The 144,179-nt window shown below is 39.6% G+C and overlaps 3 protein-coding genes and 2 long non-coding RNA genes across 10 annotated transcripts; 2 read left to right on the top strand and 3 right to left on the bottom strand.

The window, feature by feature from the left end:
• Positions 1-20,218: 20,218 nt before the first annotated feature.
• LOC112842079 (uncharacterized) lies at positions 20,219-20,828 on the bottom strand. The gene is made up of 2 exons (XR_003213707.1): positions 20,754-20,828; positions 20,219-20,639 (listed from the first exon to the last, which is right to left on the bottom strand). It is a non-coding gene; the product is annotated as an uncharacterized LOC112842079 (long non-coding RNA).
• A 3,093-nt stretch (positions 20,829-23,921) lies between these two features.
• Positions 23,922-45,719, top strand: LOC106099001 (uncharacterized). 2 transcript variants are annotated; one of them, XM_019367139.2, is made up of 16 exons: positions 23,922-23,974; positions 24,074-24,106; positions 24,882-24,927; positions 28,413-28,567; positions 29,396-29,530; positions 29,764-29,958; positions 30,160-30,173; positions 30,547-30,569; positions 31,676-31,776; positions 32,741-32,832; positions 38,757-38,818; positions 38,915-38,983; positions 42,779-42,938; positions 43,928-44,090; positions 44,216-44,269; positions 44,365-45,719. In XM_019367139.2, exons 1-16 carry the CDS (start codon positions 23,947-23,949, stop codon positions 44,631-44,633), a joined length of 1,599 nt encoding a protein of 532 aa, XP_019222684.1. In that variant the 5' UTR covers positions 23,922-23,946; the 3' UTR covers positions 44,634-45,719. The 2 variants fall into 2 exon arrangements, with proteins under 2 accessions (XP_019222684.1, XP_019222683.1); XM_019367138.2 differs by having other exon boundaries at positions 38,757-38,983.
• Positions 45,720-50,254: 4,535 nt separating this feature from the next.
• Positions 50,255-71,925, top strand: LOC109204913 (uncharacterized). The gene is made up of 3 exons (XR_002064417.2): positions 50,255-50,326; positions 62,844-63,000; positions 71,801-71,925. It is a non-coding gene; the product is annotated as an uncharacterized LOC109204913 (long non-coding RNA).
• Positions 71,926-78,685: 6,760 nt separating this feature from the next.
• On the bottom strand, positions 78,686-97,715 carry LOC102080730 (uncharacterized). 3 transcript variants are annotated; one of them, XM_019367142.2, is made up of 18 exons: positions 97,648-97,715; positions 96,778-96,824; positions 96,657-96,689; positions 95,847-95,892; positions 91,479-91,633; positions 90,513-90,647; positions 90,085-90,279; positions 89,732-89,794; positions 89,418-89,591; positions 89,213-89,226; positions 88,376-88,398; positions 87,193-87,293; positions 86,130-86,221; positions 84,847-85,073; positions 83,018-83,177; positions 80,311-80,473; positions 80,132-80,185; positions 78,686-80,033 (listed from the first exon to the last, which is right to left on the bottom strand). In XM_019367142.2, exons 2-18 carry the CDS (start codon positions 96,803-96,805, stop codon positions 79,765-79,767), a joined length of 1,932 nt encoding a protein of 643 aa, XP_019222687.1. In that variant the 5' UTR covers positions 96,806-96,824; positions 97,648-97,715; the 3' UTR covers positions 78,686-79,764. The 3 variants fall into 3 exon arrangements, with proteins under 3 accessions (XP_019222687.1, XP_019222688.1, XP_019222689.1); XM_019367143.2 differs by having other exon boundaries at positions 84,847-84,926; XM_019367144.2 differs by lacking the exon at positions 89,418-89,591.
• Positions 97,716-100,200: 2,485 nt separating this feature from the next.
• Positions 100,201-110,895, bottom strand: LOC102075940 (galaxin). Of its 3 annotated transcripts, none has more exons than XM_019367152.2 (11): positions 110,669-110,895; positions 110,525-110,557; positions 109,445-109,510; positions 108,915-109,064; positions 103,830-103,973; positions 102,910-102,980; positions 102,434-102,492; positions 102,079-102,226; positions 101,217-101,313; positions 101,081-101,134; positions 100,201-100,867 (listed from the first exon to the last, which is right to left on the bottom strand). In XM_019367152.2, exons 1-11 carry the CDS (start codon positions 110,697-110,699, stop codon positions 100,629-100,631), a joined length of 1,092 nt encoding a protein of 363 aa, XP_019222697.1. In that variant the 5' UTR covers positions 110,700-110,895; the 3' UTR covers positions 100,201-100,628. The 3 variants fall into 3 exon arrangements, with proteins under 3 accessions (XP_019222697.1, XP_019222696.1, XP_005471063.1); XM_019367151.2 differs by having other exon boundaries at positions 101,217-101,361; positions 108,915-109,052; positions 110,669-110,880; XM_005471006.4 differs by having other exon boundaries at positions 101,217-101,361; positions 110,669-110,878.
• Positions 110,896-144,179: the final 33,284 nt, after the last annotated feature.

The following is a 144,179-nucleotide window of genomic DNA, read 5'->3' as shown; positions in this document are numbered from 1 at the left end:
CCTTTGAGCTCAAGGGTAATTAATTAGTAGTGGAAATAATTTTTGGTACGGATTACAGAAATGTAGCAGTGACAATAATATTGTATGCTGTAATCGTACTGGGCTATTAGTGATACAAAAATCTGTCATATTTCCTGTGAATAAAAGTATATGTTTTTGTCAATGTACCATGGTAATAACAGAAGCGAAACGCAATATTCTGTCAGGACAATTCACTATTTATGCAAAGCTGCATATTTACTGTACAGTCTGTCCTCTCAAACACGTTTTTGTGCATTGGCTGTTTCAGGTAAATCACTCCATGCGCCTCAGCCAAAAGCCTCTTCAGCCCTGGGTTATCCTGCAATCTAATGGGGACGTTGAAAGTGCACATTGCACATGCATGGCTGGTGTGGCAAAGAAGTGTGTACATGTGGCGGCTCTCCTTTACAAAGTTGACACTACTGTGCGTCTACGAGGGAATATCACGCCAGCAGATGTCCAAGCTTACTGGATAATGCCCTCCAACATGAAGAGAGTGCAAGGAGTACCAGGCCACACAATCGACTACACCACCAGTGCAGCAAGGAAAGGGGCACTCGACCGATCCTTTAGTGCTGGACAAAGTGACTGTTCTCAAAATCCCAAAATCCGGACTCGCACTGGTGGCAGTTCGCTACAAGTGCGTACACTGGCCGAGTTAAAACCTCTCACAGATCTCATGCATGAAAACCGGTCAGGCCTATGCGCTGTTATGGAGGACTTCTGCCACCTATATGCTGACCCTGTCCAGCCTCGTGTCCTCCCCAAATCACTTCTACGTATCTATGACCCACAGATGAAGGGCTGTGAGCTATCTGTCCTTCTGCAGCACTGCGATCGTCTGAAGCACTGTTTATTAGTCCTTTATTTATCCAGGTAAAAATCTCATTGAGATTAAAAATCTCATTTCCAAGAGAGACCTGGCATCATGGCAACAAAAGTCACATACCACATAGGTATATAACATTTAAAACAAATACAATATCCCATACCAACATGTGTAAAATATACAATAACAGATCAAATTAAGAGTACATTAAAAACAATCACACTGAGTAAAAGAGCTGTTCTCTCGTTCCTTTAAGACAGACTTAAACTCTCCCAAGGTAACCAATTCTGATAATTTCAGTTCCTTCTGCAGATTATTCCAGGAAGCAGGGGCAGCGTATTTAAAAGCCTTTTTCCCCAATTCTGTTCTGATTTTTGGGACAATCAATTGTATGATATTGTGCGAACGAAGGCTGTATTGGTTGTGGATTTTACACATATAAACACATAAATAAGATGGAACCAGCCCAAGGAGAGATTTATAGATAAAGAGCAACCAATGGGAGAGTCTGCGAATATGCAAAGATGGACATTTAGCAGCAGCATACAAAGAACAATGATGTACACGATTTCCATAGCCAGTAATAAAACGTAAAGCACAATGGTACACAGCATCCAACCTCTTTAGGTAGTGGGCAGGTGCATTCATAAAAAGCAGGTCACCATAATCCAATAAAGGTAAAAAAGTTGCATGAATCAAGTGTTTTCTCACTTGGAGGGAGAAACAGGATTGGTTTCTAAAAAAGTAACCTAGTTTTTAGTTTTAACTTTGACACAAGCCTTTGAATGTGAGTCTTAAATGGCCAATTCTGATCTATAATGATCCCTAGATACTTGTAAGATGTGACCATTTCAATTTCAGTTCCTTGAATTGTTTTAATCTTAGGAGACGTAGCTAACAACTCTTTGCCATTTGAGAATAACATGACCTTGGATTTCTCTGGATTTAACACCAACTTAAGTTGAGTTAAATGGGACTGAACGACATCAAAGGCAGACTGCAGAAATTGCAGGGTTTGTGCTACTGAAGGGGATGAACAATAAACAATTGTATCATCTGCATAAAGATGAAATGCTGCATTTGACAAATTATCACAAAGGTTCTCCAAAAGTTGAATCTGTTCATCTGGACGTAGCGTTTTGTGGGAGAAACGTTTCGTCACTCATCCAAGTGACTTCTTCAGTCTCAGCTGACTGCAGGTTTCCCCAAACCTTATAAACAGTACATTTGCATAATGACTGAAACCAGCCCACTGAAGGAACAATGGACTCTCATCATCCACTGGAGCACAAACTGGGTGTCATCAGGACGCTACAACACAGAGCGAACACCATCCCCACTGACACAGCGGCCAGGGAGGCAGAAGAACAGCACATCAAGAAGGCCCTGAGTAAATGTGGTTATCCCAGCTGGACTTTTGTCAAAGCTGGGAAGGCACCTAAAGAAAGCTCCAGCCGATCCAGGAGAGAAGGACAACCGCTGCCCAGGCGAAAACCTGTAGTGATCCCATATGTGTCAGGAGTATCGGAACAGTTGAGACGCATTTTTTCTAAACACCGGGTCTCTGTGGCTTTTAAACCCCAAAATACGCCGCGCCAAAAACTGGTCCACCCCAAGGATCGGGTCCCCCGACACAAACAGAGTAACATAGTGTACGCTGTTAAGTGCCAGGAGGATTGCCAGGATTTATACATCGGGGAAACCAAACAACCTCTAGCGAAGCGGATGGCACAACACAGAAGAGCTACCTCGTCAGGCCAGGACTCTGCAGTTTATTTACACCTACAGGCCAGTGGACACTCTTTCAACAATGAGGATGTACACATCCTGGACAGGGAGGAACGCTGGTTTGAGCGTGGAGTCAAGGAGGCCATTTACGTGAAAAGGGAAAGACCATCTCTGAATCGAGGAGGGGGCCTAAGGGTACATCTTTCGCCATCTTACAATGCTGTGATTGCAGCCATTCCCCAACTCTCTGTGAATGGTACTCATGGCCATTGATCAGTGTTCTTTGATCAGTGGGTTTTGGTCAGTGATTGTTGATCAATGGTCATGGGAATTTGCATAATTATGATTAAGGAACTGACCTCACAGCCCATTGTTCCTTCAGTGGGCTGGTTTCAGTCATTATGCAAATGTACTGTTTATAAGGTTTGGGGAAACCTGCAGTCAGCTGAGACTGAAGAAGTCACTTGGATGAGTGACGAAACGTTTCTCCCACAAAACGCTACGTCCAGATGAACAGATTCAACTTTTGGAGATTTACTTTCCTGGATGATTGAGAATGCATCAAGATATCACAAAGGTTGTTTATGTAAAGAGAAAATAGCAATGGCCCTAATATGGAGCCCTGCAGAACTCCTTTGGATACTGGGAGAAAAGAGGAAGAAGACCCAGCAGCACCCATACGGTAAAAAAATACATTTTTCCTGGCCAAAATATATTTCAAATATATGGTAAATATATTTTGTATTTGTGATGCTCCAAAAAATATATTTTTGAAATTGAAAATATATTTCTTTCAAACCAAAATACATTTCAAAACATATTTTAGGGTGAAGAAAATACATTTCCAACCTTGCAGTAGAATGTATATCAAAGTATCCTTTATTTAAAATGTATTTAGTGCAATAATGATGATAATGATAATAATACTAAAAGTAACATGTTTTATGCACATCTGCAAAAAACAGTTGGATTCAAACAAAACAGAGTCAAAGGTCTATCACGAATTAGGTTGTTTATTCATTTGCTTACAGTATTTCACATTACACAATATTTCACTATAATGTAGCATTCATTGACTTTGAAATTATCTGTCAGTGATACAGTAAACAAGATACAACAACTGCTATGTACACTTTAGTTTTTGACAATATATACAATATAGTACTTAAAGGAACACACTCCACTTTTTTTGGAAATAGGCTCATTCTCCATCTCCCTCAGTTAAAAATGCAGCGTCTTCTTTCTAGATCCGTACGTTAATAGAACTCTGGAGCGTGATCTTACGGGATGGGGCAGAGCCAGGATTTTTGGTCGAGGCGCCATATTAGCAGGCCAAACAAATGCTTGCTGTGTGGCCGGTTGTAATGTTAGATTGCACTACCGGCAAAGGAATAAGCTTGAAAACAGGCTCTCTTTTCATTGTTTCCTCACCTGGAAGCATCATGAGGGAGCTTATGTGTTGGATGTTACCAAAAGAAGGCATCTAGCCTGGATAGCAGCTGCGAGACGAGCTGATATTCAGTTCTCTACCATCCACAGATATCTGTTGGTGTGCTCCAGTATTTTCATTCAGGTAAGTTCTAAATAAGTTCATATTATTCTTTATAGCCTGTTAGTTTTATTTTCAATGCGCTCTGAGATCATAGCACAAACTTAGAACAACCATGCAGAACTACCTTCTATTTATAGAGTTGCTAATTATTTGGCATTATTGCAGCAAACCAGCCTATGAAATGAATGAAACAAATCCTGACTGGGTTCCAACACTACACACAGGGCACTACGAAATCCCTGCTTCAAACTACATGCTACACACCACCATGCCAATCAGATTACTTCTTCCATGTGTAGGTAAAAAGGTGACCCTCCTGGATAAGATGGCAAAGGTTTGCTGTGTTTTGGTGAACATGTGCCCCAGTGTGGTAGTAAAACCAGGGAAAAATGCTCTTGTTAAATACTCTTAAGTCTTGTGCTGTTTATGTAGTGATAAGTTTTCAAAAGAGACAGTAAATTACAGAATGCTAGTAGTGGGTGATATTATTTAAATGCTGTCATGATTTTATGTGAACATTTTGTCATTTGTAAACTATACATAACATTGATTCTACATTGTAACTGATTTGATGTTCTACAAAGTGCTTTTAATTAAAAATAGGCAAACATTTCTTTGTTTCTTTATTCAACTTTTGAACAGTGTTACTTAGTAAGTACATATTCAGTAAATGCAAATTATTTACATGCCCCCCTAAATTAAAATATTATGGGTTATTCAGAACAGAACTATGCTTGGAAAATATTGTCCCATCAGTTGATCCAACTCCTCCACAGTAGCAGGTGGAACTTTTCTTTTTTGAGGACGGCTTCTTTTACCTGTCACAATGAATGGTTTGTTTATGTTTTGATCGAGAGCCTTTTTTGGGCAGCTGAAGAGGAGAAGTCCATCTTATGGCCAACCTCTGGCTGTATCTTGGTCATATTACCAGGCAAAACCCAGTATGCAGGTTCATCTGTAACAGTCCTTGTGCCACAGAGCCGCACTGTTGCTTCTACATTAAACAGAAGAGCAGGGACATGGCTGCAGGTCTCCACGACTCCGGCCATAAAGGTGCAGTGGGCGGCTTCAACCTTCCCTGTGATGCTCACAATCACCTGTGGCTGCAATTCAGTCTTTAAGAGTGCAGTACCTGAAACACACACAGACAAAGTTCATTTAAAGACAAGAACTTTAATAAGCCAAGGCCGACATGAATGTGTTTTATCTACTTTCATATCCATTTATCATAAATGTAACAAATAAAGTGTTTTTGTGTATCCATCTATAGAACGCTGCATGTTATATTCTAAATCTGCCTGTTTCTTTTTAGAAACCTAGCAGCAGAAAATGAACCTAAAGTATGTAATGCAAGGATGTCATCACTTTCAAGAGGGAGAAAGCATAAAGTTCGACTTTAAGTGACAATTATGGACACCTAATATGATAAGGAGATTCTGCAGGTCATTAATCAATGTATAAAACTAAAACAGATTGTATTTTTAGTGACACAGGACACAAACAAGGAAGCAAGATGTGTAATTAGGATTATTTGTAAATAAATATGAATTAATTAGGGCAATTTCTTTAACCATAAAGAATAACTAAATCCTTCAGGACAATGTCACATCAGTGCACTGAACTCACTATGTTATCCCTCTAACACAGCCTCTACATGTTCTCACTGTAATTTCTCCCTCATGAATGAATTTATGCTGCACTAATCTGAATGTTCGGGGGGAATCAAACGCATTTTACTCGCAGTACTCAAGCTGACTTACCTTTGCTTGAATGACGGCGTACTCACAACGTGGACGCTTAAAAATAGCCAAATCTTGTACCCAGTCCTTGGTGAATTGGATGTGCGCCTCCAGAGATTTATAATTGCGAAATTGGTGCGCCGTGTATGCGCTGACTCCACAGACAAGGTACGAGAGTAGAGCATGCTAAGTCAATAGCGGTTTGGTCTTCAGGGTTTCTACTCCACGGCAGTATTTCATACGGGTCCACATTTCAGCAATCAAGTACCGTCTCTTTGCATCTGGACACAATCTGTCTCTATACCGTCATTTTCTTTTGAGCTACGTTTCAGAATGGTTCGTAGCAATCTTGTTTTGATTCGCAGCCTGCCAAGATGGTGCTGCGCTCCCACAATGCATTGCGACATTACGTCAACTCCAAAGCCCTTTGCGTGCAGGAGTATGCGCATGTGCATTGCCATGGTGGTTTAAAAAATAAAGATATAATGAAAAGTAATTAATAAAAATTAAATATTTAAACATTCCCACAAATGTGCAATGAACGTGCAAAAACTCTCTTTATTAGTTGTTGCTGTTTCTTTCTTTTTCTTTCTTTTTTTTTTTTTTTTTGAAAAATAACGACCTCTCTGAGGCGCGAATTCCGACAGTGAGAGGAACGGCCGGATACAGGAGACGGGAAGAAACAAGCCGATTATGTTCGCGTTAATTAAGTGGTTGGAAGATGTAAAATTCTCAATCCTGCCAACTGAACATATACGAGATTTTAATGAGGATGAATAATTAGCCGGCATGGAGGAAACGGACCTTTATTTGGTGGAGTGGCGACAAGAAGCCAAAAGACGGGTGGCCGGTCTATGAAGCCTCCATCATCAAGCTAGCAGGTGCCTTTTCTCATATAATATTACTTTATTCTCGCTTATTTGGCACGGAAGCGTAGAGCTGCCACCCAGGACAAAGAGAAATATAAGTATATCACGTTATAACGTGAAAAGTTTATCGTTCTAACAATATACTATCATGTTTATACAATATACTTTTCGTGTTTGAACATTGTATGAACAATGTACATAATTATCACATCCGTACAATATTGTGCGAACGTGATAATTATGTATATTGTAATAACGTGATATTATATTATACAAACATGAAAAGCATAATGTTAGAACAATAAACATTTCACGTTATAACGTGATATAGCTCTATTTTGCTTTTGCCTGGGTGGCAGCTCCACGTTTCCATAATTTGGTAATCAAAATATGTAACTTAATTAATTATATTGTGACATACTTTTGCCTTTTCTTATTATTCTGCCTTCTCAGAAAGGGAAAAAAATACAAATAAAATTGTTTACACTTGTTATATACAATAACTATCAAAACCTATTCACATTTAATTTGGCTTTCACAGAAATCCCACCTGTCCTTCTGGCTACAGAGGACTTACCAAGGTTAGAAACAAAGCACAGTTATGCTTTATTAATGTTCGCTAATTACAATGTTCCACATTTCCTTGCTTTTTAAGTCATTTTTAGGCTTTTTAGAGTTGTTGTTTTTTGTTTTTTTAGCAGTAATGTTTCTGCCTATTTTTTTCAGCCCATGAAATCGAATGCAGATCTTCCTGATGTGAGATTTACATAAATGTAAGTAATTTTGTTTGTCATTGTCATTAATGTTGTTGCTGTTGTTGTTTTTGTGAAGTTTGCAATATAAACCTAGCAAGCATCAGTCAGCACAGTGACTAACCTAAACAGATTCTTGCTTTATTCACATATATTATATGTAATTATATATACCTGCACATTGTACCTAGGGTTGCAGCCACTTGGCCCCACCCCATTGTTGTGACAGCCCTGATTGTACACTGCATCTGAACAGGGAACAGTCTGCCACATTAATGTATTTTTAAGTGACTTGTTTGTAATACATGAATTTGCTTCTTACAGATGTCAAAGTCTCAACCTCATGCTGCCCTCCCCCATCCTCCTAAAGTAAGTATTTGTTGTTGTAGTTTTTTATGCAGTGTCTGTGTCACATGCTAATCATAATTATTGAAATAACTGTTTTCTAACAGATTTTCCAAAACACTAGTTATGTTTGTTGTCATTCAGACCAATACTACTGCTTAGACATTGCTTAGTGGTCATGCATGTTTGACAAGCTTGTTATGATACCAAAACAGTAGGCCTGTCACAATAATCGATATATTGACTTAACACACAATACATGTACATGACCTCAATAATTGTTGATGATGCAATTTATCTGCCATTATATTAAAAAAAAAAAATAATAACAACACAATAACATTAAATAACATTGTTTTCTATTTGTCAGAAAATTTACTATTTATTCAATTTTTATGGTATCTAATATTTTGATACCTAATTTCTATGATCTAAATATTTTCAGAATTAGATGTTGGTTTGTCAATTGAAAGTGTGTAGATCTTGCATTATTATGGTGTTATATTATGATTATACATTCAAAGACATAAAATGGTCTTAAAATCACAATGACATAACTTGTCGCAATTGTTTATGGGGCAATATACCGACCAACAAAAAGTTGTTATCGTAACAGGCCTTCAAAACAGACGGTTTTATGATTGATAAATTCAAAAAATAAATACATTTAATTTCTCTGAGATTCTCTAATATTCAGTTACAGTTCACAACACAGCTACCTGTACATGCAGTATTATACTGTAAATATAAATCTCTGCATTTAGCATCTGACTAGAAGAGTCACAGTTACTGCCTCTTTTTTTTTTTTTTTTTTTTTTTACAAATACCTGTACTATTACTAACACATTTACTGTTTTACTTTTAGCCTGTGGATACAAATGCAGATTTCCTTAATGTAAGTTGTGCATTTTCATTACATCATGTTATTTTTATTATTATTTATTTATTTTATTTTACATTCAAATATTTCAAGCTTCTTGGTTAAAGAAGCTTGATTGCTAGTAGGTAAAGAATAGTTCACCTATAATTGATATTCCCAATTAATTTCTCACCTCTGATTGAATGCCTTTGTTTGTTTGCCTTTTTTACTATAACAAAACATTTTTGCAGGATATATATGGTGAATTTATATGCATAGATACAGTCGTAGTGCTTGACACATGCACACAGCAGTAGATGTACTAAAAAGGAAATAGTTACAATCATGATGTTGATTGCTGATGTCAGTATATATATTTTAGAGGAATGTTTTGTTTTTCACCCAAAATGAACTATATTGCTTCAGAAGAGATTTATTACCCTACCTGACTCTTATATATTGTTTTTTGTTTGTTTTTGTTATTTTCAGGTTCAATGGTGCGTGTTCTTCTAATGGCCGCCTTCCCACTGGAGGTTTTGATCCACAGCAATTTAAAAGGTAAACAGCTTTGAAAGTCAGTTCAAATGGTTAGCTAATAGTATTCTAAAAAGCCTACTTCTCTGTCACCAGTTTCTTTACCAAAAAGTACCCATAAAAGTATCTCTCAATAGCATATCATTGTAGTTCAAATGTTTAGTTGTACAAATATCAGATTTTTGGAAATCTAAAACTAGTCAAACACTCAAATGTTTATGCCTTTTATAGGAGGACAGAGCAAAACGGACATCGGCACAGAGTGAAGAACTGCCCTTCACAAGGACACTATGACAGCCATATATAGTAAGTGAAGGCTTTCTGTGTATCTAAAATTGCATACAGCACAAGTAACTTACTGTTAGCGCCATTTATAGTTATTACATGTTTTATTTTGAAAAGCCTGAAAAAGATGTGGTGCTTTTGTTGTGAAAGGTTTTGTGAGAAATAAAACAAGCGAATGGCGGAGCGACACGATGGTTTTACTTAATGTAATGGCTATGTTGTTTCTTCTTGGAGTTCTCTATTTTTCTTATATCTAAATAAGAGTCTGGATGGACAAGAGGCTGTTTTACGCGTCGTTGTTGTACAAACCGACGCGTAAAACAGCCTCTTGTCCATCCAGACTCTTATTTTAGATATAAGAAAAATAGAGAACTCCAAGAAGAAACAAGATAGCCATTACACTTGCTTTGCAACCATTAAAATAGGTTGTAAAGTAAGTTACCAATACAAATAGGTGATGATGCATTGTGGTGGGTGGTCTCAGACAAAGAAGGTCAACAGATTTATGAATGCTGGAGGGTAAGGAGAGACGACCAAAAGGGGTGTTAGCATTACTGTAATGTGAACTGGATAGACTTTCAATCAAGGAAAAAAAAAAGAGGTAAAATTATGCGTAAAATATATCTGTATTAATATCTGTATCTATATAAACAGAAATATCTGTTTGCTAAATGAAGCCAGCTAACATAAATCATATTTTTATTTTAACTCTGATAAAAGTAATAGAACTGTGACTTTTGTTTGTTACAGTGGCAGTAAGGAAGAGGTTTCCCAATGTGTCCAGAAGGGCTTTGAGGATTGCAGTGAAAGCTGGGGGAACTGAGACTGCTGGAAAAGGAAAAGAAATTACATTTTAAGTATGTTGACTTATGTTAATACAATCACACACAAAATATACACATACACACACACACACACATATATGTATGTATATATATATATATATATATATATATATATATGTATATATGTGTGTGTGTGTGTGTGTGTGTGTTTCTTTTAGAATGTTTAAGTATGTAATGAGAATAAAATTATAAAATTAATATTCTTTGCTTGATTGATATGCTATATGTATGTTTTAAACATCAAATAAAGATTTCTTTCAGCTGTTACATGTGAATGTGTTTTCTTAGAAATATATGAAGGGTTAAATTGATATATTTTTGAATGATTTTAAATAAGTTTAAATTGTATTTTGAAATATATTTTATAAATATATTTCAAAATATAAAAAAACAGCCAAAAAATATATGTGTTAAAACACATTTCAAAATATATTATAAATATATTTTTTAAATATATTTTAAAATACATTTTGAAATATATTTCAAAATATACAAAAATGGCCAAAAATATATGTGCTAAAATACATTTCAATTTTAAAATGTATTTTAGCACATATATTTTTTGGCCATTTTTTGTATATTTTGAAATGTATTTCAAAATGTATTTTAAAATATATTTTTTTACCGTATGGGCATGGACACACTGTTTTCTTGCTGACAAGTAATTTGAAAACCAACTTACAGCATTTACAGATAGACCAATATTGTTTAGTCTATTTAATAAAATAGTATGGTCAACTGAGTCAAGAAAAAGAGCAGCACAGTATTTTTTGCAGTCCATTGAATCAACGATGTCATTAACCACTTTAAAAGCAGCAGTTATTGTGCTGTGTTGTTTTCTGAATCCTGACTGATGTTGGGAAAGAACTGAATTTTTGTCCAAAAATTCTTTCTGTTGTTCACTAATGAACTTTTCTAGAACTTTTGCTAGAACATACAATTTAGATATGGGCCTGTAGTTATTAACATCTGAAGGATCACCTCCTTTCAGCAAAGGGAGAACATAGGCAGATTTCCATATTACAGGGATCTCACTGTTCGAGAGGCTAAGATTAAAAATGTAAGTTATTGGTTCTGCTATAAAATCTGCAGCCAACTTAAGAAAATAGGGATCAAGTTGATCTGGTCCTGCAGATTTATTTAGATCCAACAGATTTAAAGCCCTGTGGACCTCAAAAACATTTAGCGGAGAAAAACTGAAGGGTTGGACCACAGATTCAGTTTGAGTGGTTGCAGAGAGAGCCTCCTGTTGATTAAGCTGTTTTAAATCTGGATATAAAGATTCAAATAGAGATCCTGAAGAAACAAAATGCTCATTAAAGCAGTTTAGAATGTCACATTTCTCTGTTAAAGTGCAGGAGTCTTTTACAACAAGAGTTGGCATCTCATTTGTAGTTATGTCCCCGTAAGAAGATTTTATTATTTTCCAGAATTTTTTAGGATTGTTCAAATGTTTAGTAGTTTTTGAAAGATAGAATTCTGATTTGGCCTTTTTAATTAAGAAAGTTGAATGGTTTCTGAGCTGTCTAAAAATCAGCCAATCCGCTTCGGATTTAGTTTTTCTGGCCTTAGCCCAGGCAGCATCCCTTTTTTTGAGTATACTGGAGAGCTGAGGAGAAAACCAAGGGTTGTTTCTGCATTTTACTCGCGGATGGGGGCATGTTTATTTATAATTTTGATAAAAGTGTCATAGAAATAATTCCATGCCAGCTCAAGATCGGTTATCAGGTAGATTCTATTCCAGTTATAGTCCCATAAATCACGAAAGAAAGCTTGCTCACAGAAATGCTTAAAATCTCATTTAAAAGCTATTTGTGGCCTTGATTTTGGGAGCTTCAGTTGTCTGACTGCAGCTACCACACAGTGGTCACTGATATCATTTGAGAAAACCCCAGTGTGAGAATATTTATACGGCATATTAGTTAAAAATAAATCAATAAGTGATGACTTTTCTGGGCATTTAAGATTTGGACGAGTTGTGCTGTAAATTAGTTGTGTGAGATTATATGAATAACATGTGGATTTAAAACTGTCTGAGGCAGAGGACAACCAGTCCCAGTTGAAATCTCCGGCCAGCACAATTTCATTAAAATCTAAAGTAGATAGTTTTTCACTAAGTGAAACTAAAGCCTCACTACTAGCCGAGGTAGGTCTATAACAGCCCACAATGGTAATAAAATAGCCCTTGAAAAGTTGGAGCTTGAGGGCAAGCAGTTCAAACTGTTTACAAACAGATACTGATGAATCAAAAGTAACATGGAATTTGCTTTTTACATAAATTGCAACACCGCCACCCTTTCTGGGGCGGTCGCAACGGAAAAGATTATAGCCCGTTATTGCAATGTCTTTGTCAGTAATCGATTTAGTAAGCCAGGTTTCTGATAATATAAGAATATCAGTATCTAACTCTTTCATCCAAATTTTCAAAAAATCAAGTTTGGGAAGAAGACTTCTGACATTTAAATGAGTGATACCAAGACCTGTTCGAGTTTTAAAATCACAAGGAGTACTTAAGCATTTGCAATCTGGACCGGGATTAGGTTGCACATTTCCACATAAAAGAAGCAGAAGAACAATAAAACATTTTCTTTTCACAGATTTTTTTTGTAGGATTACAGACTGATTTCTCTTAGTGCCCAATCTCTTTGGGGGGTGAGAGGATTGGGAAATAAACCAGTGATATGGAATGAATAAATCAGTTAAATCAGTTGAAATGAGATCTCTGCTGATGATCACGTTTGAGAAGCTTCTAAAAGATGTAAAATCCCACCTTGTTCCCTTTGAGAGGAGTAAGAAGTATGGTTTCTCTTGCTCCACAGACTGTTCCTGCACCTCATGTAGACAAAAAGCTGTTAATAAAAGCAATAAAGGAAAAAAGGCTACTGAGGATAACATGCTGACTGACAGATAGACCCGGTAGACCTGTGGTAGAGCCTGGTTGTGGCCTGCTAGGTGATAGTGGAGCCTGGCTGTGGGCTGATGGTGGAACCTAGTTGTGGCCTGCTGGCTGATGGTAGAGCCTGGTTGTGGCCTGCTGGCTGGACCAGCTAGCTGATGGTGGAGCCTGGTTGTGGCCTGCTGGCTGGACCAGCTAGCTGATGGTGGAGCCTGGTTGTGGCCTGTTGGCTGATGGTAGAGCCTGGCTGTGTGGCCTGCTGGCTGATGGTGGAGCCTAGTTGTGGCCTGCTAGCTGCTCACTCGTCCCTGACAGAGGCGCGTCTCAGCTTGCTTAGGTGCCTGCGCGGAGCGCAAGTGTGTTGTTGTCTCAAAGGCAGAGGCAGAGGCACTGGAAGAGAAAACCAGGGAGCAGCACAAATGTGACCTTTAGCACACAGCACGAGCAGGAAGAATCACTGCGTCAAACATACATGCGGTTGTGTCCACCTGCATTGCCACTCCTGCGTTGTCAACTGTTAAGAAAGTGTGCTACCCACAAAAACTGTCATATCTGCTCTCCGACCATGAACCGCAACAAATCAAGTGGGGAAGAGACAATGAAAACACAGCACGAGAGTGGTACAGCTCACAAGGAAATCCACTTTAAGAGCTTAAAGTGGATAAGTGTGGTTTCATAATCAACCCCTCATTCCCAGAATTAGGTGCCACCCCTGATGCGCTCGTAAACTGTGAATGTTGTGGTGAAGAATGTGTGGAAATCAAGTGCCCGTATAAACACCGCAACAACAACCTCCTGCAGGCCTGTGACGATGACAAGTTCTGTCTGAGGTTAACAGATGGAAGGGTGGAGTTGAAACAGACACACATCTACTACAAGCAGGTCCAAACTGTCCTGATTCGAGATATTGTGAACCAAACCAAAATACCAGAGTCCCAGAAGGATGCAATCAAACAGATGAGTTTATTGAACACATGCGTGGGAAGAAGCACACAGCATCACATCTGCGGGGTTCTTCTCCCAAAATACACAGAGAAAGGTTTTTATAACGTCGGGGTTTGACGCCCCCTCTTGCGTTCTATAACATACTTTTGTATTTCTAAGAACATCATTTGCATCTTGTACAGACAATAATCAATTTTTAGAGCTAAAGTCAGACACAGAAGTTCCTCTTTCTAGCTTCTTCTTTCCAAATATGGTGATGATCTCAGACCCTGGAGATCCCCGTAGACTTGTCCTCCTGTTGACCCATCTCCTATCATCTGTTGCTAAGCAAACTCAAATGCAACAGGTTGCACAAGAAGCTGAATACGTTCAGGCCTTCACTCAAGCCTATTTCTAGATTATATGTACTATATGTGTTTTGTAAGTGTGTATGCAGTTTTAACCTTAATGCAATGTGTGTATACAATTATTATGGCTGCTCCTGTAATAAAAGGTTAATGTGAGGCCAACAGGTTTTAATCAACATCTTAATGCAGTATCAATGCTGTAGATTATATTGTTAATGATGCAGGATATATTATAGCAGTAAAATAATTTCTTCAATTCCACAAAACCCAGATCTTTGTTACAAAGTCACACTTTTGTGACTTTGTTGTGTGGACAACAAAAGCTTCTGTTATTACACGTGTGATGCCAGATGTAGACTTGTGGACTAAAATGTTGCCTGTCGCTCAGGATTTCTTCTACAAAGTTGTGATGCCTGAGCTCTTGGCCAATCACTACACTGATCCAGAACCCAGTGTTTCAAAAGGGCCACATTCCATGGATGTTACCGTGACAAAAAAAAAAACACGAAAGAAAAAAGCTTGCATAGAAAACTAACCAGACAGTATTTCAGTTACACCCGTTCAGAGACAACTCTTATATTGAAGGACTTTATTGAGATTTCATGTTTAGTGTCACATTAGGGTGGACCCATCTTCCTGTACTCTGCACTTTATGGTTTATGTTACCAGTTTTTCTGTCACTCACAGTGAATTATTAGAACGTGTTTAAATTCCTATAAATGTCACAACAGACATACTGTGTTGTAAATATTTGCCGTTTTGCACCACTGCACTTTACAGCTGTGCTGTAAATTATCTCTTTATGTCCTGTCAAGAGATGTATTCTAAGACACTTCTTCAGCTTCGAATCAGAGAGGAGAAACACACACTGCAGTTAGTTACTTGCAAGCAAGGGCAGTCACAGTACTCGCACAGAAGTGAGGGCTCTGAGACTCGCGCCCTGCCACTGCCCTGGTCTTTATTTATATACATCGGTGGGTGTGTTTGTTCATTACATTGGGATGTGGATTCGTATATGTGTGTGTGTGTGTGTGTGTGTGTGTGTGTGTGTGTGTGGGGGGGGTCAGAGTGTGACCCCGTGAAGACTTCCCTAAACCTGCTGGTCTGGAAGTCCAGCAGTTCATCTAAACAAAAGGCACTTAGAGTAAAACAGACTGTAGGGATGTTTAGCTTATTTTAGAGTTTAGACATGTAGGAATGTTTAGTTTGTTTTAGAGTTTAGAAATGTGTTAAGATAGAATGTAGAATTATGGTAGAGACACTGACACTGCCCTCAATATAATAAAGGCCTGATTGTGTCGTGAGCTTAGAAGTAGATTTGTAACTGGATAACTGTGGTCTGGAGGGGAGATGGTATTTATGGCCCCTAGGAAGAGACACATACCCACAGTGTTTTAACTGATATACTCCCACACCTATATGCACACTCACTCACGTGCACGCATATATCAGGTATGCACACACAGTCACTCACGAGCACTCACATAGACACGCGGGAACGCGCACATGTAGGCATTCACGTGCTCGCACACACACAAGTAAAAGTAGGTAAACATAGCACTTAGTTTTATGGCACCTCGTAGAGGGATTAGAAGGGGGGTCACTTATACAAAACTGCATGTAACAGACAAAGGGGTTGAGATCTCCAGAGAAAGTCCGGGGTTCTGTACATCTCCCTTCTAGAAGGTATAATCAATAAGTGTGTATTAATAAAGGTATTGTTAATTGACTACTGAGTCCCGGTGTTCTTTCTGGAAGCCTGACGAATATACGAACCGGGGTGAAACTGCTTTTCGTAACAAGACATAGATATGTTTATCCTATCATAAAACAATAAAAGAATGTGGGTGTGGGTGTGAAAGCCAGAGCACTCTGAAGAGGAGTGAACGCACCCCCCTCTTCATGCTACACAGAGCTCCTAGGATGAGACATTCTTTCAATATGCCATCAACTATATACTTCTAAACACAAATGATTACATGCAGTATTCTACCATAAGTAAACTTCTATTATTAAAAGATTATACTGACTACTAGAGTACAATTTCCCCTTGACATTCCCCCCTGTTGTCAGTACATCTTTTAAGTGAGATATCAGTATGTAACATCTTGTTGTACATTTTCTGTCACATCGTCATTAATCACACAAAGTCTTCATGTTCCAACAGGTCGGAGTCATTATCATCATTTGTCACGGCTATGTATGCAGCAACAGTGGAAAATATTATGCGGTTAATCATGAGTTTTAGACATGGCAGGATACATGTTACAGAAACACAAAATAAAAGTAAAAATACTCCAACTCCGATGAGTAGTCTTTTTAGCACCTGTAACCAGGAGCCAGTGTAAAGCCAAGAAAACCAGTCACTTGTATCACTTACATAGTCCTGATTTTGGGCCTGCTGGATCTCTCTCAAGGCATTCAGGGCGTCAGTCATGTTTGATGAGTGTACATAGTCTGGTATGTAAGTATGTGTGTGTGTGAATGTCAGAGTCTCCACAGACTACTAAGGATCAAACTTCTATCTATCTACAACTAATTATAAAACTCTAAGCATATATGAGTAGATATTTGTAAACATAAATGACAGTCAACAATACAAATCCAACATTCTCCCCTTTCGGCAGTTATGCTAGAAAAGTCCCTTGTTATGAATACCTCATGTCTGACAGTGTTAATGCAACCATTTTTATACTCAGCATATGTAAACGTACACAGTTTGACAAATGTATTAGCAGTTATCAAATTTCTCATTAATCTCATTCAATGGTAAACTGCATCCTACAAGTGAACAAATGAATTGTCAATGATTAAAGTAAAAAATGAACATTTTCAAGATCACTCCAGCTTGGTGGTGCACCTCCGCAAGACATGTAAATCGCATGTCTCTTTGCAGAGTGGTTTAAGTTCTGCAGGGTGTCACAAATGTCTCTTCCAGTTGTTTCCATCACTGTCCATAGGACCAGAGTCCAAATGTATGTAGAATAGAAATTCAAACATACCAGTTGGTTTTGTTGTTTGTCAACGTGGGTCTCAGTTATCTTGAAAGGCCTCGTCAGTACTCAAGTTTTATGGCCTCTGTCCTGTGGGGGATATTTATGACTCCTCCTTTGTCCATCCTCTGCAGGAAAACCCTCTGTGGAAAGGGTGTTGGATCCAGTTATCTTACTGCTGTTATGATCCCAGCAGTCTTCAGAGTGTCATCGTATGCACAGTACAGTGACACAGCATTAGGTGATGTTCATAGGAAACTGCTGTCATCACCACCATAGCTTCTGGTTCCTGTGCTTTTCACAGAATCATGATGCCATCCTTGGACTCCCTCTGCGCTGTCGATGGAGCTTGACACGCTCCCCTCATCCTTCAGGTGCCCATCTGTTGTCCACAATCTCCTCTGTTGCCCTCTGGAAATCCCCGTTGGCACAGCTCTCATTCCCACGCAGCTTCGTGGTCCTTGCTGTGGCTCCAAAGTCTGATCTCATGATGGGCCCCAAACAACTCGACCTTTGACCTCAACCACTGCCTGGGCTGTCAGCTATGCCTGGAATGGTTCTTGCTTCTCACTGGGACTCTGAAGATTTCTCAGGAGATTCCTTTCAGCAATACTCTGACTGCAGCACCTGTATTTCCTTGCTAGGAGGAAGAACTTCTATCTGGAAAGCATGTAAACCATCCTCAAACCACATTCTTTAGTTCGGTGAACTTCACTTATAGGCCATCAAAGCCTCATCTAAACATGGATGCACCACTTGTATAGGTTTAATACCCGTTAATGAACTGTTAATCACACAAATCACTGCAACAATCATAAAAAAAACATAGTTTCATGTAATTCATGTAATTCTGGAATTCATGTAATTCTGGACCCCTCCTCTTGACGCATGGACACTCCCATGAGTCAACTCATGAAAACCAGATTCCTGTCTGAAAGAAAAAGGTTAGCTAGATCACGTCCCAGGCAACATCAGGGTGTCACCTCCTCTTGAGCAGCACCCTTCGGACCTACAACCCTGCAATAAAAGATGTTAGTGTGTTTTGCATATTAGGTTTGCTTAAAACCTGGCTCTGTCTGGAGCCTGCATACACACCATCATGGCCTGGAAAACAAGATCTGGAAGTAGAATCAAACTTCACACTTGTAAACAATTGCATCATAAGAGTAATAAAGCAGTCAGCATCAACAGGACAAGTATCATGTGCAGGTTTTCTCAAATCAGTAAACTACAATTATTATCATAATTTGCCTCAGACATGGATCATCCCATGTACTCAGTTAACATTAATGTAATCGATGACTTCCCTTAAGCAAAGTCACTTCTCTCATCTATAACTAGGAGCTCAATAGTGGCCAGCTAAGGAGCCCCATACTAAACTATTCCATAAACACTGCATCTCTTATTTGCTTTCTTATGTCACTTGTCTGCCTCTGCTGAATCCTCTACATGCACTCTTAAAGAAAAACAAACATTAGCAACACACATGGACAATCCTGGAGGTCAGGCACAAGTTGATAGGTGCCAGAGGTGCTATAAAAAGACCATAAAGTTAGCCATCCATAGCTGTGAAAAGAAGTGACACTAGTTTCAACACAGGAAATTTCTCACATGCTATTCATATCGTCAAAGTAACCTTCACATTTTCCCAACAACACAGTTTAACAGCATCACCAACTCATAACCTGTAAACACAGTTTTCTTCACACATAAACCCAGAAATCCTGTAGCAGAAAAAAACATCAACCAGCTGTTCTGGTATAACGCAATCTATTTTTCTTTTCAGTTTGTACTAATATACAACAGTGTCAGAACCAATACAAATAAAGTAAGTGTTGCAAAAATCTTTCATCAGGGCTGTCTTTATTTATAACTGACAACAGTGTTACATATTACTATTGAAGTTTACAGGACAAAGGCAAAATTGTATACCGTTGTGCATTATTAGCTGCTTTGTATAAAAACACAGCTGCACAACAAATCAAGAACAACAACCACAAAAAATTGATACAACAAATTCGAAAACAGTTATTCATCACTTGCTTGCTTCACAACAACACTTGGGCACATATTTGTGAGCGCACATGACACAGCGACTATCTTATCCAGCAAAGTCATGTTCTCACCTTCACATGGCACCACAAAACCTAAACGGATGGTGTCATTTAGTATAGTATACTTGGACCGTAGACAGCCTATAACGCGTTCTACATGGATCCTGACATGTGCCAGTTTTCGTGTGTCCTCCACATCTTGTGCTTGTAGCTGACTACGACCCCGTGTAAATGCTGGAATTTTTAAAGTAGCACCCATTAAGGCAACACTTTCCTTGATATCAAAGCACTATGTCCCCAGGTGAAAGCTTCTGTAGAAAGCCAGATGTTTCAGCTATTCGTTTATCACTGGTACGCCCTCCTCATCCTTTAGAAATGAAAGAGATGGTCCCTTGTGGTGTGATGCCAATGAGATATTTCATTGTGTGTCTACTTTTGTATGTGGAATACGTCTCCGCCATGGCGCGTAAATTTTATTCTCTCTCTATGAACAGTTCAAAACAGTCAATAATAACTGTCACCCGGTCACCAAACATCTCAACATACTGGTGTGGCATACTGGCTGCAATGTATGCAATGTCTTCCAGGCCAGTGCACCAATGGACTGAGGTGAGCGTATAGTACATTTACAGTAATGCTAAACACAGTCGATGTGGTTGTCCGGCTAATATCAAAGAGGTGTGCAATATGTGCAATTGGAAGGTTGAGTCTTAAACGCATGAGAGTCAACAAGAGCATCTGAAACTGGGAAATTTTCCTGTCAGTATCTGGCAAGCTCGGGCTGATTTGTTGTAGCACCCCCATTAGTAAAGCAAAAGAAGGCAGCCCTGTGTAGAATTTAACTTTAGAGTTGTTATCTTTCAAAAATTCGGTGTCTAATTTCTTTTTGGACAGTTCTTTTTTTAATATTAGGTTTTCTTCCTGCAGGTGTGCTATTTCTTGTAACCTTAGAGAACACATTTTACACTCCTGCAGATCTTCATCCTCGTGCTGTGGAGTTATCTGCTGTGGTTGGATCTCAGCTGTAGTTTCCGTAGTGACTGGTGCTGAAAGACACACATGCATAAAGACAAAGACAAGATCATTTTATGTGCAAAAACAAGACACAGTACTTAATGTGGAAAAAAGTGGAATTTATTTATGTACATTAACAATTTTACCTGCATGGATTTCGCCTGGATGAGCCGTCTCTGCCCCAGAGGATCGCGGGACTTTTCGTGGCTGTTTTGATTTTGATCTCTGTCTTAACCTATCAAATCTCGCTGTGGTAGAAGCTTTAAACTCTGTGTGGCCCAGTTTGAGAGAGGGTGCCCAGTCTGGATCGCATTCCAGCATTTCGTAGGCTGGTTTGCTTACAAAACACAGCAAACATTACACACAGCCACAATAAACAAAGGAGCATAGCGTGATGATTTCTGTTCAGCGCCATATAAGACTTGCTTGTAACCTATATCACCAATTATGTTATGAAAAATGAAGTATTAACTACTACAAAACACTTACCTTTGTGGAAATGCTTGGAGCAGACTAACATGTGAGGTGGAGTGTTTTCGAACGTTATATTAGGTCTTCGGATAGCGGCAATCCAGGCCATCCTGACTTCGGAGACATGGCTTGGACAATTTCTCTTCCATGCCGGAATCCGATAAAAACCAATCGCTTTACCCGTCGGCTTCACGTGGCTGTCGCTCGCCCGGCTTGTGCAGTTAATAATACAACAGCTTCTTGCCACATTTTTGTTTCTTTTTATCGCTGTGTAAGTGATTTCAATTGAAAGCCTGCGTGCGCTAGTACCGCTTGCCACGCGTTCCCAGAATCCTTTGCAGTTTTACCCCAGAATGACGTCACATTTTCAATCTCTATTTACAATAATCAGATAATTTTTTGAAAATTAACACTACATTTACTAAACCTGCGCAAATTTGCGTAACTTCCCTCAACCCAACACCTCCTAGAATTACTGGCTTTTTTATTTTCTGGTGCAAGTCCCGAGGTGTTAATCACCCCTGCTGAGATTTTCACAGGTCGTCAGCTCGTTTCTCCTCCTGCTTTTGTTGTGCAAACCACCCATTATCCTTGAGGCCTGGCTCATTTGCATTTGCTCACTCAGAGTTGCTCAGATCCAAGCCGGGCCAAACCTCTGTGTTACAACTTTCAGAAATGCCTGCCGTATCTATACAAAATATTCCACACATTGACTGACCTGCAAATATGAAAGACACACATTCACACCTTCCTTGACTCTCAGCACAGATCTTCCATTGTTAGATTGCATGTTAGGAAGTGTCATTGCTTGACTACAGCACAGTGCTGTGCATAAAAGCAGACCGACCCAGGCGGGAGAATCATTTCTTGTTCACATTTCTGAGAACGCACATCAGGATGGCCTCCGTATCACTGCCACGCAGGAAGAACCTCTCCGCGCAACAGGCTTTGGCCTTGCTTCAGGAAATGGACGAAGCAGACTCTGATGGAGGAGAGGTTTCATCTGTCCAGCAGGCCACTGATACCTCCTCAGAAGAATCTGAAAAGGAGATGGAACAAGACCCCAACATGCCTCCACGGAAGAGGCAACGTGGTACTGGAAAGCCCAGCCAGAGCCACATGGCAAAAGACGGCACTGTGTGGGTAGAGGAGGACATTGGAATGCCCAGTGCAGTAGCAAATTGCTCGTGCTTCACTGCGCAAGCTGGACCCACAGAGTCTGCTAAGGTTTGTCACTGCCATAGTAGATATGATATTTATATAAACCCATTTAGAGTGAGGTTCATGTAAATTTATCAATGATGGCATTCATTTCAATTCTGTTTGTAAGAGCCGTTGGTGCCATTCTAGATTGCTGGTCAGAAAGATTTCTGGTGCCAGTAATCAAAGAGACAATGCCCCGAGATAGATCCATTTCAATTATGCAACACCTTCGATTTGATGACAGAACGGGTGAAAACAGACAAATTTGCGGTGATCTCCTACATCTGGACATGCTTCGACAAGAACTGTGCAAAGAGTTTCACTCCAGGAGAACACATGACCATAGATAAACAGCTGTTCCCTACCAAGATTCGTTGTCCATTCACACAGTATATCACAACCAAGCCAGAGAGATTTGGAATCAAGTTCTGGATGGCCATGGATTTGGAGACCAAATATTTCTGCAACGCATCTCCTTACTTGGGAAAGGACCCCAGTCGTCAGAAGGGAGAGAGGCTGGCAGAGAACGTGGTCATGAAACTGATGGAGCCGTTTTTGGATGATGGGAGAAACGTCACAACGGACAATTTCTTTACTTCACTGTCACTGACGCACAGACTGCTGCAGCGTAAAACAATGTTACTTGGCACGGTGAATAAAGTCCGGAGCGAACTTCCTCTGGACTGCAAACGCTGTAAAGCTTGAAACACTTTGAAATAAAACAGACTTGTGTACCCATATATTGTGAATGTGTGTCTTTTGTATCAATCCAGCGGGAATTTCTGAAGGTTGTAACACAGAGGTTTGGCCTGCCTTGGATCTGAGTAAACAAATGCCAATGTTGCACACACACACACACACGCAGCAAATCTGCATTTATTAGTCCCACAAGTGGAAAATCTGCATTGTCATTGCAGAAAAGTGGACAGTGCAAGACAAAAGCAGCAAAAATAAAAACTGTACAAAGAGTACAGTATAGAAAGTGCACTATACAAACAATCTGGAAACATAAATATGGACACGTGTATTGAAAAATATATATGTGTATAGATCTATCTATCTATCTATCTATCTATCTATCTATATATATACACATATGTAAACTTTAATTGGGGGTCATAAATCACTCGTTTGACATAAGGGGTTTAATATCCCTCCTTCTGTGCGGCAAGCAACAGGTGCACCTCGCAAACGGATGGCGCCCTTACTCCCAGCAAATGAGCGATCTCGGTGCCTATGCCATCCCCAAAAAGCACTGGCATGATTTCAGGGCAGCATGAGTACAATCAACTTTTTTTTCTTTGCCAATGCCCGTTATGCTGCCCCCACCACGATGCCGCCCTGGGCAACCGCCCATGTCGCCCATATCAAACACCGCTACTGTTAACCAGTTTTGACATTTGGTGATCCCGTTTGAAATTCTTTTGCAATTTTACCTGAGTGGAGTAGAAACATTTCAAGGTTCACTGCTACATACATACATACCAGTGGAGGTTCTTTTTTTCCCCTTTCCTTTTCTTTTCTTTTCTTTTTTACACAAGCTTACTGATCCTGCCTCCCTGACTTATTTTTAGTCACAAGGGAGGCGTGGCTTTATATGTATTTAAGCAACTATATTTTCCTCTTCTTCTGCATCTCAGTGTCAGATGACCAAAAGGCTCCCAGATGATTCCGTTTTGGGCTCTCGGATTTGGTAGGCAAATTTCCCACTTTTACTGAAATAGATTTTGAATAATTTGAATAATTTATTTTTCTTAACTTTACAATAATTCTTATCCACCTGTTCTTTCAGTTTGTTTAATTATTGGCTTCAGCACTGCTCATGGTAAGTAGGTTTTATTTTTATTTATTTATTTAATGAGCTCAGAGTAAAGGGCCACTTGTTCCAAACAACTGATGTTTTGTTGTAAGCTTGCCTGTGTAAAAGAAAGTGGAGATAAAACAAATATATATACAGTACCATGTGTAATTTAAAATGTAAATCATATCCTACTTATTAAATTAAAGCATTATTATTTTAAAAATAATAGATTAAATAGGCTTTACACATAAACAAAGATGTTTATGTGTAAAGCCTATTTAATCTATTTGAAATATTAATTTAACTAAATCTGAGTAAGCGGTGAGTGGATGCTTAGAGGGGGCTTTTTTTCTCTTTTTATGAAAGAATTTCATGAAAGTACACAGAAAAGGTTTCCATAGCCAGGTACCAAAATATTATTATTGTTGGGTTTTTGCTTTGTGTTTTTCACTTTCAGCTGTATTTGCAAACCTTTGTCGGGAATGTGCACTGCGTGTGTTTTGTCATAAGATAATAATTTACAGGGGCGTTATAGAAAAGTGAGAGATAATTGATTTGGCAGAGACTTATGGGTGTATGCGATTACACTGATACTGCACTCGTCTCTAAAGCGAAACTGGAGGGCGTTTTTGTTTTTCACCTTTTAAAGTCTGAACCATGAAGTATTGCCAGAAAATGCTGTCATGCTATTTCAGCTATAAATGTTACGTATATTCATTTAGAACACCTGCCAACATATTAACACGTTTTAGCTTATTAATGCCATGACTCACAGCTTTGACTTTGCCCTTGTTGACAGAGCCTGCAGCTGGAGCAAATGCAGCCTCCAAAAACCACTGTTCCCGGTAAGTCGACTCTTTCTCAATTGTTTCTCAAAAGTTGTGTTAAAACAACCCCCCCCAAAAGTGATGTATTTCGACCATTATTAGGTCAAGCACTGACCTGGAGGCTCAGGGAACCCATGATGATTATGATGTTCCTCAGAAGAACAGTATAAACAAATAAGGGGGGGAAAAGTCCAGCATCAATAAATATATAGTGTTCAAGTTAAAATTTTAACTACTAAATAGACAAACAAGTAAATTATACAATTCACATCACATTGGTGTAAATTGACTGTTGGACCAGGATTGGTTCATAAAGTATTTCTGAAAATTTCTCTGGAGCACATTTCAGTAAACTAAAGTAATCTAAACACAAGACACTGGAAATAGGAAACTATCAGAATAATACACTAAGTAAGAACCACAGAGAAATGGGGACCTACAGACACGATAAAGAAATTAACATACACCATGAGACCACTTCTAACACAGAAATTTAAATGTTTGGCGTGGAGCTTGCCATGCCAAATGGCCATAATGGAGCTTCAATAAATATTAGCTCTAAATGAGTAAGCAGCCATTGGGAAATTGTGTTTTGCTTGTGGCTCTAAGGTTAGGGGTGCGTCTGTAGTTTGGATGAGTTGAAAATATGTGACTGAAGACAAAGTGAAACAAGTTTCAGGTAAACTTTTCACTTTAAATAGAAACTTGGGGAAGAATCTGTTTAATTCTGAATATGCATCATCAGCATATCATCATGAGTAAGAGAAGGAGGACCCAACCATCCAGGGTGTAGATACATGTATCTATGTCTAATACTTTGCATTCAAAGATTATGGACACCCATGTGACTGTTCCAAATGTTTAGTGATAGTCCATCAGAGGGCAGTATAAGAATATAAGGGGGGAGTGGGAAAAGTCTCATACACATTATCCTTCCTTATTATTATTATCTTTCATATGTATAACATGCTATAATTGCTGGGAAAAAAAATCAATTATTTGATCAACAGTATAGAACACTGTTGAACACTGAGGTCTAGCAGGACAAGCACTGAGATTAGTCCATTGTCAGAAACCATGAAACGATCATTTGTAACCTTCAACGACTGACTAAATCATCCAGGTAAGGAGTCTCAGACTCAAGTCTCAATGACAGAATCTTTCCAGAGAGGGAAAAGAAAAACAAAGAAGATTAGTTTTCACAAATAATCCTAAAATGATCAATTACTTGTCAAAATGAAGCAGACATGTCATATATACATACACAATTTAAATGTCATTTCACACTTCAAATTACTTTAAATTTCTGGAAATGGTTGAGCAACCAAGCACCTACTCTTGCTAGCTCACATCCTATAAAAAAGCCGCCTTTTTTATAGGATTTTCGGGCTTCCTCTTTATCGGAAAGACAAGGTAGCTGCCACAGAGGTTTGACCTGGTAACTTACACCAAACATTTGGCTTCCATCTTGGTGAATAGGGAAAGATTCAGTGCTGCCATATTGAATACTGAAATGTAAATTTTCTTTTCCAGAAAGCAATTTTTTATTCAGTGTTTTCACAAAAGCCTTATTTTTTTTATGCATTTACTACTAGTAGTTAGACCACACATGAGGTTTCAGGCCTGGAAAATACAATGGAAAATAGCTGAGAATAAAAACAGGTATCACTTTAGGCAGCTCCTAATTTTACAAAGTCTGCACTCAGCTTTGCAGTCTCCGATATCATTGAAATGCAGCCAGACACTGCTCATTTTATGTTTTTCCTCATTTCTTCAGCTTTCAAGTTAAATTAAAGTTCTTCCCAATCCTGCAGGGATTCTTAGCTGGCCACATACAGTGGTATGCAAAAGTTTGGAAACCCTTGACAATTTTCATGATTTTCCTTCATAAATCCTTGGTTGTTTGGATCAGCATTTTCATTTAAATATATCATGTAGCAGATGAACACAATGATATTTGAGAAGTGAAATGAAGTTTATAGGATTTACTGAAAGTGTGCAATAGTTACTTAAACTAAATTAGGCAGGTGCATAAATTTGGGCACCCTTGTCGTTTTATTGATTTGAATACCTTTAGTACTAATCTTTAGAACATAAAATTTGTTTGGTAAGCTCATTGACCCTTGACCTACATACACAGGTGAATCCAGTCATGAGAAAGGGTATTTAAGGTGGCCAATTGGAAGTTTTTCTCCTTTTTGCGCCTTCTCTCAAGAGTGGCTACATGGGACCCTCAAAACAACTCTCAAATGACCTGAAAACAAATATTGTTCAACATCATGGTTTAGGGGAAGTATACAAAAAGCTACCTCAGCTATCAGTTTCCACTGTGAGGAACATATTGAGGAAATGGAAGACCACAGGGACAGTTCTAGTTAAGGCCCAAAGTGGCAGGTCAAGGAAAATCTTAGATAAGTTGAGGCAAAGGATGGTGAGAATAGTCATAGTCAACCCACAGACCAGCTCCAAAGACCTGCAACATCATCTTGCTGCAGATGGTGTCACTGTGCGTCGTTCAACTATTAAGCGCACTTTGCACAAGGAGATGCTGTATGGGAGAGTAATACAGAAGAAGCCTTTTCTGTGCACATGCCACAAACAGTCGTTTGAGGAATGCTAAAGCACATTTGGATAAGCAAGCTTAATTTTGGAATAAGGTGCTGTGGACTGATGAAACTAAAATTGAGTTATTTAGACATAACAAGAGGCGGTATGCATGGCGGAAACAGAACACTCATTCCAAGAGTAATACTTGCTACCCACAGTAAAATGTGGTGGCAGTTCCATCATGCTGTGGGGCTGTGTGGCCAGTGCAGATACTGAGAATCTTGTTAAAGTTGAGGGTTGCATGGATTCCAGTCAGTATCAGCAGATTCATGAGAACAATGCTCAAGAATCAGTCACAAAGTTGAAGTTGCGCCAGGGCTGGATATTTCTATTTCTACTAAGGCATTAATGCAGAGGAACAAGTACAACCTTCCAGAAAGGCCATCTCAGTCCCCAGACCTGAATATTATTGGAAATCTATGGTGTAACTTAAAGCGGGCTGTCCATGCTCGGAAACCATCAAAACTGACTGAACTAGAGATGTTTCGTAAAGACGAAAGATCCAAAATACCTTCAACCAGAATCCAGACTCTCATTGGAAGCTATAGGAAGTGCTTTTCGAGGCTGTTATTTCTGCAAAGGAAGGATCTACTAAATGTTGATGTAATTTTTCTTTTGGGGTGCCCCAATTTATGCACCTGCCTAATTTAGTTTAAGTATCTATTGCACACTTTCTGTAAATCCTATAAACTTAATTTCACTTCTCAAATATCATCGTGTTCATCTGCTATATAATATATTTAAATGAAATTGCTGATCCAAACAACCAATGATTTATGAAAGAAAATCGTGAAAATTGTGAAGGGTGCCCAAACTTTTGCATACCACTGTATGTATGTGCAATAGAAATGAGTGACAGGGATAATATCCTGGGTTTTGTTACCTGTGCTTTTCAGAAAAGATTGCAATGGAATACAATATGACATCCAAGAGGCTGCTTGCTGTGAAAACAAACTTCATCCAGGTTCAAACCTGTTTTGTTGTGGAAAGGAGCCTTACAATCCTGGTACAGCCACTTGTTGTAAAGTTCAACATGGAAAGATCCTCGCAGGTAATGAATTTGTGAATTAGCTGACTAAAATGTTAATTTGAATGTTGACTTTGTAAATGTGAAAGAAACAGAGTGCCTGAATGTAAAGAAGCAGCTTCAGTGTTTTACTGTTTTGTTGTCTTCATTTACGAGTCGGGAATCAGAACGATCTCTTTAAACTCCTGTTTTGGTAGCTGCAGTTTGCAGAGAAGTTGAATTGCACTGCTTGAGAATATAATGGTTAATATTAGTACTTTACAAATTAAACTTGCAGATGATTGTATAGATTTCTACTTTGGTTTGTAAAGCTACATTACGTTTAACCCCCTTACCCAATCAGCAATGACTATGATTTAACTTGAAGCATTTATATTGTGCTTTATAAGACTAGAAATATCCAAATATAGAAGATTACAACCACATCTGAATTTTAAGAGTCTGCCAAAAAAATATTTATCATAGATTGATCCATCTGCTCGCACTTAGTGTTAGATGTTTCAGTTTATTCAGTGGGTTAGGGTTAGGCAGAAGAAGTTTGTTTTAGTTTTTTTGTTAAGTCAATCTTGCATTCTTCCATTTCTTTCTTATAATGGTTGCAGTACATGAAGAAATACAACAAAAGATTAAAGATTTATTGGTTTTCCCCTCACAGTTTTCATCCAGCCCATAATTTATTCCAAACAAGAGGATTTTCTGCTCAAATATAAGAAAAACCTACCGGGATACTTTTAGACTGAACTTTTTGCTTCTCTCTATACTTCTGAACTTCCTTGCAGTGATTTCATTACCATATACCACTCGCCATAACAAATTTTCTGTTGTTTACACTAAGCTATCTTGTTTTTATAGCCAGTGTTACTCAGGGTCTGAGTGAAAATGTGTCCAAGTGCTGTGACCTGAAGGCCTACAACCCAGTCAATGAAATATGTTGTCAATCAACCATCATATCAAAACCTGGACCAATGGCTGAATGCTGTGGTAAAGGTGAGCAGACACACAGTTGGAAAAGAAGACTAAATTACATCTTCATTACAAATCATTACTGTCAGTGAAATATTATTAATTAAACACAGAAACATTATTGGTTTTTCACTAGAACAAATTTACAATTCTGTGAAATGTACTCCATTCAAACATTTTGAGGATACTGGAGCAGCTTCTCAGTTGAGTTATATTTGAAGTAAAAAATTTTAAAATGACAAAGATCTTTTCCACAGATGTCTTTGATAAGGACAAGCAGTTGTGTTGTGGTCCAGCTGATAATAAGACAATTCTGGTGAGGAATTCCCGTCACCATGAGTGCTGTGGTCACAGCCAGTACGACACTGAGACTCAGTGCTGCTGTTCAAATGAGGAGAAGTTGGAGATACAATCGAAGGATTCATCCTGCTGTGTCAAGAATTTCACTCCAGGTCAGCTCAGTACATAATAGCATGTCATACTGTGCTGAATGGATTTCATGACACTTTTTGTAGTTTGAGTCCAATTTTACATATCAGTCTTTAGGTATGTCAAACTGAGGTGTGTCACATCTGTATGGTTACATTGAGCTTGTTTGTTTGTTTGTTTGTTTGTTTTGGTTAATGAAAACTCTTTGTGCTTTATATCCACAGGTATGGAACAGAAGGTAAGTGTTGTGTTTCTTGGGAAGTCCAGGGGACCTCGGGAAGTAACAATAAAAATGTCAAGTTTGAAAAAAGGGACAAGAAGACAAATCAGGAATAAAATTATAATTCTTCTATTAATTATTAAGCAAAAAATGTGTGTATGTGTGTGTGTGTGTGTGTGTGTTTTAGTGCCCCCCAAAATGTGGTTTTAGTGTCAGGGTTACAATTAGGTTATGTTTAGGTTTAGACTAAGGGTTATGATTAGGCCTTTATTTTTGATGATAAGGGTAAGCGGCTAGGGAAAGCATTATGTCAACGAGATACCCCACGAAGATATGAAAACAAGACTGTGTGTGTGCGTGTGTGTCTTAAATCTTATATTTTATTTTTCAGATATTCAAGCTCCAACCCAAATGGTAAGTTAATGGAAACGTTTTGCTATCATTTCACGCCTCGACCAGCACAGCTTTTTATTATCCATCTAATCGTCAATGCCATTCATTCATACTTTGCAGTAAAAATTACTATAGTTCCACTTTATATACCGTCAGTGCACTTTACATAGTTAAGGACCTTATATAGAGAGAAACTCAGCAATCCCTTTTGAGCAAGCGTCAGTGTGAAGGAAACACTCCACTGAAAGATGTACAATCATGGTTGATTAACTTACAGACACAACACTTTCATAAAGTATGACTATTTTACAAAGTAGCAAAGGATTGTTTTGACTATTTATTTAATTTTCTTTATATTCTGTTTGGTGTCTGCTGAATGTATTTCATGGCTGCTATGGCCAAGAATTTAAGTTCAGGTTTTTTGGAGATAAGAAAGTTAAGGAGTTTTCTGTTTTCCACATTGTTTCGCTTTGTTTTTGCTCACTGATTACTTTCACTTATACATGATGGTTAAGTTTAGACACTAAAATATTTGGTTGGGGAATACATTTGTTTGTTTGTTTGTTTCAGTCAGAATGTATGTCTTTACAATAACCTGAAAGATTAAAAATAATGTTTGGGACACTTAGGAGATCATTTCCATGTATCCTTCACATATGTGAAGAATAAACGTGCTGCATCATGGCACAGTTGCCTAATGACATTAAGTGTGTATCTGTGAGAGGCCAATCGCTTTGACAAAAACTCACAATGGAAATGTTATTTTAGCTTGGTCAAATAATCCAACAGTTCAAATAACACATGGGTTTATAACTGCCATTCTGCCTTATCTGACACATGGCTGCATTTTGCACACCAGTGGAATTGTGTGCAATTATACGTGACAACTGATTCCCAGAAAAATATAACTCTAGCATGATTGGAGGTCAAGGATTAGAAACCAACCAAACTTCCAGAAAATCATTAAACCCATTACTGCACTGAAATTTGCATAAAATCTGAATTTGTTGTGCGGTCTACATTATAAAACAAATTGTTTACATACTTCTTCTTCTTTTTTTCTAAAAATTTAATGTGATATGGACTGTTTTGTGCTGATTGTTGCCTGTTTTTACACACATCCACAGCACTGAACCGAACACACATCTCTGTGGGTCGTCGTGTTACAATCCAAAGCAAAATCGCTGCTGTGAGAGTAACCACGAGCCTCACTCACTTGACAACTCAGGTGTCACTATTTGTTTGTTTGCCTTAGTTTTGTAGTTGTTTTGGTTGTTACTATTGTATTACATCATTCTGTGGCGTATGTAGTATGTAGCTATGTAGTAGAGTAAGTTGAACAAGGTAACCTCACCCCAACAAGGCAGTTAGAGCTGAGTGAGCAATTGTTTCTTTATCATGTTTGTCTTATGTGTATCACTGTAAAACCAAAGAATTACTTGAACGCGTCATTTGATTCTGTGGTATTTATTATTTTGGAAAATACCTCTAGGGGTAAACAGTTAAAACAAAAGACAAAAGATTTTTTTAAAGAACCTTTAGTGGATTTAGTGGAATGTAGTAGTGAGAATGCAAACTGACATGATACCCAAAGAAGCAGTAGCAGCATAACATAAAAAGAAGGATTTTACCTTCCTACCTGTGTTTGACATATTCATCCACCCCCCTTCTACAACCAGCTGAGCCATGCTCTAGGATTTATAGTCTTTTTTTTGTCCAAGTTGAGAAACTATGTGATCACAAAAATATGATTGTCTCATGATCATTCTTGTAGTAACTTGCATCGATAGTCATGAAACATTAATATGTTATTGTAGCAACAACAGGAAGAAGAAATTGGTCATATAATTATCAGTTATTATACACATTAGTGAGCCTATCTCAGCTCTTGACAGGTCACGGGTCTAATGGTAAATTAAGAGATGATGAAATTATGATTATGAGAGAAATAAGAGGGGGGAAATCAGATAGAAGAAGTCTGGGTGTCTGTTTGAACTCATTCATTGTTAGTCAGAATCAAAAAGTGTAACAATGTTTTTACATCACTTGAAATTCAGGACAGTTCAAAGGATGTGAAAACACATAAACTCTGACTTCAAACAATGAATTTTGTTTCAGAAAATTTGAATCTGCAGTTGAAACTTGCTTGGTATATCTCCTTTCTCCTCTACTCTCTAAACCCCCCTGTTTAGGTCAAAGGAAGGCCACAGCCACAGTGTATAACCCACATACTCAGGTCTGCTGTGATGGACGTGTATCTCTGTGGAAGCCTTGGATCGATCAGGTAATGTACTAATTGCTCCCCACCCCCTACTGGGAAAAATGATCAAACCACCATTTCCACTGAAAGTTGAAAATGTAAAGCACTGTTTTACTAAAGCAGAAAAATGTTTTAAAGCCTACAAACTGGAAAACAATGCACATCCTTTTATTATTAAATTCAATCATATAGCATTACAATGTAGAAAGTTGGCAAGAGTGCTACTCTTTGACAATAGAATTCAGAGGTCCAGGTCACTGCTTTCACACAGTGCCAGTGTTAGGTTAAGGCTGTGTGCAGGCAGGAGTGGTGGTAAGGAGGACCCAAAGTGCAGACGCTAGAAGACTTTAAGGTGAACTTAAAATACAGCTTTAATGTTAACCTCAAAAAGGTAACCAAACTGAGAATCCAAAATAAACTTACACGGACAGACAGAACACACAGCAAGATGAACGGTAGATCGCGACAGAGAGCACAGGAAAACACAGGGCTTAAATACACAGAGGGAGCAATCAGGGAATGGGCAACAGGAGGGAAACACAGCTGGGGCAAATCAGGACTAACGAGACAAGGAGAGCAAAACCAGATACACTAACATGAGACATGGACTTTCAAAGTAAGACAGGAAACATAACACAGACTCACAGGCAGGCATTATAACAAAGGGAACAAAGACGTGGGACCAGGGCAGACACAGACACTGACTGGACGTGGGGATACAGCAAACAGGGGAGACAGCAACTCAGAATCACAGACAGAAAACCAGAACACTAAAACTCTAACAGAACCCACCCAGAGAACCTAAACTAAGAATAATCCAAAAACCCAAAAAGCAAAACTAGAATATAATGAAATAACAAACTCAAAGAACCAAAACACAAACCACTGGGTCGATGACCCAGGGATCCTAACAGCCAGAGGCTGGATTCTATTTCTGTTTTCTGTGTGTAAAATTGACTTAACACCGTCCGTGTCACAAGCGATGGCGGGGACTCAAGCGCAGAGCAGAGTTCAGTTCCAAAAAGTTTTATTTACACAATCACCAGATGCAGAATATTTACAGTGGGGGAAATGCAGGGTTCCTAGGGTCCAGGGGGAAAATCTGGGAAGGGGAGGCTCTCTTACACAAGCTCTCTTCTTCACACACGTCCACACAGCGGGTAGGTTACGGGTCCGGGAAAACTATTCACAAGAGAGATTGCTTAAGCAAAATCACAGATATTACACACAAAACTTCACTGAGGCTATTGTCTCACTAATGTGTCTCGCACAATGTGAGTGAAGTTGGCCCCCCCACATTACCCAAATCCAACAAAAGTGGTATCAAACTTTTGTGCTACATTCGTGCTAGTTTGTGCTGCAAATATTTTCGTTTGTGCTGCTATCATTTTAAAGATATTAATAAAAATTTCTAGAGGTCATCAAAGGTCAACCAACCCCCCCACATTAATGGAATCAAACAAAATTGGTGTCAATTAGTTGTGCTATGTTTGTACTGGTTTGTGCTGCTAAAATTGTCATTTGTGCTGCTTCTGTTTTAAAGATATTAATGAAAAGGTAAAGGTCAAAAGGTCAACCAGCCCCCCCACATTACCCAAATCAAACAAAATTGATGTTAAACGTTTGTGCTGGTTTGTGCTGCAAAATTTTTTGTTTGTGCCGCTATCATTTTAAAGATATTAATAAAAATTTCTAGAGGTCAACAGAGGTCAACCAGGCCCCCCACATTAATGGAATCAAACAAAATTGATGTCAAACGTTTGTGCTGGTTTGTGCTGCAAAAATTTTGTTTGTGCTGCTATCATTTTAAAAATTTTAATAAAATAACGTCTTGATGCGTGCTTAATCATCCAGGTAAGTAAATCCCAAAAGGTTGATTCTGTTCATCTGGACATTTTCAGTTGGAGAAACGTTTCGTCACTCATCCAAGTGACTTCTTCAGTCTCAGCTGACTGCAGGTTTCCCAGATCTTATAAACACATGTGAGTGAAGTTGGCCCCCCTACCTTCTTCAAATTGAACAAAATTGATGTCAAACATTTGTCCTGCAAATTATTTTGTTTGTGCAAGTTATGTTTCCCTAATTTTATAAACAGTACATGTACAGTGAGAGAGAGATGTTACATCTGTCTTCACTTGCATCCCAGTCATAGAAGCGTTGGAGGTAGTTCATAAGAGATTACAGGATCACCCCAACCTCAGCAACAGGACCACTCTCAGCACTGATCAGTTGTGTTTGCTTTTGGAACTGTGTCTTAATTCCACCTATTTTGCATAAGGGTCAGTACTACAGGCAGAAACCTAGGTGTGCCATGGGTTCCCACAGGCCCCTGGTCAAAGTCACCAAACCAGTTCGTAAGCAGGTACAGGTGTGGCCAGAAGGGTCCTCAGAGGCACTGCAAGACTGCTTTTCCACCACAGGCTGCCACACATGACAACACCACAGACTTTCAGGAATATACGGAAACTGTCATTGCCTACATCCCAAAATGCATCGATGATGTCACAGAGACCAGGTGTCACGAGTTGCTTAGAGGATCCACTCGCAGGACTCCTGAGTAGCGTTTAAACAGAGATGGTTTATTTACAGATCTTCACCAAGTTTATGTACAGACAGTGCGGGGTTAGTGCTATATACAAGACGTGAGGGGCAGGGGTCCAGGGCTCCAGGGAAAACGGGGAAATCACTCACGCGCTCAGTTCAACTTCTCTCTTCTCCACTAGCGACCAGTCACTCCTTCCACACTCCACACGGGGAAACACGGGGACGGGTCCGGGGAATCTAGGAACAAAGAAACACTCGTTAAGTTTCTGAGACGGAGGCACAGGAAGCTTGAGCTAGACGTGTACTGACTAGAGCCTTCACAACAATCCAGCGTTGAACAGCTGATCTCCTCCTTCTAATATACCAGCTGGTCTGATGAGGCCCAGGTGTTCCCAATCCAGGAAGGCGTGGACTGAGGGTGTGAAGCCGCCATGAGTTCCGGCAAAACAGGGGAGAGAAGGAGAGAGGGGGGGGGAGAGAGGGAAAAAGAGAAGAGAAGGAGGGCTAGGAGTGGAGAGATTCTGATCAGCACCTTGCCGATCCTGCATTTCGTGACACCAGGACTATCACTGTCTGGGCCAATCAGAAACCATGGCTCACAGGTCAGGTTTAAATGCTCCTAAGGTTGAAAAATGCAAGCCTTCAGAGCCGGGAATTAGGTGAGCCAAAGAACAGCAAGGGCAAACCTGTCACGTGGCATCAGCTACAGCATAGCTTCAGCGACAGCTGAGATACTTGGAGGCAGTGGCAAGGAATACAAACCATCACAGACTACAAGCCCACTCTGCAGACCGTGGTGAACAAATCCCCAGACAGTGTGTGGAGATCCCTTGCCAAAATCAGTACACGCAAATCTCCAGGTCCTGATAACATCCTTGGACGAGCACTGACGGACTATGCTGTGGAACTCACAAATGTTTTCACAGACATCTTTAACACATCACTAGGGTCAGGCTGCCGTTCCCACATGCCTCAAAGCTTCCACCATCATTACTGTGCCCAAGAAGTCATCTACCTCCTGCTTTAAGGACAACCGTCCTGTCAAACTCACCTCCATCATTATGAAGTGCTTTGACCGGTTAATCATGCATCAAATCAAATTATCGCTTTCCCCCAACCTGGATCCATTTGAGTTCGCATGAAACTCAACCGATGATGGAATTTCAACTGCCCCTTATTCAGCCCTCACACATCTGAACACTAGAGACTCATATGTCAGAGTGCTGTTCATAGACTTCAGTTCAGCCTTCAGCATCATCAGTCCCCAGCAACTCATTCACAAACTGGATCTGCTGGGGATCAGCATCTTGCTGTATAACTGGCTGCTAGATTTCTTGACAGGAAGACAGCAGATAGTACGCTCGACAGCAACACCTCCAGCCCAAGAACACTGAATACGGGGGCTCCCCAAGGATGTGTGTTGAGCCCCCTTCTCTTCACTCTGCTGACCCACGATGAGATCTACTACAGGGGTGACGTTAACCATCTGGCAGAGTGGTACAGCAACAACAACCTGTCCCTGAATGTGGAGAAGACCAACAGCGACTCTACTTCCTCTGCAAACTGAGAAGCACAAGAGATTCAACCCCCATTATGAGCACCTTCTACAGAGGCACAGTTGAGAGTATCCTCACCAGCTGCATCACTGTGTGGTATGACTCCTGCACTGGGTTCTGCAGGAAAAAATGACAACGGGTAGTGAGAGCAGCTGCACCTGCCTCATCTGGAAGGTCCTCTCCATTACAGGTGACTCCACTCATCCCTTCAGCAGCGTCTTCAGTTTGCTGCCATCACGAAGGATACTGAAGAGCCTCCGGGCCAGAACACACTGACTGAGAGACAGCTTCGTCCATCGGGCTGTCAGGATGCTGACCATCTCTGAATCGAGAAGGGGGGCCCAAGGGTACATCTTTCGCCATCCTACAATGCTGTGATTGTAGCCATTCCCCACTTTCTGTGAATGGTACTCATGACCATTGATCAGTAGGCTTTGATTAGTTGTCATTGATCAATGGTCATAAGAATTTGCATACTAACAATCATGGAACTAACCCCCCAGCACATTGTTCATTCAGTGGTGCTAGTTTCCTTCACTATGCAAATGTACTGTTTATAAGGTTGTTTATAATTAAAATTTTTAAAATGATTGCAGCACAAACCAGCACAAACGTTTGACATCAATTTTGTTTGATTCCATTAATGTGGGGGGGCTGGTTGACCTCTGTTGACCTCTAGAAATTTTTGTTAATATCTTTAAAATGATAGCGGCACAAACAAAAATTTTTGCAGCACAAACCAGCACAAACGTAGCACAAACGTAGCACAAACGTTTAACATCAATTTTGTTTGATTTGGGTAATGTGGGGGGGCTGGTTGACCTTTTGACCTTTACCTTTTCATTAATATCTTTAAAACAGAAGCAGCACAAATGACAATTTTAGCAGCACAAACCAGCACAAACATAGCACAACTGATTGACACCAATTTTGTTTGATTCCATTAATATAGGGGGGCTGGTTGACCTTTGATGAATTGTAGAAATTTTTATTAATATCTTTAAAATGATAGTAGCACAAACGAAAATTTTTGCAGCACAAACCAGCATGAATGTAGCACAAACGTTTGATGCCACTTTTGTTGGATTTGGGTAATGTGGGGGGGCTGGTTGACCTCTGATGACCTCTAGAAATTTTTATTAATATCTTTAAAATGATAGCAGCACAAATGAAAATTTTTGCAGCATAAACCAGCACAAACGTACCACAAACGTTTGACATCAATTTTGTTTGAATTGGGTAATGTGGGGGGGCTGGTTGACCTTTTGACCTTTACATTTTCATTAATATCTTTAAAACAGAAGCAGCACAAACAACAATTTTAGCAGCACAAACCAGCACAAACGTAGCACAGTTGATTGACACCCATTTTGTTTGATTTAATTAATGTGGAGGGGCTGGTTGACCTCTGATGACCTCTAGAAATTTTTATTAATATCTTTAAAATGATAGCAGCACAAACGAAAATTTTTGCAGCACAAACCAGCACAAACATAGCACAAATGTTTGATACCACTTTTGTTGGATTTGAAGAAGGTGGGGGGGCAACTTCACTCACATTTGCGGGCCAGCCGGGCAGACACGGGGACCATGATAGTCCGTATTCATTACTGCCAATGCAAAAGGATCAAAAGTATGGTAAGGCTAAAAGACTGTAGAAACATAATGCATAGATGTTACATGTATGTAATGCAGAATTTTTGCAAGTGTTTTATATTCTAAATTTGCATTTTTCATCTGTTTTTTTTCATAACTCATGCATTTCTCTGTTTGGCTTTGAATGTGTAAACTACAGAGTCTGGTTGTGCCTGCTTGCACAATTTACTGTATTATGTCTGATTCTTCAAGTGCTGTGGAGAGACGGCGTATGGCTCGGCACAACGTGGAGTTCTCTGTTGTAATAAGACCTTGTACGAGGACAGAGATGATGGAGAGGAATGTTCAGAGATGGGTATTCCTTACAACCCAGCTAAAGGGACTATATGTTGTTCTCAATTTCATGGCAGCCCAGGACAACACTGCTGTGGGACAGAAATTTACCGGCCTCGTACTGAGATCTGCTGCAATGGACACAGGTGATTGTGTGCATGTGTTCTGTTTACTTGCTTTACATTGCTGATAAAATCCAGTGAAAAGGGATTTCTTCTTCTGTTTTATCTGATTAGTATCAAATGGCACCTGTTTTGAATTTAGTCAGTCAGTGCAGCTGGGAGCATGGAAACTAGTTTAATCTATTGTCTTCTGAGTGAGGGTTAAGGGTAACCTAGAGAGAAGTAGAATGAAACATTTTTCATAGCTGATGATTTCATGTGGTTTCTATGACACACAGTTGCGTAACAAACCTTGCCCTGCCTTTCGTTTGGTTCCCAGAACTCTTAAAATACATTTCTTTCAGTCTGTGTGGGGTCTCATTGGGTTTCTGTGAGCTCATGACTCATCTTAGAGCTAAAGTATTTAGCTATTGCATCATTATGTAGCCTGGGAAATGGTTAGCCACACAGGACACAATTGCTGGGGTTCTTAATGTGCAGTTTTATTGTCAATGACAACTGAATAAACAAAAAAAATGTCCTTTGACCTTTACTTTTGTCAAACAGCGGCCCTATGGACTTGTACTGAACATCGACAGCATGAAAGGTAAGGTGGCGAAGTAACAGAATCTTCTTCTTCTTCCTAGCGGTTTATATCCCGCAACGCAGGGTCCGCTATCTTGCATGCATTCCTCCACTTCTTCCTATCAAGGGTGTCTTCTGGTGTAACATTCACAGCCTTCATATCATCCTTGATTCGGTCCATCCAGCGCTTTTTTGGTCTTCCTTGCGGCCTGTTTCCCTCCAGATCTAATTGCTGGGCTGTCTTTGCGATGGAATTTTTATCGCTACGGACAACATGGCCGTACCATCGGAGCCTCGCCTCTTGCATCTTGTCTGTGATTGGTGTCACTCCCCATTGTTTCCTGACATCATCGTTCCTCGCTCGGTCAAGTCGTGTGAGACCCAGAGGCCACCTCAGCATCTTCATCTCCATGGTGTGAAGAGCTTGTTCATGTTTGGTCATCGCTGGCCAGCACTCTGACCCGTAGAGTGCCACTGGGCGCACAATCGACTTATAGACTTTCGCCTTAAGATAGATTGGTATTCTCTTGTCACATAAGACTCCACTCACCTGACGCCACTTCATCCACGCTGTGTTGACACGGAGTCTGGCATCTGGTAGGGTTTCGCAGTCTGAGGTGACAAGGGACCCGAGGTACTTGAATTGGGCAACTTTTGTCAGCGGCTCGCCGTCGATAGTGATGGCACTGTTGGTCTGGGGGCCGCATTCAAGGTACTCAGTCTTCTTGATGTTCAGGCGCATGCCGTTTTCGGAGAGCCGGTCTTTCCATGCTTGTGTTTGGGTTTGCAGGGCTAGGCAGTTTTCTGTTTCTGATAGGCACACATCATCTGCATACAGGAGGCTCCATGGATGTGGTGATTGCAGATCAGCCGTCGCGGTGTCCATACAGAGAGTGAACAGCAGGGGCGAGAGGGCCGAGCCCTGGTGGACGCCAACGGTAATCGGGAAGGCTGGTGATGTTCCCGCTGAACATCGGACCTCACTTGTGACATTACGGTAGAGCAGCTGAGTCCATTTCACATAAGCTTCCGGGGCACCGTGAGTTCGTAATGATCGCCAAATAAGCTTGTGGGGGACCCTGTCGAATGCCTTTTCCAGATCCAGGAAGACCATGTGCACCGTCTTGTTCTTTTCCCAGTGCTTTTCCATCAGCAAACGGGCCGCGTGTATGGCATTGATAATTCCACAGCCCTTAACAAAGCCGCATTGATTCGGGGTGATTGTGACCAGTTGACGGATCCGATTTTCCAGGACACGTTCGAAGATCTTCATTGCATGGCAGAGTAGACGAATTGGTCGATAGTTGGTGCACTCTGTGACGTCTCCCTTGCCTTTCCAGATGGGCACTGTGATGCTCGATGTCCAAGCTCGGGGGGCTTTGTCTTCGACCGTGATATGGTTGAAGAGTGCCGCAAGGTATGTTGTACCGCGGTCGCCCATCATCTTCCAGATTTCAGCTGGGATGTCGTCCGGTCCTGTGGCTGAACAGAATAACCGATTAAACAAAGATGCGCCAATACAATACGAGGAATAAAGGAAATGAAATGAAATACAAAACACAAAAATACGGCAGTGGCCTCTGTCTGTGCAGAACAAAATACAAAGAGCTAAGTCACACAAGGCTTCTTTAAAAAATGTGTTACATACATTTTTATAAACACTTACATTCCACAGAAATCTCAGCTCACTTGGAATACTGGAGCACACAGACGATCTCGCAACTTATTCCTTGCATGGAGAAAATGGCCGCTCCACGCTGCACATACAAGTCCTTTGCATCATACATTTCAGAAATACATCATCTTGTTAAAATACTGACGTTTTACCACTGCACTACAATTATACCAATATGTTTCAATGAGTTATGTGCATATTTAACAATTCCTTACCAACAATTTAACTCCTTCACAACATTCCCGTTGTCCACAACAAAAAAGTAAACAGGAAGTCCCAAGATGCATTTCTTGTTAAGTCTTTTTTTGGAAAACTGCAGTTAACCCTTAAGCACTGCCACCCCCCCAGTGAGCACAATATGCAACTACACCAACCTATAAAATTAACAGCTTCAAGTGCACATAACATGCAGATAACAAAAGAAATAGCACAAGCAATAACATTAAATTACCCAATAACATTCTTGTCTTACCATACATGGAAACAAAGAAACAACATTTTAAGACCCCTTTTTGAACCTTAAATGGAAAATATTATTATTAATTTACCACTCGGCTACATTTAAGTATTTTGCAATTTGATTTGATTTGTTTTTAATATATAAATGATTGCCCAACTCACCAGGTATTTATACTCAGGATTCACTTTTATGGTTATGTCTGTAGGAATTGAACTGGTTGACTTTTTGGCTGCTCTTGAGTCTGTTTCCAGTTGCAGTAGCTGTCAAAGTGCATTTGGTATAAATGCATTCTATGTAGACAATGACTGAGAGCTTAAAGTGCAGCTCTGATGTTCTGCTTTCAGTGCACAGCTTGTGTAAAGACTGACATCCATGACATCCAACACTATACATAAAGACTGTCACAGGATAACCCATGCCTCTGGAGGACTAAGACTGCGTATGGCCCACAAAACGCTAAGATGGCAATTTCTATTGTTTTATATCTAGCCAAAAGAATAGAGTTGTCTCAGTGAATGTGACACTAATGCTGCTGTGAACCACTTCTTTATTAGTTTGTTTGAAGTGGTAAGTAAATACATATTTCTGGTAATGTTAGCATTTCCCAAGTCATCATTTTCATACTATAAAATAATTATGCAGGGGGTCTATGCATTCAAAACCATTTATTGCAAAGTTAAATTGTCAGTATTGATAATTCAATTTATCTGGGATGTTTGAGGTTTACTCTGTTCCATAATGCAATCACTTTGGAGATCCAGACTGCCAAACAGGCAATGGTAAGTTCCAAGTCCCTTTATATTAGGGAGGATTGGGATCTTAACAGGTAAGCCTTTTAGAGTTTCATGTAGTTGATTTATAATTTTCCACAGTTTTAAAAAAACAATCTTAAGTTTGTTTGCACAAGTTTTTTCATTGGTTGTTCATTCCACCATCCTGGTTATTGCAATTTTTGTAAATAAATTGCATTTTGGGAGGGAAAGAATTCCTGCCTCAAAGTGCGTTTCCTCCATTGCATCTGTTGCCTCCTTACAGACTCATCTAACTCAGCCTCTTACAAACATAATTATTTATTTTTGTCAATATTTTAAATTTATTTGTCCCTCTGTTTTCCAACCAGACATCTGACATCAGGAAACATTCACTGCTGTGGGGTCAAAGCCTACAACATTAAAGACCCACAGATGAAGTGCTGTGCAGGAACACTGTACAATCTGACATCATTAGACAAGCATGGAGGGGATGCGCAGTGCTGTGGATCCATTCTGCAAAAGCCACAGGTAGAATTAGTAATGATGTTATGAAAATATGTTGTTTGTTCATCTTATTTGTGTATTCCACTGTATTATGTCATTAGATTTAACACAGCTACTCCTGCCTTGATGCAAAGTGAGAGTAGGTATGTTGGACACCCTGTCCCATAACTTTTCACACTCTGTGTTTTGTTTACAGTGGCCTATCATTGTTAAAGCGCCTCTTTCTGACTGGTGTCTTCTGCCTCTTGGTGTCATTTCAAAATGACGGATAAACCATGATTTGACCAATATGAAAATGGAAAAAAGAAACAACTGTTGAAAAGTTACATTTCTTGAGCTTTTTAACTATCTCAGAGTCCTGTCTGTAATTTTGAAGCAACATAAATAACACTGGTAAAGGAGAGAAACTGACATGGACCTGAGGGGTAAACATTTAGGAAACCGCAACTCTCTCTCTAACTGCATAACTGAACTACAAATCCAAAATATATTTAACTTAAGCACAGTCAGCATAAAGTGAATGAAAACAGCATGCTGTAACAAGTGACTCATCACTGGAGCTACTTGGAAACTGTTGAAAACTTTTCATAAACATTTAGAGGCTTTTTTAAAGCAGAATAATCATCTTCTGTGTACATTTTATGATTCTTTCTGCAAAAGCTAGACTCACAACAATTCAGTAGAGATTATTGGCAAAAGAAGCAATTCTAATCTGAACCAGCAACAATTATCAGGGTTGATGAACCATTCTAATCATGTCCTTTCAAATGCTTCATCTCTCTATCATGAAACTGTTTGCTGGAGGTATTTACTGTATATTTGACAGTCAGACTGACTTTAGTCAAAGTAATCTTTTATATTAATCTCCAAAAATTTACCTGATATCAGCTGTGTATCAACATTACTGGCCGAAGTTGACTTTATGGCTTGCCTGAACTAACACAGTGTTCAATGAGTCCAATCAATCATGCTTTTATTTAACATAAAATGCTATATATCTTTTCAAAAACCAGGATGTTTGCTGCTCAAGTGAGGACAAAGAGGTGCTCTACTCTGCCAAAATAGGGTTCAGATGCTGTGGTCACCTTTACTATAACACCACCCTGTGGTCATGCTGTGCTGGGGGGCTGAGAAGAATCCGTGAACCAGGACAGGATCAGAGAAAGATGATTAATGGTCTGTTGTGTCTGATGAGATGTTCTCTCACAAAGTTTATCTTCAGTGTATGTCATATTATCCCAATGCCACAGCCCAGATTCTGTATTTAACCAATAATACACCTATAATGTTCTTTGTTTTAGGATCCAGACTTCTATCTGTGAATAATCTGAACAAAATCGATCTTTGCAAAGAAAGTAAGATATCATCTGTAATTTAGATTTTTTTTTAAACATCAGAACAAATGCTGTTTACAAGTATATGTAAAGTACTTGTGTGTCTCATTGTTTAGTGCACATTGGGACTGTGGAAAGTGTGTCGCTGCAGAGCATTGTGTTCAGGAGTGTGCTGAAGGTCCATGGGATGGAGGCCAAAGTGAAAGCTCTGCCTTTCCCTTACATCCTGGAAAGAGATGATCGCTGCAGCTCCCCTAAACTGATTGCTGGGAAGACCTACTACTTTAACAAAGTTAATGTTTTCATTGATTTCAATCATGACTCTGTTCTTCAGTCACTCCATTTCATTATTTGCAAATGTTCATCTCAGGTCACCACTAGCTGATGTATACATGGTCAGTGTGGATCTGTTGCTCCCTTCTTTGAACAAGTTCTCCTTTTTTCACATATTTACTCACAGCGTTGGCTTTGTCACACAGAAAATTAATTAATTACACATCACATTATACTGGTTAACATTATTTTACAAAGCAATTTGTTACCATATTTATTACAGAGTACTTGTTGCATTGCAACCTAATATACTAACCCCAAATTACTCTCTGATGCACCCATCACAGTGTGAATGTTTGCTTGAACTTAAACACAGAAAGAAGTCGTTGTATGAATGTGTGAATGAGGGACGTTGTATAAAGCGCTTTGAGTGCTCAGGTAGGGTAGAAAAGTGTTATATAGAAGAACCTGTCCATTTATCAGTAGTATACAATACTTCACATGATATGTTGTTTATACATTACTCTGCCTATGTCCAGCCAAACCATGTTGCTCTGTTGTTTAACACATCCCAAGATGTCTTATCACAGACAGAATTTAGGTACTTTAAGTAAAGAAAACAAAAAACAGTGTAGCTTTTAACTTCAGTTTTACAGGGATTCACATTGTAGTGATTCACACAACTTGACATTAATCAATACTGTAACACAGTAAGCTGGTGCACAGTGTTGTTTCTCAAATCTAAATTTGAACAAAATCTAAATGTAACTTTGATTCTTGCACTGATCTAAAATACAAGGGACAACTGTTTGCACATGTCCTTGAACCATACAATTGAATACTTGTGGTAAAGTCCATGATTTACTGTGACTGTTAATTCTAATGAATGATAAACACTTAGTGCCAATATCATGAATGCAAATATGTTAGAAGGACCCACTAAAAATTCCATTAGTTTCTGTTTCTTTGAATGTGATTCATGTAAAATATTTGTGGTAATGGTAAGGATAGGTATGGGAATTTAAGAATGGTAAGGAATTTAGTAAGGATTTGAGGGACATTTAAGGTATAAGGAAACATAAACACTGCCTGTTTGATTTAGTGACTTTGTTGTTAATATAATTGTTGTTGTTAATATATTGCATATATATATTGTAAATGTTTAATATTTGAATGGACCTATTATCCTTTAAGGATTCAAATAAATAAATACAAACACCTAATTAAACCTGCTGTGTTTTCTCTTGTATTCAAATAGCTTCCCGATACTAAAAAGCAACATGAGCAAGCAATCTAAAATGATCTACCCAACCAATATACCTCTGTTTGGTCTCTTAATGTAGCTTTAATTGTTAATAATAATTATATCCACTTAAAACTCAACTGACTTAGTTTCTTTGAGTATTTTCTAACAGAGTCATATCTGAGCATTACACTTTTTTGTGTGTCTTTGCACAACATAAAACTATATTGTTGACTATAATTCGCATCAAAGCTGCCAGACAAAATAGGCTAAAAGAACGAAAAAACAAAATACTTCCCATTCTACTATTATCAGTTGCGTGGGTCATCACCGACAATCTTTGATCCTCATTTTGCTCATAAAAACATTTTTGTGTTTATATTCACAGATTTTTCTTTCAGCTGATTTTAAAATTTCATGCGTGATTAAATCCTGTTCTTCCCATGTGCAGGTACATTTACGTTAATTTGCCATGTCCACTCTGAATCCACATTAAAAAACCCCCCAAAAAACCACACAATCACAAATCCCAAACCTCAAATCTCGGTAAGTCATGTTTGTATTATTTTATTTAAATATTCTTCTGCCAAAGTTGTATGCTGGTGAAAAGGAAACTCTTACAAATACATATGCAAAACACCTGTGTGACATCTTTGAGTAGCCAAACTGGCACTGCGCCTCTTCGTTACAGCGTATCCCAGCTGTCTTAATGCAAGAGGCAGGATACACTCTGGACAGGTTGCCAGTCTGTTGCAGGGCTAACACTGAGACACAGACAAACATTCGCACATTCACACCTATGGACAATTTAGTACAAAGACATACTAACTGTACCTCTTCGGACTGTGGGAGGAAGCCGGAGAACCCACGCAAACACGGCGAGAACATGCAAACTCCACACAGAAAGACTGATGGTGGAATTCAACTCAGGACCTTCTTGCTGTGAGGCAACAGTGCTACCATCGTGCCACCAAGCTGCCTTTTGTTGAAATCAGTCCACAATACACACAATTTGTTTTTCTCTATATATAATATTAAAAATCTGCCAAAATGGTGCAAATGAGTGGAATCAGAAAGTTCATAAATATCTTAATGTCTGAATTCTAACGATGACGTTAATAGATACTTAGCATTACATGACACTCACGAAAAGAACAAAAAAAGAAAAGAAAAAGAGAGAAAGAAAAGGCAATAGTGATGTGCCCATTTACGCACGTGTTAAAGTTATTGTATAACTTCAACACATTGACGGGTCATGATTTGACAGCTTAAGATGCTTTGTGTTCTGCACACTGTATAGATCAGCTGACTTCAGGTTTACACGGCGGAATAGTTTGTCAGCACTCTTCGGCGAATCCTGCGCTCCACGTGAGTTATTAGGCTATATCTATAACTCCGAAAACATTTTCAGGTTTTAAGAACTTTTTATCTGTGCTGTTTGTTACAAATAAGTGTTCAGTTTGATTCCGCAAAAAATCCAGGAATGTGAAGGATTTGTTTTCACTAACACTAACTTGATTAATGACACTTTTTCGAAGAAACATCATCATCATGATATTTTACTTTTTGTACTGGATGCCAAACAGCCCGGGAAAGCGATTTGGCCCGCATCCAAGGTCTGGTAGAGTGGATTTCCCACACTGATGATGTTCGGGCGGTGACAGTAGGAATCAAAGCCATTGAAGCGACCCTCGAGAGGAACCCCCACTTTGGTCAACTCAGAGGATTTATGGACTCAATAAACATGGTGCGCGAGGCCCGGGAGGTACTGCAAGCCCGAGAGTTAGCCATTCTCGTCCACTCCCGGTATTCAGCGCCGAAGCCGCCACCGCTGCAGCAGCAGATGGAGCTCTCTGCAATGCAGCAGCGGCCATTAAAGCGGAATGGGGTTTCCACACCACTGCAGCAGAATTCTCCACCCTCCACGTCCTGCTCTGACCACCGCTCACCTGCCTCTTTCCTCGCAGCGATATGGTCCGAGGATGAGGAGCCGGATTCAACCTCTCTGCCATTACCGGCAACCACCACAATCTCCTCTCCCATTTACAGCAGGAAGTGCCGGTGGCGCAGGCAGCGAACATTCCCTCGGCCGGAACCCAGGACTTCACCAGAGCAAACGGCTATGGTGAGTGTAAAACATACTGAACAGTTTACTGGGTCTGAAGGCCCAAGGTCTGGTTACGTTATGGCTGAGAAGAAAAAGACTGTTTTTTCTGAAATCAAAATTTCCTACTTGGGTGATCTAAAAGACTGTTCTCCTCATGCTCCTCCTACCCATAACAATGCAAAGAACTGGTTATTCTGTTCCGTCTGAGTCTGGACTAATTAACATCGTGTCTGCTAGCTCAGATTCTGTTAAGTCAGAGATTATTAATTCAGAGACTGTTTTTCCTAAAGCTACATTTTCCAGGTCCCTGGGGGTCAAAAATTTGTGTATTTCTTTTAAACCCAAAGACAAAATAACAAGCACTGCAAAAGAGAACTCTAGGTTTGTGCCCACGAAGATGGATTCTATGGCAATTCCTGAGACTGTCACTCTCTCCGGGGCTTCCCCAGAAGCTGAGTTTGTAATTTCAGCTGACTCTGGACCCCTGGAGGTAACAGAATCCGCTCAGACTGTGAATATTATTGACTGTTTTTCGGCTTACTCAGAGCAGGAAATAAATACCTCTAAGACTGTTTTTCCTGAGACTGCTCTCACCCAGCCTGCCCTGTCAGAACCTCCCTTAGCAGCCCCGTTTCCTGTTCAGCAGCCGTTAGCTCCATCATCCACTCAACCACCTGCTTCACTTCCACCACAACCATCATTACACTCGGCCATTCAGGCTGCTGCTCAGTCAGTCATTCAAAATGTAGTCCTGCCACTAATGCAGTCTGCAGCTCAGCCATTAGGCGCCCGGCCTACAGCCCAGTCAGCCACTCTATCATCCGTTACACCTCCACCACAATCATCACTGCTGCCCGCAGCACAGACCTTAGCTCTGCTCCCTGTAGCTCAGTCTCCTGTGTCCCCACTAGCTCAGTCTCCTGTGTCCCTGCTAGCTCAGTCTCCTATGTCCCCGCTAGCTCAGTCATCTACTCAACCACCAACTCCACTCTCACCACAAATGCCACTACAGCCACTAGTTCAGTCCCCTGCAGCTCAGTTGCCACTAGTTCAGTCTCCAGTGTCACCCGTTCAGTCGCCACTAGCTCAGTCTTCAGTGTCCCCGCTACCTGTAGCTCAGCCTTCAGTGTCCCTGCTACCCGTAGCTCAGCCTTCAGTGTCCCCGCTACCCGTAGCTCAGCCATTAGCTCTGTCATCAGCAGCTGCATTTGCACCTGAACTGTTAGCTCAGTCGCTCTCAGTTCAGTCCCATGTAGCAGGTCAGTCCCCTCTAGCAGTTCAGTCTCCTGTTCAGCTACACACTCAACCACCTGGTCATCTACACATTTAGCCAGGGGTCCCGACACCCTCTGGCCCTGCATCTGCTCCTGCTGGAGGCTTGAGTAAGCCAATCCAGCACTCTGCGCCGCCATCTGCCTCATCCGCTGGAGGTTCTGGATAGCCCGGCCAGCACTTCCTCGTGTCCACTGGGTGTATTAGAGAGCCCGGCCAGCACTTCTTCGTGTCCGCTGGAGGGTCTGAGGGACCACTTCAGCCTTCTGTCTCCGCTGGAGGGTCCGAGGGGCCTGTTCAGCAACCTATCTCTGCTGGAGGGTCCGAGGGGCCCGTTCAGCAACCTGTCTCCGCTGGAGGGTCCGAGGGACCGCTTCAGCCCTCCATCTCCGCTGGAGGGTCCAAGGGATCTATCCAGCCGGCAGCGCCTCCGCCTCTTGCTTCCACACCGTCGGGTCCTGCCTCGTCGAGTCCTGCGGTTGCCACGCCACTTCCTCGTCCACACCTAGCATGGCTGGCTTTTCCACGGTCATCTCCTCAACATCACCGGCCACTTTCCAGGTCACTGGCTGGGTGTCATCGCTGTCGTAGGTGACCTCCGGACCTGCTTCGTCTGCATCGCTGCCGCTGGCTTCGCAGCCAGCCTCCTGACCAGCTCTGTCGTCGCTGCCGCTGCCTTCAGCGCGGCCGGCCTCCGGATCTCCTTCGCCTGTGTCGCCGCCGCTGCTGTCCGCACGGTCAGCCTCCAGAACTGTTTTGGACTCCTGTGTTGCCATCCTCCGGGTTGGCCCCCTGAATTATTGATGAACTACTCCCTGTGTGCTAGTGTTTTTGGTGCACGTTTTGTTTTTGGACTCTTTGTGCTCCCGTTTTTTGTTCCGTACCAAACAAACTTAAAACGTTAAAACTAATGTCACCAATTGATTTTTACCTTTAAACACAAGTATATTGTTTTAAATTTAATTAACAAACAAATATTTCAATACAACAAAATGCAGTAAATTAAATCCAACGTAAAAAAGTTCATTTAAAATGAACAGCACTTTAATTTAAAGAGGATTGTCCTAATAGGCTCTCCGTACTTCTGAGTTTGCACATGTGCAGTGTGGAAGTTTGATCAGCTGCTACTTTCAACCGAGATTTGCATGTGCTTAGTAGCCTGGATAGAATCCATCGCCATTTGGTAAGTACAACAATTTAAGGATGACAAATTTGATTAATTAAACTAACTGATGAACATCTGACACTTTCGGGAATACTTTTGCTTTTTTTTAAAAAAAACAAATGATGTATGGTAAAGATTTTTAACACTGTAGCTTGTATACCTTTCTCACATGGTAGCAGTATGAAGACATTTAACAAATACTTGGACCCACTTTGGTGTAATTTTCCAAAAATCTTTTGCAATTCATGTTAAGCTGAGACTTGCCTACTAAGACCAACAGTTTTAAAATTACTCTCAATATCTACCACACCTGCTCCCTGACATCAGTAATGACCACCGGAATTGCCAGCGATCCTGTAGTTTGAAGAATGAAATGTATATATAGTGTATTTTAGAAACATGCATCAATTAAATTGCTATGTTGTTTGAAAGAATTCTACCCCATGTTGATTTCTGGTTTAGTGTTAAACTGAGTGATTTAAGCGATTAACAATTTGATTTGTAAAGTATAAGACATGCATTCATCTGTTTTCATTAAAGTGGAGAATTATGTGTAATACTGTTATATGTAATGCAGTATAACTAATGCAGTTGTGCATTATTAAAGACGAATTGACTCTTATTGTTAAAAAACTCAACTCCTATTATAGAGAACAATATCGATCCTTTGAGTTGCATCCAACAAGAGAGTTCACAGCAGTTGATCAGAAGGAACTTGCTGACCACTATCCATTGGCTGAATACAAAGTTGGATCCCTACAAATAGTAACTGACAAACTGACAAAGCGGACTGACAGAGCTTTGAACCTTTCAAACTTCTCCGCTGCTTTGTCAGTGTTTCAAAGCAATTCGCCAGGACAGCAAGGTGGTGCGTTGCTTCTTGAGACTGGCACAACTCATGTGACTCGCTATCTTTTAATCCCTCCGGGACCAATTGTTTAAAGCTTGTATCATCAGACTTCATCAGCTAGATGTTCTTCAATCTGCTCCATGGTAGAACTCTGCTATTTACTCTCTCTTTACCTCTAAATTGCTGTTTTTGTGAGATGAGAAAACCGGAAGAGTGACTTTCCTGTACTGAAGTAGTTAGCTGACCAATCACAGGCTTGCGCTGTCAAATAAATGGCGTTTGACATTTATTTAAAAACTTGGGCATGTCTCTGTCTGTCCTTGCGAGTCTGCTACAGGGTGCTTACCTTGCGCAAAATGGCAAGGCCCACACTGACGAAGAAGTATAAACTAGGCTTAAAAATTAAATTTTGGATTGGTTTTCATTAAGAAACATTCACAGATAATTTAGTTGCAAATAAATTCCACCAAAATGACAATAAAATGTTTTGTTTGTTTTTTGTTTTGTTTTCCAGAATCAAAACAAGGCTGCAACTTTAAGAATCATTCTTGGAGAGGACAATGCATCAAAATGATCTCTTCCCAATGGGATACCCAGTTCACTAGAGTACCTCAAGGAAGAAATTAGAAGGCAATTTGGTTTGACTGGAAGCTTCAGGCTTCAGTACAGAGACATTGAATTTGACAACGAGTTTGTGAACTTGACACTGCCTTCAGAAATCAAAGACAAGTCCACAGTTAAAGTTGTTTACTTGCCAGTTGAGTCAGATGTAGTCTCTCTCAATGCCACACCCCAGGAGAGAGATGACTGTTCCACCCCATGTTCACTAGCTGATACAGACATTCTTTCTTCTGCTGAATCTACCTTTTCAGACTCTACACTGAGATCACAACCATGGCCCTTAAAATTCCGAATACCTGAGTATTAGTGAGTTTAGTTATGAGGTGCAATTTCAGTTAGAACAAGGAAACCAAGCCTTCCTTAACAATGGTACTCTTCTGCATCCAAGTACCAAACTCAAATCTGATATACTGGAGAGTTTGGCATCAGAAATGGTCAAATACAAAATCTATCCTTCCAGCGGAGAATTTGATAATGTAGCTGAGGCCCTGATAACAAAGTATCCATGCTTAAAGGAGCAAGGTTCAGTCACTGGCTATTATGGATGGAAAATCAGCCTGAAATACAAAATGACAAACTACCGAACTAGACTAAGGAACATTGGCTGCCAAGAGCTGACAATTAATTCAGTGAAAGAAAAGCGGAGTGGCATGGGTCCAGGTCCCAACCAGGTGAAGAAGCCACGAAAGGCAGAAGTCAACTTCTGTCCAGATTATCCACCAGGCGAAACTAAAGAAAGCCTTGAGGAAGAAAGGAAAGCTCTTCTACTAGAGGTTAAAAAGAATAAAGATCAACTAATAAAAAGAAAAATGGAAAAAACCTTTGCCTACCGAAGATGGGAAATCATCAAAGACATGCCATTCATTGCAGAGGTCAAAAACAGATGGCCTGCCCTGTTTTCTGAGACTGAGGTAATTCTTAGTAACTTTGTTATTGCAAGTCAGTTTCATAATCAATCAATCAATCAATCAATCAATCCAAGCTTTATTCGCCACATGCAGGTTGCCCTGCAGTGAAATGGGACCCCCCCCCCGACCTTACACACACAACACAGACATTACATGGGGATACAAGTCGGAGAGCGGTAGCGTTACAGAAAAAAACACTGAAATGTACATTACAATGGGAAAGTACAAGAGGAAAAAAAGAGACCTCTCCTCATGCTGTGCTCTCATGGTAGGACAGCATGAGAACAGGAAACAAAAAAACTCCTCTGCACAAAAAGCACATAAATGTCCACAACACAACATTACGAAGGACATGACAAGCCACAGGGTTGGGTGGGGGGTGAGGAGTAATCCGAAGCGAACACAGCAGCTGCCCTGCCCAGCGCTACCATTCCAGCGCGGGCTCAGACCCGCCGTGTTCCCCCGCAGGAATCAAGCATCGAAGGCGTTGGAAAGGGAGGGGGGATGAGTGTGTGCATATCAGTGTGTGTGTGTATGTGTGTGCGTGTCCAAAGTTCAGCTGAGACAGTGTCCTTCGCTCTGCCAGGCTAAGTAAACAGTCTTCCAGCCAACCCAGGTGGCCTTGCATAGAGTGGGAGGAACAGTCTAAACACAATCTGTTAAGGGAAAATCCCAAACAGAAGTCTGCCAAGGCAAACAGAAACACAGTGAGACAAAATACTTAATCACATGTACATGGGTGAACGTCTCAAGTGAGAGTCACACAGTGTACCTTTTTATTCGTGCATTTATAGTCCCTGGTGCCCACACAACAGGGCGGCGTATTTTTGCTCTTCTCAGAAAAATGACTATACAACAGTATGTGGCTATCTTACTGGAACATTCCGTTCCTCTTTTTATCAAGACATGTTACACAGGCGTGCTCTCCCGCCCAGCAGGCCGTCCAAGGACGAGCTTCCGGCAAGCAATATGAATCACAAACAGCAATGCATTTAATAAAAATCTTTTTACATTTCCCTCCTGTTGTTTGACTTCTTTAATAGTTAAACAATCTGTTTGTTATCTATGCATGATTTCTTGGCTTGGCATGTCATTCACAGATCAATTACAACATCATAGATAAGTCATCTTTAGGAGGGTCATCTTCGTCTTCGTCCATGGGCAGAGTCAAATATGCCTGTACACGGACTGCGATCACCTTGTTTGTCATGGACTGTATGCAGGGAAGAATACCTGTGGTAAAACAGCAAAGCAATAACAGTAAAACTCCCACAAAAACTAATCCTTTAATCAAAAGGGACTTCCATGAGCCGCTTATCAACCATGTAAGCCAATCTTCAGTGTTTGTGACATAGTCTTGTTGTTGTGCAGCCCTGAGTTGTCTCAGTGTGTTCAGAGCATCAGTCATATTGGATGAGTGTACATTATCTGGAATGTATGTACAGCATGTGTTGTTAAAGAGGACACATAGTCCTCCCTTTTTCAGCGAGAATCATGTCCAATGCTACTCTGTGTTGCATTACTGCAATGCGTAGAGCGTCAATTTCTTCATTTTGTTCCTTGTTGATCTTACAGGAAGCATTCAAAAACAGTCCAAAACGATAGTCCAGAGTTTCAATTCGTAAAGCATGTTTTCCAACTCCTACCCAGGGAAACAGGGCGTGAGTAACCTTCTGGCCAGTCGTCCAGAGCTTGAACATCTGATCCCCACATGGGGTCAGTTGGCTGCACTGCAGAGACATCTCTTCGTCGTCGAGTCCTCGTGGCGTTTCCCGTAGTTATTCTGAAGGTGTGGTCAGAGATGAAGATTGGGGCGCAGATGCCAGTCCATCCTGGGGGCAGTATGAAATAGGCACGTCGTCCACACAGCCAGGCCATTCCTTGCACCCAGTAGGTGCCATTAGAGGGGTTGGCTGTGTTCACAGGGGCACCTTCTCCATTTCCAGCGGTCCGATTACAATTAGTGGTGTTTCCCAGCGGTCTGTTACCGTTGTCTTGTCGGTAGCACATGGAGTGGTTCTTCCCTGGGGTTTGGTCCAAGAACACTGGGAAGTGAATGGATGTGTTCCGGTTCGTCACGTTGAAGTTGATCCAGAAAAGTTGATCACACGTTCCATTGTCAAGTCCAGCGTCTTCAATGGTGATTATCTCGTGTTGGGGTGGTCCCTGAAAGATACTAAGGAAGTTAAGCGAGTAGATGGTAGATGAGCTTGTCTCGTTGATGATGATTTTATTATGCTGATAGCCAACGCCCGAAAAGCTGGCGGCACGTTTGGCTTGTGTTTTGTTCTTTATTGTCCTCGAAAAGTGCGAGGAGTCCTGCTAGGAGCAGGAGGACAGCTGCTAGGACGGCGAGTGTCTTCATGACAGCCAAACACACCTAGATCCTCGGGTGAGTAGACTACTGGCAAGAAGTAGAGGGCGGGATATACCCAATCAGCCCTCTCTTCACCAGGTAGATCACCAGAAGGTAGGGGTGCTGGAGTCTATGAGTCTAGGCTGTCACTCACTTTCTTGCAGTGGCTTTGGTGAATCCAAGATGGTCTTTCTGCTATCTTACAGGCAGTTGGTGTGGTGATAAGCACTTGGTATGGGCCTTCCCAGCGGGGCGAGCTCCAATTCTTTCTCTGGAGAACTCGAATCAGGACCCAATCACCTGGCTTCAACCTGCAAGATACTGGAGAAGATTCAGAAGGCAGTTTATTGTTCAAAACAATATCTTTGTTTTCTAGTAGCTTCGACATCCATTCTGCTAGTGTGGTCTCTCTGATTGATTTATCTAAAGGTTCACTTGTGATTGGCAGTGGAAATGGTCTGCCATGAATGATTTCAAAAGGTGTGAGTTTCTGAGAACCCTGTGTTAGTCTCATCCACATTTTTACTAGGCCTATACACTCAGGCCATGGTCTCCCTGTTTCTTCCATACATTTTCTAAGTCTCTGTTTTATTGTGCCGTTAGTTCTTTCCGCTAATCCTGCACTTTGCGGGTGATAAGCACAGTGATTTTTGATGCTGAATCCTAGTGCTTCAGAGACTTTGCTGATTACCTCATTGACAAAGTGTGTCCCATTATCTGATCTTATCAGAGTGGGGATGCCATATGTTGGAATAAAATGGTTACATAAGCATTTTGCTACTGAAATGGCATCTGCTTTCTTTACTGGGTAGATTTCTGGCCATTTTGAGAATACGTCTATGATCACTAGAGCGTATTTTGAGCCTTGGCATTCATTTAGTTCAATAAAATCCATGTGGATTGTGTGGAAAGGATGAGGTGGTGTGGGAAAATGACCTGTTTTTGGTCTGAGATTCCCTTTTCATTGTGTTTTTGGCAAATCATGCATGTTCTGACAAATTTCTGAAGTTTCGAAATTTAGAGTGTAAAAGTGTTTTGGAGATTATACCTACTATCCCTCCTGTTGACACATGAGTAACTCCATGTGTCACTAAGGCTGCTGTTTTGTGTAGAGATTTTGGAAGTATTGGTTTTCCTTCACAAACCATCAAGTCATCTTTTAGTTGCGCTCCGCATTTCAGCCATTTCCTTTGCTCAGCTGTGGGAGCTGCTTCTTGTTCATCCTTTGTCAGTAAAATTGTTTCCCTTTGTAATTTCATAGTCATTCTTCTGATGTGCTGCACACTTGCAAATTGCTAAATGTCGCATCACATGAGGAGTTTCCTCCCATGTAAACAGATGTGTGCCATGATAAAACCTTCTCCACACACTAGAAACATGAAACTAATTTCAACCGTTGTTACATCTTATTCACTTATTTTATAATACAGTTATTTTTTCAAATCTAATATCAATCAACTAATTTGCATATCAGCTTATAATGCGCTAAATTGACAGGTCAACAGAAATGCACATTCAAAAGATTATCACAAAAGAGAATTTCCTCCATACAGTAAATTACTTGTGTTGCATCAATCAAGGAGAAAGCATCTCACAATTTATTGTATTACCAACTAAATTTATTGTCTGATCACTGCTTGGTCATACCAGACTCTCTCTGTGTCTTTATTTTTCCTTCTCTGTTTTCACAAACGTTTCACCTATTGTCCTGCAAGCTGGAGAGTTAAATGTCAGTAGTGGGTAAATTCAGCAGTTGATAACAAAACTATTAAGTTTTTCCTGTTTTAACACCAATGTGAGATATAGAGGCGCACATATAGTGTGTGTTCTAGTGTAAGCTGCTCTTCATTGCATGTATGTGTGTTAGTACGCTTGCATGCAGGGCCTCTGGGCCTGTCTCACCCAAAAGGGCATTTTCTTAACAGTTGCCTTTCACTCGCGTGTGTTAAGAAAGGCAAGTGTACTTGTAGCAGTTGTGAGATTATTATGCTGTCATATATTACATTAAACCTGTAATCAAAATGAGTGAATCATGACACTGCTGTAGGCCACATCATACTTCTTGTGGAATCAGTATGTAGTTTTAGTGTGCATCACACTTCTTAGTTTAAAGAATGTGAAAATCATTAGATTTATTAGATAGGTTTGTATTATCCTATACTGCTGATTTACTGTGAGTGAGTTACACTGTTTCATGACATTTCATACTGCCGAGTTATGAAGAGAATATTGTATTCAGAGAGTAGGGGCCTCTCTCTTTTTTTTCTTTGTGATAGTAAAGAGAACAGAGCACATGCCACGGGAGCGTCACCCCCACCCTTGGTGGAAGCAGAAAAACGGGGAGCCAAGGTCATAACTCAGGCTCACAAAGAGTCAGAAAGAATGTGAATACTTAGTTTTGTGGCTGTGGCGCATTCTGTATAGCTTCTTTTCTTTGTTTAGTAGCTTTCTGCCTTCACCTGAGGGTGTGCCCTAAGCATGTGACTTCACGTCTCCATAATTGGAGTTTATTTAAAGATAAATAAGATGATTTCATATATTGCTCGCAGATCATGCACTAGACGATATGTTGCAGTATTAGCCTGCTTCAACACTTAAACAAAACATCACTCTTTGTTTTATTATTATTATTATTATTATTATTATTATTATTATTATTATTATTATCCTGTCTCAAAACAGAAAATGAAATTGTAGTTGTTCTTGGCCGAGAAACACAAAACCTCTCTTTTTTTTTTTTCAAAACAAGAAACTAAGTTTTAATTTTTCTGCCTTGTCACATAAAACAGAACAGACAACCCAGCTCTCAGCTGGCTCTGGACTTATCATCATCAAGGACGCATGGTGAGAGCTACTTCAGAAGTTACAGTGCTCATCACTCAAGCAACATTTAAAAAAGGAACAAAAAACAAAACTCAGCACACTACACAGAGAACAACAACAAGACACAACTGAAGGTGTTGTTCTTGTTTGTTCTCCTTGAATTTTAGAATAAAGTTATTACATCTCCATTAGTAAATCATATGCCTAATCATTATGTGCCACTGTGATCCACAAGTATGATCACAAATTTATTTATTTTTCAACCCAACAAAACAAACAAACAAAAACAAAAAACAAATTGCCTATGGCATCATCAAGGCTTTGCGTTCATATTAATTGAGTGTAAGCTGCTTTCTTCATTGCAAGTATTTATTACAATACGGTTTAATTCATGCATCTTATCACAGAGTTCTAAATTCAACCTATCTCCTCACACACACACGGTTTCCTGTCACCGACAGGCACACATTTCCTGTTTCTGCAGACTCTGTCTTTCATTGTATTTATAGTCTAAAAACCCTCTTTAATTCTACTAAAAACAATCTAAATCCCTTGATCTAAAAACGATACACCTTTATTTCACACACACTTTTAAATTGAGCTCTTTCAGACATCAGGAATCATCACACACACTGCCTTTTCTCTCAAACTTCCACTTGTTCACACACTCTACTATGAACCTTTGTAGTGTTATTATTACTTATGTTTTATTATTTTTGTACAAATCACACCCAATCACTCAAAACCTACTACTCACAGCATTCACACAGTTAAAATCACTCAAAATATGCTTTCATACGAGTATTTCAGACATGCTTTTCAAGATATATAGAGGTCAGTCACTGTACATCCACAGTAATGAATTCAAACTCTATTTATACAATTGTAGTGAGCAAAACCAGCATCTCCATGCGCGTCACCGCTCCTCATTAGCTTGGTAGTGTCCACATATTTAATTCAGCTTCTCAATCTTGTAGCTTTAGCTGTTGTATACAGGGTTTGGCTCATTAGTTGTTAGTATAGGTTTGCTCTTCATCTTAACAAAGTCTCATCTAAGATGACAGGTTTACAAGCAGGTCAGGTGTCTCTATGCACCTGATTAGTGTAGTTATTTCCTTATTTTCTTCATCTCCTATATCATTGTACTGAGTTTGAGCAAACCTTAAGCTTGAATCAGACTACTTTTAACAATCTTCCACCTCGCATCATAACTGACTGAGGTGCCTCTTCCTATTAATAGTATGTCATTATTAATGTTATCATTGTATTGTTTTTCCTTTTTTATAACAGCAACAGTATATTACAATACACTACTTTACTACTAATATACAATAGCATATTAGTTTATATTTTATTATGTATCCATCACGGGTCTGTGTGAATCTGCAGCTTCACACCTTCCCAAGCTGGAGACATTTTCCTTGGCTGAACAATGACACAGCCTTAATATGCCTTATGCATCTCTCTTTTTATTTAATATATTTTGTGTGAATTATCTGGTTTCACGCATTCTATTCATTTAGCTTGGTTGTCTTCCCAATTTTGTTTCATTGCTTTAATTTAAGTTAACCTTAATTTAACCTTTTGTTTATTCCACTTCATTCCTCTTTCCATGCTTTAAAATATTACAACTCTTGTGTATGCTTTGATTTCTTTTTTGGATCTTTTTCAGTATTTATTTCTGCCTGTAAGGTTTCTTTTAGTTTTGTTAAAGCGGAGGGGCTACACTTTCCCTCCCATGACGGGCATTTTGTTTTCTTAGGATTTCTCCATCTACATGCACTAATTTGTCCGGCGCCTGGACATTTCTTTTCTAGCCACTGCTCGTCAGCAGTGAGTTTTGTTGTTTTATTACCTATTATTAGTTTATGCTTCTTTTAGCGCTTAGTAATACACACACACCTGTGGCGCTTTCACTGGCACGAGAACAGAGAGAGGTAGCTGACACGCCCTTCTACTTTCAAGCTATTCTTGAAAGCGGTGTCACCTTTACGTGATGAAACACGACCTTCCTCTCAGTTCACCAGTACTTCAGCGACCAACAGTAAACAAATTAGTGGAATAGTTCAGCCTTCTTATTGTGCTGTAGAAATCAACTTATTCCACCAACAAAATGAACAATGAAGACAGACAATTACGCGCGTTTCCGTAGGCTACCAATCTATTAAGACGAGTCTACTTTTACCCTTTCGGGGAGCTCTCAATCCCTCTGGGCAAGCTCAATATTTATTTTACCTTAACCCTTTCGGGGAGCTCTCAATCCCTCTGGACAAGCTACTTTAATAACCCTTTCGGGGAGCTCTCAATCCCTCTGGACAAGCTACTTTAATAACCCTTTCGGGGAGCTCTCAATCCCTCTGGACAAGCTACTTTAACTTTTAGGTTTCGTTTTCGATTTCACGCAAACCTCTTTGTCTCAAAGTTATCTGTCTTCCCTTAATGCTGGTTTCTTCAGATGCACCCGATCAGCCCCCGACGGTGCGGACCACTTATAAGACGTTGGCCAAGACCCGAATTCACGTCCTTGGGCTTTATCACGCACCTAGTGCGTGAGCTGTCGACAGACTTCAACGTTTGGTTCTCGCACCGGCGGGATCTGGTGAGGTGCCTCTTGTGGGAGCTGCTTTAAATAGGCCGTCCCATCCGGCTCGAAGGACCAAGAAATGTTAAGGGAAAATCCCAAACAGAAGTCTGCCAAGGCAAACAGAAACACAGTGAGACAAAATACTTAATCACATGTACATGGGTGAACGTCTCAAGTGAGAGTCACACAGTGTACCTTTTTATTCGTGCATTTATAGTCACTGGTGCCCACACAACAGGGCGGCGTATTTTCGCTCTTCTCAGAAAAATGACTATACAACAGTATGTGGCTATCTTACTGGAACATTCCGTTCCTCTTTTTATCAAGACATGTTACACAGGCGTGCTCTCCCGCCCAGCAGGCCGTCCAAGGACGAGCTTCCGGCAAGCAATATGAATCACAAACAGCAATGCATTTAATAAGAATCTTTTTACACAATCGTTATCAGGGAGTTTTTGTTCGGCTCCAGCCTTGAGCTCTCAGCTGGCACCGAAGGGATAGCTGAGTTATGATGGTGGTTTTCTTTTTATGTGAACAACTCATGAGAATTTCAAAGTTGTTCTTAACACTCCAACACCGACACTGGTCTCTCCATTTCCCGTTGGAGAGCCGCTAACTTCTCCATGATGTTATCCAGCTTGCGCTCCGTGGTCTTGCCATTCTTGTGCCCAGAGAGCCGATTCTGACACCTCACGACCGTAGTGAGCTGTTCTAAGATGTTATCCAACTTTCGCTCAGAGGTGTTATCCTGGGCGAACTTTTCCTTGATGTAATCCCATGTATGTTCAGAGGTGTTATTCTGAGTATTCACTGCAGCTGTGAGCTTCTCCAAGATCTTAACCATGCTGCACTCAGTGAGCCCATTCTGAGAAGTCGCGCCTCGTCCCAGCGTTTCAATCCCAGCGGGCAGCCTTGTGGGGGTTTGAACAGCCGGTTCCGCTTTCTTAATTCTCCGATAAACCAGGGCCAAGCCAGCTCCGATCAGCAAGAACCCTGTTATGGTTCCGAATAGGTAGATATCTTCAGCGTCCTCGATCGACAGTCCCGCCAGGCACACGACCCTCCATGTCTGCCACCCGTCCATCGTGTATCCGGCAGGGAAAGTCCCTCCAGGGAACTCGGGCTCTCCCGAGCCGGGGCTTCTCGTTGCGTGTTAATTGCATTCAGAGTCCAGTTGATCAAATCTATAATTCTCTTTTAGGTTTTAGAAACAGACTGTGAGAGAGTGTTCCAGGGAAAGTGAAAAAAAAAGCACGAGACAAGACAAGGACATAAGAAGCTAAGCAGGGAGGATAAGGGAGAGGAGAGGAGAAAAGTGCGACCGCCTTCGCTGAGAGCCAAACGAGGAAGAACTTGTATTTGAAGAAAAACAAAGTACTGTAATTTGTTAATTTTAAAAGATACAAAATGTTTGACTGAAAGTTGTAACATTCTTGCATGTGGCCTCTAATAAAATTAACCCTCTCGAGGCAGGCGTTGCCGATTTGCAACAGTTAAAAACTAACAACCTGATTACCCCACATACATATTTTATGAGTGTTTTTTTACTCAGAAGCACTGAGTAAAACCACGTCGTTGGTACCTGCGCATCTTGTACTATTTGATTGACCTATCATTGGTCAATGGCTGGCTCCTCTATCGCCGTCATCTCACCCAGAAGCAGGAGAAAAAGTATATGCCACTTCTTGACTTCCGTGTTCAAGTTGCAGATGCCCTCATCAAGGTTGGCAAACAGGCTGACTTGAACAGCAGGAAAAGAGGACGACCGTCATTGGAAGATGATCCAACATCCCATCAAGCTGCCCCACCTCCACCTCCACCTCCACCTCCACTTCAGCGGATCGTTGCACCATCGGTTGACGTCAGACTCGACTGATGCGATCATTTTCCCATTCATGCTGAGAAACGTGGACGTTGCAGACTGTGCAAGAATGGCTACATGCAAATGGCCTGCCTGAAGTGCAAAGTACTTCTGTGCTTTACGAAAGACAAAAACTGTTTCTTGGAGTACCACACCACAAAGTGACATGCCAACATGGCCTACTCAATGAGGATTTGAGATTTTGGATTTGGATCCCATATTGTTTTTGTTGTTGTTCTGTTACTGAAAAGCACTTTGTTACATTGTTTTGAAAAGTTTTATACAAATAAAGTTAATGTTCATATCATATTCAATCTTCAGTGTCAATTTACCACACCGGGCCAATGTTGTAAATCCGCAACATCCCAGAACTCCTTGCATGTGAAGGTCTCACTAAAAAAAAAGTCAGGATTCTATTGTACTACCCCATATGATAATTTTCCCCAAATATCAGATTTTTCCTGTAACTAAAACTTAATTTGAGCCTGAGAGGGTTAATAGAGAATATTAAAACTAATTTTTAATGTTTCAGGTTGTTGCAGAGTTCACCCGCATCACCATGGTTCCTTTGTTGTCGACTTTCATGGCCAAGCTGGACCACTACACTGACCACCTTCTTAGAGTGTTGAAGAAGAAGGGGGGGAACAGCTAAACACAATATCAACGTAATCATGGCAGCCATGGATGGGGTATGTATTTTAGTTGACCTAGATTGAGCTCTGAAATTATTTGAATGCTTCTTCAACTTCTGTGTCTGTCATTAATCAGAAATTTTATTCAACTGAAATTTTGTATATTTGAATATTTTGTAGATACATGTGAATCAGTGACATGCAGTCAAGTGAGGCAGCACCTTAATGAGAAGTAAAATACTAACAAAAGTGAAATTCAATTTGTACACTAGATTTTAAATTTGCTTTCTGTGTGATTTCAATATTTTTATGGTCAAAATTGCTGTAATTATGCATTTTCTGTTCAAATACAAGGTAAAACGCTGAGAGGAGGCAATGATGATGCTGAGCCTCACGGCGGACACACACGCTGCTGTTTCTCTAAATCGCCAACATACATGTTTGATTACACATGTAATACAGATGCTGACTTTCTGCAGTCTGCCTAATTTATTTGACAAATGTGTGTTACATGTTTAATGTTATTGGCCATAAATGTGCTGCAAAAATGCGTGGAGTGAGGCTGATGCAGGGCAGTGCTGAACCCTAAAGGCAACATGTAAAACAGGTGCACGTATATGGATTCATAGTGTAATCACATTACACTGAGAGCACCACTGACACAGTGGATAAAGCAGCGCACTTAGGGAACATCAGTAAAATTCACAAAGGGCAAATTGACACCAAATCAGTCCTAAGAAATGAAACGCACCAATTTTATTTCAATGCATTTCCTATTTATAAATTAATAAATTACTGTAAAATTAATGATTTTTATATAATTACTTCTAGGTCATATGACCAATTTATTTACTACACACAAAAACATGAGACACACCAAACTTAAATTTTAATGCATCTTCTATAGGGCTGGGCACTTATCGCATCGCTTATCAATATTGTGACAACACACGTCCTATGTGATTAAAATGATAAACTGCTTTCAAACCTCTAAAAAAATGATAACTTAGTTGAGACTATTACTTGCATTAATGTCAAACGTATCATCAATTCAGCAAGATAAATAACTACTGGTTTGTCTAAATAGCACATTTGCTAAGTACAATTTGCAGTATTTCTATTTGAGAGGCTGCATTGATAGATTTATAGACAAAAATACTATTATGAACTGTTATCTTTTATACACATTTGAATTTCTTCAGAAGGTGCTGATGGAGTTGGATGGGAGCAACCTATCCATGAAGGTGCAAGTTCTGAAAAACAAACTCAGTGAAACAGCCTGCAGTGAACTATAGAGGACACTGAACTGGTTTCAGGTTCTCGAACTCTTCTCCTTGCACTTTATAAACTGTTCAGTTGGAATTGCCACAAGAACTTCTGCAAGGCCTTTCACTTTTCTGCGTTCTTTGTTCTTGAACTTTTACCAACATCCAACTACACTGAAAAAGACTGCTCCTAACTTTGGACTTCAGTTTAAGTTTTGAAGAAAAGGTTATTTTTCTAAATATGGACAAAAATGACACTAAAATAATTTCTACCTGCTGTTTGCAGGGCTGTATTGTGGGCTTTTCATTGTAGCCCAATCAAGTTTAAATTAAGTCATGTTAATGTTAAAAATATTGGAATCACAACACTTTCCAGTTTTAATCATTTCAGTTTAACATGACATTCTGTATCTTGTCTTCCTGCACTTAAAATGCACTTGAATATATGTGAAGATTGTTTAGGAAAAAAGATCCAGAAGCATTTGAATTGCTCAAAGTTTGCTTCAAGTTTTACACAAAGTGTTATTAAAGTTAGGTTAAATGAATAAACTTGTGTTCGATTGATTTAATTTACAAACTTAAATAGAGTAATTTGCAATTTTGTTAAAGTGATTAAATCCTATAGTTTCAGTAGAGCATGGTTTGGTTGAATAGATGTATCAGATTTACTTAAAATTTCGTGTTCAAATTAAATGTATCATACATTTTATATTTCACTAACCCAGTTGTGTGGAACCAGTGAAACCAAACAACCTCTAGCGAAGCGGATGGCACAACACAGAAGAGCAACCTCATCAGGCCAGGACTCTGCAGTCTATTTACACCTACAGGCCAGTGGACACTCTTTCAACGATGAGGATGTACACATCCTGGACAGGGAGGAACGCTGGTTTGAGCGCGGAGTCAAGGAGGCCATTTACGTGAAGAGGGAAAGACCATCTCTGAATAGAGGAGGGGGCCTAAGGGTACATCTTTCGCCATCTTACAACGCTGTGATTGCAGCCATTCCCCAACTCTCTGTGAATGGTACTCATGGCCATTGATCAGTGTTCTTTGATCAGTGGGTTTTGGTCAGTGGTTGTTGATCAATGGTCATGGGAATTTGCACAATTATGATTAAGGAACTGACCTCACAGCCCATTGTTCCTTCAGTGGGCTGGTTTCAGTCATTATGCAAATGTACTGTTTATAAGGTTTGGGGAAACCTGCAGTCAGCTGAGACTGAAGAAGTCACTTGGATGAGTGACGAAACGTTTCTCCCACAAAACGCTACGTCCAGATGAACAGATTCAACTTTTGGAGATTTACTTTCCTGGATGATTGAGAATGCATCAAGACATATCACAATAACGTTGCAGCGTTGGTATTTAAGGATTAAGTGAAAATAAATAGGCGGAATTTGTCCCAGCAGCCCCCAGTTCTCAGGACCACTGTCCCCAGCAATTTCTAAAAACGTGTTCCGTCTTTTCAATTCAATTCAATTCAATTCAATTTTATTTATATAGCGCCAAATCACAACAAAAGTCGCCTCAAGGCGCTTTATATTGTACAGTAGATAGCACAATAATAAATACAGAGAAAAACCCAACAATCATATGACCCCCTATGAGCAAGCACTTTGGCGACAGTGGGAAGGAAAAACTCCCTTTTAACAGGAAGAAACCTCCGGCAGAACCAGGCTCAGGGAGGGGCGGCCATCTGCTGCGACCGGTTGGGGTGAAAGAAGGAAAACAGGATGAAAGACATGCTGTGGAAGAGAGACAGAGATTAATAACAGATATGATTCGATGCAGAGAGGTCTATTAGCACATAGTGAGTGAGAAAGGTGACTGGAAGGGAAAAACTCAATGCATCATGGGAATCCCCGGCAGCCTACGTCTATTGCAGCATAACTAAGGGAGGATTCAGGGTCACCTGGTCCAGCCCTAACTATATGCTTTAGCAAAAAGGAAAGTTTTAAGCCTAATCTTGAAAGTAGAGATAGTGTCTGTCTCCCGAATCCAAACTGGAAGTTGGTTCCACAGAAGAGGGGCCTGAAAACTGAAGGCTCTGCCTCCCATTCTACTTTTAAATACTCTAGGAACAACAAGTAGGCCTGCAGTGCAAGAGCGAAGTGCTCTAATAGGGTGATATGGTACTACAAGGTCATTAAGATAAGATGGGGCCTGATTATTTAAGACCTTGTATGTGAGGAGCAGGATTTTGAAATCAATTCTGGATTTAACAGGAAGCCAATGAAGGGAAGCCAAAACAGGAGAAATATGCTCTCTCTTTCTAGTCCCTGTCAGTACTCTTGCTGCAGCATTTTGGATTAGCTGAAGGCTTCTCAGCGAGTTTTTAGGACTTCCTGATAATAGTGAATTACAGTAGTCCAGCCTGGAAGTAATAAATGCATGAACTAGTTTTTCAGCATCACTCTGAGACAGGATATTTCTAATTTTAGAGATGTTGCGCAAATGGAAGAAAGCAGTCTTACATATTTGTTTAATATGTGCATTGAAGGACATGTCCTGGTCAAAAATGACTCCAAGGTTTCTCACAGTGTTACTGGAGGCCAAGGTAATGCCATCCAGAGTAAGAATCTGCTTAGATACCATATTTCTAAGATTTTCAGGGCCGAGTACAATAACCTCAGTTTTATCTGAATTAAGAAGCAGAAAGTTAGCGGCCATCCAGGTCTTTATGTCTTTAAGACATTCCTGCAGTTTAACTAATTGGTGTGTGTTACCTGGCTTCATGGATAGATAGAGCTGCGTGTCATCTGCATAGCAGTGAAAATTTATGCTATGTCTTCTAATGATGTTGCCTAGGGGAAGCATGTATAATGTAAATAGAATTGGTCCTAGCACTGAACCCTGTGGAACACCATAATTGACCTTAGTGTCTGAAGAGGACTCTCCATTTACATGTACAAACTGGAGTCTATTAGATAGATATGATACAAACCACTGCAGTGCAGTACCTGTAATACCTACAGCATGTTCTAATCGCTCTAATAGGATATTATGGTCAACAGTATCGAACGCAGCACTGAGGTCTAGCAGGACAAGCACAGAGATGAGTCCACTGTCAGAGGCCATAAGAAGATCATTTGTAACCTTCACTAAAGCTGTTTCTGTGCTGTGATGAGCTCTGAAACCTGACTGAAACTCTTCAAATAAGCCATTCCTCTGCAGATGATCTGTTAGCTGTTTGACAACTACTCTTTCAAGGATTTTTGATATGAAAGGAAGGTTGGAGATTGGCCTATAATTAGCTAAGACAGCTGGGTCTAGAGATGGCTTTTTAAGTAAAGGTTTAACTACAGCCAGCTTGAAGGCCTGTGGTACATAGCCGATTATTAGAGATAGGTTGATCATATTTAAGATCGAAGAATTAATTAATGGCAGGACTTCTTTGAGCAGTTTTGTAGGAATGGGGTCTAAAAGACACGTTGATGGTTTGGAGGAATTAATTATTGAAGTTAACTCAGAAAGATCAATTGGAGAAAAAGAGTCTAACTTAACATCGATGGTACTAAGAGTAGCTGTAGATAATATTACATCTGTGGGATGATTATTGGTAATTTTTTCTCTAATGATAAAAATTTTATTTGTGAAGAAGTTCATGAAGTCATTACTAGTTAATGCTTTATATCAGAAACACACACTGCAGTCAATTATTTCACATTTGGCAGTGACGGGAGGGTTAAGTAACAGTCAGTGTCTTGTAGGGTTGGTGTGAGTATAGTGGGGTAATCTTAGATGGCAGTCAGTGCAGAAAACCAAAGAAGTATTTAACATGACTGAAACTGAGGGACTTTTTGTGAACAGCTTAAAGCTCCTCAGGATGGAAAAAAAAAAATCAACCTTCTCCCCAGTCTGAGGTCCAGAAAGCTCTGGAGCAGGTTATCATCAAGGATGTCTCTGTACATTGCTGCATTCATCTTTCTCTTGACCCCGACTAGTCTCCCAGTTCCTGCTGCCAAAAAACATCCCCACAGCGGGACGCTGAAACCACCATACTTCACTGTAGAGATGTATTAAACAGGTAAGGAGTGGTGGCTGGTTTGCTCCTGATGCGATAGCTAATAATTTTACTAAAGTTTTTTTTTTTTTTAATCTATCATCCAAAGATCTTTTAAAGGCATCATAGTAGGCTTCTATTCCAACTGTATATAAGTGCTTCTTGTAAGTGAATAAGTCATCCTCTTTGCTTTTGCTGGGACTTGGGCAGCTGTGGTATTACAGGACTGGTGTAACAAGTTAGGCACAACTGTCACCTCTGTGCCACCTTAACAATGGTGTCCACAACAAAAACTCAAGTTTACTGAGGTTGTGTGTGTCACTGTGCCTGCAAGCAAATATGCGAGTCTTATGACAACCCACATAACGCCTACCTTTTTGTCTGCAGATAACACTTTGATAAGTCACCGCTCAAAATGTTTAGAAGATGAGGAAAAAAAGTAAACGCAGCACACAGTTTATCATAGCCAGCATGTGTTTGGGGTGGAAAGTTCATAACAACTTAGCAGTCATTGTAGCAGGCAGCATGCAAACATATTAGCATAAAGTTTGATGTTAACATAAGCTAAACTGCTATCAGCTAATATGGTTTATCATTTAAAATGTATGAAAGCGGCTGCCCCTCTGTTGGTCTTCCTTGGTCTCTTGTGTTCTGGGGGCCTCTGGATGTCTGGAGTTTTGATCTCCTCCATACCTGCTTCATGCCCTGGAGGTCGGGGCAGTGGCCCCCCACACCCTCTAGCAGATCATTGCATGAAGGAACCTTTTAAAAACAAGCGCGTTCATGCTCACAGGTGTACACACGGGTGATCACACACACAAACTACACCCTTTTGGGCTCCTACCTCAAAGCACACTGTGCGCTGTCGATCTCACGTGCTGCACCATAATGTTTAATATTTAGTATTTACTGTCATATTCCCATATATCATTGTGATCTTGTTTATTACTCTTGTCTTCTTCTGCTTGCTTTCTTTTTTCTTTCTCAACAGGTGATCCAGGTGATCGATATATGTATTTTTTTTTTTGTCTGCTTATTCTGTTGGTTTTTGTTTTTTGCCCTTTTTCCCCGTCCCTCTTCTCAGGTTTTTTTTTTTCTTTCCCTCTTTCTTTCTCCCCTTTCTTTCCACCAGTCAAGTCTGTCCCGTATTCAGCAAGTGAAAATAAAATAAACAATAAAAGGTGAATCAGATGGACCATTACGGCAAGGCTGGGATGGTCCATTTGGTAAAGTAAATCCGTTGGGCATCTTTCTTCGCCTTTAGACAATAATTCTGATGGCAAAAGAACCAAACGGGACAGGTTAAAAAAATAAAAAAAAATAAAAATAAAATAAAATGTATGAAAGTTATTAATTTTATGCTACTTTCTTGCAATAAGCTAAATTATAAATGGCATGCTTGGTTATGTTCTTGAACCATACAATTGAATGGATACATGTACTGTAAAGGCCCCTATTTAATAAATTAATAATGCCAATGAATGATAAATAGTTAATTGCCAACATCATGGACACAAACATGTTATAAAGACCCAAAACACTACCTCAGAGGTCCAACTAAGAATTAATTTCTACTTGTAACTACTTATTATTCGGTCACCTTAGTTTAAGGTGAAGTTTTTTTTACATGAGAACGTGATTCATGTCATGTAATGGATGATATAGTAGTGGAAGTGTTTCTTTAGTGAATATGTGAGGGACATTCAAGCTATAAGCAGGAGAAACTGATAAAACTGCCTGTTTGAATATGCTGGTTACAATTTTATATTGCATGGTTAACAGGACATAATGTCCTTTTAAAGATTAAGACTTTAAAAGGACACCAGCATACCATTTTCAAACACTTAACTAATATTGTATTAAGATACCTTTCTAGTTTATTTTAACCAATACACTGAACTATCATCTTTAGAAGCCTACATAGACCAAATAGTCTATAAGGTCTAAAAATTGATGCTATAGAGACCTAATCACCCAGTAGAATATTTAACCCGTCATATGTGTCTTTGGCCTATTGTCCGTCACCTACATATAACAACTGCACATTATTAAGACTCAAACGACTGCTTACACATCAACACTGACTTGTCAAAGTTCGTTTAAAATTATATATAAAATTGCTAGCTCAAGTTGATGACATAGGTTACAACAGAGGTTCTTTCTTAAATTTCTTTTCATGATTATTTGTTAGTAACTACTTGTAGAAGACAACAGATACACTGAATTGTGATGGAAATGTGTTCCAAACCATCTCATACATAACTCCAATTCCCTCCCAGTATTCCTTAAATCTGTTATTGTGTGTTATGTGTGCGTTTGAGGATTTCATTTAGTAAAATATCACTTTGCATTTGCAAATCCAAACTTTGAAACTAAAACCTTCATTGGAAAAACTTTACAACAATGATGGTGAAACCTACTTAACAGCAAAGCCAGACACAAATAACCAATTTTCTGGCTATTTATTGCAAACACAAGTGATATTTGCGCAGAGTTGATCCTCTGTCCCCTATGTTCATGTATTTCCTTTGACAGTCCCGTGCCCTGCGTCAGTGTATTCTGTTTTGCTCCCTCCCTGTCTCCCTACCCGCTTTGTGTCGTTATTGCCCTTTACATGATAGAGCCTGCATTTTATCTTCTTTGGAAAATGCTAGTTGCGTAATTATACGTAAGCCAGGACTGCAGATGTTAGGGCGTAATGACACAGAGGCCAATACGGAATGCAGCAGGCGATTTCTGCTATGTGGTAACTGTAGGCTAAGACTCTGGTGAGTCAAGAGAAAATTTGTAATCTGATAACAGTTTTGGCAATGCCACACCACATACCTGATTACTTTATTAACTTTATTTGACAAGTATACCAACCTAGAAGCTGATATGAATGTAATAGTTTGATTAAGAAGTAGCCAAAGTATGGAAGTGTCTTCATTCTGACTGCTGCACCTTTCTGTGCTTTTTATGAGACACATCATGATCATTATGTTTAGCATATCTATATAATGCAATTACATGGTTAGGTGCAAATGTGTTGTACAGTCACACTATTTAACCAAAGATATGAACCTAATTAGCTAGGATGCATGAAGCCATACTGTTTTGATAAAGTTCAGAGGAAACAAAGAAGTCTATATAAAAAAATGAACAAGCTGAGAATCCATTTTCCTATTCTATTTATATCATTACGAAAACTGAGGGATGTGAGCCAACATAATTCTCTTTTTTTAGAACTGCTCTGTATTTGCTGTTTGTCATCACTTCATTATGTGATACACTTTAGTGACACAGTGTTTCCCAACACCCAGCTATGACTGTTGCGTTTTCCTGTTTCATGCGCTACAGTGTACCAAAGTTTCTACCAAATGTTATGGATTTTTTATTAACAAAGTCTGCAGACATGATGAGCAGTAGCTAACACTTTTTAATTCCCAAGTGCTTAAGAGAGCGAGAGCATTGAGCGGGGCAGATCCCAGCACAGTACTTGTTTAAATACAGTCAAACAGTACAAAAACATTCCCCATCTGCTGTTTACACCCTTGACCCCCCATCAACAGGAAATAATTTACACCCCCCCTTATCTCCTCTTACAGGATCACCTAAAGATTGCTTCCTGTCTCCCACACTTCCTGAGATGAGATCACCAGGCCCCACCATCTATTTAACTGTGTGAAACAGATGTATAAAACCAAGTGATACAAAAGCACTATTACTAAAACATGTGACCAATACATCAAATAAAATAAATTTCCATCACACAAGGCAAGTTTTTTTTCCTTTCTTTCTTCCTTTCTATTCGGGTGTCAAAAGTGTTCAGTTTTAGTTGCGCATACACGTATACATTTGTATCATGCTTTTAAAAAAAAAGTGACTTTGAATGATAAAAAAGACCGTATGAATACGATTCCAAAAGTGTTTAGCACTGTTGCCTCATGTTGTACAAACCTCCTAAATGGCTGACACCTTTCTACCCCTGTGTGGGTTTCCGTCCTGTTCTCTGTATGGAACACAATGATCTAAAAAACATGTTCTGTTGTGGGTCCTAACTGTAAATGATTAGCAACATGAACTATGAAATCAAATTAACCTTATAAAAATAAAAGACAATGGAAAATTTGTATTTGTGATAAACTTTGCCCTCACTTCAAATGGGTGTATAGCCATAAATAAAAACACAGGGATTACAGAGGATCGATGTCATGTGAGCAGGAAACCCTTTAATTCCATTCATTTCATGGGTCTCTGTACTGTACTGGGAATAAGACAGGTAAAATTAAACTGGAGCAATTGTTTATTTAAAAGGTTGGCAAGTTAATAGGGCATAACATAAAGTCAAATAAATCTACAATGACAGAGAGTTATTAAGTTATTAACATAAAAAAGACATTTCTTAATCCGTTCAGTATAATCTGATCATTTTCAGAAAACAAACAAAAAAGTCAGAGGAAATGTCAGTCTGCGTTACTGAATGGAGAAAAAGTTGGTGGTTCGATCCCTGTCTGCTCCAGTCTGAGTACTATATATCCTTGGGCAAAGATACTAACCCCAAGTTGAATGTGTGCGAATGTCAGATAGAAAGCACTTACATAGAAAGAGCACAGAAAAAAAGTGCTGGTGTGAATGGGTGAATGAAGCAAGTCGAGTAGAAAAGCGCTTTATAAGAACCAGTCCAATTACCATTTACCAATCCAGTAGAGTTGTGTGTGTGTGTGTGTGTGTGTGTGTGTGAGCGTTTTAGTAATAATGTCCCTAACTGCCCCTCATACCAAACTCTCTGTCACATTGTCACTTGAATTTGGATGTAGTCAATTTGTGATGCAAAAAAAGGTACTGTAGGTACTGTTTTTTTTTTTTTTTAAATTAGCAACAAATAAAAACAGTTTTCTATTTACCTTTATTGTTTCATTCCTTAATGTATCCAGTTTAAAGTTTCAGAGCTCACACATGCCATTGTCACCTAGAAACAGGCAGCGCACTCAGCATTGAAGTAATGAACTCAAATGAAAAGGTCTATTTGACTTCTCTGTCTCTGTGGGCTTAATCCTAAGAGGAATGCCTTTCTGAAGCATTAATCCCTCAACGTATTTGCAGCACTATTGATTTTTATAGTTATTTTTTGTGTAGACTTCTTTTCACACATTTGTCATTGTTCAAATTTCCTGCTCCGACTTGGCCTCAGGATGTGTAGAGGCAAGAATCAAGGCAACCAAAAGGAATAAGCGCATCGGTGGTCATGTGCTCAGCACGCAGAGGGAGAGTGGGAGACTAAAGGAGCTGCTGCAGAGCATCACCGTTGTAATGCAGTTTTGTGTGATTAAGTTGTGCCTTCATGAACCTATAAGTGTTATTCCCTTTGAAAGGTTAACTGGTATGATAATGGCTATAATTGTTTGTGCATGTTAAAGTTATGCCTCGGTATATTGATACCATATTATCAGATGTTATCAACATCTGATTGGAGTAGGAGCCACTCAGGAGTAATTTATGTGGATGATGAACATGAAAAAAATTTGTTTTGATGTAAAAAAAATAGTTATTCTAACAGTTATTCATTTCTTTAAATTCAACATCGAATTTGTACAAACCACAATAAGCTGTTCTTGTCATGAGCTGTGTGAAGAGGGCAGGATTGAAGTCCCAAAATGTAGATTGTCAGATGAAAACTAAACTAAAAGAGCAGCTTTATTGCTGGACTACAGAAATACAAAATCACACCAGAAAGAACTGGAAAGTAAACAAATGGACAGAACACAGTAAATGAAAGAGCTCTTGACATTGGGGGTTGGGGGGGCACAGGTGATAAATATACATGACAGGAAGTCAGGGCAGAGAAGACACACCTGGGGAACACGACTGAACACAATCAACTGAGGAGACAGGGGAAGCAAAGCTGAACATGGAATACACAGGGCAAGAGACTGTCAAACTAAAACAGGAAGTATGACGCAGACAGATGAAACCCAGGGAACAGAAGGAGAAGAGAGAAGGAAAGGAAGCAAGGGACAGATAGAGCGAGGAAGAGAGAGACCAGACTCCAAATACGAATATATACAGGGAGTGCAGAATTATTAGGCAAATGAGTATTTTGTCCACATCATCCTCTTCATGCATGTTGTCTTACTCCAAGCTGTATAGGCTCGAAAGCCTACTACCAATTAAGCATATTAGGTGATGTGCATCTCTGTAATGAGAAGGGGTGTGGTCTAATGACATCAACACCCTATATCAGGTGTGCATAATTATTAGGCAACTTCCTTTCCTTTGGCAAAATGGGTCAAAAGAAGGACTTGACAGGCTCAGAAAAGTCAAAAATAGTGAGATATCTTGCAGAGGGATGCAGCAGTCTTAAAATTGCAAAGCTTCTGAAGCGTGATCATCGAACAATCAAGCGTTTCATTCAAAATAGTCAACAGGGTCCCAAGAAGCGTGTGGAAAAACCAAGGAGCAAAATAACTGCCCATGAACTGAGAAAAGTCAAGCGTGCAGCTGCCAAGATGCCACTTGCCACCAGTTTGGCCATATTTCAGAGCTGCAACATCACTGGAGTGCCCAAAAGCACAAGGTGTGCAATACTCAGAGACATGGCCAAGGTAAGAAAGGCTGAAAGACGACCACCACTGAACAAGACACACAAGCTGAAACGTCAAGACTGGGCCAAGAAATATCTCAAGACTGATTTTTCTAAGGTTTTATGGACTGATGAAACGAGAGCGAGTCTTGATGGGCCAGATGGATGGGCCCGTGGCTGGATTGGTAAAGGGCAGAGAGCTCCAGTCCGACTCAGACGCCAGCAAGGTGGAGGTGGAGTACTGGTTTGGGCTGGTATCATCAAAGATGAGCTTGTGGGGCCTTTTCGGGTTGAGGATGGAGTCAAGCTCAACTCCCAGTCCTACTGCCAGTTTCTGGAAGACACCTTCTTCAAGCAGTGGTACAGGAAGAAGTCTGCATCCTTCAAGAAAAACATGATTTTCATGCAGGACAATGCTCCATCACACGCGTCCAAGTACTCCACAGCGTGGCTGGCAAGAAAGGGTATAAAAGAAGAAAAACTAATGACATGGCCTCCTTGTTCACCTGATCTGAACCCCAGTGAGAACCTGTGGTCCATCATCAAATGTGAGATTTACAAGGAGGGGAAACAGTACACCTCTCTGAACAGTGTCTGGGAGGCTGTGGTTGCTGCTGCACGCAATGTTGATGGTGAACAGATCAAAACACTGACAGAATCCATGGATGGCAGGCTTTTGAGTGTCCTTGCAAAGAAAGGTGGCTATATTGGTCGCTGATTTGTTTTTGTTTTGTTTTTGAATGTCAGAAATGTATATTTGTGAATGTGGAGATGTTATATTGGTTTCACTGGTAAAAATAAATAATTGAAATGGGTATATATTTGTTTTTTGTTAAGTTGCCTAATAATTATGCACAGTAATAGACACCTGCACACACAGATATCCCCCTAAAATAGCTAAAACTAAAAACAAACTAAAAACTACTTCCAAAAACATTCAGCTTTGATATTAATGAGTTTTTTGGGTTCATTGAGAACATGGTTGTTGTTCAATAATAAAATTATTCCTCAAAAATACAATTTGCCTAATAATTCTGCACTCCCTGTACAAATATAATAATATATTATTGTTGTTATATAAAGGGAACCATGTGTATGAAATGTAAGTGGCACACTAATTTCAGAAAGTAATAATAATAATAGTTATTATTATTATTATTATTATTATTATAAAGTGAAATAATAGTCTTTGTTATAACATAATATAAACAGAAAGTGATACCTAAATTTCTATTGTCAGCTCCTTTAAATGCAAGTCCGAAAAATAAAAAAATAAAACAGTTATTATAATTATTATTTATTCATTTGGCTTGAAAAAAAGTTTGTGTTGGTACAACAGAGCATCAACTTGATCCTAGATCTGCCTCTTGAACACGTAAAACCTGATCTTACACTTACACCAACTGCGCTATCGTGGGGTCTGCTCGTTTGTGACTTATTAATCAAAGTCAGTTTTGGTAGATTACACTGATCACTATTAAAACAAACTGGCTATGTTTTCGTATCAAGTCAATCCCATGATGAGGCTGAAGGAGCGAGTTTCTTTCTGCCTCCCATTGATCTGAAAAGCCTCGCATTTCAAACCAGTGAGAGGCAGCTGAAGGAGAATCGTGTTTCTGATATAAAGACGGAACACGCTGTTATTACTGGGGGCAGTCTGTGGTCCTCTATAATGACAAATTACAGCTATTTATTTTTACTTGATGCTTAAATACCAATGCTGCAACGTTATCGTGATATGAAATTTTTAAATGCAGGACAAAAACTGGAAGAAATTTACAGTTTTCCTACTGCTGTTGTTTTTGACTGGAAAATAAGTTTAACCTTATATGTAAAAAAAAAAGAAAAAGAAAGAAAGAAAACAAAACAAAAACAAAGAAAAGAAAAAAAAGGATCAATTTAACACATGAACTTAAAGTCCTCCTGGAGAAAAATAAATGAATAAAACACAATCAGCTTTATAGAGAAAGAAAAAACAGAAAGAGAGTGGATCATTTTATTATAGACTGTCTGAAGGTGAATAGATTTGTCTTTCTAAAAGTTGCACACAAAATATGCATTAATTTATTTAAAAATCGTTCCTACTTTGGCATCTAGAACAAAAAGTAAAATAAAAATAATCTTTAAAAAATGTATTTCGAAATTTTAGGAATCTTTTAGAAAAAAAAATCTTATGAAGTGAGACACACAGAGTAGCGAACTATGCAATTACTCATCGGGCAAAATCCCGCCAGTTGTATTTATACACTTAACAACTTTATGTCAAGATTCGGCTGTGTGCAGGCAGGCGAAGGAGCCAACCCAGACTCACAGACACGAGGGATAAACTCAAAATGCCACAGCTTTATTGTCAGACATGGGGAAAGCATACACAACTAGACTTAAACTAAACTGGGAAAAAGCTAAACTGATACTGAAGGAGACACACAGGGAAACACAGCCACGAGGGACGACGAGACACGGAACAGAGGGAGACTCTGACATCAATACACAGAAGGTAATGAGGGATGTGGGAACACACGGGGAGCACAGCTGAGGACAATTACAAATAACAAGACAGGGAGGACACGGAACTGAAAATACTGACCCAAGACACGAGGGGGGGGGGGGACCTAATAAACAACACTGAACAGAATAACCTAGGAAACCTGGAGTAATCCTCAACAAAAAGCAAAGTGTGACCAAAAACACAGGAAACTTAAACTGCTGGGTCAAAATGACCCAGGACCATGACACTTTATACAACTTTATTCTGGGAACAGACATGTGTGACTCTTTCAGAATCACACAGTAGTAGTTCCTTGCTTGTTTAAAGCATGGAGATTGTTGGGCAGTATTTTCAAAATATAAAGCACACTACCAACTTAAAAAAGAAAAGTCTTCTAACTTTTTTTGTTGAGAACTTTGTTTTTTGTTCAAGCCAAAACCTAACTACAGTTTGTTCAACGGTTGAGAGAGCACGACGTACATCTGCAAAACTGCTGTGACAGTTATGCAATCATGAATCTCACCTGATGTTTCTTTGAAAAAGTGTCATTAATCAAGTTAGTGTTAGTGAAAACAAGTCCTCCACATTCCTGGAATTATTGCAAAATAAACACTTTTATGTAAGAAACAGCACAGATAAAAAGTTCATAAAACCTGAAAATGTTTTCGGAGTTATAGCCTAATAACTCAGGTGGAGCGCAGGATTTGCTGAAGAGTGCTGACAAACTATTCGGATGTAAACCTGAAGTCTGCTCTACAGCTGATCTATAAAGTGTGCAGAACACAAAGCATCTCATGCTGTCCGTGCGTTGAAGTTACACAATAGCTATGACACCTGCATAAATGGTCCAAAGACATACAGTTAGTATGTCTTTGTACTAAATTGTCCATAGGTCTGAATGTAAGTGCGAATGGTTGTCTGTGTCTGAGTGTTAGCCCTGCAACAGACTGGCGACCTGTCCAGGGTGTATCCTGCCTCTCACCCTAAAACAGCTGGGATAGCCCCCCCCCACCCCCGAGACCCTGAAAAAGGATAAGCGGTAGCGAATGGATGAATGATTTCTTACTGTGAGCAAAATGACAATGAAAGATTGTCGCTGATGACCCACGCAACTGATAATAGTATAATGGGAAGTATTTATTTTCTTCTTTTATACTATTTTGTCGGGCAGCTGTTAGAAAATGCTCAAAGAAACTATAAGTCAGTTGAGTTTTAATGGGATATAATGGGGGATATGATAATAATAACAATAATAATAATAATGGGATATAATTATTATTAACAATGAAAGCTACATTAAGAGGCCAAACAGAGGTATATTGGTTGGGTAGATCATTTTAGATTACTTGCTCACGTTGCTTTTTAGTATCCTGAAGCTATTTGAATACAAGAGAAAACACAGCAGGTTTAATAAGTGTTTGTATTTATTTATTTGAATCCTTAAAGGATAATAGGTCCATTCAAATATTAAACATTTACAATATATATATGCAATATATTATATTAACAACAAAGTCACTAAATCAAGCAGGCAGTGTTTATGTTTGCTTATAGCTTAAATGTCCCTCAAGTCCTTACTAGATTCCTTACCATTCTTAAATTCCCATACCTATCCTTACCATTAACTATTTTACATGAATCACATTCAAAGAAACAGAAACTAATGGAATTTTTAGTGGGTCCTTCTAACATATTTGTATTCATGATATTGGCATTAAGTGTTTATCATTCATTAGAATTAACAATCACAGTAAATCATGGACTTTACCACAAGTATTGAATTGTATGGTTCAAGGACATGTGCACACAGTTGTCCCTTGTATTTTAGATCAGTGCAAGAATCAAAGTTACATTTAGATTTTGTTCAAATTTAGATTTGAGAAACAACATTGTGCACCAGCTTACTGTGTTACAGTATTGATTAATGTCAAGTTGTGTGAATCACTACAATGTGAGTCCCTGTAAAACTGAAGTTAAAAGCTACATTGTTTTTTGTTTTCTTTACTTAAAGTACCTAAATTCTGTCTGTGATAAGACATCTTGGGATGTGTTAACAACAGAGCAACATGGTTTGGCTGGACATAGGCAGAGTAATGTATAAACAACATATCATGTGAAGTATTGTATACTACTGATAAATGGACAGGTTCTTCTATATAACACTTTTCTACCCTACCTGAGCACTCAAAGCGCTTGATACAACGTCCCTCATTCACACATTCATACAACGACTTCTTTCTGTGTTTAAGTTCAAGCAAACATTCACACTGTGATGGGTGCATCAGAGAGTAATTTGGGGTGAGTATATTAGGTTGCAATGCAACAAGTACTCTGTAATAAATATGGTAACAAATTACTTTGTAAAATAATGTTAACCAGTATAATGTGATGTGTAATTAATTAATTTTCTGTGTGACAAAGCCAACACTGTGAGTAAATATGTGAAAAAAGAGAACTTGTTCAAAGAAGGGAGCAACAGATCCACACTGACCATGTATACATCAGCCAGTGGTGACCTGAGATGAACATTTGCAAATAATGAAATGGAGTGACTGAAGAACAGAGTCATGATTGAAATCAATGAAAACATTAACTTTGTTAAAGTAGTAGGTCTTCCCAGCAATCAGTTTAGGGGAGCTGCAGCGATCATCTCTTTCCAGGATGTAAGGGAATGGCAGAGCTTTCACTTTGGCCTCCATCCCATGGACCTTCAGCACACTCCTGAACACAATGCTCTGCAGCGACACACTTTCCACAGTCCCAATGTGCACTAAACAATGAGACACACAAGTACTTTACATATACTTGTAAACAGCATTTGTTCTGATGTTTAAAAAAAAAAAATCTAAATTACAGATGATATCTTACTTTCTTTGCAAAGATCGATTTTGTTCAGATTATTCACAGATAGAAGTCTGGATCCTAAAAACAAGAACATTATAGGTGTATTATTGGTTAAATACAGAATCTGGGCTGTGGCATTGAGATAATATGACATACACTGAAGATAAACTTTGTGAGAGAACATCTCATCAGACACAACAGACCATTAATCATCTTTCTCTGATCCTGTCCTGGTTCACGGATTCTTCTCAGCCCCCCAGCACAGCATGACCACAGGGTGGTGTTATAGTAAAGGTGACCACAGCATCTGAACCCTATTTTGGCAGAGTAGAGCACCTCTTTGTCCTCACTTGAGCAGCAAATGTCCTGGTTTTTGAAAAGATATATAGCATTTTATGTTAAATAGAAGCATGATTGTTTGGACTCATTGAACACTGTGTTAGTTCAGACAAGCCATAAAGTCAACTTCAGCCAGTAATGTTGATACACAGCTGATATCAGGTAAAATTTTTGGAGATTACTATAAAAGATTACTTTGACTAAAGTCAGTCTGACTGTCAAATATACAGTAAATACTTCCAGCAAACAGTTTCATGATAGAGAGATGAAGCATTTGAAAGGACATGATTATAATGGTTCATCAACCCTGATAATTGTTGCTGGTTCAGATTAGAATTGCTTCTTTTGCCAATAATCTCTACTGAATTGTTGTGAGTCTAGCTTTTGCAGAAAGAATCATAAAATATACACAGAAGATGATTATTCTGCTTTAAAAAAGCCTCTAAATCAGGGCTCTAGACTAACTTTTTGCCATGGGCGCACAGGTGCGCCTAACTTTTCAAATTTTTCAACCGCATCACTTAACACCGCAGTTTTACATGTGCACTTTTTTGGGGCGGGGAGTTGCAGTCCATACAGATAATATTCATTTCTAAATTATTAACTAACAATCTTGTGCTTAAAATACTTTGTCAATATTGTAGAAAATGTTAAACTTAATCATCATCTTGGCTCCGCTGACGACCTGTTTGCTGTTGCATGCTGCTGAAAGGCAGTGGGGAGAGGGGACACTTGGGCAGTGCATTTATTGCAGCATATAATGTGTTTTCTGTATACACTGTGCTTCTTCAGCATTCAAAGATTGATGGCACCGTGTCAGAGCTGGCTATGAATTTCAGACGGATCAGGCCTTAACAGAAAAGTTATCAATAGTTCTTTTCTTATTACAGCTACATCCACTTCTGTCAGGCCTAGGCTGCTCACTAGGGCTGGGTATCATCGCTGATTTCTATAATCCATTCGATTCAATTTTCCTCAGACAGTCAGAAATATTATAATTCTGATCATTTATCAGTACTGATACATGTGAGACTTCATCAGAATTGTGAACATCACAGCAGATGCCTTTGTGTCAAAGTAACTGAGAATAAAACACAGAAAAACATGAAGGAGATTTTTCTGACCTGACTTTTTATAGCAGATAACCTTAAAATATTCTGTAATTTTGCACAATTTTAAGAAGTTTAAATTTCTTCAGTATTGAACAGCAGAAATTAGGCTTTCTTGTCCGAGGTCATTTAAGTGAAAAAAAAAAAGAAAAGAAAAAGACAGCGGCCGACAGCGCTGTAAACAACGGTAGACTGGTGGGTAATAAGCAAATGAATAATGCAGAAAACAGAGATTTGAGACGGGAAACTGTTCTTGAAGTACAGAGAGAGAGAGAGAGCTGTGCATGAAGTGTAATTTTATCGTGGTGGAAGCAAAACAGCAAAACTCAGAGGGAATTCATGACGACATTGATCAAATGTGAAGCGCAGTTTGCTGCTTCTTTTGCTGCTGGCTTGGTGAATTTTGGTCGGAGAGACAAAACCTGCAGCTCATAATCAGCGCAAAAAGATGTAAACACAGCGCGGACGGTGGGCTCGGTGAGCTACGACAGCGTGTCCGTGTTCGGGCCGTCAGGTGAGAAAGCCGAGAAAGACAAAGCTGATTCTGATGCGTTGGGTCGCTCTGTGTTTACGTCTTTGTGTGGAATCTGTTAATGAATCGATATCGCTTTATTCAAGCTACTCACCTCTCTCTTCCACCTGCACTTTCAACTGGACCACGGCCAATCAGAGAGGTCCCGCCCCTGACTAGCTCTGATTGGTTTAGTCCACGATAGGGGCATAATGTGTGTCTGTTGTTGACCACACGGAGAGTTGCAGAGATTTTTTTTTTTTTTTTTACCCGAACATATTTGGTTGCATTGGTGCGACCAAATTTTATTTTAGTCGCACCACTGAAAAATTTGGTCGCATTTGCGACCAAATTGGTCGCACTCTAGAGCCCTGCTCTAAATGTTTATGAAAAGTTTTCAACAGTTTCCAAGTAGCTCCAGTGATGAGTCACTTGTTACAGCATGCTGTTTTCATTCACTTTATGCTGACTGTGCTTAAGTTAAATATATTTTGGATTTGTAGTTCAGTTATGCAGTTAGAGAGAGAGTTGCGGTTTCCTAAATGTTTACCCCTCAGGCCCATATCAGTTTCTCTCCTTTACCAGTGTTATTCATGTTGCTTCAAAATTACAGACAGGACTCTGAGATAGTTAAAAAGCTCAAGAAAGGTAACTTTTTAACAGTTGTTTCTTTTTTCCATTTTCATATTGATCAAATCATGGTTTGTCCGTCATTTTGAAATGACACCAAGAGGCAGAAGACACCAGTCAGAAAGAGGCGCTTTAACAATGATAGGATACTGTAAACAAAACACACAGTGTGAAAAGTTATGGGACAGGGTGTCCAACATACCTACTCTCACTTTGCATCAAGGCAGGAGTAGCTGTGTTAAATCTAATGACATAATACAGTGGAATACACAAATAAGATAAACAAACAACATATTTTCATAACATCATTACTAATTCTACCTGTGGCTTTTGCAGAATGGATCCGCAGCACTGCGCATCCCCTCCATGCTTGTCTAATGATGTCAGATTGTACAGTGTTCCTGCACAGCACTTCATCTGTGGGTCTTTAATGTTGTAGGCTTTGACCCCACAGCAGTGAATGTTTTCTGATTTCAGATGTCTGGTTGGAAAACAGAGGGACAAATTAATATCAAATAAGGACAAAAATAAATAATTATGTTTGTAAGAGGCTGAGTTAGATGAGTCTGTAAGGAGGCAACAGATGCGATGGAGGAAACGCACTTTGAGGCCGGAATTCTAGCATCCAGTTTATTTACAAAAAAATGTGATAACCAGGTTAGTGGAATGAACAATCAATGAAGAAACTTGTGCCAACAAACTTAAGATTGCTTAAAAAAAAATAACTATGGAAAATTATAAATCAACTACATGAAACTCCAAAAGGCTAGGCTCGTGACTGTTGGGCTACTAGCCAAGCTTTACTCTTACAGTGCCACCTTAAACTCCCCTTCAGGAGCAATAACCCAGGCTTATAAAGCTTAAGCCCCTCTCCCAGAACAAACCATGCAAGCATTAATTAATTATCTCACAAATTTCACTCCATCCATCCATCCATCCATCCATCCACTTCCACTTCCACTTATCTTTGACTGACAACATTCCCTCTGTTTTTACCTGGTAAGATCCCAATCCTCCCTAATATAAAGGGACTTGGAACTTACCATTGCCTGTTTGGCAGTCTGGATCTCCAAAGTGATTGGATTATGGAACAGAGTAAACCTCAAACATCCCAGATAAGTTGAATTATCAATACTGACAATTTAACTTTGCAATAAATGGTGTTGAATGCATAGGCCCCCTGCACAATTATTTTATAGTATGAAGATGATGACTTGGGAATTGCTAACATTACCAGAAATATGTATTTTATCTAACCTACTTACCACTTCAAACAAACTAATAAAGAATTGGTTCATGGCAGCATTAGTGTCACATTCACAACTGAGACAACTCTATTCTTTCGGTTAGATATAAAACAATAGAAATTGCTGTTCTCGCTTTTTGTGGGCCATACACAGTCTTAGTCCCCCAGAGGCATGGGTTATCCTGTGACAGTCTTTATGTATAGTGTTGGGTGTCATTCTGGCAGATAACTTCTTCATTTCATTGTTTTTACACAAGCTGTGCACTGAAAGCAGAACATCAGAGCTGCACTTTAAGCTCTCAGTCATTGTCTACATAGAATGCATTTATACCAAATGCACTTTGACAGCTACTGCAACTGGAAACAGACTCAAGAGCAGCCAAAAAGTCAACCAGTTTAACTCCTACAGACATAACCATAAAAGTGAATCCTGAGTTTAAATACCTGGTGAGTTGGGCAATAATTTATATATTAAACACAAATGTGTCACTTCAAATTGCAAAATACTTATTGATGCAATAGCTAAATACTTTAGCTCTAAGATGAGTCATGAGCTCACAGAAACCCAATGAGACCCCACACAGACTGAAAGAAATGTATTTTAAGAGTCCTGGGAACCAAACGAAAGGCAGGGCAAGGTTTGTTACGCAACTGTGTGTCTTAGAAACCATATGAAATCATCAGCTATGAAAAATGTTTCATTCTACTTCTCCGGTTACCCTTAACCCTCACTCAGAAGACAATAGATTAAACTAGTTTCCATGCTCCCAGCTGCACTGACTGACTAAATTCAAAACAGGTGCCATTAGATACTAATCAGATAAAAAAAAAAAGAAGAAATCCCTTTTCACTGGATTTTATCAGCAATGTAAAGCAGGTAAACAGAACACATGCACACAATCACCTGTGTCCATTGCAGCAGATCTCAGTACGAGGCCGGTAAATTTCTGTCCCACAGCAGTGTTGTCCTGGGCTGCCATGAAACTGAGAACAACATATGGTCCCTTTAGCCGGGTTGTAAGGAATACCCATCTCTGAACATTCCTCTCCATCATCTCTGTCCTCGTACAAGGTCTTATTACAACAGAGAACTCCACGTTGTGCCGAGCCATACGGCGTCTCTCCACAGCACTTGAAGAATCAGACATAATACAGTAAACTGTGCAAGCAGGCACAACCAGACTCTGTAGTTTACACATTCAGAGCCAAACAGAGAAATGCATGAGTTATGAAAAAAAACTAGATCAAAAAATGCAAATTAAGAATATAAAACACTTGCGAAAATTCTGCATTACATACATGTAACATCTATGCATTATGTTTCTACAGTCTTTCAGCCTTACCAGACTTTTGATCCTTTTGTATTGGCAGTAATGAATAAGGGCTATCATGGTCCCCGTGTCTGCCCGGCTGGCCCCACAAGGCTACATGTGTTTTTGTTTACTACTCTTTCTCTCACCCTGCCGTATGGGCGGAGCTCACTGCAGGCTCCCGGCCTTGGTCCACACACCCACCCATCAGGCTGCCATTATGTGTTTGCCATTTAAAGCCGGGACGCAGACAGTCTCATCACCGGATGATTGTGCGAGACACGTTAGTGAGACAATAGCCTCAGTGAAGTTTTGTGTGTACATCTGTGATTTTGCTTAACCAATCTCTGTTGTGAATAGTTTTCCCGGACCCGTAACCTACCCGCTGTGTGGACGTGTGTGAAGAAGAGAGTGTGTGTAAGAGAGCCTCCCCTTCCCGGATTTTCCCCCTGGACCCTAGGAACCCTGCATTTCCCCCACTGTAAATATTCTGCATCTGGTGATTGTGTAAATAAAACTTTTTGGAACTGAACTCTGCTCTGCGCTTGAGTCCCCGCCATCGCTTGTGACACAGACGGTGTTAAGGGAATTTTACACATAGAAAACAGAAATAGAATCCAGCCTCTGGCACTGTGTGAAAGCAGTGACCTGGACCTCTGAATTCTATTGTCAAAGAGTAGCACTCTTGACAACTTTCTACATTGTAATGCTATATGATTGAATTTAATAATAAAAGGATGTGCATTGTTTTCCAGTTTGTAGGCTTTAAAACATTTTTCTGCTTTAGTAAAACAGTGCTTTAGATTTTCAACTTTCAGTGGAAATGGTGGTTTGATCATTTTTCCCAGTAGGGGGTGGGGAGCAATTAGTACATTACCTGATCGATCCAAGGCTTCCACGGAGATACACGTCCATCACAGCAGACCTGAGTATGTGGGTTGTACACGGTGGCTGTGGCCTTCCTTTGACCTAAACAGGGGGGTTTAGAGAGTAGAAAGAGGAGAAAGGAGATATAGCAAGCAAGTTTCAACTGCAGATTCAAATTTTCTGAAACAAAATTCACTGTTTGAAGTCAGAGTTTGTGTTTTCACATCCTTTGAACTGTCCTGAATTTCAAGTGATGTAAAAACATTGTTACACTTTTTGATTTTGACTAACAATGAATGAGTTCAAACAGACACCCAGACTTCTTCTATCTGATTTCCCCCCTCTTATTTCTCTCATAATCATAATTTCATCATCTCTTAATTTACCATTAGACCCGTGACCTGTCAAGAGCTGAGATAGACTCACAAATGTGTATAATAACTGACAATTATATGAGCAATTGCTTCTTCCTGTTGTTGCTAGAATAACATATTAATGTTTCATGACTATCAATGCAAGTTCCTACAAGAATGATCGTGAGACAATCATATTTTTGTGATCACATAGTTTCTCAACTTGGACAAAAAAAAAGACTATAAATCCTAGAGCATGGCTCAGCTGGTTGTAGAAGGGGGGTGGATGAATATGTCAAACACAGGTAGGAAGGTAAAATCCTTCTTTTTATGTTATGCTGCTACTGCTTCTTTGGGTATCATGTCAGTTTGCATTCTCACTACTACATTCCACTAAATCCACTAAAGGTTCTTTAAAACAATCTTCTGTCTTTTGTTTTAACTGTTTACTCCTAGAGGTATTTTCCAAAATAATAAATACCACAGAATCAAATGACGCGTTCAAGTAATTCTTTGGTTTTACAGTGATACACATAAGACAAACATGACAAACAAACAATTGCTCATTCAGCTCTAACTGCCTTGTTGGGGTGAGGTTACCTTGTTCAACTTACTCTACTACATAGCTACATACTACATACACCACAGAATGATGTAATACAATAGTAACAACCAAAACAACTACAAAACTAAGGCAAACAAACAAATAGATAGTGACACCTGAGTTGTCAAGTGAGTGAGGCTCGTGGTTACTCTCACAGCAGCGATTTTGCTTTGGATTGTAACACGACGACCCACAGAGATGTGTGTTTGGTTCAGTGCTGTGGATGTTTGTAAAAACAGGCAACAATCAGCACAAAACAGTCCATATCACATTAAATTTAAAAAAAAAAAAGAAGTATGGAAACAATTTGTTTTATAATGTAGGCCATACAACATATATTTAAATTTTATGCAAATTTCAGTGCAGTAATGGGTTTAATGATTTTCTGGAAGTTTGGTTGGTTTCTAATCCTTGACCTCCAATCATGCTAGAGTTATATTTTTCTGGGAGTCAGTTGTCACGTATAATTGCACACAATTCCACTGGTGTGCAAAATGCAGCCATGTGTCAGATAAGGCAGAATGGCAGTTATAAACCCATGTGTTATTTGAACTGTTGGATTATTTGACCAAGCTAAAATAACATTTCCATTGTGAGTTTTTGTCAAAGCGATTGGCCTCTCATAGATACACACTTAATGTCATTAGGCATCTGTCCCATGATGCAGCATGTTTATTCTTCACATATGCGAAGGATACATGGAAATGATCTCCTAAGTGTCCCAAACATTATTTTTAATCTTTCAGGTTATTGTAAAGACATACATTCTGACTGAAACAAACAAACAAACAAATGTATTCCCAAACCAAATATTTTAGTGTCTAAACTTAACCATCATGTTTAAGTGAAAGTAATCAGTGAGCAAAAACAAAGCGAAACAATGTGGAAAACAGAAAACTCCTTAACTTTCTTATCTCCAAAAAACCTGAACTTAAATTTTTTGACCGTTTGAGAATATAAAGAAAATTAAATAAATAGTCCAAACAATCCTTTGCTACTTTGTAAAATAGTCGTACTTTGTGAAAGTGTTGCGTCTGTAAGTTAATCAACCATTACCTGTATGATTGTACATCTTTCAGTGGAGTGTTTCCTTCACACTGACGCTTGCTCAAAAGGGATTGCTGAGTTTCTTTCTATATAAGGTCCTTAACAATGTAAAGTGCACTGACGGTATATAAAGTGGAACTATAGTGATTTTTACTGCAAAGTATGAATGAATGGCATTGACGATTAGATGGATAATAGAAAGCTGTGCTGGTCGAGGCGTGAAATGATAACAAAACGTTTCCATTAACTTACCATTTGGGTTGGAGCTTGAATATCTGAAAAATAAAATATAAGATTTAACACACACACACACACACACACACACACACACAGTCTTGCTTTCATATCTTCGTGGGGTATCTCGATGACATAATGCTTTCCCTAGCCGCTTACCCTAATCATCAAAAATGAACACCTAATCATAACCCTTAGTCTAAACCTAAACATAACCGAATTGTAACCCTGACACTAATTGTACCCCCCCCCCACACACACACACACATTTTTTGTTTAATACTTTATAAAAAAAAATATAATTTTAATCCCTTGTGAAAAGATTTTGTTTATTATTCAAATATGCTTTGCTTGTGATTGTGTAAACTCTGAATGACGATTCACCCTGATAAACATGAAGCCTTGCCTATGCTTATCATATGCCTGTGAAGACAAGTTCTTGTGTAAAGAGGAACGGAAAGTTCCACATAAGCAGATGTTTAGTATAGCATGAACAGAAGATTTTAGCAAGATATGCATTTGTCTGTTAAGCAATCTATATTCTTTAGCAAGATATGCATTTGCAATCTATATTCTGAGAACAGGCGGAGACTGCCTCCGCCCTGTTGAGTAACCTACATGCCTATATAACCTGCAATTAAGAAGTGTACTGGTGTGACTCTCTCTCGAGAGTTCACCCATGTACATGTGATTGATTATATTGTCTCACTGTGTCTCTGTTTTACTTTGGCAGCCTTCTATTTGGGAGATTTCCCCCAACATCCCTAGTTGTCTTCTTGTCCCTTTTTTCAAACTTGACATTTTTACTGTTACTTCCCGAGGTCCCCTGGACTTCCCAAGAAACACAACACTTACCTGCTGTTTCATACCTGTGGATATAAAGCACAAAGAGTTTTCATTAACCAAAACAAACAAACAAAAGAACCCCACAAAAAACAAACAAAAAATTAAAAAATGTAAATTACTTAATTTGAGAATCAGTGTGATATGATAAGTATTTAGGCTTTTATTTTGTTAAAAATAATTGACAAGTTCTGACATCCAAATATAGTTGACTCACAGCAAGATGAATTCGTCAACTGTACTTCAGCAATATGATTGTTATAACAGCAGCACTCAGTTTTGACGTTGAACTGGCCATGATGACAGCACACATGATCTCTGGACTTCTTTGTCAGGATCTTTTTATCATTATTTGGACCACAACACAACTTATTTTCCATATCGTAAATCTCTGTGGAAAGGATCATTGTTTTTTAGATTAAATGATCAACCCTTTAAACTAAATGCTGGGTTTACATGTTTTTCATAAATGATATCCATTAAAGACTGCTTTTTTATTCAGGATTATAAGGTCTTATCAGCTCTACTCACCTTCACCACAATATCCATGCTTTGGTGAAGGTTTGTTGAAGGTGGTATTTCCACTTGAAAGGCCTGTAGAGGGAAAGACAAATTCAACATACAGGCTTCACTCACAGTAATTAGCATAAGCTTCCTTTAACCATCCAAAGGAAAATGGAAAAATTGAAATTTGCTACAAGCAAACTAATCGAAAGCTGATTTTTTTTTTTTTTTTTTTTTTTTAAGCAAATGTAACCATACAGATGTGACACACCTCAGTTTGACATACCTAAAGACTGACATGTAAAAGTGGACTCAAACTACAAAAAATGTCATGAAATCCATTCAGCACAGTATGACATGCTATTATGTACTGAGCTGACCTGGAGTGAAATTCTTGACACAGCAGGATGAATCCTTCGATTGTATCTCCATCTTCTCCTCATTTGAACAGCAGCACTGAGTCTCAGTGTCATACTGGCTGTGACCACAGCACTCATGGTGACGGGAATTCCTCACCAGAATTGTCTTATTATCAGCTGGACCACAACACAACTGCTTGTCCTTATCAAAGACATCTGTGGAAAAGATCTTTGTCATTTTAACATTTTTTACTTCAAATATAACTCAACTGAGAAGCTGCTCCAGTATCCTCAAAATGTTTGAATGGAGTACATTTCACAGAATTGTAAATTTGTTCTAGTGAAAAAACAATAATGTTTCTGTGTTTAATTAATAATATTTCACTGACAGTAATGATTTGTAATGAAGATGTAATTTAGTCTTCTTTTCCAACTGTGTGTCTGCTCACCTTTAACACAGCATTCAGCCATTGGTCCAGGTTTTGATATGATGGTTGATTGACAACATATTTCATTGACTGGGTTGTAGGCCTTCAGGTCACAGCACTTGGACACATTTTCACTCAGACCCTGAGTAACACTGGCTGTAAAAACAAGATAGCTTAGTGTAAACAACAGAAAATTTGTTATGGCGAGTGGTATATGGTAATGAAATCACTGCAAGGAAGTTCAGAAGTATAGAGAGAAGCAAAAAGTTGAGTCATAAAAGTATCCCGGTAGGTTTTTCTTATATTTGAGCAGAAAATCCTCTTGTTTGGAATAAATTATGGGCTGGATGAAAACTGTGAGGGGAAAACCAATAAATCTTTAATCTTTTGTTGTATTTCTTCATGTACTGCAACCATTATAAGAAAGAAATGGAAGAATGCAAGATTGAGTTAATAAAAAACACCAAAATAAACTTCTTCTGCCTAACCCTAACCCAATGAATAAATTGAAACATCCAACACTAAGTGCGAGCAGATGGATCAATCAATGATAAATATTTTTTTGGCAGACTCTTAAAATTCAGATGTGGTTGTAATCTTCTATATTTGGATATTTCTAGTCTTATAAAGCACAATATAAATGCTTCAAGTTAAATCATAGTCACTGCTGATTGCGTAAGGGAGGTAAAAGTAATGTAGCTTTTCAAACCAAAGTAGGAAATCTATACAATCATCTGCAAGTTTAATTTGTAAAGTATTAATATTAACCTTTTTATTCTCAAGCAGTGCAATTTAACTTCTCTCCAAACTGCAGCTACCAAAACAGGAGTTTAAAGAGATCGTTCTGATTCCCGACACATAAATGAAGACAACAAAACAGTAAAACACTGAAGCTGCTTCTTTACATTCAGGCACTCTGTTTCTTTCACATTTACAAAGTCAACATTTAATTTAACATTTTAGTCAGCTAATTCACAAATTCATTACCTGTGAGGATCTTTCCATGTTGAACTTTACAACAAGTGGCTGTACCAGGATTGTAAGGCTCCTTTCCACAACAAAACAGGTTTGAACCTGGATGAAGTTTGTTTTCACAGCAAGCAGCCTCTTGGATGTCATATTGTATTCCATTGCAGTCTTTTCTGAAAAGCACAGGTAACAAAACCCAGGATATTATCCCTGTCACTCATTTCTATTGCACATACATAACATCATAACATAAGAGTAGAGGTGGTGAAGGTAAACAAGTTTACATCAAAAGCAACAGACAGTGCATAAAGGAGGTGGAGGTGAAGAACAGAATGCAGGATATATTGGACAAAGGATAAAGGATGTTGAATATGAAGCTGTCAGGCAAGAGCAGGGCTCTAGACTAACTTTTTGCCATGGGCGCACAGCACCGGCACAAAAGTTAGGCGCACTCAAATTTTTCAACCGCATCACTTAACACCGCAGTTTTACATGTGCACTTTTTTGGGGCGGGGAGTTGCAGTCCATACAGACAATATTCATTTCTAAATTATTAACTAACAATCTTGTGCTTAAAATACTTTGTCAATATTGTAGAAAATGTTAAACTTAATCATCATCTTGGCTCCTCTGACGACCTGTTTGCTGTTGCATGCTGCTGAAAGGCAGTGGGGAGAGGGGACACTTGGGCAGTGCATTTATTGCAGCATATAATGTGTTTTCTGTATACACTGTGCTTCTTCAGCATTCAAAGATTGATGGCACCGTGTTAGAGCTGGCTATGAATTTCAGACGGATCAGGCCTTAACTTAACAGAAAAGTTATCAATAGTTCTTTTCTTATTACAGCTACATCCACTTCTGTCAGGCCTAGGCTGCTCACTAGGGCTGGGTATCATCGCTGATTTCTATAATCCATTCGATTCAATTTTCCTCAGACAGTCAGAAATATTATAATTCTGATCATTTATCAGTACTGATACATGTGAGACTTCATCAGAATTGTGAACATCACAGCAGATGCCTTTGTGTCAAAGTAACTGAGAATAAAACACAGAAAAACATGAAGGAGATTTTTCTGACCTGACTTTTTATAGCAGATAACCTTAAAATATTCTGCAATATTCTGTAATTTTGCACAATTTTAAGAAGTTTAAATTTCTTCAGTATTGAACAGCAGAAATTAGGCTTTCTTGTCCGAGGTCATTTAAGTGAAAAAGAAAAGAAAAGAAAAAGACAGCGGCCGACAGCGCTGTAAACAACGGTAGACTGGTGGGTAATAAGCGAATGAATAATGCAGAAAACAGAGATTTGAGACGGGAAACTGTTCTTGAAGTACAGAGAGAGAGAGAGAGAGAGAGCTGTGCATGAAGTGTAATTTTATCGTGGTGGAAGCAAAACAGCAAAACTCAGAGGGAATTCATGACGACATTGATCAAATGTGAAGCGTAGTTTGCTGCTTCTTTTGCTGCTGGCTTGGTGAATTTTGGTCGGAGAGACAAAACCTGCAGCTCATAATCAGCGCAAAAAGATGTAAACACAGCGCGGACGGTGGGCTCGGTGAGCTACGACAGCGTTTCCGTGTTCGGGCCTTCGGGTGAGAAAGCCGAGAAAGACAAAGCTGATTCTGATGCGTCGGGTCGCTCTGTGTTTACGTCTTTGTGTGGAATCTGTTCATGAATCGATATCGCTTTATTCAAGCTACTCACCCCCTCCCCCTCCCCCGCCTCTTCCACCTGCACTTTCAACTGGACCACGGCCAATCAGAGAGGTCCCGCCCCTGACTAGCTCTGATTGGTTTAGTCCACGATAGGGGCATAATGTATGTCTGTTGTTGACCACACGGAGAGTTGCAGAGATTTTTTTTTTTTTTTTTTTACCCGAACAGTGCGACCAAATATTTTTTTTAGTCGCACCACTGAAAAATTTGGTCGCAAATTTGGTCGCACCCTAGAGCCCTGGGCAAGAGGAAAAATCCCAGATTAGATTTGTGGATGTAGTGAAGGAGGACATGCAGAGGGTGGATGTGATAAAAGATGATACTAGAGATAGGGTGAGATAGAGGAAGATGATCAGTTTTTGCAAAAATAAGAAAAAGAAGCCATAACTGTATTTTAACAGTAGTACATATACACTCACTATCCATTTCATTAAGTATACTTGTTCAGTTGCTTTTTAATGCATATATCCAATAACCTAATTAAAACGTAGCAACTCAGAGCATTTAGACATGTAGACATGCTTAAAAAACCTACTGACAGTTGACATTGAAGTGACTTTGAACATGGAATGGTTGTTGATGCTGGAGAGTCTGTTCTGATTATTTCAGAAACTGAAATCAAAACTTGTTAGAACCAAGATATGCAGACACGCAGGTTCAATGTGTCTGTTGGCGCTCTGACATGAGCCCTGAGGCGTTTTCTATCACTTCCTGTTGTCTGTCAGCGAGCTGCTTCTTGATTAACCAACACCTTTCACAATTGCTTTCTTGAAAAAGAAAATTTACATTTCAGTATTCAATATGCTAGGCAGCACTAAATCCCTATTCACCAAGATGGAAGCCAAATGTTTGGTGTAAGTTACCAGGTCAAACCTCTGTGGCAGCTACCTTTTCTTTCCGATAAAGAGGAAGCCCGAAAATAAAAAAAGGCGGCTTTTTTTTTAAGCTCTATTATAAAATGTGAGCTAGCGTAGGTGTTTGATTGGTCAACCATTTGCAGAAATTTAAAGTAATTTGAAATGACCTTTAAATTGTGTATGTATATATGACATGTCTGCTTAATTTTGACAAGTGACTGATAATTTTAGGATTATTTGTGAAAACTAATCTTATTTGTTTTTCTTTCCTCCTCTCTGGAAGGATTCTGTCATAGGCCAGTTTGAATTGAGAAAGCGTGGTCTGAGAGTATATAAAAGTGGACTGCTGGATGTGGGAGAGAGGTGGATGGAAGTTGCTGTGTGTGTAAAAGATTGGCCAATAAACTAAGGCTGCTCTCTGTTCAGTCAGGTGAGAGTGATGCCTGTGGGTTTCATAGCACTCTCTGCGTAACAGTGGTGTCAGAAGTGGGATTTGAACCCACGCCTCCAGGGGAGACTGCGACCTAAACGCAGTGCTTCCTAACACAATATTATATAAAATAAACTATACACAAAGTGTTTTTGAATGGCAGAGATGCAGAAATGCCTGTTTGCAGCATGGCACCATGGCTCCGTGTCGGAGTTTCTAAGTGCGCTTGGAAAACGAGTACTATCATTAATTAATGCTTAAAACTTAAATATGATCAGCCAATCTTTATTACTTAAAACAGTACTTAAAAATACGACCCAGCTGTCTTATTATAAGCCAATCTCCAAGGAGTAGCTATAAAACAGCTGACTGATCATCTGCAGATGAATATTTTATAGGTTTATATAAACATATAGTGCCAAATCACAACAACGTCGGCCTCAAGGCGCTTTCAGCAATCATCACAGTGCAGAAACACACTAGTGAAGTCCCAGAAAGTTGATTCAGTTCATCTGGACGTGACATTTATCAGTGAGAGAAACATTTCGCTACTTATCCAAATGACTTCTTCAGTCTGAGCCTGAGACTTGAGTCTGAGACTCCTTACCTGGATGATTTAGTCAATCATTGAAGGTTACAAATGATCGTTTCATGGTTTCTGACAATGGACTCATCTCAGTGCTTGTCCTGCTAGACCTCAGTGTTCATCAGCGTTCTATGTTGTTAATCATATAATTGATTTTTTTCAGCAATTATTGCATGTTATACATATTAAAAATAATAATAATAACAATAACAATAAATAATGGAGGATAATGTGTATAAGACTTTTCCCACTTCCCCCCTTATATTTGTCAGGATTTGTGTTGTGTGGAGGCGAGGAAGTGACCCAAACGCAGGACTCGTGGATAGTGAAGAACTGAAGATGGTTTATTATGAAGAGTGGATGAACAGGGCAGGAACGAAAGGACTGACTGGCTGAGAGACTGAACGCAGGCGGAAACGACCACATAACATCAATGACACAATGGTAAACAAACAGAGGACTTAAATACACAGACTGATGAGGATGATAATGAGAGCCCGGTGAGTACACAGCTGAACATAATCTGGCTAACGACACAAGAGACGAGCTGACGCAGGAAAAACAGGAAATGAGAACATCGATGTGGCAACATAAACTACACGTGACAAAACTGAAAGCACTGGGTCAACGACCCAGGAACCCTGATAATATTCTTAATGCAAAGTATTAGATATAGATACATGTATCTACACCCTGGATGGTTGGGTCCCCATTATCATATGTGGATGATGTATATTGAGAATTAGATTCTTCCTCAAGTCTCTATTTAGTTACACACAATTAGTGAGACTTACCGGGAACAGTGGTTTTTGGAGGCTGCATTTGCTCCAACTGCAGGCTCTGCCAACAAGCGCAAAGTCAAAGCTGTGAGTCATGGCATTAACAAGCTAAAACGTGTTAATATGTAGGCAGGTGTTCTAAACGGATATACATATATAGCTGAAATAGCACGACAGCGTTTTCTGGCAAATTTCATTATTCAGACTTTAATAGGTGAAACACAAAAACGCCCTCCAGTTCTTCTTTAGAGACGAGTACAGTATCAGTGTAAGTCTCGCTGCCAAATCAATTACCTCTCACTTTTCAATAACGCCCCTGTAACTTATTATCTTATGACGAAACACACGCAGTGCAAATTCCCGACAAAGGTTTGCAAACACAGCTGAAAGTGAAAAAAACAACAAAAAAAACAGTAATAATAATTTTCTGTGTACTTTCATGAAATTCTTTCATGGAAAAAAAAAAAGACCCCCCCCCCTCTAAGCATCCACTCACGGCTTAATCGGATTTAGTTAAATTAATATTTCATCCATCCATCCATTCGCTTCCGCTTAATTAATATTTCAAATAGATTAAATAGGGTTTACACATAAACAAAGAGCATTTATTTTTAAAATAATAATGTTTTAATTTAATAAGTAGGATATGATTGACATTTTACATGATACATGGTACTGTATATATTTGTTTTTCCTCCACTTTCTCCTTATTTCCACTTTTCCACACAAGCTCACAACAAAACATCAGTTGTTTGGAACAAGTGAGCATATTGAAAATTTACTCTGAGCTCATTAAATAAATAAATGAAAATAAAATCTACTTACCATATGCAGCGCTGAAGCCAATAATTAAACAAACTGAAAGAAGGATTATTATAAAGTTAAGAAAAATAAATTGTTAAAATTATTCAAAATCTATTTCAGTAAAGGTGGGAAATTCGCCTACCAAATCCGAGAGCCCGAAACGGAATCATCTGGAAGCCTTTTGGTCATCTGACAGTGAGATGCAGAAGAAGCGGCAAACATAGTTGCTTAAATACTTTTAAGACCACGCCTCCCTCGTGACAGCTTTTAAAAATAACCCATTGATAATAAAGAGTCAAGGAGGCAGGATCAGTGAGCTTGTGTTTAAAAAAAGAAAGAAAGTAAAAGAAGAACCTCCACTGGTTTGTAAAACTTCTGGAAGTGCTACATGATTGAGTAAAATATACATTTTTGGAGAATGCAGTAACTGCACATTATCTAGCTAAAAATCTTGAATGTAACAGTGAATCTCGAAAGGTTTCTACTCCACTCAAGTAGAATTGCAAAAGAATTTCAAACCAGCAAATGTCAAAACTGATTCCTGCTCCTTCACCTGTCACAATGTGACCCTACAACATGAAGATTTTTAAGCGCAATCTGGCTTTCCTGCCTTCTCGTTGCTTCATTCTTTGCAATCCAGTTTCAATAGCATCATTGCCAACAATCATTCAGGACGGTAGTTTTACTCCATCCCAGGACGCTCTATTCAGCAAACCTCTGCCGACATTATTTACAACGCATGCTCTATATACCTCTATAAGTTGTTAATTAGCCACCAGTGCTCATCTGGGAGCTAAGTTATCAAATTTACGTATATGATCAATCAATCAATAATAAAACACAAAATAAACAAACAAACAGAAAAGTTTCAGAGTATTCTATGGCCATAGCCAGTAGCCACACGAGTATAAACTCACAAGCAATACGTCAGTTATGTCATAGACAAATATACAAAGACACAAAAACATTATAGCACACAAGGGCATCTTGATCATAGGTGATCTTGACTGACCTGCGACTCTTCATCGTGTGACGCATTTTGCAGCATTTAGCTCCATCTTGAGGAATTTGCTTTTCTTCTAAAAAAACAAACAAACAAACAAACAAAAACAAACAAAAAACAAAACAAAACTTGACTTGTCAGAACTTTGCTATATGAGCAATCAGCTTACAATGAGCTTGATAGCTCGTCATTCGTATATATCTGCTTGCCACACCGTGATACACGTCTGCGTTTTTGTACGCACACCTTTGTTTAGGGGACACTGATGTATTGCATCAGTCTGGATGCAATATATCAGCGCAAGTCTGATTGCAAGTCCCAGCAAAACCAGACTGACAATCGAAGGATCAAAACTGGAAGTGTCACATGTTCACTTAAAGCATAGAACTTAAAGCATAGGCCTTTAAAATATGGTCACACTCAGCTGCAGGGGAGGGGTGGAGCAGTGGGTTTAGGGTGCGGTGTCAGGGAAGCCTATGATCAAGATGCCCTTAGTGTTTTCCGGGACCTGAGGTGTGTGGTTGTGTGTGCTACAAGCAGGGCAGCTGGAAAGTTGCCCAGTGAAAAACCAGAGCCAATAAAAACTGCGTGCAACTGCAAACGCTGTTGTCGGGTCCGTCTTTTACACATTTTCTTAGCTTAATTTTTTGCTGCTCTTGTACTCTAACCAAAATTATCCCTCTTGTGAGACTAATAAAGGTTTATCTTATCTTATCTTATCTTATCTTATCTTATCTTATCTTATCTTATCTATTGGCAATTCTTGTTGGTGATCTGGTGTCTCCTGATGCATATAAATAAACCTGAATTTACCACGTTGCCTGCATTTTTTTCTAGAAACACACCAGAAACAAACAAGAGACACTCTCTGAAACATATCCGTGCATTAATCATTGTCTCAACATGAATAAGGAAAGTGGGCGTGCGAACAAATGCAGCAGATACAAGGGGAGGTGATACATGCAAGAAGGGCTGAAAGGAGGAAAAGCAGATCCTCAGATATTATTCTCTTCTTTGCTGTGACCATGGACTTTTCTTTTTCCACAAAAAAATCCTCAAAGCTGCTTAAAAAGTGCCAGGTCATTTTTTGGGAGCTTATAACACATACATTTTCTATGACTTTATAAATAATCAGAGGTGGTCAGGTGGGAATTTTAAATGACTGAAATTACCTGTATGTATGAGCTGGGATATGTTTAGTGATAATGTTTTTCTTAGCTAACTCAACCTATGTTGTAGTTAATGTCTTAAAACTGTGTATGAGCAGTGTATAGGACAATAAGTATTTCTGCAGGTTTTGTCAATTATAAAACGTCACACACAGTGACATATTTCCATTTCTTACATTTCAGGCTGCTGTCGGGTTTATTTTTTTTTTTTAATAAAACAGAAATACAAGATCATGACTATTTTGATTAAATACAACTTCACTATAATCCTGAATCATTTGATATAAATGTGACTATGTCATTATTTATGGCAGTGCAGGATTCATGTACCCTAATGCACAATGAGATCCAAAGACACCATTGAGCCGCAGAGGGAAAATTTATAAGTATGTACATCATAAATACATTTTGACAGAAGACTCCTGTGGGAGTTATGTTACTGTTATGTCTGCATGCTGAGGTTTTCTTTTGTTTTTCCTCCATATAGTTAGTGTGCAAACAGCTGCATTTTTGTTTTAGCATTCCTGTATTACTCATGCCTGAATCTTAAGATTTGTGGGCACAAACTTGTGAAGCTGCTTTGACGATAACTCCCCCCCGCCCCCGTCCCCCCCTTCTACAGTACTTACACATCATGCAAGAATGTGTGGGTATGTGCACACAGGATAGTTCTAAATGGAGAATAGTGTTGCTTACTGGAGGAAAAAAAGTAATCATCACAAAATGGTTTCATTAAAAGCTTTAAAGTATCTGTCTTTAAATTAATAATGAAGTAGCCAGAGGACTTTCTCTCATCTTTTTTTAAAAAAAAAAAACCCTGAACAATACAATAACGTGTTCCCACACACACCTTTTGTCTTCTTCCTCTCTGATTCTCAGCCCCAAGTACTGAGACAATTAATGAGACAAGTAAACCTCAGGGAGCTTTTCTCAGGAAAATCATTTTTAAAATGCATCTCCTTAGAAAAGCAATACATATATATGTTTCCTTTAACTAATAAAAACAATGCAAATGGGTTTGAGCAAACGCAGCCCCAACAAAGGAGGCTGAAAAGAAACACGCTCCATATCACACCAGGGTGCTGTTGTCATGAGCCGGGTGACTAACCAATGAAAAGTGCCTCATAAGCAAATTAAAGCCATTTTTAATATTAAAGCATGAATTCATAAATATCATAAATATCTTTGCTGACAAAAATAAAGCTGTGATATGCTGGTGTCCCCACACTCACACCCTTAGACCTCTTCCTGGGGACGTAACAATGATTACCAACAAAACCAGTTGTACCATAAATAAAAAAAACTGCATCATAAAAAAAACATGGCCACTGATATTCTTTTCAAATTTATTCATTGGATAAAATATGAATACATTTGTGATGATGATGATAACTGATTTTTGTATACATTTGAATATATAGTAATACAGAACAGTTCAAAGACCTCAGGGAAAAATTAGCTATTGAGTAAAACTTGAGAAGTAAACAATATAAACACAGTTAAAGATAAATATGCAGACATCACAGGGCACCTGCAAATTTAGCTGTTATTGCTGATAGTAGAGCAAATTAGCAACAAATCGCATCTGCCCAAACAACTGCAGTTTTTATGTTTTTTGTTACATAATACAAATTTGAAAAGAAAAAAAATCTGAAGAACAAAACTGTAAAGAGCTTTTATGAGAACTCACTATGAGAACGCAGACAACACACTATTGCATGACTTTGACTGCACAAAGTACATATTTTACTACTGAAGCTTTTGTCACTCTCTGGGAACTAATTTCATATTGCACACTGGAGCAGATTAAGCAGGACAGGACTAACATTTGGAAATAATGAAACGGATCGACTGAAGAAGAGAGTCATGATTGAAATCAATGAAGACATTATCGTCATTGAAGAAATAAGTCTTCCCAGGAGTTAGTTCAGGTAAATAAGGTTTGTTCCAGGAATAATGCCAGTCCAGAGGTTTCAAAGAAGCAATTTGCCCATTGATTTCCAGCAAACTGCTGAACACGATGCTGTGCTGAGATACACTTTCCACAGTCCCAATCTTTACTAAATAGATGGATAAACAAATACACTGAGTAACCAAACTCCCATTTAATAATAAACATTTTTCTTAATGAAGTAAATGGTAAATGGCCTGTATTTATATAGCGCTTTTATGGTCCCTAAGGACCCCAAAGCGCTTTACATATCCAGTCATTCACCCATTCACGCACACATTCACACACTAGTGTCTATGGAATTATTGAAATGATGTCTTACTTGGGTTGCAAAGTTGTGTTTGATTCAGTTTGTTCAAGGACAAAATTGTGGAGTCTGAAAAAGAAAATTTTACACACATCCTGATGCCATCATATAGGAAAAGTAATTTAATAATAGAAAAGAAAAATGTACTTACTGTGGAACACCCCTGATTTCCGAGGTCTCAGTTTCCCTGCACAGCATGACCACAGAGAGGTGTTGTAGTAGAGATGTCCACAACATCTGAAATCTGTCTTTGCAGAGTAGAACACCTCTTTATCCTCACTCAGGCAGCAAACACCCTTGATAGAGTTTTACATATTTTTATAAGCAGTATGAATAATCTCTGCATCCAGCATGTCAGTCATGTTCAGTCAACTGGAGACTAAAAGTCCAGTAATCTTACTGGATTTTGGTAACTACACAGGAGAATGGGTCTGCTCAGACCACAATGTGAGTGAGGATCAGCAGCGGTTTTTGATATGAGCGACATGGGCAGTGGCCCAGGGCGGCGTCAGGGCATCGGCAAAAAAAAAAAAAAAAAAAGTTGCTTGCACCCATGCTGCCCCGACATCATGCCAGCGCATTTTGGGGTTTACATATGCACCGAATGGTTTTCTATAGCCCATTTGTGAGGAGTAAAAGCGGCCTCAATTTATAAGGTGCGCCTGCTGCTTGCTGCACAGGGAAGAGAGGGGCGGGATTCTCTGGCTGGCTCGAGCGGCACCTAATAACCAGCTCGCAAAATTAAAATATATAAATAAAAAACAAACGAACAAACTAGGGCTATCAACGTTAACGCCGTCATCACAATTAACGCAATTAAAAATTGTAAAGCAATTAATCCATCTAGACCGCAGAATGAATCGAAAACCCTGAAATATCTCTGTCAATGTATTTAGGGTAGTTTGTCCAAAGTTTGTCCATTCTGCGCTTCAGATGTGTTGATTAGAATACTGCTTTTTAGAAGCAGTAACCTAATCAATTAGAAGTACTGCTAATAATTTAAAAACAAATACCTCTGTGTACAGAATGGATCCACAGCACTCGCCATTTGCAGTTGCAGCTGTGAGACGGTGCAGTGTTCCTGCACAGCACTTCATCTTTGGGTCTGTAATGTTGTAGGCTTTCACCCCACAGCAGTGATCATTTCCTGCTTTGTTATATCTGAGCAGAGAAAGTTAAGTCTTATTTTAAATAGGATAAATAATCATTATTACAATTGGTGATATTGCTGCTGTTAATAATGACAAAATATAGATTCCAAATACCTAGTTTTCAAAAAGCAGACCGAATTCATACATGACAAGAGTCCGAAATGATCAAAGTAAGAAATCAGTGCTTTCATAATTTCTAACATGTACACAAAATTACCTGTGTCCACTGCAGCAGATCTCTTTTTCAGGTCTGAAAACTTTAGGCCCACAGTAGTGCTGCCCAGTTCAACCATGCAATGAAGAACAATTTAGTCACTTTGAGTGTTTTCGAACATCACTTACTCAACTCTGAACATTACACTTACTGTTTTCTGTCTTTTGGTCTTTCAACATTATAGTTCATATTCTAATGCAAAAATGGGGACAAATATAGACTGGTACATTAAAAAAACTACTTTTGTATTGCATATGTGTACTAGTTGAGTGAGTCTTATGAGCAACCTTTTTCTATCAAAACAATAAGCCTCTGTCTTTATATTTAGGCTGCCATTTTTAAAAAAGAATCACAGAACACGGACAGGAGGATTTTTTCCTTTCATTTGTTTTATGAAATGGCTCATATCACCCCCTTAGTTTTATCATTTTAAATCTTTCATGTTTTGAGTGTATCACTGTGTTTCAGCTGTTCATTACCTGATCAGTCCAGATTTTGCTTTCTGCTTCACAGTCATCAGTCAGTCTTCTTGAGGTTATGGAACTATTACCTGGATGGTATGATAAATAAAATTTAGAGCAGTTTTGGTCGAGCAGGAAATTGTTTAGAGGTTATCAGAATAAACAAGCTCTATGAGTAAGTAATATGCTGGACCACTGACCTCGTAAATAATATATAGTATGCTCTGGCATGCGTATGCTGCATTTTGGGGGGGTTTTCTTTTTAGAATGAAACTAAATAAAATAAATAAAATAATAATTCATAGAAACATTCAAAGCCTCACCCAGCAGTCACTCATGTAACTTAAATCATATTTTTTTAATCCCTCATATTTCTGAATATTTTTTATGGATTTTGAAAATTCCACTTTTAGTTACAAAAAACACCACTTTCTTTAATTGAAATTTACCTTTACTGTGGCAATTTAAGACACTTAGCTGGAAACTATTAATATAGAAACAAAAAAGAATGCATAACAACGTGTGGACTTCAGCGTATTTGCAAACAGAGGAACATCCTAAACTTTCCAGTACTTAAATTCAATTCAATTCAATTTTATCTAGCCAAATCACAACAAAAGTGCTTTATATTATAAGATAAAGATCCTACAATAATATTAAACTATTAATGAAACTACACAGTTATTCTGTCCTCCTGTCTGATGGGTCATATGTTTGTTTTTGTTTATCTGTGCTGCATATCTGCATGTGTTTGTCTACTATAAAGTTTTATATGACATGTCCTGGGACCACAGATCTAAATGATCAGTTCTGCTATAATCTGGCATGTTTACATTTTATTTTTGGAATACTGATGTTCATTAATGTAAGCTGTCCCTTCTAAATAAAGAAAAAAGAAAGAAAAAACAGAAGGAAATGACTTTTGAATCACGACATACCGAATGGTTTGATTTGTAATTCGTTATCACAACAGTGAGTCTCAGTGTTATACTCTTCACTTCCACAGCACTGGTATAGACTTGAAGTCCTTGTTATCGTCTTGTTGATTTGACAGCACAACTGCTTGTCCTCATTGATGGCCTCTATGGAAAAAATTATAGGGACACTATCAATTCTCTTACATTAAAGCCATTGGAGCCCAATTTTCTGATGTGTTCTTGATCTGGAGGACGGGTAGATTAATTTCTAAGAAAGCAATTCACTAAGCCCGATCAGGTTTAAATAGACTATGTTATCCACTGTTCATTAAAAGCAGAAGCCTTAATGTATTCAAATCTAATGTAGTTTATACCAAGAGCAAGAAATAAGCATGTAATTACATGTGGCAGCAACAAGAGTTTTCAAACAATTATCAAAGCTGCTTGTGCACACGTCAGGCAGTTTTCCTGAGAAGTGCAGAGTTTGGACCACTTTGAAAGAATCTAAAAAAAAAAAACCAAAATGTTTGGCAGGTAACCTCAAAAACTGCTGCAAACTGAGAGCTGAGTAAGAAAAAAACATATTATTATGAAAATTAAACATATTATAAAGTCTTAAACCTAATGTACCTCTAAAATATTAAACAGCACACTGTTAGCCTTTGCAGTAATTTCCATAGCTTAGTACTGCAAAATCAACAGTAAAAAACCCTAAAGGATGTTAGCAGTTTAGTACTGTAATTTGCAAGTAATTGTGGGAAAATTCCATGAGATTACATTATTTTTACGGTAACTCACTGTACTCATGGAAACAGCTGTAAAATACAGCAAATGTAACAATTGGTGATGTTACTGAGATTATACTATTACACCATCCGGATTTCTGTTGTTTACTACTGTAGATCTAAGAGTAATTACTGAAATCCTCATTCAGAGTGTATTACCATAAAATGTGATTCACTGTGAAAGTAGTATAACATATAAACTACAGCATAATTTTTAACTTAAGGAGTAAGTTGCAGCCACACTAAAATTTAATTCCTTGAACTGAATGGAACCTCATATATTAATAAATGTATTTGTTAAGCCAAACAATGTGAAACATTAGTAATACTATTAATTAATAGTATACTTGTAAGGTTAGTATTGTGATAGAGTCTCGTATATTTTAATTATACTCTTGTAGACATTATGACATTATGCTAGTACAATTATGGTGAACAAAAAGTACATCTAAAAGTTAATTTCAAGAATACTGTTATGTACTAAAACGGGGGCCAATATAGTCCCAAGAAGCATTATTAGTATACGTAGGTAAGGTATACTTGGGAAATATAATTGAAGTATACTTATTTTTTGTATGGCCAGCAACAAATACTAATGGCTACATTTAGAGTAATGTTTAAAAATGACTTAATTTATAGCAGGGTGTTCCTTTTTTCTCTTCTTATTCTTTCTGGACCTTCATTTGTTTTGTATAAGGTGGTTCTTTTTAAGACACCTCTGCCTAACTACAGTGAACTAACCTAATAATATGCTCTGCACATTATCACAGTTTAGCGCGTTGGGTTATGTTTTTAAAGCAATTGTTACATTTTTAAAGCTTTTTAATGCGACAGGTGCGATAGCCGACACCACACCTTCACCTGACGTACAACGTGACGTATGACGCACACGTCGGGTATTCACTTTCAAAACAACAATGGGGATAGAAAATATTGCTCGAGTGGTTAATGCTCCTTTCGCTGGTTGCCAACCACCATTAAATAACAACAAGAAGAAAATATTGATCTGCTTCTCTTAGTTTTGCACGTTTAAGCCGCAATTCAGACTCAAACAAAGCTGCAAAGCAGGAGAACAACATGACCATCAACTATTCTGTGCCACAGATCCAGTTCGCTGCAGCACAGAGTGATGATGAGACCGTTAACATGTGCAACTTAGAAGTAGTCAGAGGTAACTGGATGTTCAATCGGGTTAAATGCAAGGTTGATTGGATTATATCTGAAGATCGTATGCTATTCGTGATAACTCTGCTAGACTCCAAATTGCTCGTCCATGCGGGAGTATCCCAAAATTAAATGAAACCACTTAACACTTTTTCCCTAAAACGGACTGACATGGGACACATTAAAGTTGGATCGGAACCAGCTAATCAGTCTGAAGGTAAGTGTTTTTTTCACTTATTCGAGAGAAGTCCGAAATGCGTTCTTATTACTGTTTGTTTTGACTTTTAAGCTACCCTACCAGGATATTTTCATTCAAATGCTAAGACAAAGTGTCAATAGCTATGAATGTGGAGACTCAAAAGACTAGTTAGGTAATAGTTGCCGATGGATTTATGAGACTTGATAGAAACTTGGACGTTTGCAACAGGTGAATCGGTGAACTACCGAGGTTGCGCCCAAATGCTTAAAGCTCTTAGCTGGTCAGTGTTTTCAGGTGTGCTTGTACTACCTGTACGGTGCGGAGTGCTGACTAAGTCATGTTAAACCCATTAAAGCGTCGAGCTCAAATATCTTTTCGTTTTTGTGCACTATTCTCTTGTCGGCACACATTTTCTGTTTATTGAAGCCTTTTGTGAATAATTTTGATCATGTAAAAACTGGGAATTGGTCCCTATTGACAATACTCTTATTTTTTGCATTGCATATGTCATTCAGGAAAGGTAATTGGTCACTGAACTTTTTGCAACTGTGTATTTCTAAATTTTGTGGCTTCAGTGCACGCAAATTTATATTGTTCAGTTTGCATGTTAAAAGCCTGCCAAGCACCCCAAGGCTGATTATGCTTGGTAAGAAGTCATTTATGAAATAGAGCTGATTAGACTATATTAAAATTTCTGTTTGGCACAGGAGCTTTTCGTGGACACAGGTATCCAGTCTCTGTTTTGTTAGCTCAAATTTCTGTAATTTCCTTTATAAACCAAGGTTGTTGGACATGTGTCTCAGTGAATCCAGCAAAGTAACAATATCAAATTTCACATTACATATTACTGATCAACATAGTAGTCTAGCTACACCAACAGCAAAAATACTGAAGTCAATACTGTAAAGTTTAACAGCAGAACAAACTATAAACTCCAAAATAACCATACAGTTGATTCATCTCCGGTAATTTAACTGGACTGACTCTTTGTTAGGTGTGTTTAATGTGCAGAATAATTCCCAATTATGTACAATTATAATATGTTAAAACGGACTTATGTACATAAGGCCATTAATAATTAACTGTACATAGCTATTTGCTTTATGACTATCTAGACAGTGTGAAGAAGTGAAGTATTGAAATTATTTTATGTTGCATAATGACAACATGTTGCCCCTATACATTTAAGGACAAAGTTCAATGACCGCCACCTGCTGGATGGTGAGTGCAGAGGGGCGTGTAATTGTTGAGCTGGACAAAGAGAACATCTTTGCTGATGCAATGTCAGTGTTCTTTGGTTCATTCTATGTATTGAACCTAGAATACCAGGAGTCAGCGTGTGCAAGGTTTTTTGTAAGGATAAACCCTGAAGAGGGAACAAAATGTACCTCCAAGGTTGGGACAAGCAGAAAGACTGGGACCACTGTGAAGCGAAAGGTTGTTCACATTAACCCTTATGTCACAACTTTCCTCCAGTGGCTTACTGAATTTGAGTGGAGAACTTCAAATTAGGTAACTGTTTTTGCCATTTTTAGTGAATTTCTTGTATAATTTAAGTGACCAATGTGTTGTTACCTGTGTCTCCACAGATGATCCATGGCCCATGCTTTCTGGACATTTACACAAGATGAGCAACAATGAAGACAAGCTCTCTCACCATCTTGCAAGACGCTGTCTCTGTCCAACAGGTTTTTTGAGTGCAACAGTGTTGATATTTTTTCCTTCCGTTTGTTAAAAATTATTTCAGCTACTTACACTTTAATTGTCACATGTATTGGCTCACCCTACAAATCAATGAACTCAGTCCACAAAGCAAGATCAGGGTTCAGTGCAGGTCAGTCAAGTTCCTTCACACCACACACGCTCATCCATGTCCTTGTGGACCCTGCTTTGTGCATTGATTTGGTGGTGTGAGCCAGTATTTTGGACAAAGTGTATATAAAGGCAGAAGTGTGGGGCTTGATATTATATTCATTACAATTCAGTTTATTTGTATGGTGCCAACAAAATGAATGCCAAGGCACTTCACAGTGTAGGTTTAACACCCTACAAAATATAACTAAGAAAACCCAACACTTGAGCATATGTTGTCTGCCATGATATGGATATGATATCGTTATTGTTTGTACAACCATCTGAGAAAATAATGGATTACATGGTTTAGTAAAAACAAATGCTTCCTCAATGAAAATATGTTTTCAGTTCTTTTTAGTTTTTGATTTTGGAAATGTGTATTTCTGCAGAGGAAAATCAGAACTGAAATAAAAAGTGGTGTAAAGCACATGAATTATATTTTGTGTGTGTGTGTCTATCTATCTATCCATCCATCCATCCATCCATCCATCCAGTTTTTTTGGAACCCTCCAGTCTCTTACAGTATGTTACTGTTAACTGAAATTACGGTAAATTACGACCTGTTAAACAGTAAATGACCGCCTGTTGGGACACGGTATCCTCTAGCAGAGATGAATATTTTTGGTACTGATGATGCGTGATAACGGTAAGTTACTGGTTAATATATTGCAGTTTATTACCTTGCAGCGGGCTTACAGTGACATACCGTGAATAAACGGTAGTATACCAATTTCTTAATCACAGTATGATGTTACTTTGTTGACGTAATTTACGACATAACGACATAACGGTATCTCACTGGCGACAGTGATGCCAGTGAGATACCGTAAAAAAAAGAAGCTACGGTGCGTTACCATAATTTGTCCAAGAGTATTATACCACACCAGCAAAAAACGGTATCATCCTGCAGAACGGTAAGCTACAGTAATACGGCGTCACGGTATGACGCTGGCAACAGTGACGCCAGTATGTTACCGTAAAGTGGCGATGAAAAGTCTAACAGTGCAGAATCATGGTTTATTCTGTGTAATGTCAACATTTTTTTTTATCATAATTGTTCCTGGCTCTGAACTTATTGCTGCAAAAAATGTCCAGCTCACCCACCTTTACCACAACACTTGCTCTTAACAGCAGGTTTCACTCTGATGGCTGAGTCACAGCATATTTCATTGACTGGATTGTAGGCCTCCTCACCACAGCAAGCCAGCACATTTTGGTCAGTGGCTTGGACAGTCATCGAAGCTGTAAAAAGAGCTTTGAAAAAGTCTTTAATTACATTCTTGGCCCTTGTGAGTCCTCTGATTTGTGTATGTTCGTGTGTATGGGCCTTTTAATGAATTTATATTATAGTTATGAATCCAAAACAAAAGGATCAAAATGAGAAAAAAACAGCATTTTAGACTTTTATCTACAATAATCAATTACACTCACTGGATACTTTGTACGGTACACCTGTTCAAATGCTCTTTTATCACTTAAAGCACTTTTTATTTTGTGCTCTTCACCACAAGCAAATTTAACATGTGTAAAAACCATTCTTCACTGCTGTGAAATTTTTTTCCATTTGATGTACTTCTTTGATTGCTTTGAGTTATATGTTATACATGTAATATTAGTGATTGAGACCAAATTACCGCTTTGATTGCTGCCACATCCATTCATTTCCCCCTCCAAATCCTGCTTTTCACGACATGAAAACCCTGTCAAACAAACAGTCAGCAGCTTAGTTTGGACTTTAGGTGAAACAAAGTGTCCATAAGAAAAGATCTAGAAAAATGTTTTTGTTTCTGTTGTTTAAACATGTTTAAAATTATCAAGCAGTTATTAGGCGATTCTTGCCAAAAATTCAACTTAGTTTACAAATTAAATCTGTAATAATAGATTTTGCTCTTTCTTGTACAATGAAAACAGCACTGACATAAAAATATTTATTAAACCGTTTTAGCTGCACATAAATTAGTATCGATTCTCTTTAAGTTCTGGTTTTGTTGTCTTTTAACTTCTGCAGGAAATTCCTCTTATTGGCTACAAAGAAACAAACCTTCACTATTTTATTATTTTTCAACTATACAGACTTGACCACACTGGCCAAACATACTGTTCTCACAGCCTCTTGCCGCATATCTTCACCTTTCTTCACGCCTTCCTGGCTGAAGAGTTGTCAGATTTTATTACTTCTATTTACTAAAAGCTAACAATGATGACCGGTGCAGGAATATTGCATCATTCATTCCGAAAAGGTAGCAACAAAACACGATGAAAAAAACTCGTATCAAATTTATTACGGGGAAATTATACATAAATTATCAAACGTAAAAGCACTTATTCTGAAGCCACATGTTCCCCATCTGTGTTATGGGAAAGTTTGAGGCTGAGCTCAATTTAAATATTTGTATGTATTTTATTTAGAGATTTTATCTATAGCAATGTGGGGGTGGTCGAAAAATTACTAATAAATGAAGGCGGTCCATTAGCGAAAAAGGATCCTGATCTGAAAATGTTGTTGGAACCTGCACCCGTGTAATTTTCCTGTTTTGTTTTCTGCTTGTTTGCTTGTTTATTTTTTACACTTATATTAATCTCTTTTATGATTTCATATTACAATAGTGTCGAAGCCTTGGTTAAATTTTTTATATTGAGCAAAGTAGTTAAGCACCATGAGTAAAAAAGAAAGAAAAGAAAAAAGAAATAACCAAAAATGTTCTTAAACTTACCATAAACAGGTGATACTGCGCAAATAAGCCAAACTGAAAGAATAATAATAAACACAATGCTGTTATTATTATTGTTAGCAAGTTATCAGAAGTTATTCAAGTAAAATCCACATCACTTTGAATGATTGCCGTTCACTTGCCTACCTAATCTGAGAGCCCAACGCAGAGACATCATCTGGTAGGAAAAATGTATGAGCCTGAAGAAGCTGAGACGCAAATGAGTCACAGAGAAGGGAGACTAAATAGTAGCCTACCGCTTAGCCACTCCTTCTTCCTGATAACCTAAAAATATCACATATATAAACCTGCAGATAACAGTCGGAGTACCAGCAGCCTGAGGGTTGTTTTGACCTGTCTTCAGCAATCAAATTGACCAGGAGTCAGCCCGACTCCAAAGACCAAAACACATGTAGCTCCTCAAAGGGCTTCCCCGCATCTCTACAGATAGCATATCGTTATTTGTCCCCTCTCACAGTGAAACCAAATGCTGCTCAGTCAGTCAAGCAATGAAAAACAACAGACAAACAAAAAGCTACCTTGAATCGCACACAGGGCAAAATTGGAGTGAAGTAGAAAATGAAATAAATTATTAACTGCTACATATTTTTTATTTATTTTTTGTTTTATATTTATTTTTTATTTTATTCCAAAAAAACCTTGAGAAAATCTTGAGTAGATAGATAAATAATAATAATAATAAATATTATAAATAGCCCTTACACAGACAGCCTGGAGATGTGCTTAGGGTCATTGTCCTGTTGAAAAATAAATGATGGTCCAACTAAACGGAAACCTGATGGGATGGCATGTCGCAGGATGCTGTGGTAGTCGTGCTGGTTCAGTGTTCCTTCAATTTTGAATAAATCCCCAACAGTGTCACTGGCAACAGGCGCCTCTTCCACACACAAGAAGAGGTGGAAGAATTCATACGAAAAAAACAAAACAAGGGATAAATTGTCCACTCTGGAATACTACCGCATCTAAAATGTGGAATCCTGATGAACAATTTCAGTTCAGACTTACAGTGGCCGGTGTACAGGTATGATATAGGTGGCCTTAGACATGTTATGTTTAACTATTTTCATTCCTGTAAACATTATGTGGCCACTACTTTCAGTTAATATGGTCGGAGTTAAGGTTGAAAGTTTGAATTAACAATATGACGATTTTTTAGCTCCTTTTGATGGATCTGATGCATAACAAAGCTGCAACGAGTATGGGAGGGAATGTTCTGAGATCTCCACAGGTGGGAGGTCACTGGGTTGTTTTTTTTGTTCATAAGAGTTCACCGTCTTTAAAGTGCAGTGCTCTTGAAACAATAATTAGCAAGTTCTGACAGGTGAGACAAGATGTAGTCAGGTTCAGGTTACTACGGGCACAAACTGAATGAGTAGTTACTCAAATCTTGAACTAATCTCCTGGAATGTAAGAGGCCTTGGGAAATGTATTAAACTGAAAAGAGTAATGAATAGACTCAAACAATATCATCCAAAGATAGTCTTTATTCAAGAAACACACTTAATCGCGAGGGAAATTACTCTGATAAGGAGGAGATGGTCAGGTCAGGTTTTTTCTAGCCACTTCTCAACACATGCGAGGGGAGTGGCAACACTCATTCATAAATCATTGCCCATGTGTATTAAAAAACAAACAAACACTAACAGGAAGATTCGTCATCATACAATGCTCCATGCTGAACAAAGACTTAATTTTAGTTAATTTATATGGCCCTAATATCGATGACCCCAGCTTTTACAACAACCTATTCCTCTCTATTGCAGCTCTTCAAGGTGATATAATTGTTGGGGGAGACTTTAATTGTACCTTAGAGCCTAAGCTTGTGTTGTGTGTTAGTTCAGCAGGCATTACACACACACGCAGGTAGGAACAGAGGATCACCGGAGATAACTCCTTTCTTTATTTTTCTTTTTTTTCTTCTTCCCAAATGCCACAACAACAACATACTCACTAGCGCCCTCTAGCGCTTCTGAACATCTACAGAACAAATGCAATAGTATGTGGACACAACATCTTCCCCCTTTGAACAAGGATTTCTTATGTGAACCTGACTTCATCATTCTGATGTATGTCACCTAATACACATTTAACATATTTCACATTACTCAGTAACATTCACTTCCCCATGACAAAGTCTTGGGTCCAGCAAGGTGGATTCCTCATCCTGGTGGGCCTAAGCCTACTATCAGACTCAGAGTTAGATGCTAGATCAGTTCCTGGTTTATGACAGTCCATTGTTGTGTCAGAATCAGTACCCGTGTTCAGCTCTGACAGAGCAGATAAGTGTGAGGCGTTCCAGGTCCTTCCATCATCCAGCAAATAAGTATTTGGTCCTTTCCTTGTCATGACAGTCCTTGGTTTAGAAAACTTTAACTCGCCTTTCTTTACCTTCCATGGCTTCCTAACCCGTACCTTGTCACTAGGCTGAAAGTTGGACGGTTTGGTGTGTCTGCGAGCATCAGTGTATTCTTTCATTTTCATTTGCTTATTCTTAACTCTTTCGCACATGGTATGCCTCTCTGTCTGAGGAACAGGCATATCCATTACCTGTAACTTTGTTCTCATTCGTCGTCCATGGAGCAGTTCTGAAGGGGAAACTCCAGTTGTTGAATGAGGGGTTGCTCTGTAGTCCATCAGGTAAGTTCTCAGGAACGATTTCCAGGGTTTCGTCATCATACAGTGCTCCATGCTGAACAAAGACTTAATTTTAATTAATTTATATGGCCCTAATATCGATGACCCCAGCTTTTACAACAACCTATTCCTCTCTATTGCAGCTCTACAAGGTGATATAATTGTTGGGGGAGACTTTAATTGTACCTTAGAGCCTAAGCTTGTGTTGTGTGGTGTTAGTTCAGCAGGCATTACACACACACGCAGGTAGGAACAGAGGATCACCGGAGATAACTCCTTTCTTTATTTTTCTTTTTTTTCTTCTTCCCAAATGCCACAACAACAACATACTCACTAGCGCCCTCTAGCGCTTCTGAACATCTACAGAACAAATGCAATAGTATGTGGACACAACATCTTCCCCCTTTGAACAAGGATTTCTTATGTGAACCTGACTTCATCATTCTGATGTATGTCACCTAATACACATTTAACATATTTCACATTACTCAGTAACATTCACTTCCCCATGACAAAGTCTTGGGTCCAGCAAGGTGGATTCCTCATCCTGGTGGGCCTAAGCCTACTATCAGACTCAGAGTTAGATGCTAGATCAGTTCCTGGTTTATGACAGTCCATTGTTTTGTCAGAATCAGTACCTGTGTTCAGCTCTGACAGAGCAGATAAGTGTGAGGCGTTCCAGGTCCTTCCATAATCCAGCAAATAAGTATTTGGTCCTTTCCTTGTCATGACAGTCCTTGGTTTAGAAAACTTTAACTCGCCTTTCTTTACCTTCCATGGCTTCCTAACCCGTACCTTGTCACCAGGCTGAAAGTTGGACGGTTTGGCGTGTCTGCGAGCATCAGTGCATTCTTTCATTTTCATTTGCTTATTCTTAACTCTTTCGCACATGGTATGCCTCTCTGTCTGAGGAACAGGCAGTGTTGGGTAAGTTACTTTAAATTAGTAACTTAGTTACATTACTAGTTACTTCCATCAAAAGTAACTCAGTTACTTCAAGTTACTTGTTACTTTAAAAGTAACTAGTTACTAAGGAAAGTAACTTTGGTTTTACTCAGACTTCTCTTGTTAATGTGTTGCTTCCGTAACTGGATACCCAGCCAGACTGCCAGTCTTCTAGCTTGCTTACTTGCCAAAAGTGCACTGTGCCACCTACCAATAGAAAGGAAAAAATAATGTGCATACTTCCACGAGAGAAATCCCACGCCTGGACCATCGTCGACTGCCGCCATGATTCTAGCCTACGTCACAGTGTCATGTGCGCTTTTTACATCCAACACAAAAACTGCAGTCGTGGTGCTTTTGATTGTACTCAGAACTCAGAAATTCTGCCTTCTGAATAGGAAGATGTAGGTAACACCAGACTGCAGATGAGCTGCATCCAGGGCTGGACTGGGACAAAAAAATCGACCCCGGCATTTTCACTACCGACCGGCCCGCCATTATAGGAAAAATCATAAAGCCTTTGAATGAAAACAAACGCTGTTGTGACAGTGATGTACACTGTCTTGATGGTATATATGTATCAATCTATCAGTTGTTTGTTGTAAGACTCAGATAATTATTTATTAAAAGCTAGACATTTTAAATGAGAATAAGAAAGAAGAGTATTTCTTTGTGCCCCCCTTTTCCCTGTTAATGCCCTACCTGGCCCCCTGGCATCACTTTGCTAGATCCGCCCCTGCACAGTTACCAGCTGTCAGCTACTTAGAAAAGGATCCTGGTGTTATTTGTCTCTCAGAAACAGTTCATAACTTCAACTCATTCATGTCACCTAAAAGGTAAACCTGTTTCTCCATCACCTGTTCAGCTCTGATGATTCAGTAAGGACATCTCCTGGTTTCATCTTCATGTTTCCCTCTCACCACATATCCAAACCTATATCATGACCAGTAGCTTTACAACTGTGGCTCCAGCAAACATCAGCTGATACTAGAAATTAATATTAAATAAATTCTAACAACAGCTGATCAAGCTTAAATGTGCTGCTCTTGTTTAACGCGACATCCGCTGGTTTCCTCTTTCTGGCGCAAAGTGGGCGATAAACAAACAAGACAGAAAAGCCGATCAGCTGATCATTGATCAGTTTCATGATTGAAGTAGAAACAGGAGAGGGAGGGGGGAGAATGAGAGAAGAAGAGGTAGCTGTGCAGCGTAAACACAGAATAACTCCAGCTTTGTGTCTTTTTCATTGTAGCTGAAGTCCGGGACAAACTGTGTTCCTTTTCACCTCAGTACGAAACGCATAATGTTTTCTCTGAATACGAGACGATTCCGTTTTTTAGGGCACGGTTGGCAACTCTAATAATTAAGCGTATGAACAAAATAAAGTTCAACATCAGTAACATAGCACCCACCCAGCTGTATAGAAACTCCGTCATGCTAGCTAGCACGCAGTACGAAAAAGTCAGCATAACGAAAATAAACTGCACCTAAACTTGGTTTATATCTGACCCAGATAGACTGCAGGTCATAACTTCTTACCTGAAGTTCAGTTCACCTGATACTCGGACGGGCGGCCGCTTCGGGTCTCTCCTCTTGCCTCCACTTTCCCTCATCCACCTGCTGGCCTCCACCACTTGCTAATGTTACTGAATCTGTGGAAGCTCTGCGATAGCCACCACACAAAGTAACGAATAACGAGCCTATCTAAATCCCAGTAACGAGTAACGCGTTCCTGATTTTGGCATAATAACTAGTTACCGTGCTCGTTACCACAATAATAACGTAGTTACTGTAACGCGTTACTTAATAACGCGTTAGTCCCAACACTGGGAACAGGCATATCCATTACCTGTAACTTTGTTCTCATTCGTCATCCATGGAGCAGTTCTGAAGGGGAAACTCCAGTTGTTGAATGAGGGGTTGCTCAGTAGTCCATCAGGTAAGTTCTCAGGAACGATTTCCAGGGTTTCGTCCTTGAATCGAGGCAGTCTGTAGGCAGTCCTTAACGCATCTATTGAATCTCTCAACTTCCCCATTAGCTCTTGGGTAATACACTGAGGATCTCAGGTGTTGGATTCCCCTGCTTCTGAGGAAGTCAGCGAACTCAGCAGAGAGAAATTGAGAGCCATTGTCACTTATCAATGTCTTTGGATTCCCTTCACGAGAGAAAACTACAGAAAGGAACTGAATGATAGTAGCTGCATCAGCTCGGGAAGCAAAAGCTACTTCAGGCCACTTACTAAAGTAGTCTACCAATGTGATGGCAAATCTACAGTCAGAAGGGAGTATTTCAAAAGGACCTATGATGTCCACAGACACCTTTTCCCAAGCAGCAGCTGGTAAAGGAATGGGTTGAAGTGGAGCATCATGGGTGACAGTGGACTTGTCATTCTGTCTGCATGTTGCACAGTTCTTTATCATTGTCTCTATGTGACAATCCATTTTGGGCCACCAGTACAATTCCCTCAGGCGTTGTTTGGTACGTACAATGCCTTGGTGAGTTTCATGAGCTATATCAGTGAGTTTTTTCAGTGTGTACCTCTGACGATGCACTCGTTCATGACCGCAGGTTCATGGCAGATTGGGAAGTACAGCTGTAAGTCAGGTTCCAGTGATGTCTTCCTTGCAGGCCAGCCTTTCTGTATCTGCACACGGAGCTTTGTGAACACTGGACAGGCTTTGCACTCTGACTGGAAGTCATCCTCAGACACAGCACTCAGATCAGTGAGGATGGTTGCAACTGACTCCACATCCTCTGCACATGCCATGTCTGTCTCGGGAAGTGGGAGCCTAGAAAGACAGTCAGCAACATGGTTCAATGACCCAGTTCTATATTCCACTTCATAGTCAAACTCCAACAGGCGAGCTGACCATCTGGCTATGCGTAGACCAGCTCTGTTATTGCCCTAAGTAGTCAGCAGTGTTGTAAGTGCTTGGTGATCTGTTCGTAGGAGGAAATTTCTGCCCCAGAGCCATGTGCGCCATTTTTCAGCAGCCCAGACGCAAGCTAGGGCTTCCTTCTCAACGATTGAGTATTTTCTCTCTGCATCAGACAGGCTGCGAGATGCAAATGCAACAGTCTGTTCTGCATCATTACTGTCAAGTTGAGTCAAAACAGCACCTACGCCGTAGTCTGAGGCATCTGTCGAGACTATGGTTGGCTTACTGGGGTCGAACATCACCAGAGCAGGGCTGTGCACGATTAACCGCTTGACTTGATCAAACGCTACTTGAGCTGCGTTGTTCCAGTGGAATGAACAGTCTTTACGCAGAAGAGCTCTTATAGGTTCAACAACAGTCGCGTAATTTGGCAAATACTTGCTGTACCATGCACTCATGCCAAGAAATGAGCGCAGGGTTGCAGGATCAGTAGGGGGCGGAGCATGCAGGATAGCAGTGACATGAGAGTCATCTGGCAGCAGACCTTCTGGACCGATCTTTTGACCCAGAAAGCTCAGAGTAGTTTGACGGAGTTGACATTTGTCAACATTGAGTTTCAGTCCTGCATTGTTGATTCTGTGTAACACAGCACGCAGGTTGGCCTCATGTTCAGCTTCTGAAGTTCCGTATATGATGACATCATCAAGATAGCATTGCACCCCTTTCTGGCCACGTAGGATTTGTGTCATCATCTTTTGGAACACTGCAGGCGCTGAACTCAACCTGTAGGGGACTCTGCAGTACTGGTACAGTCCTTCATGTGTAATGAAAGCAGTGAGCCCTCTACTCTCTTCATGTAGTTTCAGCTGATGGTAGGCGGATTTAAGATCCAGGGTGGAGAACATGACAGCCCCACGCAGCTCAGACAGTATGTCCTCTATCAGTGGCAAGGGATGACTATCAACGACCACCGCTTTGTTAGGTTCTCTCAAATCAACGCACATGCGTACGCCACCAGTCTTCCTTCTAGTGACTACAATCGGGTAGACCCATTCAGATGCATCAATTTTCTCTATGATGCCATGTTCCTCAAGGTTCTTGAGTTCTGCGGAAACAGCCTCGCGGACTGACAGGGGTAAGCGTCGAAGTTTCTGCTGTATTGGCTTCACTTCAGGTCGCACCTTCACTTTATGTACAAAGTCCTTTGCACATCCGAATGCAGCTGGAGACTCACATTCCTGTTTGCAGTGAGTGGGCAGAGCAGAGGTTTGCTGAAGTGTAGCACAGACCTTGGGACTCTCAAGGACTAATTGTCCCCCTTTTATGTGTAGCTGGAGGGCAGTCACCAAGTCCATGCCCAGTATGGGTGTTCCTGTTCTCACAATGTAGAGATCTGTGGAGGCACTCTTGCCATTGTAAGTAATGTCAGCTCTAAGACATCCTAATACATCCAGTTTCTCTTTTGAATATGTAATAAGCTGAACAGCTGGATTACTTAACTTAACTGAGCCAAAGTTTGTGCTGTAAACATGTTCAGGCAGTATGGAAACACCAGACCCTGTGTCTACTAGTAGCTTAACAGTACATGCCTGTGCAGTATTTGGTACAGTGACAGTAACAGTGCACGTCAGTTTAGCTGGATCACTACTGACACAATTGTCAACAGTTAAAACACACATTTCAGGCACAGTCACTTCATTAACAGGCTTATGGGAAGATTTGCACACTCTTGAAAAATGTCCAATTTTCCCACACGTATTACATTTGCAGTCTGTTGCGGGGCAGGATTTATCATTGGCTTTGTGATCAGCTGAACCACAACGGTAGCACGTTGGAGCTGTATCCGTTTTCTTAGCTGCTTTGTATTTTGGCTTGCGCATCTTCTTTTGTACTTGAACAGTGGCAACAGGCTTTGTTTCACCAACAGCAATGGCCTTTGCATCAGCTATTGCAGCCCCTGTATGCCTAGCAATTTCCAAAGCTCTATCAAGCGTCAAATCCTCCTCCATTCTGTGGCGTGTCCAGCGGGGTGCCCCCCCCCACAACCAGACTGGCCACCCCAGGTGCCAGCCCGAAGCCAAAACAATAAAATCCAATGAAATATCAAATGTACGATTATGTTTTCACAGTGAAGCTCACATATCCGAGTGTAAGTGAATGCAGCATCGGCTTCTGCACTATGAGCATCACGTTAGCAAAAGTAGGAGAGCCAAGCACGAAAGAGGCACCGCAGAAAACAGTTTTTCGGCGCAAGATTAACAGTTTAACGTAGCTGGACTGGCCATCGAGCATGGCGGAGCTTCCACAGCGGCCAGGAGGTGGATGAGGGAAGTGTAGGCAGGAGGAGGAGAGACCCGAGGCAGCCGCCAGTCCGAGTGTCAGGTGAACTGAACTTCAGGTAAGAAGTTATGAGCTGCAGTCTATCTGGGTCAGATATAAACCAAGTTTAGGTGGAGTTTATTTTCGTTTTGCTGACTTTTTACAGTCAGTTACAATAACTCTTACTGCGTACTAGCTAGCATGACGGGGTTTCTATACAGCTGGATGGGTGCTGTGATGTTACTGATGGTGAACTTTATTTTATTCATAAGGTTAGTTTGTAGAGTTGCTAACGGCTCCTTAAAAATGGAATGGTCCCTCATTCATAGAAAATATTACAGGTTTTGTATTGAGCTGAGAAGAGACGCAGTTTGTCCTGTACTTAAGCTAGAATGAAAAAGACACAAAGCTGGAGTTATTCTGTCTTTGCTGCACAGCTGCCTCTTCTTCTCTCATTCTCTCCCCCTCCCTCTCCTGTTGCTACTTCAATCATTAAACTGATAAATGATCAGCTGATCAGCTTTTCTCTTGTTTGTTTATCGCCCACTTTGCGCCATGAGGGGGAAAAGGCAGGAAAACTTTTGGCATGGTGCATAAAAGCGTTACTGAACAAACGAACAACAAACAAAATTAGACCCGCAGATGAAAACAACACAGATCCTCAAAGAATAAATGATCTCTTTGAACTTTATTACTCGCAACTATATACGTCAACAGGAGATGCGACCCAAGCCTGGGAAACCGCCTACAAAATAAGAATCTTACAGACCAATTTCACTAATAAATTCTGATGCCAAGATAATAGCTAAAGTACTGGCAAATAGATTTGAATGGTATCTTCATCTTCTCACTGACTCTGACCAGAATGGGTTTTGCACACTACAACCTGGGTTTGCCACTTATCTGTGCTCTAATTTTTAATAACTGTACAGTACTCTGTTTTGGTAACTATTTTCCATGATGTAAACATCTAAAAATTGTGTTTGTTTCTGTTCTGTGTCCTGTTCTGTTTGTATATGTGTTTTGTTTATTTTGCTGCTTTTACAACCAAATTTCCCCTTGTGGGACAATTAAAGGATTATTATATTCTATTCTAAAAGGCCGGCAAGCGCATCATGGTATTTGCAGAGTCCTGAATGTAATTTACTCAAATTCAGAACATCCAGATATGGCTCTGCTTTCATTGGATGAAGAAAAAGCCTTTGACCGGGTCGAACATAACTATCTTTATAAAGTACTCTCTCAGGTTGGCTTTGGCAGTTACTTTATGACTTGGGTCAAAATATTATATAATAAACCTATAGCCTCAGTTACAACCAACAACATTATATCTAAACCCTTCAATCTAGGTAGAGGTACACGCCAAGGCTGCCCCCTTTCGCCTCTTCTCTTCACACTAGCAACTGAGCCATTGGCTATTGACATAAGGAGCAACCAAAATATCTCTGGCATCAGAACAAACAGTGTCCAAAATTGGATTGTTCGCAGATGACATGTCAAAACATTCTCAAGATGAACATTCTCCCAAAATTTCTATATCTCTTCCAAGCCATTCCTCTCAGCCCTCCAGATGACTTCTTCAAAAAGGCAAAAAGGCCAGACTACGCCTATTGTTACTATATCTTCCGTATGACAGGGGAGGTCTGGGTATTCCAAACCTGAAATGGTACTACTGGGCTGCCCAGCGCTCTACAGCCTAAAGCTGGTTTTCAACGACAACCTTATCCTGGGTAAATTTAGAAAGGACAAGCACTACCCCCTTACCGCTCAGTTCTTACCTGTACTCCGCAAAATATAAAGATCTGATGAAAGATACATTGAATCTGTTTGTTAAAAATACCATTTGTGTCTGGTTCCATGCACTCAAGTTTCAAAATGAAACACCAGCACTATCCCAATTCTCGCTTATCTGGGGCAATAAGGCCTTTGAACCCGGTTGGAAAGATTTGGGTTTTAAAATGTGGGCTGTCAGAGGTTTGTGCAAAATTGCAGACCTACAAAATGCAAAAGTTTGGGCAACCCTGTTAATAGTCATTATTTTCCTGTATAAATTGTTGATTGTTACAATAAAAAATGTCAGTTAAATATATCATATAGGAGACACACACAGTGATATTTGAGAAGTGAAATGAAGTTTATTGGATTTACAGAAAGTGTGCAATAATTGTTTAAACAAAAATCAGGCACGTGCATAAATTGGGGTACCACAAAAAAAGAAATGAAATCAATATTTAGTAGATCCGCCTTTTGCAGAAATTACAGCCTCTAAACGCTTCCTGTAGCTTCCAATGAGAGTCTGGATTGTGGTTGAAGGTTTTTTGGACCATTTGTCTTTACAAAACATCTCTAGTTCATTCAGGTTTGATGGCTTCCGAGCATGGACAGCTCTCTTAACTCACACCACAGATTTTCAATAATATTCAGGTCTGGGGACTGAGATGACCATTCCAGAACGTTGTACTTGTTCCTCTGCATGAATACCTTAGTGGATTTTGAGCAGTGTTTCGGGTCGTTGTCTTGTTGAAAGATCAGCCCCGGCGCAGCTTCAGCTTTGTCACTGATTCCTGGACATTTGTTAAGGGAAAATCCCAAATGGCAAACTGCAAATATAAACAGAAACACAATGAGACAGCGTAATAAATCACATGTACATGGGTGAGCGTCTCAGAAGAGAGTCACACAGTGTACTTCTTTATTCGTGCATTTATAGTCACTGGTGCCCACACAACAGGGCGGCGTATTTTCGCTCTTCTAAGAAAAATGACTATACAACAGTATGTGGCTATCTTACTGGAATGTTCCGTTCCGGAATGTTAGTGCGTAGGGAGTGAAGATAAGAGTGGTTCAGGTGTATGTGTGTGTGTTGTGAGATTCAGAAGGACGCAGCCCTTCTTTTTGTTAGAGAGCGCAGATAAAAGTGTCCAGCTCTCCTCTTCCTGCTTGTTCAGCTATTATCGCTGTGAGAAAGAATTTATAAAACAGTCTTGTAGTGGACAACAGTCTAAGTCATCAAAAGGTCAACATACAGTATTCTATCGTATGCAAACTTATATCATTAAAAGCTTATACTGACTACTAAGTACAATTTTCCATTGACATTCCCTCCTGTTGTCAGTATAACTTTCAAGTGAGATATCAGTATGTAACATCTTGTTGTACAGTTTCTATCACACCATCATTAATCACACAAAGTTTTCATGTTCCAACAGGTCAGAGTCATCATCATCATCATTTGTCACGGCTATGTATGCAGCAACAGTGGAAACAATTATACGGTTAATCATGAGTTTCAGACATGGCAGGATACATGTTACAAAAACACAAAATAAAAGTGAAAATACAAAAAGGGATAAATAGAATAAATAAGAATAAGAACACAAAGGAATTGCAAGTATTTCAAGTATTTCAAGTATTGAAGTCTATTGCACCGTTGGTTTTTAACAAAAAGTATTGCACAGTGAAAAGGCAGTAGTAGTCTTTTTAGCAGTCACTTGTATTATTTACATAGTCCTGAGTTTGGGCCTGCTGGATCTGTCTCAAGGCGTTCAGGGCATCAGTCATGTTTGATGAGTGTACATTGTCTGGTGTGTGTGTAGATGTGTATGTTGGTGTGTTTATCACTTTCCTGTTCTGGTGTTTTGGGTAAACCACGGCCTGAAGCGTGCCCTGGGGTCCTGCCCTCCTCCTTTTCAGTCCGGTTGTGACCATTGCTGCTGCTGCTCAAAGTTCAGTCTGTCCTGGTCCTGGCCCCAATTGGGGCAGTCGTTTCTCCAGTGTCCATGCTCACCGCAGGTGAAACCTGCATCTTCTTCTGTGTTTTGTCCATTCTGAGGTGCCTTTTGACCTCAGTTGCTCCTCCTGTCTCTGGCACGCCCTTTCTTCTGCTGCCCGATCATCCGTGTTGGTCCGTCACTGTCCTGCACAGTGTTAATGCAGAGTTATCAAGGTCAGCATTCTTTTGCTTGGCCTTACTTTTCATTCGGGCTTAATGGGCGTCTCGTCACAGCTCTGTCAGCTGAAGCTGTCTGGAAATCTCCCCCGTGTAGTGAAACGAGCCTTGGATTTAACGCTCCCCGTCTCTGCTGCATGAGATCGCTTTCCTGTAGCACTGTTGACATTTTTAGATTGTTGTTATGGGTCCAGCTGCTGCAGCATTTGGTCAGGGTCAAGGTCAGAGATGGTAGAGGGGAGAGTAGGAGTCCAGGTCAGCTTTGGCTTTCAGGACCGGCAAAGCAGCCTGTGATTAAACATAAAGAGAAAAAACAAAAACAAAACAAAAACAGACGAACAGGAAAATGATGTTGTATTGGCTGTGTTATTCAGAGAGGGGAGAAACAGGTTGTGAGATTATTATGCTGTTATATATTACATTATACCTATAATCAAAATGAGTGAATCATGATACTGCTGTAGGCCACATCATACTTCTGAGTTAAAAGAATGTGAAAATCATTAGATTTATTAGATAGGTTTGTTGTGCTATACTGCTGATTTACTGTGAGTGAGTTACACTGTTTCATGACATTTCATACTGCCGAGTTATGAAAAGAATATTGTATTCAGAGAGCAGGGGCCTCTCTCTCTCTTTTTTTCTTTGTGATAGTAAAAAGAACAGAGCACATGCCACGGGAGCGTCACCCCCACCTTTGGTGGAAGCAGAAAAACAGGGAGCCAAGGTCATAACTCAGGCTCACAAAGAGTCAGAGCTTTCTGCCTTCACCTGAGGGTGTGCCCCAAGCATGTGACTTCAGGTCTCCATAATTGGAGTTTATTTAAAGATAAATAAGATGATTTCATATATTGCTCGCAGATCATGCACTAGACGGTATGTTGCAGTATTAGCCTGCTTCAACACTTAAGCAAAACATCACTCTTTGTTTTATTATTATTATTATCATTATTATTATTATTATTATTATTGTTATTATTATTATTATTGTTATTATTATTATTATCCTGTCTCAAAACAGAAAATGAAATTGTAGTTGTTCTTGGCTGAGAAACACAAAACCTCTCTTTTTTTTTTTTTCAAAACAAGAAACTAAGTTTTAATTTTTCAGCCTTGTCACATAAAACAGAACAGACAACCCAGCTCTCAGCTGGCTCTGGACTTATCATCATCAAGGACGCATGGTGAGAGCTACTTCAGAAGTTACAGTGCTCATCACTCAAGCAACATTTAAAAAAGGAACAAAAAACAAAACTCAGCACACTACACAGAGAACAACAACAAGACACAACTGAAGGTGTTGTTCTTGTTTGTTCTCCTTGAATTTTAGAATAAAGTTATTACATCTCCATTAGTAAATCATATGCCTAATCATTATGTGCCACTGTGATCCACAAGTATGATCACAAATTTATTTATTTTTCAACCCAACAAAACAAACAAACAAAAACAAAAAACAAATTGCCTATGGCATCATCAAGGCTTTGCGTTCATATTAATTGAGTGTAAGCTGCTTTCTTCATTGCAAGTATTTATTACAATACGGTTTAATTCATGCATCTTATCACAGAGTTCTAAATTCAACCTATCTCCTCACACACACACGGTTTCCTGTCACCGACAGGCACACATTTCCTGTTTCTGCAGACTCTGTCTTTCATTGTATTTATAGTCTAAAAACCCTCTTTAATTCTACTAAAAACAATCTAAATCCCTTGATCTAAAAACGATACACCTTTATTTCACACACACTTTTAAATTGAGCTCTTTCAGACATCAGGAATCATCACACACACTGCCTTTTCTCTCAAACTTCCACTTGTTCACACACTCTACTATGAACCTTTGTAGTGTTATTATTACTTATGTTTTATTATTTTTGTACAAATCACACCCAATCACTCAAAACCTACTACTCACAGCATTCACACAGTTAAAATCACTCAAAAATATGCTTTCATACGAGTATTTCAGACATGCTTTTCAAGATATATAGAGGTCAGTCACTGTACATCCACAGTAATGAATTCAAACTCTATTTATACAATTGTAGTGAGCAAAACCAGCATCTCCATGCGCGTCACCGCTCCTCATTAGCTTGGTAGTGTCCACATATTTAATTCAGCTTCTCAATCTTGTAGCTTTAGCTGTTGTATACAGGGTTTGGCTCATTAGTTGTTAGTATAGGTTTGCTCTTCATCTTAACAAAGTCTCATCTAAGATGACAGGTTTACAAGCAGGTCAAGTGTCTCTATGCACCTGATTAGTGTAGTTATTTCCTTATTTTCTTCATCTCATATATCATTGTACTGAGTTTGAGCAAACCTTAAGCTTGAATCAGACTACTTTTAACAATCATTCACCTCACATCATAACTGACTGAGGTGCCTCTTCTTATTAATAGTATGTCATTATTAATGTTATCATTGTATTGTTTTTCCTTTTTTATAACAGCAACAGTATATTACAATACACTACTTTACTACTAATATACAATAGTATATTAGTTTATATTTTATTATGTATCCATCACGGGTCTGTGTGAACCTGCAGCTTCACACCTTCCCAAGCTGGAGACATTTTCCTTGGCTGAACAATGACACAGCCTTAATATGCCTTATGCATCTCTCTTTTTTATTTGATATATTTTGTGTGAATTATCTGATTTCACGCATCCTATTCATTCAGCTTGGTTGTCTTCCAAATTTTGTTTCATTGCTTTAATTTAAGTTAACCTTAATTTAACCTTTTGTTTATTCCACTTCATTCCTCTTTCCATGCTTTAAAATATTACAACTCTTGTGTATGCTTTGATTTCTTTTTAGCTTCCTTTTCAGTATTTATTTCTGCTTGGAGGGTTTCTTATAATTTAGTTAATGCATTTTCCCTCCCTCGTGGGACATTTAGTTTTCTTTGGATTTCTCCATCTATATGCACTAATTTGTCCGGCACCTGGACATTTCTTTTCTAGCCACTGCTCGTCAGCAGTGAGTTTTGTTGCTTTATTACCCATTATTAGTTTATGCTTCTTTTAGCGCTTAGTAATACACACACACCTGCGGCGCTTTCACTGGCACGAGAACAGAGAGAGGTAGCTGACACGCCCTTCTACTTTCAAGCTATTCTTGAAAGCGGTGTCACCTTTACGTGATGAAACACGACCTTCCTCTCAGTTCACCAGTACTTCAGCGACCAACAGTAAACAAATTAGTGGAATAGTTCAGCCTCCTTATTGTGCTGTAAAAAAAATCAACTTATTCCACCAACATAAACAAAACAGTACAGTACATTTATGCGCGCACTACCTTTACCCCCTACGGGGGAGCTGCCAGTCCGTAGACGAGCTCTATTTTAGTTTAAAATGCTACCAGCCCCTTTGGGCGAGCCCAGTTTTCTACCCCTGCGGGGGAGCTGCCAGTCCTTAGACAAGCTCTATTTTAGTTTAAAATGCTACCAGCCCCTTCGGGCGAGCCCAGTTTTCTACCCCTGCGGGGGAGCTGCCAGTCCTTAGACGAGCTCTATTTTAGTTTACGTTTTGCGCAATCATTACTGTCTCAGAGTTTTTCCGTCTTACCTTAATGGTGGTTTCTTCAGATGCACCCAATCAGCCCCCGACGGTGCGGACCGCTTGTAAAACGTTGGCCAAGACCCGAATTCACGTCCTTGGGCTTTATCACGCACCTAGTGCGTGAGCTGTCGACAGACTTCAACGTGGGCTTCTCGCACCGACGGGACCTGGTGAGGTGCCTCTTATGGGAGCTGCTTTAAATAGCCCGTCCCATCCGGCTCGAAGGACCAAGAAATGTTAAGGGAAAATCCCAAATGGCAAACTGCAAATATAAACAGAAACACAATGAGACAGCGTAATAAATCACATGTACATGGGTGAGCGTCTCAGAAGAGAGTCACACAGTGTACTTCTTTATTCGTGCATTTATAGTCACTGGTGCCCACACAACAGGGCGGCGTATTTTCGCTCTTCTAAGAAAAATGACTATACAACAGTATGTGGCTATCTTACTGGAACGTTCCGTTCCGGAATGTTAGTGCGTAGGGAGTGAAGATAAGAGTGGTTCAGGTGTGTGTGTGTGTGTTGTGAGATTCAGAAGGACGCAGCCCTTCTTCTTGTTAGAGAGCGCAGATAAAAGTGTCCAGCTCTCCTCTTCCTGCTTGTTCAGCTATTATCGCTGTGAGAAAGAATTTATAAAACAGTCTTGTAGTGGACAACAGTCTAAGTCATCAAAAGGTCAACATACAGTATTCTATCATATGCAAACTTATATCATTAAAAGCTTATACTGACTACTAAGTACAATTTTCCATTGACAACATTGGTCTCCAGAATCTGCTGATACTTAGTGGAATCCATGTGTCCCTCAACTTTGACAAGATTCCCAGTCCCTGCACTGGCCGAATAGCCCCACAGCATGATGCATCCACCACCATATTTTACTGTAGGTAGCAGGTGTTTTTCTTGGAATGCTGTGTTCTCTTTCCTCCATGCATAACGCCCCTTGTTATGCCCAAATAACTCAATTTTAGTTTCATCAGTCCACAGCACCTTATTCCAGAATGAAGCTGGCTTGTCCAAATGTGCTTTAGCATACCTCAAGTGGCTCTGTTTGTGCTGTGGGCGGAGAAAAGACTTCCTCTGCATCACTCTTGCATACAGCATCTCCTTGTGTAAAGTGCGCCGAATGGTTGAACGATGCACAGTGACTCCATCTGCTGCAAGATGATGTTGTAGGTCTTTGGTGCTGGTCTGTGGGTTGACTCTGACTGTTCTCACCATTCATCGCTTCTGTCTATCCATTTTTCTTGGTCTGCCACTTCGAGCCTTAACTTGAACTGAGCCTGTGGTCTTCCATTTTCTCAGTATGTTCCTAACTGTGGAAACAGACAGCTTAAATCTCTGAGACAGCTTTCTGTATCCTTCCCCTAAACCATGATGGTGAACAATCTTTGTCTTCAGGTCATTTGAGAGTTGTTTTGAGACCCCCATGTTGCTACTCTTCAGAGAAAATTAAAAGAGGAGGAAAACTTACAATTGACCCCCTTAAATACTCTTTCTCATTATTGGATTCACTTGTGTATGTAGGTCAGGGGTCACTGAGCTTACCAAGCCAATTTGAGTTCCAATAATTAGTTCCAAAGGTTTTGGAATCAATTATGACAACAGTGCCCAAATTTATGCACCTGCCTGATTTTGTTTAAACAATTATTGCACACTTTCTGTAAATCCAATAAACTTTTCACTTCTCAAATATCACTGTGTGTGTCTCCTATATGATATATTTAACTGACATTTTTTATTGTAACAACCAATGATTCATACAGGAAAATAATGACTATTAACAGGGTTGCCCAAACTTTTGCATCCCACTGTATTTGTCATGATCCTGGGTCCTTTTGACCCAGCGTTTTGTGTTTTCTATTATTGTAATTTTGGTTCTGTTCTCCCTCGGTTAGTGTTCATTCTTTTCTACCCGTGTATCCCTGTGTTTAGTCTGTGTCATTATGTGTATGTATTTCCTGTTTTACTTTAAAAGTCTCTGTCTTATCTTAGTGTGTTCAGTTTACTTTTCCCCTGTCTCGTCAGGTCTGATTACTCCCAGCTGTGCCCTCCTTTTGTGTCTCATTCCCTCGTTATCCTTCTGTGTATTTAAACCTCGTGTCTGCCTCTGTTAGTTGCTGGTTCGTCTGTGTTGTTTCCCCTCGATCTCCCTGCGTCTCTCCATGTGTGTTTCCTCGGACCTCCCTGCATCTTCGTTTCTGGTTTGCTTTGTTAGTTTTCCCAGTTTAGGTTTACCTGTTAGTGTCACCTGCCATTTCTGTTTATTAGCTTTACTGTTAATAAATTCTCACCTGCACTTGAGCTGCCGCTGCCTGGTCCTAATTAATTCCCACACGGCTTGCACCCGCAAACCGTGACAGTATTTGACAAGGACATCCCAATGTGCTTTAATGACTTGACACTGAAATTTGGCATTCCAACTAAACATTTCTTCAAATTTCTTCAAATCAGAAGCTTCATTTCAAAAACTCAAAAATCCCAAACACTACCCACTCTAAACTCATTATAGGACATAGCAATAAACCATCAGCTGAAGAAGGGTTTAATATCCCGTTTTTATAGCAACCTCAGAGATGGCTCAAACATCCTCAGAAAAAAAAAGACTTGCATAGTGTCAAGACTTAAAGTGTAGAATAACCACAGAGGAATGGCAAAAACGTCTGCTAGAAAGCCCAAACACAATCTATAAACTAAACCAGTATAAATTGCTAATGAGAACATATGTCACCCCAACATTATTAAACAAATTTGACCCTAACATTTCGGACGTATGTATTAAATGTGGGGATAAGGGCACACATGCATTGCCTATGGGAATGTTCAGAAATCCAAAAGTTTTGGATAGAAGTTTTAGATGTAATTGCGCGTATTACAAGTGTTAGGCTGAATCCATGTCCTAAATTATGTATGCTAGGGAGTTTCCCCACTGAAAGCTACCTGAGCAAAGTTCACCAAAAAAAATACAATCTTCTGCCTGTTACAGGCAAAATATAGCATAGCCAAACTAGACCACACTTGAGAACTTGGCTGTCGAAATCCCTTGCTTTGGAATCGTGCACTCAAAAGATTGAGAACATGATTTAATGTGTCCATGATTAAGGGTAAACATGCTTCCTTTAAAGAAATGTGGGGAAATTTTTTGTCGTTTTTGGAATGTGGGGAGACGACGGACGGTGAACAGATATAATCGTATCCATTTAACTTGTACGGGAGATGTGGTTTTGTGGTTACTGAAGAGAACCTGGGGGGCCAGACTGTTCAATAGACAGGCAGGAGATGGAGATGTGAAATTAGATGGACTGAAACGGAAGAGGACACCTCCCATTGCAGCAACCATTTTGTCGGATGCCTCTCTAACTAACTGTCTGTTCCCTTGTTTTTGTGTGGTGGTTTTTTTTGGGGGGGGGTTGTTTTGTTTTCTAACAATATATGAGTACATCTACATGGGTGAGTGTATATATCTGTATCTGTGTGTTTTCGCACACTGTCTATATACGATGAGCATGCATTATTATTATTATATACTCAATTTTTATGAATTTCCTCCTGTCAAAAGATTTATTCTAAAGACACTTCTTCAGCTAAGAGTCTAAGGGTAGAAACACACACAGACGCTGTGGTTTTCACTTGTATATAAGGGCGGTCACAGAACGCTCACACCAGAGTGGGGGCCCTGTGATGCGCGCTCTGTTCTTGCACTTGTCTTTATTTATATACAAAAATAATACAACAGTGAATACGTCTATTCATAGGCAGAGGAAAGTTAGTGCGTAGGGAGTGAAGATAAGAGTGGTTCAGGTGTATGCATGTGTGTTGTGGGATACAGAAAGACGCGGCCTCTCTTCTTGTTAGGGAGCATCAGATAAGAGTGTCCAGCTCTCCTCTTCCTGCTTGTTCAGCTATTATCGCTGTGAGAAAGAATTTATAAAACAGTCTTGTAGTGGACAACAGTCTAAGTCATCAGAGGTCAACATACAGTATTCTATCATATGCAAACTTATATCATTAAAAGCTTATACTGACTACTAAGTACAATTTTCCATTGACATTCCCTCCTGTTGTCAGTATAACTTTCAAGTGAGATATCAGTATGTAACATCTTGTTGTACAGTTTCTATCACACCATCATTAATCACACAAAGTTTTCATGTTCCAACAGGTCAGAGTCATCATCATCATCATTTGTCACGGCTATGTATGCAGCAACAGTGGAAACAATTATACGGTTAATCATGAGTTTTAGACATGGCAGGATACATGTTACAAAAACACAAAATAAAAGTGAAAATACAAAAAGGGATAAATAGAATAAATAAGAATAAGAATACAAAGGAATTGCAAGTATTTCAAGTATTTCAAGTATTGAAGTCTATTGCACCGTTGGTTTTTAACAAAAAGTATTGCACAGTGAAAAGGCAGTAGTAGTCTTTTTAGCAGTCACTTGTATTACTTACATAGTCCTGAGTTTGGGCCTGCTGGATCTGTCTCAAGGCGTTCAGGGCATCAGTCATGTTTGATGAGTGTACATTGTCTGATGTGTGTGTGTCTCATTTGTCACTCAATCAACAAGTGCACGTCTGTTCAGGTGTGTGTTTCTCTTCATTCTGAGTCAGTGTGTGTATGTGTGTGTATGTTGGCGTGTTTATCACTTTCCTGTTCTGGTGTTTTGGGTAAACCACGGCCTGAAGCGTGCCCTGGGGTCCTGCCCTCCTCCTTTTCAGTCCGTTTGCGACCATTGCTGCTGCTGTTCAAAGTTCAGTGTGTCCTGGTTCTGGCCCCAATTGGGGCAGTCGTTTCTCCAGTGTCCATGCTCACCGCAGGTGAAACCTGCATCTTCTTCTGTGTTTTGTCCATTCTGAGGTGCCTTTTGACCTCAGTTGCTCCTCCTGTCTCTGGCACGCCCTTTCTTCTGCTGCCCGATCATCCGTGTTGGTCCGTCACTGTCCTGCACAGTGTTAATGCAGAGTTATCAAGGTCAGCATTCTTTTGCTCGGCCTTACTTTTCATTCGGGCTTAATGGGCGTCTCGTCACAGCTCTGTCAGCTGAAGCTGTCTGGAAATCTCCCCCGTGTAGTGAAACGGGCCTTGGATTTAACGCTCTCCGTCTCTGCTGCATGAGATCGCTTTCCTGTAGCACTGTTGACATTTTCAGGTTGTTGTTATGGGTCCAGCTGCTGCAGCATTTGGTCAGGGTCAGGGTCAGAGATGGTAGAGGGGAGAGCAGGAGTCCAGGTCAGCCTCGGCTTTCAGGACCGGCAAAGCAGCCTGTGATTAAACATAAAGAGAAAAAACAAAAACAAAACAAAAACAGACGAACAGGAAAATGATGTTGTATTGGCTGTGTTATTCAGAGAGGGGAGAAACACCGGGCCAGGCCCTGTGTCAGCCTTCTCTCCCCCTTTTTTTTGTTTTTCCTCACAATATAATCAACTCATAACCCACCAAGTTGACAGGACAACACAGGTAGATATTTAAATTCTTAAGAACATCGTCAGTAATCACTTGTGTTGTTCAATCAGCAGAAAACATCTCACAATTTGTTGTATTACCAACTAAATTTGTCTGATTACTGCTTGGTCATACCAGACTCTCTCTTTTATTTTATTTTTTTTTCTTTTTCTTTTCTATTTTCACAAACGTTTCACCTATTGTCCTGCAAGCTGGAGAGTTAAATGTCAGCAGTGGATAAATTCAGCATTTGATAACAAAACTATTAAGTTTTCCCTGTTTTTAACACTAATGAGAGATATAGGCGCATGTATAGTGTGTGCTGTAGTGTAAGCTGTTCTTCATTGCATGTATGTGTGTTAGTAGCTTGCATGCAGGGCCTGTGGGCCTCTCTCACCCAAAAGAGCATTTTCTTAACAGTTGCCTTTCACTCGCGTGTGTTAAGAAAGGCAAATGTGCTTGTAGTAGTTGTGAGATTATATTATATTATACCTGTAATCAAAATGAGTGAATCATGATACTGCTGTAGGCCACATCATACTTCTTGTGTAATCAGTATGTAGTTTTAGTTTGCATCACACTTCTTAGTTAAAAGAATGTGAAAATCATTAGATCTATTAGATAGGTTTGTATTATCCTATACTGCTGATTTACTGTGAGTGAGTTACACTGTTTCATGACATTTCATACCGCTGAGTTATGAAAAGAGTATTGTGTTCAGAGAGCAGGGGCCTCTCTTTTTTTTTCTTTGTGATAGTAAAGAGCCACGGGAGCGTCACCCCCACCTTTGGTGGAGGCAGAAAAACAGGGAGCCAAGGTCATAACTCAGGCTCACAAAGAGTCAGAAAGAATGTGAATGCTTAGTTTTGTGGCTGTGGCGCATTTTGTATGGCTTCTTTTCTTTGTTTAGTAGCTTTCTGCCTTCACCTGAGAGGGTGTGCCCTAAGCATGTGACTTCAGGTCTCCATAATTGGAGTTTATTTAAAGATAAATAAGATGATTTCATTTATTGCTCGCAGATCATGCACTAAATGGTATTTTGCAGTATTAGCTGTCTTCACCACTTAAACAAAACATCACTCTTTGTTTTATTATTATTATTATTATTATTATTATTATTATCATTATTATTATAAATCCTCCTTTCTCAAAAACAGAAAATGAAATTGTAGTTGTTCTTGGCTGAGAAACACAAAACCTCCCTTTTCCCCCTTTTTTTTCAAAACAAGAAACTAAGTTTTAACTTTTCTGGCTTGTCACCTAAATCAAAACAGACAACCCAGCTCTCAGCTGGCTCTGAACTTATCATCATCAAGGACGCATGGTGAGAGCCACTTCAGAAGTTACAGTGCTCATCACTCAAGCAACATTTCAAAAAACAAAAGAAACAAAAAACAAAACTCAGCACACTACACAGAGAACAACAACAAGACATAACTGAAGATGTTGTTCTTGTTTGTTCTCCTTGAATTTTAGAATAAAGTTATTACATCTGCATTAGTAAATCATATGCCTAATCATTATGTGCCACTGTGATCCACAAGTATGATCACAAATGTATTCATTTTTCAAACCAACAAAACAAAAACAAAACAAAACAAAAACAAGTTACTGATGGCCTGCTCATCAGCTTAGCAGTGACCATATATTTAGTTCAGCTTCTCAATTGTATAGCTTAAGCTGTTGTATACAGGGTTTAGCTTGTTAGTTGTTAGTATAGTGTAACAACCCTTTTGGGTTATAGCACCACTAGGGGGGGGTGCCCTACTATTGTAGTAGTTGTGGGAGTCTCCTAGTGTGTGTGTGTTGTTAGCGGCATCCATTTTCATGCTGCTCATGTTCCTTCTCTCTAAAAACCTTACTGTTGTGACCAACTGGCGACGGCGACTACCGATCCCCGCACATGTATGTACGGACAGAGTAGAGCCGTGGAGACCTGGCTTGTTTGGAGTATTGTTGCTGACGGCAAATAAAGGTCTGTTATTGGATTTAACTGACTGGCTTCGGGTATTTTCAGCTAACCTCCACACCACATGCCTGCCGGCCTGCTAGCCGCTCCCGCCTCGCAAGACTGCTGTTACAATAGGTGTGCTCTATATTTCAGCAATGTGTCATCTAGGATGACAGGTTTTCAAGCAGGTCAAGTGCCTCTATGCACCTGATTAGTTAGATATTTTCTTTGTTTTCTTCATCTCATATGTCATTGTACTGAATTTGAGCAAACCTTAAGCTTGATGCAGAGTACTTTTAGCAATCATCCACCTCACATCATAGCTGACTGAGGTGCCTCTTCATATTAATATTATGTTATTATTAATGTTATTATCTTTTTATATAACAGCAATAGTATATTACAATATTTTATTTTGCATCCATCGAGGGATGGGGGTGATCTGCAGTTTCACCCCGTCCCAAGCTGGAGACATTTTCCTTTTCACACACTTTCCTTGGCTGAACAATGACAAAACCTTAATATACCTTATGCATCTCTCTATTTCATTTAATATGTGTTTGTGTGAGTTATGTATTTTCTTTCATTCTATTCATTCTGGGCATGGTCTTCATCCTAACTATGTTTCATTGTTCATACCAGTTTACAGGTTGTTATCCTTGCTTTTATCAATTTGAGACATTACAGTTGTTTTATTTAACTTTATTCCTCTTGCATTTATATGTATTCAGTTGGGTCTGTTTCCAGCCCTTTTTAAACTTATACTTGGATCTCTAATTTTTACTTGGTGAGGGATTATTATGTTCTTCCTAATCTGAACTGTTCTCTTCACCTGAGCTACTATCCTGTTCTGAGTCACTGTCTTCTTTGTTTCTTACAGTCACGTGCAAAATGTCCCTCTTTTCCACACTTCCAGCATGTAGTGCTATAATTACTGTTTGGTGTGTATCTAGGTCTGTCTCTACTTCTTGCTCTTCCCCTATGCATTCCTCTCCGTCTCTTTTGGATTACTCCTGCTCCGGTTTGTTGTTTTTCTAAACATTCCTCATCAGGTGTTAATTTTGCTTGTTTATTCTCCATGTTCAAAGATTTTGCTGGGCCGTCACTGGCACGCTTGACTTCAGAGTGGTTTACTGATACGCCCTTCGACTTCACTTCTAAAAAAAAAATGAAGCGGTGTCAGTTTTACGAGATGAAACTCAACCGTCTCCTTTGTCACCAGTACTTGAGCCTCAGCAAAAAACAAAAATAGAAGTAGTTCAGCAGCGTATTGTGCTGTAAAATCAACTTACTTCCAGACACATACACACACATAGACATTTGCACGCTTTTACAATTTGTTGCGAAGTAATTACGGCTACCTCTAAAACCTAGGTCTAATTCGGTTCCTTACGGCATTTGCGCATTTGACGAAGTAATTCCGGCTACAGCAAACCTATTTTGCGCATTTCTGAAAACCTTCTCGGCGGTTTTATATATCAAAATAGTGTTTCTCACCCTCAGACGTCTCACTGGTGGTTCGGATCGTCAGACTGAATCCCGCCGCCGTGGACCAGACCAGCCCGGACTCAAACGTCCCGGGTCCTCCTCGTCTATGAGGGCTGTGCACAGTCTTCGGTGCTGGCTCCACGGCGTCAGGAAACAGTGTGCCAGATCGTGGAACAGAGTCACAGATAATAGTTCTGATATTTCTGATCCGGCTCTCGAAGGACCAAAATAAATGTCAAGAGATTTATTCTAAAGACACTTCTTCAGCTAAGAGTCTAAGGGTAGAAACACACACAGACGCTGTGGTTTTCACTTGTATACAAGGGCGGTCACAGAACGCTCACACCAGAGTGGGGGCCCTGTGATGCGCGCTCTGTTCTTGCACTTGTCTTTATTTATATACAAAAATAATACAACAGTGAATACGTCTATTCATAGGCAGAGGAAAGTTAGTGCGTAGGGAGTGAAGATAAGAGTGGTTCAGGTGTATGTGTGTGTGTTGTGGGATACAGAAAGACGCGGCCTCTCTTCTTGTTAGGGAGCATCAGATAAGAGTGTCCAGCTCTCCTCTTCCTGCTTGTTCAGCTATTATCGCTGTGAGAAAGAATTTATAAAACAGTCTTGTAGTGGACAACAGTCTAAGTCATCAGAGGTCAACATACAGTATTCTATCATATGCAAACTTACATCACTAAAAGCTTATACTGACTACTAAGTACAATTTTCCATTGACACCTCCTTTATTTTATTTTATTTTATTTTATTTTTCTCTTTCTATTTCACTGGTCTAATGTTCATTCCTTGGGTTTCTTGGCCCAAACAAATCTCTTCTGCTTGTTGCTTTACCTAAGGACTGGTTTCTAAGCAGTTATATGACCATAAAGGCCTGATTCACGCTGTTTTCTCCGAACAGTCTATTTCTGAACCTGGTGACTCTTGATGTATTTATCCTCAGCAGCAGAGGTAACTTTGGTCTTCCTTTCCTGGGACGTCCTCATGTGAGCCAGTTTTATCTGGATATTTGATTCATAAATCAGATGTTTGGCTTGTGATCAAGTGTTGACATGCAGGTTGAGATGGTATTTTTTTTCTCCTGTTAGGCATAGCTCTGTTGCTCCTTCGATTTTTTTTAATGGGTTGTTATTTCTGTAGTCTTTAGGTGAACTTGGAGGAAGGCTGTGGTTGTGCTGTGGTTGCCAGCAGTGGCGGTCCTAGCCTGTTTGGCGCCCTGGGCGAACACTCCCTCCAGTATGAACACCCATCCCCCAACTCGAGGATCACCACAACATAACCTAATAGACCTACACCTTAGTTCACAGATTCACTTTGTCTAGGGTGCATTTCTGAGATTTCACACAACCCAGGATTCAAATCATGAATACACAATGGACTTGGATTTACAACATTATGAATGAAATGTGCTCTATTTGGAAGCAGCCCCCCCTCCCCTTTCGACGGGTTGTGTGTGAGACTTTAAATCATCAAACTGTAAATTTTAAATGTTAAATTGTTATTGATCCCTTTACCCCTAGTCCTAAAGTGTATATTTATTTTCTTACTCTTCTTATATATATTGTTTGTTTACTTGAACTGCTGTAACTGGAGCCTCGTCGTCTCTCTATATACTGTACTGTATGAAGCGGAGATGACAATAAAGTTTACTTTGACTTCAGGTTTGTTTTTATTTTGTTTTACTTTGCTAGTTGGTTATTAGATGCTGCTCCAGCCGGTCAGAGAATCCCCCGCCGCCCCGCCCTCTCCTCTCTGTGCCGCAAGCAGCAGGCGCACCTCGCAAACGAAGGGCGCCCTTACTCCCAGCAAATGGGCGATAGAAAACCGATCGGTGCTCATGCCATTCCCAATATGCGCTGGCTGATGTTGGGGCAGCATGAGTACGAGCATTTTTTTTTTTTTTTTTTTTTTGCTGATGCCCGATTCCGCCCCCCACTACGATGCCGCCCCGGGCAAGCGCCCGTGTCGCCCGTATCTAAAACCGCTACTGGTTGCCAGTGGTTGTTAGTGCCTAACGTCCTGCCACAATATCCAAGATCTACGGGCTGAAAAAGACTGATTCTGAAAAAATTCTACATTTTAGCAAGAAATATTGCATACTAACTATAATAAGTGAAAGTACAAAAGAAGTGTATTTATTTTTAATCTTTGTTAAATTGGTCAAATTTGGCAACATACTAAGCCCTGATCAAACCACAACAGTCAGCCCTCCTGTGGACCCATCATCCTGAAGACCTCACTGAAGACATAATTGGCCAGTGGATAGGCTCTCTGGCTGAAAAGTACATTCAAAGTGTGCAAGACAAAATTAAAGCCATACAAAGAGCCACAGAGTCGTGTCGGGTCCTGTTTTGGTCCTGGTCCCTCATGTCAAGTTTGCTCTTCTATTTTTGTTTGGAAATGAAAACAGAGATTCATATGTAAGTAAACATGAAATAAAAACACCTCTATGTGTTGCGAGTAGGAAAAAAAATAGGCAGAGGTGAGATCGGGGGATTTCCTGTTAAATCTAGCTCCTGCACAAGGATGTGCTCACAACAGTCACTCTGACTTCTATGAAGCTTCATAACAGAGAGAGCTCAAAGTCATGGTTTTTAATTGTTAATCATTTCATCCTGAAATCTTTTTTTCCTTCATTTGAAGACAGTGCCCTGAATATTCATATTTTCAGTTATTGTTCGGTGCTGCCAACATGCAGCATGGTAGAAATGAGAATCATAACCCCAATGCAAGGTCGATCATTTTATTCTGTCATTGTTAAATTGTAACACTTTTCAGGAGCTGAGAATTGTGGAAAACATGACTTGATGGTGAAAACCCACTTATCTTTGTATGCAAAGCCAAGACCAAATAGAAGACATGCATAATACCCTGTGACATTCAAAAAGACCAAGTTTTATCTGCAAGGGTTTTCTTTTTTAAATTTTTTCAGACTTTAATCATCATTTTATTTGACAGCTTAATGCAATACTTAATTGCTTAACATGGATGGCATGACAATGGGTTCACTTTTTTTCCCCCATCTTTCTTATTTATTTTTGGTAAACATTTTTAATTATTTTTCTATTATTTTTATATCTTTTTTGTATTTGTTCATTATATGCACAATGTATGTCATTACTGTAGAATGTCTTCTGTCTTTGGTTTTTTTGTTATTATTAATTATTTTGTATTTTGTGTATTAATAGTGTGCTATCATTTGGTGTCATTGTATGTGGTTATACTGTGTGTTTACTTCTGATCAGTTTGTTCAGTATGTCATTTTGAAATCTGTTGTCATCATTTGAAATGTTTCCAGTTGCATCTTAAGTTAATTCACAACTGTTTCCTATGTCTTATCCAAAATCCTGTGTATATACTGTGACTGGTTTAACGTTTAAGTGGCAACTGAAGGAATGTCCTCAGTATTTGAAGGGAGCCTACTGATCACCGGGTGAGGAGCAGGTGAGTTGATTACTGCAGGTGTACCAAGCCAGAGGGTGGAGGCAAAGAGGATTCTGCTTCTGAAAGGTAAGGTGGGGTTACCACAAACACATGCACACAAACAGACAGAGAAAGCCAAGGTGGAGACCGGGAAAAATTGGCAGCAGTGCCGGGAGGACTGAATGGTGAATGGCCTGTATTTGTATAGCACTTTACTTGGTCCCTATGGACCCCAAAGCACTTTACACATTCAGTCATCCACACATTCACACACTGGTGATGGCAAGCTACATTGTAGCCACAGCCGCCCTGGGGCGCACTGACAGAGGCAAGGCTGCCAGACACTGGTGCCACCGGGCCCTCTGACCACCACCAGTAGGCAACGGGTGAAGTGTCTTGCCCAAGGACACAACGACCAAGACTGTTGGAGCCGGGGCTCAAACCAGCAACCTTCCAATTACAAGACGAACTGCAAACTCCTGAGCCACGATCGCCCCTGATCGAAGGACTATGACAGTATATTCTAATAAAAAAGCTGAAAAAGAAAAGACCAGCTTTGTCCTTAACTTAAAAGCTTTAGTGAAAAGTAATTTTGTGATACAAAAAGTTTGTAAATTCTGAAAGTACCGTCAGAGAGGTAGAAAGGTATTCCAAAGCAGTCGGGCCTTAAATGTTTTTGTAAATACTGATATTGGCATATTTAGAAGTCTGACTCACTCTGTGTGGTGAATAATGTCAACAACATTTCAGACCATATTCTGGAGAGTGGAAAGTAGTGACAACTGTTAGTGGTTCAAATTATCTGAAATTCCAGATCATACTTCCAAAAATACAGGGAGACATACAGGGAGACCTCCTTATGTGACTCTCTAACACACCAGAGAAAACCTTATAGAAAGACTTGCTTGTTTTTAGACAGCTGACCTGAAACCGTAAGGTGTGCGTGTGTGTGTTAAGTTGAATAGGCGGCTTTCCACCCACGGTCACAGGTCTCTGCTGGCAACTCAGCTGACAAATTTTCATGCGAGATAAAACATTTTGCTTTAAGAAAAAAAAGCACTATCATATCGTATTCTGGGAGAGGCAGTAAAAACTGTGATGTCATCAAGTACACAGTTCCAATTGTAGAATGATCGCACTGTGTTCTCGGGAAGTCTGGACTCCCGTGCGAATTTACGAGATCCGGACTAGCGAGAACGCGAGTACGGACAAGCATACTTGAGTATTTAGAAACAGCCTAGCAGTCTGCAGTATGAACTAACCTCAGCTAATGCCAGCTAACAATCACGTAGAGTGCGAAGGCCGGGTCCTTCGAAGGATGCGGCCTATGAATTGGGAAAGTTCCCCTTTGCTTGGAATGCAAAGTGCGATTTAATCGTTATTTTTTTTAATGTTTTAGTTCTTTTTTTAAAAAATTAATCACAATTAACGTGTTAAATTCCCACACCTAGTAGAAACCCTACAATATTAGAAAGAAACCCCAACAATCAACAAAGAAAATCTTCCTTTTAACAAAAAGAAACCTCGGGCAGAATGAAGTTCAGGGTGGGGCAGCAATAAGGCATCTGCCGCAACTAATTGAGAAATAGCAGAAAGAGAAGAAAGCAGAAAGTGAAAAGACAAAATGTAAACAATAGGAGAGGGAGGCCATAATTTATTAGTTACTAACGATTAAATGTAGTAATGGTAATAAAGAAACAGAGTGAAAAGTGACGAGTAGAGAAGAAAATGTTATATCCCCAGAAGCCTAAGTATTGCATCAGGAACAAAACAAACAAAACCTAATCTTAAAAGTAGAGAGTGTCTATCTTGAGCGATGTGTTCTTTTGCGGGGATATATTACAATGAGGTCTGTAAGATATGATTGGGCCTTTTTAGTCAAGAATTTTTTGTTAAATTAAATTGTGGATTTAACAGAGAACTGATGAAGAGAAGCCAATATAGGAGAAATACATTCTCTCTTGTTATTGGCCCATGCACCTGCAAGCAGTTACTCACCCTGGCCCATTATCCTGCTAGTCCTGACCACTATTTAAGGCAGTGCTTTTGGTTGCTGGATAATTGTACAACTCACATTAGTGTAGCCCTGGCTCTGTCTCTTGTGGTTCTTTGGGATTTCCTGGTTTGGATCTCATTGTCTATTTATTGTATATAGATTCCCTGGACCCATTCTTGTTTCCCTCTCCTGGATTCCTGAGCGTAAGTGTTTGGCAGAGTGACGTGGTGTGTCAAAAGAGGAGCGTGTAGTGTGGCTGAAGTGGAGCGTAGTGTCCCTCTCCCTCCTTCCCGTGGATTCCTGGAACTCCCTGACTCCCCCACATTTGTATATAGCTCACTTGGTGTTTGTAAATAAACATTCATTGCACTTTCCCTGAGTGAGCGCTTGAGTCCATTGAGTCAGCCCTGACAGATGCACTTGATGTGTGTTTACCGTTTGTGGAGCATGGAGCCTCTTTTACAATATCCATATGTTTATTTAGCTTTCATTTTTGTATATAAACTGCTCATTATTTCACATCACAGTAATGAGGAGAAACACTCTGTGGCCATTTAAACTATGTGGGATAATTAGGATAAGAAAGAGGAGAGCAAAAACAAAGGAGAAGACTAGGAAGAAGTGATTTTTTTTTCTAACTTTTCTAACGATCAGGGGTGTCCCAGTCCAGGCCTCAAGGGCCGGTGTCCGGCAGGTTTTAGATATCACCCTGGGTCAACGTACATGAATCAAATGATTAGTTCATTACCAGGCCTCTGTTGACGAGGTCATTTAGCCATTTAAATCAGCTGTGTTGGCTCAAGGACACATCGAAAACCTGCGGGACACCGGCCCTCGAGGCCTGGAGTTCCCCACCCCTTGTTTAGATCTAAATGTTATGAGTATTGTTAGAGAAATAATCATCACCTCAATCTCTTTTGAAGATTACTGCAACACACCTGAATAAAATTTAGTAGGTCATTAGTAAATCTCTATAGAACTTGAATGCATGGTGAGGTGGCAGTTCAGCCATTTGATTCATGTTACAGCAGCTCAAGAGTGAATGAACATGGTGCAATAAAAGTAGTTTTCGAAGTACTTTTTTTAAACATACACTTTTACTTAAATTTACTTGAGTAGGGTTAGGGGTTGCCACCTCAGCATGCAGTCAAGTTCTATAGAGCTAATTGCTAATGACCTAATAAATTTTATTCAGATGTGTTGCAGCAGGGACACATGGAAAAGTTTCAGGACACCAGCCCTCGAGGACTGGAGTTCGACACCCCTGCTCTAGGGGAAAAAAATCCCCCAGGGATGAAGATATCATCCTGCTTTAACACCAGCTGGCCTTTGGGGAAGGCTGTGTATAGCTCTTGCATGTCTTAGCCTAGAATAAAATATAACAGACCCTTTATTGTCGTTCAGAACACACACCAGTCAGACAAAATGTCTGAAAAAATGTCAGTGCATTTACTTGCCATTAGACTGTATAATATAAATGAATAAAACTAAAGGTATTTTAGGTTTTTAAAAAAAGAATGTAGGTTATATACATCTGAGAAAAATCTAAGAAAAGTGGAAAAATGTATAAATAAAACCTGACAGTAAGTAAGGAAAAACTGTACAGGATCTTAGGAAATAGAGAGAGGTCGAGTGGGAAGCACTTGGAAGAGTGGGTGAATTCTGTCTTACCTTTATGCAGAGATGGAGTTTTATTGCAATTTTATTGCACTTAAACTTTTGGAACCAAGACAGCAAAGTTAAAACAGAATTCATGCCACAGAATCTGTTTCTAGGGGGAGAACAGTGCGTGGTGTCAGTGGGCGGAGTCACAGATGATGGAAACAATGCTTTGCTGAGATGTTGTTTGTGCACGACATCCTAGATGAATGGAGAAGTCCTGATGATGTTGACTGCAGTCCTTACCACTACAGTTGTTTCTTGTCGCGTGCAACTGCCATACCAGGTGGAGATACAGCTGGTCAGCATACTCCATTGTGTCTCCATAGCAGTCGTACATGGGAGCTATAGAGATGATGTAGTTCTTAGCAGCCTCTCAAAGAATAGAATAGAATAGAATTCAGCTTTATTGTCATTGCACATGTCACAGGTACAGGGCAACGAAATGCAGTTTGCATCCATCCAGAAAGAGTTTTAGCCGTGATATAGATATATTACAATATATATTAGCAATAATATAGATATGTAAGTATATTACAGAAATGGGTCTATTATGGTATGTTATCATGTACACGGTGTGAAGTATGTTATGAATATTCTATAACTATAAGTATGTACAGGCTGTAGTGAGTACAAGCTATGTACAGGCTATGAACAGGATATAAATATGAAATAAAAACTATACAGAAATCTGAGATATACAGTTATACAGAAATGTGAACTATGCAAGTTATAAACAGTTGTAGGATTAAAAATTATCGTATGTACAGAATGATATTCACACAGAACTATACAGTAGTGCAGTTAAGATAAGTGAGATATGTGGATAATTGTGATAGTGATAAAGTGCTAGTGGTTGTGGGTGTGTGTATGTTCAGTCCATGTGTTTAACGTGGGTCAGATGTCAGGAGGCAGAGTTCAGGAGTCTGACAGCTGCGGGGAAGAAGCTGTTCCGGTACCTGGTGGTCTTAGTCCGGAGGCTCCTGTAGCGCCTCCCAGAGGGCAGGAGGGTGAAGAGTCCATGTGATGGGTGACTGGGGTCTTTGATGATTTTCCCAGCCCTTTTCAGACACCGCTTCCTGTAGATGTCCTTTATGGCAGGAAGTGGTGCTCCGGCGATGCGCTCGGCAGTTTTCACGACCCTCTGCAACGCCTTCCGGTCCGAGGCAGAGCAGTTCCCGTACCAGACTGTTATACAGTTGGTCAGGATGCTCTCGATGGTGCAGCGATAGAAGTTCACCAGGATGTCTGAGGACCGGTGGTTCTTCCTCAGAGTCCTCAAGAGGAAGAGGCGCTGGTGAGCCTTCTTGACCAGCTTGGAGCAGTTGGTCGTCCAGATGAGATCCTCGGAGATGTGGA

The sequence above is a fragment of the Oreochromis niloticus genome, linkage group LG14, assembly GCF_001858045.2.
Source record: "Oreochromis niloticus isolate F11D_XX linkage group LG14, O_niloticus_UMD_NMBU, whole genome shotgun sequence".
Classification (NCBI taxonomy): domain Eukaryota; kingdom Metazoa; phylum Chordata; class Actinopteri; order Cichliformes; family Cichlidae; genus Oreochromis; species Oreochromis niloticus.
The sequence above is the reverse complement of the archived record's forward strand: the minus strand, read 5'-3'. Positions and strand labels throughout refer to the sequence as shown.

Coding starts and splice junctions, on each gene's coding strand:
- LOC106099001 (XM_019367138.2), top strand. CDS start 23,947: ATGATTCCGTTTTGGGCTCTCGGATTTG. Junction 29,531..29,763: donor GGCTGAATGCTGTGGTAAAG/GTGAGCAGACAC, acceptor TCTTTTCCACAG/ATGTCTTTGATAAGGACAAG. Junction 38,984..42,778: donor ATCTGCTGCAATGGACACAG/GTGATTGTGTGC, acceptor TTTTCCAACCAG/ACATCTGACATCAGGAAACA.
- LOC102075940 (XM_005471006.4), bottom strand. CDS start 110,699: ATGATGTCTCTGCGTTGGGCTCTCAGATTAG. Junction 102,227..102,433: donor ATCTGCTGCAGTGGACACAG/GTAATTTTGTGT, acceptor TTCTCTGCTCAG/ATATAACAAAGCAGGAAATG. Junction 101,362..102,078: donor GATCCATTCTGTACACAGAG/GTATTTGTTTTT, acceptor AACTCTATCAAG/GGTGTTTGCTGCCTGAGTGA.
- LOC102080730 (XM_019367142.2), bottom strand. CDS start 96,805: ATGATTCCGTTTCGGGCTCTCGGATTTG. Junction 95,893..96,656: donor TGGCTTCAGCGCTGCATATG/GTAAGTAGATTT, acceptor GCTTGTTGGCAG/AGCCTGCAGTTGGAGCAAAT. Junction 80,186..80,310: donor TCAGAGAAAGATGATTAATG/GTCTGTTGTGTC, acceptor TCTTGTTTTTAG/GATCCAGACTTCTATCTGTG.